This window comes from Chaetodon trifascialis, chromosome 6, assembly GCF_039877785.1.
Source record: "Chaetodon trifascialis isolate fChaTrf1 chromosome 6, fChaTrf1.hap1, whole genome shotgun sequence".
NCBI classification, from domain to species: domain Eukaryota; kingdom Metazoa; phylum Chordata; class Actinopteri; order Chaetodontiformes; family Chaetodontidae; genus Chaetodon; species Chaetodon trifascialis.
The window spans coordinates 10,194,947-10,303,036 of NC_092061.1; the positions used below are offsets into that span (position 1 = coordinate 10,194,947).

Sequence of the window (108,090 nt, forward strand, 5' to 3'; positions counted from 1 at the left end):
ACAGAACAGTAAGCAGAAGACAGAAGAGTCATGTGTACTTCCTGCGTGGGAGCTGAAAGAGGGAGCGGAGATGTCCCACCTGCTCTGTGGGATCTTAGCCTGCCTACTTTTCTGATTCATAAATCTGCAACATCTTACCAAATAACCATGGATCACGATCTGCAGCCACCCACCTTCTTTTTTTTTGTCTCCCCACAATGATTGGCCCCCGCCTGTGTCTCCATCTGTCAGGCAAAATTTCTGAAACAGCTCTGACTGGAGTTTGATGCAACTCTGGGAAATAGTGTTTATCTGGTTGTGTGTCACGCACAATATCTTGATTGAAGGCTTAACAAAATGTACATGAACGGTGCATTTCAGTTATTTTTTTAAGTGGAAACCCATCACTGTACATTACATATCTGTCGTTCTAAACTGCTCCTGCTTTCTTCTGCTTTCCACTTGTATTGCTTTCAATACATTTTAAACAAAGTTTGTTCAAATATAAACTGCCTAGGAAACATGGACTAACATTAAATCTGATTGAGCTTTGAGCAACTAGAGTATGAAAGAGCTTTGCTATTTAGAAGGTTTTGTCTGGTGTGTGGAAAAAGACGGAGCTGTGCAGAGGTGAGGTGGTTGCATGAGGAATAACACTGAGGGCAAATGCTCACTAATATTTGCATCCTAATGCATTTGAAGGTATAACAGTTCACCTTCACTTCTTAACATGACGCCATTAACAGTCTAAATGACAGCATGTTAAACTATTTCCTATTTCAATTTAAAATCATTACTAAAAGTTCAGGGTTTAAACTATGCATCAAACACTATATGGACAGCGATCAAACAATGGGAAGCGGTGAATGAGGAAGCTTCACAGCGGCATCAAAAAGTTCAACAGGAGTTCAATCAGCTGCGGAGGAGGCACATGCCTGTCATGAGGCAAAATAATTTCAAGGGTCCAGTGTTGTGTCTGTTGAACTGTCACAGGGATAGTCTGGGGCAGCAGCCTTTCAAAGACGCTCAACTAGCAGCTACACGTTAGCCATCAAATAGGAATAATTGCATCTTGACAACCAAATAAATCACTTAAGGTGTCACATCTTTTTCAACACTTCCCGTGATGCCAAAGGAAGCTGATTTACAAGCATGCGGTTCTGGTGATTCTAATTAACCAACTCTAACTCTGATTTGCCCTGAAAAGGTGGAGAGGACCACCTAAAGCGAGAGCTTACGCTAATAAAAGAGCTACATATGTTCCCATGGCCAATGACAACTGTTCCTCCAGCCAAGAATAGCTGAGCCCGGTAAAACCTTTCTGTGTCTACTGCTGGTCCTGTTCACTCTCCCTCTCTCTCTCTCTGTCTCACACACACCTGCCAAACACAATGCCTCTTTCACTTGATTTATAGTTCATATGTGCGCCTGCTGAGATTTAGTAATATCATCAGGGGTTTTTTTTAATGGCGTTGAAAACAAAAGACCTGAGTTCTGAATGAAAAATAAGTTATGTCATTAACAGATCTGAAGCAGCAGCAAACTGTCTGAAAACATACGCAGGCTGATTATCAGAGAGATACCTAATTGAATTAAATGCAATCATTAAATTATCTGAGGAGAGAGAGAAGAGAAGAGAAGAGAAGAGAAGAGAAGAGAAGAGAAGAGAAGAGAAGAGAAGAGAAGAGAAGAGAAGAGAAGAGAAGAGAAGAGAAGAGAAGAGAAGAGAAGAGAAGAGAAGAGAAGAGAAGAGGCACTGTTATGGTGGGTGTTTGGGGCCAAACAGAGCAAGGTGACACCAGGGGCAGGAGGCTGACCTACAAACTGCCGGTAACCCCCACACCTGCATGAACACATGGACACAAAGACACGTACACAACCCCAGACACACAAACACGCATGCACACACTAACTTATTCACACACCACTGCCCACAACACCAGCTCCTCTAGACCTGCCAAAAGGCCACCATTTGACCAAGCGATAATACCATCTGTTAGGCAAAACACTAGCGCTTTGTAATTGTTCTTTCTCATAGACTTTACCAAACAATCAGATACTTACTGCCAGGGATTGAAAACAGTGTTTTACTGCAGACTTCAAAGGAGAGCTATGTGAGAGAGGTTAGGGGTGAGGGCCAGAATGGAGGGAGAGAAGAAGTATGTGATTTGATTAAAACAGGCACTCTGGAGCAAAGAAGGGAAGAGAAGAAAAAAGCAAGAGAGGGGGAAAGACAAGAGAGCAGTGCACTCGAAGTAGCTGCTGATGCTAGTGTAATGAACCGAAACAAAGAGTCTGAGTTATAAAACCATAATTCAGCTATAAAACGCCAGTTTCAAAACAGCGTTCAATTGTCTTTTGTGGGTTTTTCTATCAAGTTCGATTAATTCAGCAAATTCTAGAATGAGCATGACCGATTTAAATTCATTAAATTTACTCAGCATTTCTGCTGGCTGTGGTCTCGCACCATAAATCAGGCTGTGACCACCTTACATATGGTAACCAGTGTTGGGCGTGTTACAGTAACGTGATTACATTTTATTACATTTAATTACATTCCAGTCATGACTCTCAGTAACGCTCCATATGTTGACATTTGAGGGTCAGCTTATTCACTGTCTTTTTAGAGTTAGACAGTGGGTTAAATTAGATTGCTGTCTCTGTGCTTAGTGGACAAACTGGCACAGGATGTGTTAGCATGGTGCTAAAAAAAAAACCTACTAAAAAAAGAAGAAACACAACTCTCAATACCTCCTATCATATCTTATTTACATGTTTTTTGTTCTTAGCTGGCTTGCTAAGCTTAGCGACAGCTACACCTACACCTTCCTGACGTCCACCTACAGACTGCAGCTGTGTCCTTCTCTATTTCTATTTCTTCTTACACATGCTGGATTTTGGACTTGGTTGAAAGCGTCTTTGATAGTGATGAGTTGAGTAATGACGGTCAAACAGTGCTTTTAGCAAAGTAATGAAATTACTTTTTGAGAGAGCAATGTGTAATTAAAGTTTTCTAAAGACTTAAGTTTTCTAGCAAGTAGCCCGTCACTGTTGGTAGCACAGAAACGTGGTGTCCTACAGCTAGGTGCATCTTTGCTGACCTTTTGCAGAATGTACAGCTTAAGTTTCTGATGTTAACAAAGCAGGACAGGAAGGAGGGATGATGGGACACAGGGAGGGAGGACAGAGCTGGGCAGGAGTTGAGTCGGATGGGGGAGGTGATGGGAGGAAAGCGGGGTGTTGGAAGGGTGGCGGGGGGGCATGAGGGTCTACTTGGGGTGAGTGGCGCAGTGGGATAAGAGCGTGGGGAGTTCATGCCCCCGCCAGGCCCTTTTCGCACTGCATAAACAAAGAGATTACAGTGAGAAGGGGCTCTGAGCCGCTAACAAGCAGGGGCGCCACATACACACACACACATGCACACACACACAGTCACATGCATAGAGCGATCGTACACACACACACAAGCATATAAAGACATAAATGCACACACAAACAGGGAAAAACTCATGCAAACAAACGTGCACACGCAAACACAACATGAACACAATAAACTGACACAACTAACAAGAAGCATCACAACATAGTGGCGCCACCTGTCTCCTCTTCAGCAATTAATGAGCTCCCGGCTCCCGGGATGCTACAACGAGGTGGCAATTAGCAGGGAAAAGAAAGGGGGAGTGATGAAATGAGGGGGAAAAACAGATGACAGAAGGGGGGTAAGGGGTTAGGAGAAGAGAGAGATGAATAATGGCGTGGAGAGAGAAAACAGACAGAAGGGATAAAGAAAGAGAAATAAAAAGGGAAAGAAGACTAGTGATTTAAAATTCGAAATTTGAAAAAGATTTGGAAAGAAATAGCCACACAGATCTCCATTTAGTCAAAAGACATTTGCACCACAGAGTTAAAAAATCTCCGAAAGTCCGCCATTGCAGCCATTACTTTATTTCAAATGGTTGTTCATTGATTTGTAGATATACAGTATATAAAAAAAGAGCGCAAAAAAATGAAAAGCACAAGATTTCTCCACACAAATTATTTTGGTAATTCACAGAAGGGTTGTGAGTCATACACCGACATATGAGACAAAAGCCTACGTGAATGAAAACAGCGATTAAAGGTAGAGCTGAAATTAAGGTTAGGTTTGGGAAGCTGTGCATCTTTTCAAGGCTTCTCAAGTAAAACAATTTCATTAAGGTTTTAGAAAGGCTTTAGTAAATATGAGAAAGGGATTTGGGTTACTAAGAGTTGAAAAAGAATGTGCACCCAACCACCTGCACATCCTTACTTCATGATACTCAGTTAGCTCTGCAGTACCTTTTGTGTGAGGGCCAGATGTTTGCATTTTAAACCTTTGTGCTAATTTCATAAAACTGCGATTGTGATTTGTAAGCTTGTCTAAGCGTGTGCTCTTTAGAGTTGTATCAGTGAGAAGAAGATTGTTAAAGCAATCAGTTTGTATGTAGCCTTTCTGTAGGATGTGAAGTGTGGATATGAAATGTGATGAGGGTGAGGATCACAGCAGAAAAACGTTTGAACATAATGGGAAAAAAGGCAGCAGCTGCATAGCAAAAGACAAGAGAAAGAAGTCTGAGGTTAAGAGTTAATTCCGATGCAAGGTCAGCATGTCATCAAATTATAGTGCTGCATCTTGTTTTTAATTTCGCCGGCGTGTATGTTTCAGCCTCCTGTTTGTGTTTACATTTTCATCTATCACGATCTCTCCAGCTCTGTCTCTTTCCTTCTGTCATTCAGTCAATCTTTGCTTCCTGTTTCTCTCTCTTAAATACATGCGCGCACACACACACAGTCTTTTGTTTGCCACCTGATAACAGGCAGTCATTCATACCGCCTCTCGACCCCAGTGACCCCTGAACCCTGAGACCTAAATACGGAACAAGAACTGAGAGTCGGTCACGCATTTGCTGACAGTTACTGACCACATGCGCACATACACAAGCTGCGGAGATGGAAACGCAAACGTCCCTCTTGTAAAAGTATCAGATAAAAATGAAAAAGCCTAACTGCAGACCCCTCAGGAAGCAACTTCAAAAAGCAAACGAACGAACCTTTGTTTTCCTGCATTGTACACAAATTAAGCTTTTAATTCAACAACTCTTCACAGTTGAGTTTACACAACTCAGCTAGTCTGTCATGTTTTGTTTGAATAAAGTTGCAGGTTTGGTTTTACTAGTTTAGGTACAGGAAGAAGTGTGTTTGTGTTAATTTAGTGCTCAGCAAGTCTGTGAATTAAAGAAGGAAAGCTGTCATCTACAGTGACAGCATCAATACCAGACAAGGGCGCTCAGTGCTGACCTGAAACTGGGTGTCATTTGTGTGTGTCTGATGCATTGAGTCAGGCAGAAGCAGTCACACAACGGACACACGCATTTGCATGTGCCCACTATATCCAACCCATGCCATGTCCCCACACACACACACACACACACACACACACACACACACACACACACAAACGCAGGGCAGGTGTGGGGTCAGCGTTAGGGTCAGCAGCCTCGGTCCAGCTCCCAAATATAGAGCATCCACTATTCAGGGATCTTGAAGTTCACTGCAGGTTCTCGTATGACCACCATGGACCCTTTATGTACTGAGAGAAACAGACATACCGAACACACAAAACATGCCCTCATTCATGCATACACGCACACTGCTCCAGCATGTACTTACACCCCTGCACTGTATACATCCATGTATGTAAATGAATGCATTTACCAAATACTAGAGCACGCACACACACGCACTTACACTGTTACCTATCATCCTGCCATCTGAAAACATGGCTGCTCACCAACCCCCCAACCCTTAACCTCCACCTCTAACTTTTTTCATGTTTCCCTTCTTCTGTTCCTCCTTCTTTCCTGACATCTCTCTCTCTCTCTCTCTCTCTCTCTCTCTCTCTCTGAAGACACTATTTCACAGTGTCCATTCAGTGTGTAACAGAGGAACTCTTCTATAGCTGAAACATAAGACTGACACTCTGACCCTTCAGGATGACCTTTGCACTCTAAGCTTAGAGCTCTGACACATAGCGCGCGCGTGTGTGTGTGTGTGTGTGTGTGTGTGTGTGTGTGTGTGTGTGTGTGTGTGTGTGTGTGTGTGTGTGTGTGCGTGCGTGCGTGCGTGCGTGCGTGCGTGCGTGTGTGCGTGTGTGTGTTCGCTGCAAGCTGATCATCTTTACCTCCTCTGGCCCTGCGGTCGGCTGTGTGAGTACATGTCTGCACCTCTTGTGCAAATGTGTGTCTATTTCAATACTTGACTAAAGTCTATCTAATAAGTATTTAACTTTATGCCCTCAAAACAACAAATGTGACAAGATAAGTTTCATCAAATCATTCTGGACTGCCAAATCATGCTAAATCATAAATAAGAATAAAATGAAATATGGATAGCAGTTCCCCGTTGAATCATGGCTGCAGCAACAAATGGCACTCCAAAAAGACAATAGCTTGTGGCTGTAGGTATATCAGTATAACGGATACTAAAATTAATTCGTAATGTGCTGAGGCAAACTCAGAATTGACTTGCGATGCTAAAAGGGTGAAAGACACATCAAAAGGGAGCAAGGAATCCTAACGAGAGACAAATGAGTGCAGACGCATCTGATCGGAACATCAATCGCACGTCTGTTTAACAAATGGCACAGACAGCTTTTCAAGTCATGTGCTTGAATAAAACTATCTGAGCTTTGCAGCTGTTGATTGGAGCAGCATGCTTTAAAAAGAGGCCATTGTCACATTGGAAATCACAAGGACAATTTACTGTTTAATCTAATTTAATGCTTCTGTTGGTCTTCGCTTCATCAAAAACTGCAAAAAATACTCTAAATCCAAAATATCAGGAATTGTGTTGCGATTGAGGAAAAGGAACCATCACTCTAAGCCACTCACTGTCCACTGTCCTCAGTTGTGTAAAAAGAAAAAAACAAAAAACAAATTCAATTTCCCTCTGACTGGAAGCACATGTCTGTGCAAAAATATTGCGACGCATGGCTGTGTGTGTAAATGAATGTATGCATGCATCAGTCTGAGTGTTATGCACTGTACTGTTTCCCCCCTCATTCTTATATTAAATCAAATGGCCTTATTGACTCCATATGATGCCAATTAATATGGAGTGTACAACTTTAATTAACAGATGTCCTCGCATTGCACCCACCTCTCTCCTTAGCACACTAAAGCGTAAGCAGCAGTGATGTTTTGATGGTGGTTTTGGCAGTGTCATTTCACTTTAAAAATGTGCTGACTGTTAACGTCTGGGTCTTTGTGTGCACATGTTCATCATCGCATTTCATGATCTTGGTGGTCATTTATACTTTTATACTGCAGCTGCAGCCTTACCACAGAGCCGTTAAAGAACTGCGCATTCAGTCACTACGTAGTAAAATGTAATGATAGTCAGATCTCTAAAATATTTTGTTTCAGGGAGTATTTTCAGCAGCACAGACGTTAAGGAATGGTGATATAAATACTATAGGAATATTATAGGAACACCACAGGCACCAGTGTGCCTCTAGGATTGAGGCACATGCTCTTCTGCACATGTGCATGATCTGATATCACTGTGTTGGTATTGATCCTACAGCATCACAATTATGTTGCTCCAGGACCATCAATGCTGACTGACCAATCACACTGTTGTGATGTCATAGCGAATCATGCAAAAAAGATATATATAAAATATGCACATGGCAGAAGTGAGCCTTTCTATCACGTGGTTAACATTGTGAAAGGGTCTACTTTTACCCAAACCATGATGTTTTCCTACACTTAATCAAGTAGAGAGTAGAGAGTAGAAAGAAGCAGAAGAAGAAGAAAAAGAAGAAGAAAGAAAGAAACTGAAATAAATCTCCAAAAACTCCAGTCACCCAGGTGAAACTCCTGTGCTCAACCCGTTCATCCACCATGACCTGGTCCCTATGTGGAACAACACCAACCAGGCAGTGGATAAACCATGTGCTATCATGAGGTGACACTAGTCTATATACAGTATAACACTATAGTCACCACAAAGAGTGCTATGGATGCATTACTATACAGCGCTGTTAGGCTACTGATTCATGGTCAGGGCTTAAATTTAAACTTCAGGTAGATAAAGGAGCAATGAGCCAGGCAGACTAGATTACCATCATCAACGAAACAACCGCTCTGTCCCAGCACTCTCTCTGCTACTTGGGGATGGGGAGGAGGGGAGGGCAGGTTAACAAGGAGGATTGCATCCCCCCTCATATCACCTACTGGGTAGAGCTGCAAGAACATTGGCATTACATTACTAATTTACAGCATTTTTAGGCTGACCACAGCATTATTCTAAACCTTAAGCTCCAAACCATATGAAGGTTCATGGAGCCAGTTAATTCAGACAAACCCACTTTTTACTGTTTTATTATAACCAACTCACTGTGGCTGCCTGTAAATATTTTAAAATAACATGCCATGCGCCAGAAAACGTCCATGTTTTGATTACTCATTTTTGTTAATGACTAAGGAAGAACTTTGTGTCGCTGCTGCATGATAGTGGCATTCCAGCGAGGCAACTATAGAAAGTGTTTGTTAATAGAACCAAATTGGCTGATTTTATGATGGGGATCAGTGTGTGAATGGGTAAAATTGTTGCAGCGAATTTTAGAATATTTATTCAGTTTCATTTCACAGTGTTCTGTCTTAATCATCAATGAGCACACAAGCGAGCAGGCTGTGCGTGTGTGTGTGTTTGTGTGTATGTGTGTGTGTGTGTGTGTGTAGAGGCTGAGGTAGTCTTTGGAACGTTATTGGTTATTCTAGAAGATCGGCCTGTGACATTTAATAACAAGCTCCCCTCGTCTCATCTAAAACGCCTGGAGCTCTCCAGGTAGGTTGGTCCAGCTCAGTATCAGGTGCAGAGAACAGACGAGGCCCTGAACTAGTAAAGCACAGCTTCACATACACAAACACACATGCATGCATGCACACATGCGGCTCTACCTTGGCCTTCAACAATGCCACATTTGTCTAACAGCTGATCTCCGTATGATAAGAGATAGAAGTATATTAGGCAGGACACCAACACACACAAAATCATGTCTTCAGATGGTTATCGTATTTACATAATCATTAGTTGTGGGTGAGACTCTGTCACGATCGCTGCAGTGTTCCCAGTGGTATTAGAAGCAATTAGTGTCTGACAGATAAGCCTTTGTGCACACAAACACACACACACACACACACACACACACACACACGCACACACACACACACACACACACACACACACACACACACACACACACACACACACACACTTAAAGGGAGCAGTTATTTTAGTTAATGATAAGGAAACAAAGGCTAAGACAAACAGACAGCAATGCATCAATGTTACAGAAGCCAAACTCAGGATTGTAACAGACAGAATCACACCACATGCACTCGCTCACAGCCCTCAAGCACACCCACACACAAAATCCGACCCCAGTGCCCCCTCCCCACGGCTTAGAGAAATTACTGCCACCTGAAGCGGAACCCTGTCCATCATGCGGAGGCCCCCCAAAGCCCCACAGGTGTCCTTTAACATGTCCAAAGGTCCCCTCTTCCCCCTCCTGGCCCTCCATGTGGCCATTCATCTGGCTGCAGTGGAGGACATCAAAACAAAACACATCCCTGGGGGGAAAACCTCTCAGCTACACATGCACATGAATTACTCTGCAGTGAAGACACAGTTTGGTGCGAGAAGACAATCACCCTGCTAAATGTAAGACTCACATAATGAATTTTAAGTGGATTTCTTTTCATGTTGCACCGATCAAATGTTTTTTAGTGTATGCTGTACAGACTGACTCCAGGTCTGTTACTGTAGTTCATATGCCCTGTCGGTCTGCTTCTAATCTAACCCTGTGAGTGTTTTTCTAAACAAGCTGATCCGTTGCCAGGAACCAAAGATCATATCACTTCATCAAGACCAGACTTGTATGTGCAGGTGAACACAATGAGTTATAAGACAGGTGGAAAACACTCCAAACCACAAAGACGCAGCGATGTGTTTCTCAGCCATCAGCTGGCTGCGGTTTAAAGAAGTGTCGCTAAACAAAACAGCATTTGTTTAAAATGGAGGGAAATGAAGCAATCACCAATTTCCGCTAAATGGCAATCAAGTGAAAAGCGCCCAAGCACCGGCCAAATCCAGTCACTCCACATTAACAAGCTGACAACACAATATGAACGGCAACAAATAAACGCTTTTCCATTGTAGCGCGCAGTTCATCCTCTCTGCAGTGAAAGCGCACAGAGCGAAACAAGGACTGTGAGCAACTGAGACCAAGATGGAAAGAAAGAGTTACGGTCACAACAAAAGTTGGGTAGATGTCGTACAAAGTAACAAAAGTAGAGAAGCAGGTAATCAGGAGGGCAGGCGTGACGGCAGCCACAGACAGACAGCGAGACAGTCAGACTTTTAGAATAAACACCAGAGCTCTCAGAGTCGCCCAGGAAGAAATTCTTTTCTTTGATGTCAAGCCATGTGACCTCGCAGCAGTCTGAGGAATTGAAGCGCCGTCCAAACAAACGTCAACACCGCTAACACCCTCAAGGTCATTATGTGTGTGTGTTTTGGGGGGGAGGGACGTGTGCCCCAAACTTGCGGGCTTGGTATGCCAATTATGCATTTTCACAACTATTTTTTCTCTATACTTTTCAGATTGAGGAGATTCTCTGGTTCCTCTGCGGTGAAAATGATCAAACCCGGTTTACTGGCATTTAGCGATCCTTTCCACTGCTGTAAGCAGGTAAATGTAATTAAGCTTACACATCAAAATCGTGGACCAAACTGTTGGCGCCTGCATTGCATCGTGGGCAATGCAGGTGCTGGGTTTTGACAGGGAAGAATACATGAAATAAAAAAGACGATCTCCAGTTCTGCTGCATCAATTTTCATACTTTTTTCCCCCACTGTGAGTCAGTTATTGGAGTGCAATGTTAAATGCAGTTATCTCTTAAGACATCAGATCAAGCTTTCACTTCGGCCTTTACACATAAATTTCATGGAGTAGAGTCTAGATAAAGCAGAGTGACTGAATGGAACTAATAAATACAGCAATTTGATTATATTATAACCTTAACTTCTAAGCATCTGCAAACATCCCACAATATCCGACAAACATAGAACCATGGTGTCCTTTTTCTCGCCTCATAATTAAATGAACAAAACAAACAAATTATGCAGAGCTAAATTTTGCACACTAGCCAACAGCTCCCCTCTGCATCAACTTCTTGTAGCAGCGGTTTGGAAGTAATTTCATTGTTTTCATGTCTTTCATGTCTTCATGTCATGTCTTATTTTGCAAGTTGTTGCACTGAAACGGTTTTCAGTACTAGGCATCGTTTTATAATCCTGAATGAGCAAATTCTGAACCAAGACTAAAATATTGTCCATGCTTCTGTTAAACTTTTTTGCGTTTCCCCCCTTACTTTCATGACTGCGGCACACAAGCCACTGTTCTTTCTGTTCTGGCTCATCGCAGTCGGATGACCACAAAAGCAACACTTGTGCACTTTGAATACAGTCCTCTCACTGCTGGTAAACAGTGGTGTCCCATTGCAGCAGTTTATTTAGGAGTCTGTTCTAGCCCAAACAGGGATTATGACAAAACCCACTGCTCCCTGTTTTAGACCACTAAGTACTTTCTGCTGGTGCTGCTGAAGGCTATGAGGCTGCTGAAGCATACAGGCAGCTGTTTGTGAGTATGGGAGAAAGAGAAAGCGAGGCAGCAAAAGCAACTTACATCACAAGCGTCATCACAGCAGCTCACACACAGCGACGAGTGAGCAGCACTTGAGATCTGCCTGATAAAAACTTGGCTCGAGCAACTGAGCGGAAACGTATTATGTATTTACTGCGTGCTTGAAACTCAGTAAAAGTCTGACTACAATACACTGTCACTGATTTCAACGTATAAAAGTGTAGAGGAAAAAAAAAAACACCCCAAGACACTAAAGCTGACATCCACAACTTGAATAAAACTTGAATTGTGTGTTATTTATTTGTTTGCAACAGGTGGAAGAAAACTGTAAGTATGGTGCCCCCTTGGGGACAAACAACAAGCATGCCCGGTCACTGCTGACTCTACAAACTCATGCAGATTAAGACTGGATGGTTTAGTATTGTTCACGGTGTTGCTTTTCAGGTGTCCTACGGTGGTGTGTATATGCATTCAAATACTAACATCATGCAGGAATATTAACTGCCATGTTTTCTTACATTCTTATTTTTTCAAAGATCGCTTGAAGGCCCCAGTGTTTGAGTTAAAAAGAGTTGTTCAACCTCCTAACAGTCCCTCAAATGCCAATATGCTTCATGTTCTGGAAAGCCCTACCATGATAAAGCCAAAGCCTGCAATGGAAATTCACCTATTTTAATGTCTCTGAGGGGAAATAACTGGAACAAGAGCATTTATCCATTGAAGAGAATATTTATGCACAATCTGGTTGGTATCTACAACAAATGCACAACACTGGAGTGAGGTGTAATGGAAAAGCACAAGAAATCTTCTTTTTTTTCACCATTTCTAAGTTCATGACCTCACCAATAGCTACTTCCCTCTTCATTTACACTCACGCACCCACACACTCGCACAGCTTCTCCCATCTGCGGTGTGTACCTCGACGTAGAGCTCCGTCATGTTGAAAGATGCTGTTATCAGTACACCTGTGCGTGTGTGTGCGAGGATTTGTAAGTGCATTGCCTTGCGTGCGTGTGTGCGTATGGGTGTAGTGCTCGTGAAAACAGCTTCTCATGTTTCTGCATTAATGGCCCTGCTGAAACATGTGTCTCCCACTCAAAGCGTCCAGGCTGCTGTTTAATGCAGACACCACACACAACAAATGGGCGGTCATGGTGGGTTGCCTCACCTGGAGATTAAAGGGGATATACCACCTACAATAATAACTTTATTCAACTGATTGGATAAGAGCATCATCACTCAAATTCTGTGCATATTGAGAAATTATATTATAATTATTCTTTATACGGTAGGTGTAAAGGTTTTTGACTATAGGCATTTTTAGTGGGGCCCCTGTTTGCATATGTATTATTGTTGGTATAATGAAATCATTGGTTATGTGATGTAACCATCATATGAACGATTTGGATTTGGATATTTAATCCTTATAACAGAGTTCATGTAATGTTCATGTTAATCTGACAAATACCCGTAGAGGTCATTCACCTGTAAAATAAAACAATAACACAGAAACCTTCCATCACCCCCTCAAGCTGTAGACACAAAATATCAACAGAGCTAACACTTTTTAAGCTCTTAACCAAGCTTTTAAGCTTCTTAACTATTGAGTTACACTGTCCTTTACTCTGACGTTGCACTTCCCATAAGCCTTGTACTGCTCTATTTTAATTCACCTTTTGTTTTTATATTTTTTCCTTGGTGTTTCATCTCTGGTTTTAGTCACACATTGTAAAAATTCTGTTCCACCTTCATCCTTTACGCCAGCCTGTTTATCCACACACTTGTATCTTATTGCTGTGTTTATGTGTTTGTTGCAAAGCACTTTGTGTCCCTGGTTTTGAAGCGTTAAACAAATAGATTTCAACATGATTAAACTTTATTATAAGCTGATATGGAAAGTTTGCTTATTGTCACACCATACTCTAACTCTTACCAGTTACAAACAAGCACACACCTCTCCTTCACCTCACTCTGCCAACCAAGTACCATCTGCTCAATATGTTGCAAACACCGGCTGAAGTGTGGTCCTCACTTAAAGCATCCATATTTAAATGTGCAATTAACAGCACCTGCCTCCCCTGACTGAATGTCCTCTGAGGAACAAATACGTTCTGGTGGAGAATGTACTTGTCCAGATGTCGGTTGTGTTGTGGAAAGCTTTTCCTGCTACACATTCAAAGACTTCTTTTACTTTGTTAAACACTTCTACACCCTAGAAATCCTTTATTAGCAAATCACGAGCGGCATTGGATGTTTTGTTAAATCTGGGTGGTTGAATCATTCAATCTAAGAATGTGACTGGTGCATTTCTACCCGTCTCTGTGCTTTGAGTGCCAGGCCTGGTCTCAGTGACTTACATGAGGTTTCTTGTAAAGCATTATGCATTAAATATGTATTCAAATGCTTAATATCCCGCTTCAGCTCAAGGTGCCTTCGCATGTTACGTACCTCCTCAGCTGTCTGTGCAGCTGGCTATAAAATGCTCCCAGATACTAATAAATTTCCTCTTGGCAACTGCGGCTAAATCACTTGTGTTAGTGCAGGCTAAGGTTACAGATTGCTGTCCCAAAGGAAACATTTATATTTGCCAATAAGCTGACAACTCAGTCTTTCTTTCCAGATTCTCAAAAGATATAAACAAATAAGAAGTGCATGTATATATAATACATAAGATATAAGACTATCTCTCCTTTAAGAGTTTTTCTTATGTTGAGTCACTACGTTCTCTTCACAGACAAAGTGCATGAAAGAAAGACAGAGTCACACAACACCCCTGCTCATGAAGTCCACAAGTGAGCTTTTACAGTCCAACTTAGATATTTTAGGACAAGTCAAACATACAGTAATTTATGAAGGATACAGTGTCACTGTCTTTGTGTTGCTCTTGGCAAGTCTGGATTTCAGAGAAACACACAACGTTAGACTGATTCCCTTCACTGCCGTCCTCCTCGTCCTTCTGGGATGTGCTGTAGCAGCACACTGTGGGCTTTTTTGGTTTGTTTGGTTGGCTGCAAAATCAAGTATTTGCAGAGAAAATGCTTCCAGCATTTTAATTTTCTCTTGATGATGCTCTTCAGTTTGTAGGACCACTATAATGAACCACACTGTTCATCTCCTGCTATAATCACGTGTTTCCCATACACAGATGTGTCTTGTGTTATAATATTGCAATGTTAAAGTTACTGTGACGGAAAGGCTCATTTTAACAGAGCATAGCCTGGAGGAGAGGTTGAGGCCCCCCCTCTCCCTGCGTCAGTGTTTTCTATAACGTTGTATCTTCCCATAACAATAAGATATGTGGGAAGTTTAAGGAGTAACAGCAGCTGGTGGATAGAAGATAGGAGGAGAACAATGAGTACCAAGACAACACAGTGTTTTGACCATATTTTGAAAGGTCAAATAACACCTTGAGTAAAATCATGAGCTTCCTGCTGCTACAACGAATACATGTGCATTATTTCAAAGCACTATAATAGCTGAGGAGAGACTGCCTCTCTTCAGTCATACCTGTGCAATGCCGATGATGACTCTCTCATCTGAATATTGTGTGATCTGGCTGACTGGACTGACTGATAGATTGAATGATTACTTTTTGTTCTTACCTGTAAATGAGGGTTGATGTGAGATGAGCTTTACTCTCAAAGATGGGGCTGGTCACACAACTGTGCAAGCTCTGCGTACACACAAACACAAGAAAATACAGTAAGAATATGGGGAGACCCCTTTACAAAAACAGCTTATAATGGAAGTGTGGTTAATGTAAAAGACAGATTTGAGATGGTTAAACAGAGAGGACAGGCTGTATGCTGGAGCTTAATATGTACACCTGTTCCGTTTTTAACTTACAATCAGGACTACTATTAGTATCCAGTAGCATCAAATGAACGTTTCCTCAAATTCATACAAAACCTTGTTACTCAGTCAGCTTTTCTTTATGCCAAGCAGCTGTCATGGACCTCATTTGTTTGTCTTCATTTCATTTGATGTATCAAGTAAAATAATGCATAAATTCAGTCACACAAAAGTGGCACATACAGTGACTTTTAAACACTCTGCTATACAGACACAGGTTGTATGCCAAGGATTGTGCATTTTATTAGATCTTGTGATTGGAGGGTCAGGTCGTACAGATTCCCACCTGTAGAGCTGGAAAATTAAACTCAAATAAAAATTCTTTATATAAACATGACACTCTGGGCGGGTCCATTTCTTCATCTCTAAGAAAACACAGCCTCCAAAACACTTTAAGTCACACTGGATTCATTTCACACAACGTTTCTTTTTATTGCCACCCAATAAACCACTCCAGCCATATGTACTGTATGTGTGAGTGTGTGTGCGTCTCTGTTTTGTATGTCTGTCTGTGGCTTTTTCTGCATGTGTTATCCCCCATAGTCAGAACCACCATTAGACAAAGAGGTCAATTCATATTAAGTGTTAAAAAGGCCAGATTGTCCATAAATCAAAGGTCTACACACTTTAATACATCTGTCAAACCACAACCAGTGGAAAAAGAAATTAAAATGACTAAATTCGCTCAAATAAAGGTGCCATTCAGTTCCTGACAAAGAAAATGACATGCCATTTGGTCACTGCTGTGGGTTAAAAAAGCCTCGAAAGCTCTTTTAGCTCCAGTAAAACACAGCCCGGAGGACCAAAACTCTCCACGATTTAAAAGCCATGAGTCGACAAGCCTTCTCCCAGACTGACATGAAATCAGACATACCTTTAAAAATATCAACCTGTCTTTGTTTACATTGCTGACAGATGAAAGATAATGCATAAGGATAATCATAACATCTGAGGATATGAAAATACAACCCACGCCCAAGCTTGACTGTAAGACGAATGAGAGATAGAGTGAGATTTAATTACTCAAACTCGTCTTTTTGGCAACGGCTCTCCTGATTAGACATGTTTGGATAAGAGACAGACGACACCTACTAGGCTCCAGTCTGACGGAGGAGTGTGCAGGCCTCAAAGGCATTATTTATGCCATGTTCTCAAACAAAGTTAATCTGTTTCAGTTTGACCTGACCTGAGCGATGAAAGGGCAAAATGAGTCAAATTTAGCATATTTCATACAACGTAAGCTCAACGTGCTTCAACAAATATGAACAAAATAAAATTAATACAAATAAAAATGGATATAAAAGAAAAAAAATCATTAAATTATTCATCCCCTGCCCACCCACTACTATAAATACACCCACCCACACACACTCGATTACAAAGGCAGTGTGATAGCCCACACCACGACACATATGAGCCTTCCTGCAAACAGTAGCGCTAATGGATTAAACCCCACAAATTTCAACATAAATATCAAAAACCTGACGGCTAGAGCGTGCCTTAACCCTGGGGTGCACACCTCAGCTCACCTGCCAGCCAACAACCGCTGGTTTCACCAACTGAAGCAAATGGCTTCAATCTAGTCTTCGTCTGATCTGAGGTATGTGGGCAGCAGAAAATGCCACTGCGGGTGTCAGTTTACAGTCCAGTCTTCAGGTATCAAAAGCAGGCGTGTCGTGGTGGGAGGCAGGCGGTGTGCCAGACAGTTGGTTGTTTCTAAAAAGGATCAGTGAGGCGGATTACTGCCTAAATCCCTTCTTTCACTGAGTTCCTTCAAACTGTCATTTCTCTCTCTGCTGAACAATAGCTACTGAAAACACTGGCAGGTAGGGTGACTCAAGAAAAGAAGTAGCCTACGGTGGAAACACAGGCGCAGAAACATTTTCCCGTGCGCTTGACGTTTCTGTCAATACGATGTGCACCACACTTATTCTTATCTATGTGAGGCCTTGAACAGATGAGGGAAAGCTGTTGTTTGGAGAGCGCACATGTGACGTTGATGTATTCTGATGACTGACAGATTGCTGTCAGCTAATTCACACAAAGCCACAAACAAGCAAGCAAGGGCACATAACCCCCCCCCCCCCCCCCCCCACACACACACACACACTCCTATGTACACTTTAGGTATAGCTCAGGCTGTGCTATAAACAGCAGCTCAAATATAAAATCAATCTCAATGTTGTCTAGTATTTCTTCCCTCACTGAAACTCAGCTATCATGACGACCTTCAAGGACTTTCCATGTCAAAATCTCAACATTACTGCAGATGAAAAAAGTCTACATATGGGGAAAACTGCACATTCACAGGCACTCTCATTCTAAATCACCGCATTTGCCACGCTGCGATCAATAACTGTCCAATGCTAAATCTGAACTCTATTCAGATGGCAGGCTGTTCTAAAAGCCGACATGCCACCCACCCTCCACTGTCTGCAGCGCTATCCAGTAAAACAGTGCGGCCATAGAGATTTTAGTAAATCCTAGAAAACCATTAAAAGAAAACACATGATCAAATTCATGTGAGTCAGTAAATAGCCAAAAATCTGAACAGAAGATTGATTCATACTTGTGGGTAATGTGGCAATCACTCAGCAAGCCCGGCCTTTTAGCCGACACACTCACACATTACTGCTCTGAGGCACTTCTGTTAGCTGGTCTCACCCACACACACACTCACACACAAACACACACACAGGAACACACACACGCACCCCACCCACATTGTAAAAGTGCTCAGCAGCAATCATATTAAAACTTGTATGTCTACCTGGCAGTGTGCCTGATGCCCAGTGTCCAGACCTTCCAATGTGAGGCGCACACACACAAATCTTAGAACAACAACACTGATCCAAACGTCCCAAATGATGATGATGATGTGAAACACGCTACTTTAATTAGCAAACCTGTACTACAAGTCTGTTTTCCCCCTTTAATTTTATCATTTCTCGTTTTTTTTACACATTCTTTCTCTGTATATTTTTAACACACATTCATATCTATGCTCAGCAGCAGCAGCAGCAGCAGCAGCAGCAGCAGCTCTCTAATTGTATTTACAGCAACCAGGCAGGATTGAATTACAGCGAAAACCATCCAACTCACTTACAGACCATAGTCTCCTCTGGAAAGGCATCACAAACTGAGGCTGCTGCATCCAAATACAGTTTCAGAGCTGGACATTACTAGATTAGGAAAAGGCAGAAAATGGAGAAATAATGGGGGAAAAAACTTGATATTGATGAAATTAATGCGTCCAAAATACTTTGAGAAACAATTAGCTGAACAGTCAATTAGCCAATCATCAGAGAGTGAATATTATGCGATCGATCAGTGTTTCTCAATTCCGGTCCTCGGAATTCAAATGAGCAGCTCGTTATCAAGCCACTGCAGAGCTTAATGACGAACCGCTCATTTGAATCAGGTGTGTTGGAGGAGGGAAACTGGTTTACATCATTTTCCAAGCAAATAAGCCAAATATTTTGTGGTTCAAGTTTTTTTTTTTTCTCGTCTATTCAATTATAACTTGATTGGTTTTGGACTGTTGCTACCTTGGGATCAATGAAACTGTGACAGGCACTTTGAATTCTTGTCAAGTAATTCTTGACAGTGTTGAAGAAGACCCTGGGACAGACAGATAGAGGACGGAGGGAGACAGACTGAGTGCAGTGAGGCAGAGAACGGAACTGAGACTTTAATCATTTGTAACAAGCAGCTCAATACGTGTTATCCAGCTAGAAAACAGAGCTCACGCACAGAAAGGCTGCATTTAACTTGCACGTCAAATTAAAATTGTCCACGTACACACTTACAGTTTAATTCAAAATTCAAAGAGTCATGCAAAGGGGAACACAGTTTCAAGGATGTTCATCTCTTTTTTAAAAAATCTTTCATGAAAAACATTCCCAGAGTGTATTTATGAAACAATGGTTAGATCGACACCAGCAGCACAAAACAGGGAGCTTCCAATAAAATCCAGGGAGCCATATTACGCACGTAGCCTGACCTCAGATGAACTTTTCCCCTTTGCTCAAACCTTTCAGATGGAATGGAGATACTGTTTCCAGCACAGATGGTAGATGTCATGTCTGATAAAGAAGTTTTCAAAATGTAACTTTTGTTTACCATTTCATGTCGTCATTTACATCTGGCCACAGGTCCACTCCCTCCGCTTGCCATCTGTCTGTATGTTGCTTTTAGTTCTCTCTATGATTTTGTTGCTGACAACATCCATATTTACTCCGCTACCAGATGACAGTCCGCAGAAGGACTTCCCAAAAGTGCATCCTGTCACTTGAAGTCAAAGCAGTCGCGCAGACCACCCCTGCTGGCTACACCTGCCAGAAAACGTCGACTGTGTTTGCGGAAGTTTGATTGACGCGCTGACGCTGGTGACTGGCATGATGTGTTTCCCCAAGAAAACACCCCCAGAGGTGTGAAGCGCAGTATGGAGTCATGAACAGGTTAGAGCTGTGTGTGTGTGTGTGTGTGTGTGTGTGTGTGTGTGTGTGTGTGTGTGTGTGTGTGTGTGTGTGTGTGATGGTCACTGCAGTGTAAATTTTAGGAGGTGTGTGAGATAGAGAACAGCAGTTTGAAGGATATGACTCATTACTGGCTCTATAGGCCCCTCAGTATATACCGTCTCTACCTGGAGACTTTAAACAAGGAACCAATCTATTTACCTGCCAGGTGACCGAATCTTTTCCGCCTGTTCACTCTGGAACCTTTTTTCACCTCAACACTGCAAGGTTGAAATGTGTTGTGTGCAAAATCAACTTGCGCGGTTTAACAGGTTAAATGTGATGCAGCACGGAAAAGTAGACACTTTCTGGCCAGGAGTCATTTTCTTCCTTTGTTTTTTGTTTCTTGATTTGATGTATTTGCTTGAGAAGAAACACAAGGTCATTAAATAGTCTTTTTTAATATAAAAGTGCACTTTTTGTGTTTTAAATGTGTGTCCTGTTCAGCTAAATGAGCTGTGTAGAGCCTTTACTTACAAAATAATGGGCATCAAGAATCATCCAAACAAACACACAGGGACTCAACACCACAGCGAAGTGGACCCACCATGAAATCACATGCTACTCCTGAGTAAATCTGGGGAATTATGCTCTCATGTCTCAAATCAGTAAATAAATGAAATGTTTTCCCACTGAAAATTGCATCAACTGAGCAACTTGAGTCGAGGAAGTTCATGTCGTCCTCTCTGAGTTTGGGCACATTAACAGCCGACATTACGTCAGAGGTTGGACTCAAAAGTGTGTGAAAATCTTACTCATTTGAGAGAGAGACCTTCAACGCTGACCTTTGTAATGGACAGCTGTAAACATTATAACGATTGGCTTCTTTGGTTACAAAACATACATAGCGCCATGCATACTTCCGCACAGGAGGCCCAATCACTGCTCTAGTCCAACATCCAATGCTCGATGCTCTCTCTACCTGCAGCCCAGTCTGACTAAATCCCCAAGAATGTGCAGAAGAAGAGCAAATAAAACACAACAAAACAGAGAAGTTTGGTTTTGATCATTGCTGTGATGTTTTTGGAGCACTTTCTAGAGATCAGTTAGCAGCTGAACAGCAGTTATGTTTACAGTGCATAATAATGTAATTATGGCCAATAATAAGCAAGGCATTACTCCAATTAATGTGTTTACATGGTTTAGTGAAAACATAACACAGTTCCTTTCAGTGTTTAAATTGGAACCCTAAATCAGCAGACTGCCTTTTATAGGTAATGGTGTTGTGTCTGGTGTGGTTAGACAAATTAAAAGCTGATGTGTTTGTGGCATAAATAGGAAAGAAAAATCTGCAATGATGTCTGCAAAGCTGCAGTCATGGATTAAGGATCCTTTGTACAAGCGCTATTTATCTGCCCCTAAATGTATTCCTTGAAAATAAACTGATTTGATGTGTTGGGGACACTTTTCTTTCAACTTGCATGATACATAAGGCCTCAAAAACAGACACAGGGCCACACATTTTCAGAGACGCTAGTTCACCACCAATCGTTTAATGGAGGCTAACCAGACACTATCTATTTACAATTGATCTGTCTGGTTTACTCAAATAAGTACAATATACAGTACATATTGTGCCTACATAAAAACAAGTTTTTGGGGGATGGATGGATGGATGGATGGATGGATGGATGGATGGATGGATGGATGGATGGATGGATGGATGGATGGATGGATGGATGGTTTGGCCTGTGAGACTGATGGTTAGATAGCTGAATAAAAAACAGACAGCAGACACACAAGCAGACTGAAAACAACACAGAGGGGTAACAAGCAGGGCACCATAAGGGCAGAAACACGCAAAACTAATTCATATGAGATGAAAACCAATCTTGAAGAGAGCCACTTCACCTTGAGAACGCCTTGTGGCAACAAAGAGCGCCCACAGCTTCCAGATTATCCTTAATTTCCTGCAGTAGAAGGCCTTGGCCATGCACGGCTCAAACAAGTTTTCATTGCTTAATTACATATATTTGGAAAGGGTCAGGAAGAGGTTTGGAATCTGCTCTGGAGATGTGTATGGCACAGCAGCATCTGTGCCAACCCAGACGTGAAGAAGACCCAATGTTCGCATGTGCTTGTGCAAAGCAAAGTCTCCTAATAAATCACATGCACCTTGTCCGTGTAAATAGATTACTGTAGATTGTTGGTTTCTAGGATGAAAAAAAGGGAAGAAAAAAGTAGCAGCAGAAGAACAGCATAGCGCAAATAATAGTAAGACACAGAAACCTACCCAACACATGTAACTCTTCACACTCCATGGAAGTGAAATAAAGAGTATGGAAATGTATAAAGCCTCTCCACAGTGTGGGTATTTTAGCACAGGCTATTTTAGTCTATCTTTTATAGCATTCATTGTTTTACCAGCTGCATGTTGAATATTTCTTTACATTTTATTTGACACCCTTCACCTACTTCTGTTGAGTTTTAAGTCCACCCAACAGAGCCCCTCATATTTGTCTGTGCCAGTCTGAGCTTATTAAATCTTAAAACAGAAAATAAACTTTGCTCAAATGGATTGTTTCGCCGTTTTATGAGCGTGTGCCTCATTTCTAAGGCACTGTTTTTTTTGCCAGTTTGTGAAATGACAAGATGTCAAACAACATGTGTAGCTGAGTCAAGTTCCTGGCACCACAACGTCTATAATTTTAGAGCAATAGCATCACTGTTAAAAGAAAATATTCCCACTACACGAGCCAAGTATGAACAGGAGCAAGTGATGAGGGAAACCAACAGCGTAATCCTGCTTTTAGACCAAAGGCTGTTGTTCAAACCAGGTTTCTTAACTCTCAGCTGACTTTTGTTAGACTCAATTACACCAAATCTCATGAAGAACAATATTCATGAGTCAAGCTGTTTAGACTTGGAAGCAGGAAAGTCAGTCAGTTGCATAAATCGGTGGTCGGTGTGATGAACCTCGCTCCATCCTCACTTGACTGAGACTTTCGAGGATGCCGCTTTCATACCTAATCACGATACTATCACCTGTTACCAATGAACCTGTTTTCCAGTGGAATATTCCAGACAGGTGTTTTTGGAGCGTTCCACATCTTTCCCAGTCTTTAGTTGACCTGAGGTCAGACATTGTTGTCTTAGTACTGTTGTCGACTGAGCACATGACAGAGAGGATTGTCAAATTGTCACATTCTGTTTAATTTATGTTCTACACAGCTTCGTGACTTTTTGGGATCAGGGTTCTACCTATTAGATGTGACACTTTTTTTAAAAGGAATATTTTGAATTCCAACCTCAAATTTAAAAATAATGTCAAGTTCTTTTATTCTTATGTGCAAGGACATTCATCACATAAACCACTTTATAACAGAAGATGGATTGTACACAAGTTAATACCATAAATCATATTTATATTTCTTTAATATATACATGTTTTAAAATAAATGATCTTATCCAGTTACTGAGCACACAGAGCAAACCCTTTATGCCAAAGTTTAAGTATTAGTGCAAATAGCAAATAACTATGTTTGTTCTTTCTTTCCCCTTCAGCAATCAAATGAAAATGATAATCCAACATTTCAACATGGCTAGCACCTCAACAAAACATTAGTTTGTCATATAAAATCCATTCGCTGACCTCTAATTCTGCAGCAGTCACTCCTTATATTCCATCTCACAAGTTCTCAGACAACAAAGGACAGCCTCGTTGGGTGGATACCCCCCCACCCTCTCCTTCACCCCCAGGCGGCTGCAGGCCTCGTAAATGTCTCCAGACGCAAGGACTCTGTCCACCATCTGACAATGATTAGGACATGGCCTCTCTGAATAGAAGTGGAGCCTGCACACTCAATTGCTGCAACACACCTTTCTTTATATGCAGCTGAACTAAATATGCCACCCACAAGTTTCGAGGTCCACGTTGGAAATGCCAATCAGCAGCGGAGTAGTGAACTGTATTCAACTGGACTCACCACTGTAAAGTGATCAGATGTCGTTAACTTCAATGCTGAGCAACACGGCACAACCTGGCAAAAATAATAATAATAAATGATTAAAAATGTTCCCCTGATGTGCATCAGTTTGGTGTACTTGTTTTGGTGTTGGCACTGCAAATCACATCATGTCATGCCTGAAATGCACCAGTTGTAGCAAGATTGATTTTTTTACAGTGCGGAAATGAGACAAACTAGTCTAGTGAAGTTAAAGTGGATGAGTGCATGGATTTCTTTGGCATAACATGAGCACGTATATCATAAGTGTATTAGCATTCGTTGTCATGCACATACAACAGCCATATCGTTTTTCTTTCTCTGTCTTCTTTCCATTCTTTCTTTCCTCCATCTCATTTACACACACACACACACACACACACACACACACACACACACACACACACACACACACACACACACACACACACACACACACACACACACACACACACACACACACACACACACCCATACACTGGGTCTCTTTCTCCTTCCCTCTGTTCCTCTCTCCACCCAGACATCTGATAGTGATTATAGCACAGCCTCAGAAACACAACTCACTTAACTCGCCACTATTAAGTGACTTGGTACCACTGACATAATTTGTTCATCTACACGCAGAATTAACTGACACACACACACACACACACACACACACACACACACACACACACACACACACACACACACACACACACACACACACACACACACACACACACACACACACACACACAAGGATTTGCAAATGCAAAAAAAGACAGTTGTTCAGGCTCTTGAGCACACATACTTCAATCACACAACCACACGCACCCTCTCCCTCCTTATGCCCCCATTTCAGGCAGGACCCTCATCCTGTCCACCCCCTCCCCTCCCTCCATCTCCAGTCCCCTGGAACAGAACAGTCACGGCTGTGTGCACCGTTGATTAGCTAGAACCTGAACCCAGTGGCAACAGTGGAAAGCTTAGTGTTCTTTATTGTGTTTCCTTTTTGGAGAAAGGGAGTCTCTGACAACTTGGCATTCACCATCGTATTACCTTATCTTTTACTCATGTGAGCCTAACATTAAGGCAGCTTTCATTGCTACCAAGATAACTTTTCTTTAACACAACTGTCACCAAGATTCAATAGAGGAGAGCGGAGGTAAAAGGAGAAAGAAGAGAATTGGAGATTCAAGCACCGGAGGAACATGTGTGGATGTGTACAGTGGTCTGGGGTTGTAATTGTGGGGTGTTGTGTGGTGTACTTGAGTGCATAGGCAAGGGTGTGTGTGCATGAGGTTATTTGTTACGGCTAATTCCTTAATCCCACAACATGTGCCTGAAACCTGCAACAGATGCCTGTGAGGAGAATACGCACACACAAGCACGCACACACAGAAGAAAACACATTGCACTGCTATCATTGCTATTAATCCCCGTTCACTGCGCCTGCTGCGGCCGGTCATGTTGGAACATGAGAGCTGCAGGGACCAGGTTTAGAGAACAAATAAAGAATTATTTGCCTTTGTCGGCCAGTGAGCTTTCAAAGAGGAACTGTGGTTTGTTTTACAACATTTCTGACAAATCCCATCATTTTGATTTGGCTTAATGCAATCTTTAAGGAGGCAGACTCACAGGATGCACGCAGTGGATTCACAAAACAAACGTGCTGATGTCTGCCGACCTCCTGATCTCTGTCTGCTTCTCTGTCTGCTGCTGATATAACTAAGCTGGCTGGCAGACTTACACTGATTCACAGTTGCAACAATAACAGATACCTTGTACAATCCATTTGCCTGGAAGAGTCACTACAGTCTCTCTTTTACTTATGTAAAGTACAAAAAATAGCTCTTAAGGGTTTGAATAAGGCACATTTCTTCTATTTGTGAATGACTTTTTCTCATTTTGTAATACTTAAACAAGGTGTAATGCATAAAACAGGGTAAGATTACAGAAATGTCAGTTATCTGAATGTTGTCCTGTTTTACATGTTGTTTACATGGACACAGCTGCCCCGGAGAAGGTAAGAGTTTGATTTTTCGCTCATCTGGCAGGCATCCATACCACCTGGCACTTCCATAAGATATCTTAAGCCTGAATTGGGCTCTTAACTGTTATGTCAGTCCCCTTCTACCGTCTTGTGTCATCTGCTGCTGTGTGCTGAGTAGAAAAGTGCCAGCTACATGCCTCAGAACATAATGTGTTGCAGCTAGGTAGGAGTGCAGGGTAGCTGCAGGGATTTTTTTTCCCCCCGACAGGAAGCTGAGTGGAAACGGTTCAAGGGTTTCGACTCGTAAAAACACTGCTCCCAGCATATCACATTGAATATAAAACTGGCGAGCATGTGGTGCAAGTTTGTCTGAATGCACGCACACCTGTTTGGTTGTCAATGTGAACCTTGAGAGAGCGTACATGTGAGTGTGTGCGGGAGGATACACGGCATGAACGCGTGTGTGTGAGCAGAAAGAAAGTCTAAAAAAAGATGAATAATTTTAAAAAGAGACAAAAGAGTAGTTCAAGTGTTAATCATATAAATAAATAGACCTTATTTTCAGGGAAGCAATTCATGACCTCTTGATGAGTGATGCTTCCTGCACGAAGTCATAATATGGTGGCATAGTTTCCAATCATGTGTGTGTGTGTTTGTGTGTGTGTGTGTGTGTGTGTGTGTGTGTGTGTGAGATGCTGCCCAAATATGTTGTCATCTGCTTTATGGTGCTTGGCTGGGAATCTACAGGGGACTGTAAGGGACATCTGGTCCCTCTTGGACTTCTCATTTTGGATTGCTGCCCTCTGATCTGGCAGAGCTGATTTGGTGTTCGCTTTTTTTTTTTTTTTTACCTCACCAAATTAAATCTTGCCATGGAAATTCTCCATAATAGACTGGCTGAGATACAGAAAGAGGTTCAGCTATCATATGTGTCACCATCGCCCTTACAGACTACGACTGGCTTAATATTAGCACACAGCAGCTTTTTGTTCATCCATACTGCCTATCCTTCTCAGCCTCTGTCTGATGACAATTCAACATTGATGGCAAGACTGAATCTTGACAGAAAACACGATAGAAATATGACATTTCTATTTGTATCATGAATTAAATATGAAGAAGGTGATGTTTTAATCTGTGGAAACAGCTTCTTCTTTTCTCAAAGCAGACACAGCTGATCTGTCATGTGTCAACTTGGTGTAAATGGTGTTTTCCATCTGTTTCCATTAAGTGCATTAACTCTTTTTCATAAAAAGGTAAAAACCACAACCAACCGAGCGAGCCTAAAAACAACCTCTTCTAATACGATACTCAAAAATGTGCATGAAACCATTTTTTAAAGAAACACACCTACTGTCTCTGATACATTTAACGCCTGCTGGAAAGGTTTAGTTCAGTGGTTCCACCTGAGAAACAAAGAGGACAAAGTACAAGAGCGTACATTTCTCTATACTCTGCAAACAACAGCCTCCTCCTCACTGTTAGCTCTAAATTAACTATGCATCAGAGTGGGTCATAAATATCCTGTTCATGTTCATCTCACCGGCAGATGTCAGTGATCAACAGATTTCCCCCCGGCTATCTCTCAACAAACTGATTCAATAAGCATTACAGTGTTGCACAGGACACAAAACAAAGACTCCCAGAGGCCTGCTTCACATTGTAATTGCCTTGTGAGATGGATATGTATAAATCCAGCGGATGTGTAAGTGAAGAAACAGGCCCCCTCGAGATTTGATTTCACATGCATCACATTCAGTATCTTAGGGACCAAATTTGATTTGGTATTGATCAGATTTAATTACTGCGGAACAATGACTTTGAAAAACACATTGACGAGCCCATCATGAATTCATGTCTCATGGGAAGGTGGTTTCTGCACAGGCAATGTGGACGCAATTTCAGCAGGGTATCGATGATGTGACTCAAATCAGTACATCTGCAGCAGCAGATGGAGGGCTTTTAGAAAGAGAGAGACGGACAGGGAAACAGGCAGAGGGAAAGAAAAATAACAAGTAGTGGCTTCTGAGTTTGATTATACACATTATACCCCATTCTTTGCCAAAGACACATCTGTGCAAATCAAAGAAAACCATTCATCATTCCAGACCTAAATGCACACCTGTGGAGGACAACAGGACGAGCCAGCAAAAGACTGTGCAGGTGAAAGAGAGGCAGGCAGGCAGACCGAAGAGAGGTGCAGATGATACTTTGAACTCCTTCAATAGTTACAATTTCTTTTTCCACTTGACATTCAGTCCTGGCCGGCTGCCTCCGTCAGACACACCGACTGACTGTGAGTCACTAACTTCTCTTTAAGTCTGTTTACCTCATTTCCACCTTCGCCCTTCATGCCTGAAAGCTTGGTCAAAGACAAAGCGCTCGCGTGCGTATCGACGGCCAGATCGTCTGTTTTGCTGCGAAACACAGAACTGCTCATGTGCCAGCTCATCTTTTAAAACAGGAAGTCAGGGTTTTCAATCACTCAGTTTGACCTTTAACCTCTCAGACATTGTAGGGAAATTAATAACTGGCAAAGGCAAAACTTGAAGTCATTTCTATCTCTTTGCACATGCTGAAATTGATGCTTAATGCTGCTGCCTATCAGTAATGAGTTTTTCCATATTTTACTAAAGCTACCTATAAAACTGATGCACTTCTGCGTGTAGTCACCTTCAAACCCTAAAAGTTTCGTGTCGTGAAGGGATGTCTAGACCAACACGTGAAGGCACAATGACACTTGCTCGTAGGCAAATATTTCTCCCCTCAATGACGGAATGGCACCTCAAAAGGAGGCACCGTGAAAATTGGGGGTCTCGGGTTTGGAGGGCAAGAGGGATGAAATTGCACCAAAGTGGATCCAGATGGTTATCTTTTCCTCTCTCTTTCTTTAGTCCCCCACTCATCACTCCATCATTCTCTCTTTTTTTTCTCCCTTTGAATGAACTACAGGCCCAGTGATTACTCCAGCTCGGACTGAGCCCAAACCAAACACAAAAAGACACAGTTGTGGTCGACCAAATAAAGAACAGCCTCGCGGTTCAAAGCAAAACTGGATGCCAGTTAAACACCCTCGGGGCTACACCAGTTTGTGATCGGGGCTGTTCTTATCATTACTGCTGTTTTTTATTCCACCATTATAAAATGTACATTGTAACACAGAAATGATTAGCCCTCAAATGTAGTGAGAGATTAGAGAAAATGACAGATGTGAACAATTCAAGCACTTTGCTCATACATGAAGGCCAAAAAAAACAAAGAAACCAAAGAGGAGTGGCTGAGCTGTGCGACCTGTGTGAATTAGAGAGCAGTGAGAAAAAAAAAAAACAGCCAAATCATGAGATCAGAAGCTGGCTGGTAGTTGGTTTGAACATCCGCCCTGTGGAACACAGGCCTAAACTGATTCTGTGGCCTATTAGTCGGTCTAATAAATCATAATTTAAAGATGTTTTATACCATCAACCTATGCTGCTCTCAGTGCTGTGGTACAGCCAGCAGCTTTAATTTAGCCATGATGTTCGTCATAGTAATTTGCTGATTACTATGATCTCCCTTTGGCTCCTGGAGCTGTCAGGCGGCTGGAACATTTCAAGTATTGTTTCTAATGGTGCTGATGCCAACTCTTTGTCACATCAGTCAAAGGAAAGAAAAAGGGGAACACCACGAGAGGAGTGGCTGAACTGTGCGTCCTGTGTGAATTATAGAGCACCGGGACAGAATAGCTCCATCATGAGATCAGGAGCGGTTGTGTGTTTAAACATCCACCCTGAGGGGGAGTAGGGGAGTAATGGAGCTGAAGATTAGGATAATGAGACTGTGAGACGGCTGCATGATCTGGTTCTGCAAAGATAAGGCCGATAAGCACAGACGTGAATGTAAATGCAGCCTGTGTACACTAGGTGAGCACACAAACTGACATCACACACATTCTTCCGACTCCTGCTGTTTCTAATAATGCACTATATATGCAAATTCAATGCTCATCACACACAGACAGAAACTCAACTGTTACTGGCCTGTAGATACACACAGAAAACACTGACACATGCATACAACTGCAGCTATTATAAGGCCTCTTTTGTTCATCTCTCTCTCTCTCTCTCACACACACACACACACACACACACACACACACACACACACACACACACCTCCGGATAGCCCTCTATGCCTCTATCGGTGTCTTCCTCATCAACAGCTCCATCAACCCGGTAGGCAAATTTCTTGTCAGATCCTATCTTGTCTCTGCAGCTCATGTCCTGCACTAACAAGCCTATCTTTAAAAAGAGGAGTAATAAAATAAATGTGCTATTCACTGGCCACTCCAGCTATTCCATTTTTAAGTTTGTGCTTGAAAGAAATTTCAAAATTTTAAATTCAGTCTTCCAAAATATGAAGAAAACCTCAGGAGTAGCCTCGCATATTGTGTTTCTTCAATACACTGCGTGTGATGTGCAGTGTTTGAGCTTTGTGTGCGTGCATGTCAGCGCATACTTGTTTGAACATATCAAAAGCAGCACAGGCAATAGATCACGATTTCCATCTGAAAAGAAAAGGGTCAAATTTTTTAACTCATCCCAGCTTCAGAGGACAACAAAGGAAGACCCCGATGGGATCCATGTGTGTGAGGACAAAGATCCCTCTCTCTCACACTCACACGCACGCACGCACGCACGCACGCACGCACGTTTTAAAAATTGCACCGGCTGCACGATGCATACGCTTCAAAGTAATGTCACATCAAAATGCAAGGGTTAACTTTTAGAGCAGAGCACAACATGTTTTCAGAGACGGTGAAGATGTCCATGGAAGGCATCTTATGGGAAAGTGGCCATGTTTAAAAGAGGATATACTTGCTTGAGTTTATTGAGCCTCAGACAGCTGAGTGAGCCTCTTGTCAAGATAAAGTATACAAATGCAGTGTACCACACAGCACTGAGAGATTAGGAGGAATGGAATCACCTTAGGGAAAATGTGAGTGAAGAAAATAATAATTCACCTGTCCATATCTACCCTGGATAAATCTAAACAAACCCAACAAGACTTCTGCTGTTTGACATGTGAAAGCCAGAAAGCCTGTCTGGCACACATACTGATGGTGACCTCAAGCTATGCTTAAAAGGTCACTGTTATTTTGCTCAACCTGGGCTATATTTCCCTGTGATTAACACCACGAGATGTCCAAAATGTCACCACTGACATTACAATGAAGCTAACTCACCTACCTGTTGTCCTGCTGTGCTGTTGTACAAGTCATATACAAAATAAAAAAGACCTCTGATCTTAAATTCATGCAAGCAAAAGGCATGAAAGCTGTCACAGAAGTTTCCAAGGTAAAGAAATGTAGGCCTGTTCTTCCACATGTGCAACGCTTAGCAGCACCAACTGGACTACTGAAACTGAAACATTGCCATAATTGTTCAATTGCAGTCATTTCAAGATAAGCATAATTGTGGTGTGATTGTACTGTTGCTGAGGTGCTTTCCGGGCACAACTGTCACAGTTTGTAAGCCAGATCTGTCAAACTACACTGTGAAATAAATACTGAAACACTGAACAGTCAACAGCAATCCACAACCAATCACAATCCATCAGTCGTCACAATAACTACAAATTTTTCATTCACACTATTCACGCTTAATCAAGGACAATTGTCTGAAAATGTAGCTAAATATTGAACTGCACGGCTAAATCTAAAGCAAATCATTTGGAAAAATACCCGTCCAGAAGAGCATGAACACACTGTCTAATGGACGCTCAGCATTTAGACATTTAGAAGTTTTACTGTAAAGTAGCAGCAGGAAGTCTTAAAGAAAAGTAATTGGCCATAGCTTAGCAAACTTAGTTTGGTTCTAATTGAGGTAGATGAGAGAGAAATTGGTCTAAATCTACATTTGGACTTGTTTAGCCATGTTTTTTTGTAGCTGGATAATTGTTATGAAGGGGAAAGGTTGAGAGCAGTTTGAACCTCAGACCTGCAACACGTATGGTCAAGGTAGCAATATGTTTTCCCGTTTATTTGAGATTTTAGCCATTTTATTAACGCAACTCAAAGCTATAAGGATTTTTCAAGGCCTGTGGACACACAGTGGAACCAGTGTTGTTTTTGGAGGCCTGTTTTAATTTTAGTCTTAGTCTAGTCTTTGTGTCAAGCTGTCATTTTAGTTTTTATTAGTTTTAGTCACGTTCATACTTTTTTTAGTCTAGTCAAGTTTCAGTCGACTAAAAGTCTGAGCATTTTAGTCTTATTTTAGTCAGAATTATCTGTGACTATTTTTATTTGGTTTTAGTCGATGAAAACTGATGACATTTTATTCTAGTTTTAGTCAATGAAAACTGTATTTTAGTCTCTTTTTAGTAATGCAATTCTATTTAACCCAGTCAATATCATACCTATTAGTTTAGACAAAACCAAAACTTTCTTTTAGCCAAACCCATTTCACAATTAAAACAAGGTTGTCTTATTATTAGATTATTGTTACCTTATAGACTCAAGAACACATCCATTCCAGACACGAAGACACTCTGATTTGAATTCACAACATATTTATTTTACCAACCAAAGCCGGCTGGCCGGCCATCGGTCCCGTTCTCTGTGTCAGCTGTCTGCCGTTAACGTTAACCTGCCACAGCTGCATCTTCTAAATAATGCCGTGAGTGGGAACTAATGCCGTGACGTCGCTGCGACTGCGCAGTGCGACCTGACGCAGCCCCTGAAGTGAGACACAGGAAACAGAATTACTGAAAACTGATAATAACAACGCGACTAAATGAGACGAAATAGTAGTTAGAACATTTGGTCTCATCTCGTTTTAGTCAACGAAAATGAAGACATTTTAGCAGAGTTTTTATTTTGTAAACCACATTTAGTCTCTTTTTTATTCGTCAACAACATTTCATTACATATTTAATTATAGCTATCGTCACATGACCAGCATTTACGTTGCGTCTCATTTTCGTCACACGTTTAAGGTTCGTTGACGACGATATTTAGTCATAATTTTCGTTGCCGAAAGCAACATTAAGTGGAACACACTCAGGGTTTAATAATTCAGGTAAGGATGCTGGAATGTTTCTATAAATCACATTGACAATGTAATTAAGAGTTAGATCTATGAGGAAAAGGCCTGAGGCTCAAGGCTTTTATCTCTTTATGATTGTTATCAACTCCATCTCTAACTTGAGGAAATGGGATATTAGAGAAGCACAACACTGGCAAACTGTCCTCAGGTTCACATGAAGAATTGTTTTAACTCTCTTTCTCATCTTTGCTGTGATGACTTTCTTACTTCTTTAGCTACGTTGAGCCGCGCAGAAATAATGTGGCAACTGTAATCGGATTCAAGCGCTTAAGGCATTTACGTTTTTTTAAGGAACTGTTCCCCACATAAGTGGAGAAGCATGAGAGGCAGTGGGATCTGGCACGCAGCCGTTACAGTATCAGATGGAAAAAAGGTCAAGAACATGACACGTTTGTTAAAAATCTTCTGATCATTGTTATTCTTTGTTCTCACTGAAAAAAACTGCAGTCCATTCCACGAGCTGCCAACGCTGCTCATCGCTTTATCATTTCTTTCAACTAACCATGTTGTTATATCCAATTTATCGTCTTCTGTGAACTCTCTGACAGCTACACATTTTTAAAAAAACTACACTGAATAAGACTGAGGTGCACATATATGGAAATATATCAGATTCTGTAGAAATGTGGGTTTGTTAACTACTCCTTTTCTCATTTTGACCTTGACCATGCTCCAAATACATCTGTCAGACTTTACATGACATTTGATATAGACTGACTATGGCTCTACGGGGCCATTGTGCATGTAAATGTGCCCTTTGACTATATTCTGTGTCTGTCATCGCCTCTTTGTGCTCAACTCATCTTTCCTCCAGACAGACAGAAATTGAGTTTGTTTTAGCAAATGTGCTATCCTTGGCGTGTGAGCTAAGCTCCATCAGTGAGATCTGAATTTCAAGCAGTGTCAGACACCTTGTCACACATCGCAAGATGTCTGAAACTGTTAAGTGTCTCAACCGCTCTCTCTCTTTCAGACACACACACACAGAAGAAAACGAGGGAAGTTTTTGTTTACAGCTGCTATGTGAAACTCAATTACACAGCAAATTGAGAATGTTGCTAAGATTTGCGTGTTGTGTTCCTGACCTGAATCAGATCGCTGTTCCCAGTGAAGCCTCAGCAACTGCACGCACTTACGAGATTGACAAACAAGGAAAACAGTGCACACACACAAACGCACACACAAACACATGTGGACCTCTGCTTCTCTCAGTCATATTTGCTGAGTGTTTTCCTGCACGGGTCCCTTGGGTTACTGCCCCCAGACCCCTCAGATGAGGTGAGGTAAGATTTGGAGCCACAGTATTATGCCATCTGGATATACATTTACACATGCGCGCTCGTGTGCACACGTACAGATACACTCTTGTCATAACCCACACTGACAAACACCTGGACCTGGTTACTGGACTCAGAGGGAGAGTTGAATACTGTGTGCATGCCTGTGTGTGTGTGTAGAAGAGGGGTGTATTGGGAATACTGGGCTGTAGGTTATTCAGTGCTGGAGGCTGTGTTGAGGTTCATTTTGTTTCTTTCTTTCTTGAGCCCTTGAAGTAGGAGGCTCACTTCACCGGGTCTCAGAAATTAAAGGTAGGTCATTGCTACTACAATATGTAGACCCTCCCAAATTCAAAGAATCCAGACAGACAGAGGGCTCTCAACTTCTGTCTGACGGTGGCCTAACAGTAAAATGACTGCATGACATTCCATGAATGCAGGATAATAGGAGTCAGTGGTAATATTTATAGATAATTCATTAAAAAAATCATTTGAAAAAAAAAAAAAATCAAGGAACTAGATTTCGGTTTCCTTAAAAAAAACTGCTAATGCAAAACAGCTGCATCAAACCTGAAAGTTGCAGGAAGTTGTCAAAATGACATCTGCTGTGGAGGTTTTTTTCTCATTCCTCTGTGCTCTCACATCTATAACTGAGTTATACATCCAGCTGTTATGATGATGTTGTCACTCATTACGTGTAGTTTCTACTGCTTATGTAAATACTAAGAATTAGACATCATGGCCCCCGCAAAGTAACACTAAATGAGAGCAAATCTCATTAAGAGTAACGCTCACATTTTGGACGTTATTCCAAATGCATATTATCGCATTAAGTTTTACGATGTCTGTAAATTTGAATTGTTTACACAGCCGTGGGCTAATGACAGCTTATGTCCTCCCAGGATAATGAGTGTATTTCATTGTACTCTTTGTATACTTTCTTGACTGTTTTAACAACTTGGGTTGGCTAAGAGTGTTTAAAATAGGCCAGCAAGCAGACATTTGCTGAATTGTTCTTCTTTAGAAACAACACAAGTCGAGTGACACCTACAGACAAACATGAGGCCAGTTGAGATTAATGTGGGCTAAACATAGCAGATAAAGCCATGGGTAGTGGTGGAAGAAGTACTCAGATTCTCTAAGTAATAATACCAGGTGTGCAGTATCACCAGCATGTACTGAAGGTACAAAAAGTTAAACTACTCATTATGCAAAATCACCATTTTGTAGTGTTAAATTATGGTGCCTTCAAGGTCTCCAAAGGTTTTCTTATCTTATGCACACAAGATAATGTGTACACACACTTTTCATGTTTATTGTCTTTTATTTATTATATTATTTGATTTCATAATGTGAAATCAAAGTAACTTTAGCAGTTAAGTCAATGTAGTGAAGTAAAACGTACACTATTTGCTTCTTAAGTGTAGTGGAGTAGAGGTAGGATATAAAGTAGCATGTATTGGAAAGTACAAGTACCTCAGAATGTACTAAAGTACAGTCTACTAAAGTAAACGTACTAAACTATTCCAACTCCTTCAACTTCAACTCTGATCTCCAAAATGACGCTCGAGCTTAAGTCTCGCGCAATCTCCAATTAACAAGCGAACCGCACGTGCAGACTGTCAACACCCAGCAAACAAAACGAGCAGCGACGCCTGCCAAGCTGTCCGAGACGACAATGGAGGCACACAAACGGTTTGTTAGCCTCACGCGCCTCCACCTCGCGTCCACTCACCTCTCTGAAAGTCCTGTTTTGTTGTTTCGATGAGGAGGAAAAGTCGTCGCGCTCGGTACTCCGGGAACAGATGCGAGTCGGTCTGTTCCAGGCCAGAGTTGTGGCTTTTTTTGCCTCCCTCTCTCTCTCTCTTCCTCCCTCTCTCTCCGTACTCACTCTCTCACACACGCACGCGCGCGCGCACGCAGGGTCACACTCTGGACTCTCACACATGAACCTCTGCTTCTCTAAAATGCACTCAGCTGTATGAGGGGTGATAAATGCCATGGTGGGAAAGGAGTGCATTAGCTGGAGATAAGTGAATGAGTGAAGCTATGCTCTGAATGCATTCCACAAGCCGCTCTTCTTCTGGTGTCTAATAAATAATAAACAGCTCAAAACTCCTGTTTACTAATAATAATAAATTCACGGTCAAAGAAGAAGCTGGACATGAAGTCAGTTGGCCCAGTCTGCTGGTTGGAATTCTACCAGTTATTTTAAAAAACAGACTACCACTCAAAGTGTAGAAGTATGTGGCTACATTGACAGAAAAAATGGAAATACAAGCACATTTCCTGACTTTACGCTCCATTTTGACAGGAAAGAAGCCTTTACGGTTAGAGTTACATGAAAGAAGCGCTGAAGTCGTGATACTTCAGTAAGAAATTAGCACCATCAGTTCTGAATCAGATGTGTAAACTATCGTGTACTATAGAGCGCTGCAGGAATGAGTCCTAAAACCCGGATATGAGATTGCATTGTTGAACTTCTGGTTCCCTTGTTTCAAAGTCTGTGGGGCTGTTTTAGTAGATTTTGGTTAGATGCCTGAAATAAGGTCAGTGGCTGACATCAGCTTAAGGTAAGAGAAGAAGATAAGAGAAAAACAACTAATAGACAATAAAGAAAGATATAAAATGAAATCAGCTGTAGGGGCTCTGTGCATTACTTACAAAAGAGTATAAAAGGTTTGCCTTGTGAAGTTTCACAGTGGATTTTGAATTGCACGAGTAAAATATGATCACTAGAATACAGCGTGTTCAGACTATTGCACAGTAAAAATATATAGCACGGTAACAATAAAGAATATAGCACAAGAAATGTTGCACAGATGAGATTTTTACGCTTCGCTGTGGTTCATTTTTAAAAGCCTAATGTTAGCTTCTTTTGGTTCTGGTGATTACATTTACGTCTAAAATCTTTACGTAAAATCCTAAAAGTGGAGATTCTCTTGCTAAATAAAATATGTAAACCTGCAATAATTGGTGTTGGTCTCAACGGAACCAGGCGACCTTAGCGTCCAGGTTAACTGCACCACCGTCTCATGAACGCCAGCTGGAGGTTGTGATGGCATGCCTCAAACTCAAACAGCTACTTCTACTTTTGGATCAGCAAGATTTCATAAGATCTGGCAACCTTTTCTGCTCTATTTTCAAAATTGAACAAATCCCTGTAGGAGTTGATGTTGGTGTGCATTTTTTTTAAATTTTGCTAATTTGTCTATGATAAAAATACGTGGATAATACTCAGTGTCTTTATCTACTGCACAGTGCTTTGCTTCATCTACAGTATGCTAGTTTGTTTCTAGTTTATGTCAATGCAGGAAAACAGAGGTTTGTGGAAGATGTGGAAACGATGAATGTTCTCGCCTCACTGATGAAAAGAGAAAATGTTTGACTTTATGGTTTTCACAGATTCGTACCACCATGGCATCACTCACGTCACCTCATTCAACCATGTCCTGCTTTCTCACAGTATCCACTTCCACCTCTGTTTCTGTCTATCTGTGGCGCCTTTGACCTTTCTCAGCATGGTGGAGACGTGTTGAAATCTGCATTTCACACTGCTTATGTCAGGCTCGTCCGTATGGCCATGTGGCTTCTGAAGCAATAATACAGGAAGTTTAGCATGGTAAGATAGTGTCACAGTGACAGAAAAGAAAGCAAACATGAAGAAACACAAGCTATTTCTCTTGGAGATTGAAAAGCACAGAATTTATTGGACAAATCAGATTAGTTTTAATGAGTCCGATTGTAATTTTGTCTGTGAGAATTCAACTTTTTTTTACAATGTTTGTTTGCCACTGTATGCTGTACCTCCTCCATTTTGACCCAAATAATAACAACCAAGCTGTATTTTATGATAATTATGTGAAATGGTGAGTTTTGTCTCCATTTGTTCTAGTAAATGTAAATATTGTCAAATCAACATGTTGGGATGGCTGGTGGACAGTCAAGTGAGATAATGAAACCATAGAAGAAACTACTCCCCATTCATTGTTTGTGCTGCTCCTTGAAAAGCAAAAACCCAGTTACCCAATTAAATACATATTGTCACATTTCTCCCCTCTATAAACAAAATAAAATATACAGATAACTACACAAAGATTATAGTATCCACGTTTGACCTTATTTTCCTGCAGGCCATGCCAGAAAGAGCTACTCGCTTTTACGAAGCATAAGGACTGAATCAACCATAAATTCAGAAAAACAGGGAAAATAAAGAGTCTTAAAAATTTTCATGTTTATTGCATTGTCAGCCCTAACCAGTCAAGTAAAAAATAGCCTAAAACACCCATCCAAGGCTCTTTTGAAAGGTAACACTCAAAGTCTGAACACACTGAAGTAGAAGATTGTTTTTTTTTTCTCGTCTGAATATTATTATTATTTTTTAAATATTTTTGCAAATAGATAAACACAATGGCCTTGTCCAAGTACAAGCGGAAGATGACCACATTACTTGCTAATTTTAAAGGGGAAAACATCTTTCTGTGGGTTATTATCATGTTTTGGACCAAATATTTCTACTGCAGTAGATCATTTGGACATTTGTCGATGCCACCTGACTGTTTTTGTTGGAGTGTTATCGATCTGTGGATCACTGAGAGATGTAAGATGTTGAGTTCCCTCAACGTTGCTTCAATTTTAAAAATTGTGTTGCTGTTGGCCTTCTGTTATGATTGTATTTTGAAATGGTTTGCATCAATCCATTTTTAGCTTTCTAACGATGTATAATATAAGTATAAACATGAACGTAGCATTTGTGTCAACAGACGGGAAGAAAAATAATGAACAATTTGTTCGAGCGGCCCGTGGGCGGGTTTTGTTTTTAGACTAACTGGTGATGTAGTAGCTTGCTGCTGCCTAATGTTCCACAAACCTGAATACTGTGACAGCAGCAAGTAAACATGCTTTCAATGCAAACTAATGTGGGGAAACATAACTTACCCTGAAGCTTCTGTGGAGGAAGACACGCCGTGCGCCGCTGTTTCCTTCAGCTGTCAGTGCAGTCTCATGTCGCGCTCAAGTCACATTGGAAATACAATTACGCGCCCATAAATACAATTTTCATTAACATCCAACTTGCATCCAAGTTGTAAACATGGGAATGTTTTCCATAATTATGTGACATAAATGTAGCATCACTATAGCCACAAGAAGTTCAATGACGAGTGACAGGACAGGGGCACTTCAGGGGCCAATCAGATTTCAGCTGGGGCCAGTGCCCCTGTGGCCCCATCACTGGATCCTCCCATGACATAAATATACATTTATTTTTGTTTTTTTTTATTTAAGTTATGTTTAGGGTGAATTCTGTCCTCCATAAATTCACGATCACTAGTGCCTCACTGTTCCAAATTCATAATACTAAATGTGACCTTTTATTTGGAAACTGATAACAATGTTTTCAATGGTACCAGTTTCACAAGACGAATGTAATATAAAATACACAGAATTCATGTAAAACATACAGAAAAAGTTCAAATAGTTCAAAGGCAACAGCTTTCACCACCACTGCAGACATCCAGCTCATATGTATTAAAACAACTAGTGCTACAAATGTTTTGATGCAGATTCTCATCCTTCAAATATGGTTGTGCCATATTTGTACAGCAAGGAACAACCAAATACAACAAAGTTTGACACAGGAAATTGAATGGCTAATATTCTCTTGAACTTGTCTTAATAGCTGCTGATCAGGTTGTTAAATTTGATTACAGCTACACAAACATGAACACTAACAAAAACACCTGCTTATAAAATAACTGGCTAATATGCTCCTGCCTGTAATCATATAGTATGTGTATGAATATATATTTCTGGTATGGTCTAATTACAACTGTTGTGTGATTTTACAGGTTCAGGTACACTGACTTACAATAGGAAATGTGACGATCTCACTGTCACACTTCTGAGAAACTCAAGATTAAACTCTGTATTAAGGAATAAAGACTAGGATCACAAAATCTATTATTAAAAAGCTGATGAAGGTGTTTTGTAGTCGTTGTAGGCATAGGCTGCACCATTTGGCACTGTTCTACTTTTGGATGCCTTAGCAAGTCAACTTCAGATGAAAATCAGCTGAAATAGATCTGCTTCTGAGTATTTTTTGGAAAAAAACAGGTAAAAACTGACAATAGTGATCCTTTACTGCAAGCTATTTTGCTGCTTATGGTAGAAATATTATGACAAAAGTTGAATATGTTTTACAGCAGGTCTGGAACAAGAGTGTATTTCCCTTATCCTGACCTGCACGAGCCACTGCTACGCTTGTATTGCTTGAGTCTTATTGTTGTATGACCTAACTGCTATGAAGAGGCTTTCCCACACCACCAACCAAGACACAATATATGGCTAGAAAACTGTGAGGAGAGTCCAAAATTCATATCTTCAGTGTGTGAGCATGTTTCTTGCAAAGAGGTTTGTCTTTCTTGGAGAAGAAGGTCTGGCCTTCCAGAGAGGTGCAGCATACCTGAAGGAAAAATGCCAAAGATACACAGGATGACAAAAAGGTTGCATAAGTAACGTTTTCAGAAATACTTTCAAACTCCTCACTGATCAATTATAAAGCTGCCTGAAGGTAAAACTCAATAAAATGAAGATGAAAAAGAAGAAACAAAACCAGTCGCCTCAGCCATCAATGAGAAAAAATGGAGAGGTCTTTTTTTCTATTGGGCGAGTTGGAATTATTCTTCTGTGTCAGCTGGTATTCTTCTCCCGGAGCAGAAACAGTTGATTAGTCATGTAAGTTAAAAGTTCACTACAGAACAGAAAAGTATTCGGTAAAAACATGAACAAGTTTTCTGCAAAATTCAGGATATTTATTTTATCTATATTATTTTTTCCCCCAAATCTTGCAGTTTCCATCAGCTATTTCTATCACCATTCTTCAAAATGTGCATAAAATACGTTGCTGGAAACAGACTATCGTGACGGCACATCAGCACTGACCCAGTTTAACTCCTTCCTCTGGTTTGCATGCTAGTTTCTCTTTCATATAGAACCCCAGTTTCGCCTTCACAGTTCAAAGGCATGCAGGTCAGATGGAAAGGAGTCAAGTGATTGTACTGTGAATACTGGAAAGTCCTCACTTACCGCACAGACAAAGCAGGTGTCATGCCAGGTGTAACCAAGGGCGTCCAGGAACTTATCTCCAGCCTCAATGGGGAACTCACAGCCATGGCAGCCAGTCCCAAACAAACTGTAGAAGTCTTTTGGCAGACAAAGCAACATTAGATACATTACTGTTGTAGCACATAAGTAAAAGTCAGCTAGTCAGTAACAGAGAGCTGAGACATCATTCATCAGCAGCTTGTCCAGTCAGTGCATTGTTCGGAGCCACCATCACTCACCTTGTTCGCAGTACGGTTCTCCATCCTCCAGGTGGAAGGTGTTGTTTCTGATTGGCTGCTGGCAGCGAGCGCACTGAAAGCAGTAGACATGCCACGTCTGTTTGAGGGCATTAATCACCTCCTAGGGGAAAGTGCAAACAGTGTGGTTAGCTGGAGGCATTGTATAGTTTATTAGGAACACTGGTCTCTGTGTGTGTCGGTCACAATGGCTGGAACGTGGATACAGTGACTTTTAGAGGGATGCTACTATGTTACCTTGCTTATTGGGTAATTATTTGTAACACTGCTGTAATTTATCAACAGAAATCATCAATTTCTACTATAAGTCCCCATTTGAATGGATAAATGTGTCTGTTTCACTTGCATTAGAAATGCACAGCCTTTCCTACAGTCCTTCTTTTTCTCATGTCACATTTAAATATTACCTTTTTTTTCTTGTGGTGCCACATGACTCAGCTTAAAATAGACAAAATGCTTTCGTTCCCACCCTTTAACTGTGAGAACGAGACAGGACAGGGAATCAATGGAAGGTTGGTGGGCCGGAGTAAAAACGAAGGATTAGAGGAGAAGTAGTGAGAAAACAGGTTAATAAGAAGCAGTAAGCTGGTTGAAGATGTGTGAGAAATGGAGGGTTGAAAGGGATTGAGGCTAAAGAGGTTAGAACACGTGAGGGATGAATGTCAAAGCTGTTCTGAGAGCAAACATCTCAGCTTTTTGACACTCCGGGTTCATGCTACACCTGCAGCCTCGAGGCCTCTAAGCCTAATTCTCCTAACATCCGAATACATACTGCATTCCTAAGTTTCAGTTGAGGTCACTGCAGAAACTCTCTCAGCCTTTAGCTTTCCTGTATTGGCCCTCTTTGCATTTATCCTGCATGTTTAGGGCTGGAAGCGCTGTGTGGCTGAAATGCAGCAATTGTTTTAAAAGTGACCCTTTATTCTTTTGTTTGAGAATTCAGATAATCTGAGTTTACTCCGATATTTATCCAGGCTTGGCAGCTGTTAGATTCTAAAAGCAAAAAAACATAGTACTACACTGTAAAAGCGGTGCATGTTGAGAGATAATTTCCAGGTTAGGGGAGTCTGAGGCAAGAAGGGAGGTACAGAAGCAGGTATGAAGAGAAACAGACCCCATTGTAATGAAACCTTGTGTACACACATACATCAGTTGAAGGATAAACTTAAATGTTGGGTTGACCTCTACGTTAACTCTCATTGAGAAGCAGGATGTTTTAATTGAAATCATCTACAGCAGCTTTTCTGTAGCTTTGACGTTTAAAGTAGAATATCTCACATTTGGGAGCTGCTGCATGTATTCATGCAGTGTTGGCTATCAAACCCCTTCATGGATCCAAATGCCCACTTCAAACCCCTCAACCCAAAGTGGAAAAGTACAGAGCAGTGAAGACTAACAATTACACTGACACAGGGTCAGTCTAGTTCCTGGAAGCCACTCTTTCATAGAGACTTACATGTAGGCAATGTGGCAACTGTTTCCCAAGCACAAAACTGAGTGACATATTATAGAAAAAGGGGGAAAAACAGAAGAACATAAAAACTGTAAAACAAAAGTCAGATGTTGGTGTGTCTGACAGGTTTATAGTGAATGGAAGACAGAGGAGGGCGATTGCTTTTGGTCCCGAAACAGCAGGTGGTGGAGTTTGCAAGCAACAGCTACACACAATGTCAAGGCCAGCTGTAGAGCAAAGGAATGGTACTAACTCAAACTCCTCAGACAAACAGGCTGATATCAAGGCTTTTTTCTATTCATGAATTCATTTACCTGAACATGTTATGGTTTTATTGCTTTTCTTGTTGTGATTTGCCCAAGGCTAGTGCTGCACTGTAATGCGAGTTTAGCTGTCACCTTCATGATGTTTTGCATTGCAGTTAATGAATGTTGGCTGTTAATTACAGCACATTCTGTTGCAGACTCACACTCACACACACACACACACACACACACACACACACACACACACACACACACACACACACACACACACACACACACACACACACACACTCGACTCACCCCCAGTATCTTGGCCTGGCAGCGGCTGCAAGTTGGAGCGAAGAACTCTTCGTAGCAGTGTTCACAGTAGACGGATCCTTGTTCTTCCACAAAGCCGGTATCTGCCAGGGATGTGCGGCAGTGGGCACAGTTAAATTCCTCCTTATGCCACGACTTCCCCATGGCTACCAGAAATGGCCCTCTGAAAAAGAAAAAGACAAGCAGAGACAAAAGAATGAGTGGAAATTAGCTTTACCTGAAGCTACAAAATATCTCTGTGTTTGTAAGTCAGAAATTAGTTTTTCGTGCTTCTCCTTTCTTCCTCACTTCAGTCACTTAATTTGATCATTCTGATATGATATATTTAGAAACAGTAAATTGATAATGGTGAGAATGTTTTGATAATTATGTCTAATAATAAATCAAGTATATGTACAATGCGCGTGTGTGGTGGTTTCATACAACTTACATTTCAGCTAATCGATTCATCTTTGCAGCATTTCATCACTAAAGAAACAAGATAGCACCTTTCAGTGTGCCACTAAAGGTCTACTGTGACCATCATCCTCTGCTTCCACTCAGACAGCAGCTTGGCACTGTCCACTCTGATGATTAGTTAAAGTGGGAAAACAACAGAGACTAATTTACTCCACACAATAGCTGTGCTTATCTGAGCCTATTCTGATAGTGGCCCATGCTTGGCAGCCATTAGCATGTGAGCTACCTTATCCTTAGTGACATGCAATGTAAGGTGACACAAGTTGGGAGATAACGCTTGGGTTAGGTCAGTCAGCTGCTGGACAAGAAGAGAGGAAGGCAGGAGAGAGGAAGAGGAAGAGAGTGCATAGTGGTGTGCTCATGTATGCAGTTATGGATGGATTTACACAAAAGGGGTAAACAAAAGACAAACCCTGAATTTAAACTAGAGCACAAACATGTTGTCACTTATCTCAACTTTTACAAGCATTATACAGTTCAGTGTGTATCTGTGCACAGACACACGGGTCAGTGAAGGCTCCATCAAAATGCTCGGTGTGAGGCAAATCATATTCTCCATTCTCAATAACTGAGCAACAGGATAATCCAGAGCTGATATCAGCCCATCACGTGTGTGTGTGGGTGTGTGTAAGTGTGTCTCTGTGCTAGTGCAACGTCACGCCACAGTTTGATCAACTGCAGGTGCAACTTAATTCCCCCTACCCTTATCCGCACTCCAGTCAGATCTCTGCAGTTCTACAGTTTCATACACAGATTATTTACTCGAGATGATTTCAAGTCAATTATTTTAAGTGCTTTACTGGGACACTGAATAATTGAGAAGTAGACATATTTTCCTCTCCCATGTTAATGTGCTGGAGCGTAAATGGATGTCTGTGCAGCTAGGTTGAAGAGATTGCCTTTTTCTATCCATGTACACGCAGGATATAAACAACACATGATAGAAGTAAACACCTGCATGTCCCCTGTTTTCTTTCACAATTCTAACTAAAAATAGTCACAAGCACCTCTCTCCTTCTGATTGACAGAGGAAGGAGATTTTTCACTCATAATTTCCCCATACTGCAGAAAGCTACCCAGAATGATGCCACTATTAATTTGATAAATGACCTTATTAGCTACAGTATTTGTCCCCCACCTGATGACCATGTTGCAGTGGCCACACATGGGCGTACGGGTCCCAGCAGGGATGTGTTCTGCCATCTGGACCAGGGTGTCCTCATCTTTAGGGTGGGGCTGAGGTAAAGGTCGGGCTGGGACAGGACCCCTTGGGACACTGGCACTTCCATTCCCCTTCATACCAAAAGATGGGGTGATCAAACCAGTCAGTGGGCCGTGGCCTGCAGGAGATGGAAGAGAAATGAAAAGGCTGTATTGATTAAGAAACATAGAGAAAAACAGAAACAGACGGAAAAACAAAAGAGCACTTTTGGCATCACATAGAATGTGTGTGTGTGTGTGTGTGTGTGTGTGTGTGTGTGTGTGTGTGTGTGTGTGTGCGTGTGTGTGTGTGCTTCTGTATTTTCTTTCCAGGTGTGTAAGTTATTTGACCTTTGCCCTCTTCTTATGTACACCCAGCAGGTGTCATGGCGGCGCATGCAGCTGGCTGACTGCTGCTGTCACAACCATGGATTCACCACATCAATCTGGACAGAATCTTTTACTTCACTTCACCTTCGACACATTCCTATGGCATATGTGCATGCATACACATGACCAAACACACATACATTTACGCAGACACACACACACTCATACACCCTAAGAAATTCCCACAACTAAAACTCAGACACCTGGCTAAACATGTAGCTTGGCCTTTGTTCTCCACACGGTGGACGGAGATGTGTGTGCATGTTGGTGTGTGTGATAACTAAATTCTCCGCTGTGTTCAAGAGGTAGTTGCTAACTTTGTCTAAGCACCTGAGCAGGCAGTGTACAGTGGGTTTTTAGATGTTTTTCACTAACAGTAACTGTCTCCTGCAGCCCAAAATAGCGATATGAGTGCAGTGAGAGTGAACCGAAACACTAGAGTTTGGGGGCCAAAGACCTAAACAATGAGCTCTAAGAGTCGACTACAGGAGATTCAGGTATTAATCATCTGTAGGTTCTCTATGAGAGGCCCTTTTCACATTGTCACATTGTTTTCACATTGTCATTTGATACATTGATCCTATAAAAGTACTGATTACATACAATTCAAGCTGAAGTTTGGTTTCAGTCCTTAATGGAAGCTAAAACCCAGTTTTAAGATGCCAAAGATATGAATGTTTCCTCACTGCATGACTGCTTAAAACTAAATGTCCTGCACAAAAAGTGGAAGTCATTTGTTAAATATAAAGAAAAGACAGTTTTGGGTCAAATGATTTTACACACTTTGACATTTCAACCTGTTAGTGAAGCTGCCATTTATCACGCCAGCATGCACTTCATAAACTATATTGAAGGTGAAGTTGCTTCAGGAATGAGGGGGAGCAGGAAAGTGAAAGACGCAGGTAACAGCATTAGTGTGTGTGTGTGTGTGTGTGTGTGTGTGTGTGTGTGTGTGTGTGTGTGTGTGTGTGTGTGTGTGTGTGTGTGTGTGTGTGTGTGTGTGTGTGCGTGTGTGTGTGTGTATTTTCTATAAGGCAGTGGCTGAAGGTCTGTGTTCCTTAACTGCAGCTCAGGATACAAACTGGGTCAGTGGCTTACTGCTGCTGCAGTGCTATATACGGTTGGTAGTATATTTTCATGAGCCTGGGTCCCCAGGTAAGTGACTACATTTATGATTTTTGCTGAGTGGCAGTTATATCGGGGAGAGAAGTGGGGGAGAGGAGAGGATTTGTGCTCATAGAGCGGATGGGGTAAGAGTTGAAGCATAGTTTAAGCACAGGCTAGTTATTTTCTACATAAATATTCACAAATGAACAGACAAATAGGCAGAAATGCATTTACATATATGTACTGTTTTCAAGATGTATGATAAAATGCACAGAATCTGTATGTTGAGTGCAGATGGAGTGCAGGCATTACACTGCAGCTCTGCGGCTTACCTTAAAAGTTTATTCACAACTCCTGACAGGTCCCATCAGTAAATATTATCTTTCTAAAAAGAGTAGAACTGCCTCACGTGTGACTGAGCAAGACACCACAGGCAGAGCAGGGCCCTCTCGCCTGCTTAATGGGACTTCCACAGAGGAAAAAGACGAGAAAAGAAAAAGAAAGTCTGCAATGACCTATTTCACAACGTATGTCACGCTTCAACTATGGAAAATAAGCCTCTTTCCCCTCGCTAACCGGCAGCAACAATATCCAGCCCAACAGCAGTAGATCATTTTTACAATATGGCAGGATTTGGAACCAAATGGGTTTTTTTTTATGAGAAAAATAACACTTTAACCGAAGGAACTGTAGGAATGCAGTAATCAATCAATACATTCTTTATTTAGTTCACTTCCTAAGTGAGAGTTTATTTTTAGGAATCTTTTCAGGGCACATTTTGGGTATGCATGTGCTTGCCGTGACTTATGCTAAGAAAACAGTTGAGGCACCTTAGTCTGATTACTCCGCTTGTTAATTCAATGAAAAAAATCCCACAACCTGCCTACAGTAAAATCAGCTCACACACGGGCAAACAGATATCCTTTTGTTGGATTTGGCAGCAGTTTGAGGCAGTAATGTAGTATTCCACAGATTTTATGCAGCGATTGGCTCGATGAACAAAAATGCATTTTGAGGAGCGCCTTGGTAGCCGAATGATTACAGTCCATGCCACATGGTCACAACAGTTGCTGGTTTGATTCCAGTTGGCGACCTTTGTTGCATATTGAACCCTCTCTCTCTCCCCATTTCCTGCCTGCCTCTACCTGTTATTATTATAAAGGTATACAATGCCAAACAATAACCTTTAAAAATGTATTTCAGTCACTGAAACCCATTTATTATGTATATATACTGTATTCTTCAATATGTGTGCACAGAGTTGGAAATGTTATTTCAGTCAGTTAATAGGAGACATGCCAATTGTGGCTTGGTCCCAGGTCCATAAATCAAATTTTATACAGGGTGGAAAAGTAACAGCAACCAGTGTTCATTGTTATTGTGTGAAAAAGTAAATGAAAAACAATTTAAGATATGTTGCTATCACAAGTGGGCAGGACTCCCACAGTGTTTACCCTGGGTTGCAGCGGGTCCTTTGATCATAGTCTTGACAACTGCAGACTCATGGCTGTTGAGTTCTGGCTCCTCTCCCTCTTCACTGTGCAGAGAGACAAAATGTAAATCAATTAACATTTTTTAATGAAATGCATTCAACTAAAACACACCACAAGCCATTGTTCCTGCTTATTAAATGTTAAAGAAACTGAATTTGTACTGCTTAAATTGCAAAGTATAGTGTTTACATCCCACTCATTCAGAGTGATGGATCACACAGCAGCAGAATGTACCTGCTTCTGATTATGCATGCACTGTATAGTATGTGTGTTGCTTTCCTTGTTATTTAGAAAGATGTCATCCCCAGCAAAATATATTTGAGAAAACACTGTACTCAAAGCCACTAGAAAAAAGAGAAGTAGAACGACAGGAAAAAAATGCGAGCACAGTCTAATTTTTCCTTTTTTTTTTTTTTTTCACAACAAGTTCCTGTCAAAATACAGTGAGACAGATTCCAGACCACCTACCTGCTGACAGAGCAGAGACAAATATGGTACCAACCAAAACACAGCATGCAGCTACAGCCAAATCAGTGCCGTACTTAACTCCACGGTGCACTTTCTAGTTGTGACTACAGTACACGCACAAAAATGTTGCCCGTGTGCCACTTCCTCAGCCGAACAGAGACCAGGCCAGAGGCCTGATGATGGATAGGAGGCGAGTAGGTTTGCACAGGACTAATAATACGGCACACCCATTCAAAACCAATGCCAGAATATCAGTTCAAATGACTTAACAGAGAGTAATTGACTCCAGTGGAGTGAAATATAGCATGGCGTAATGAGTAGAAGTGCCCATTCCAGATGTACTGCAGACAGATGCCAGATTAGCAGGACTAATAATGGAGGGGAGACAGACAGTTCTCATGGTAGAGTATAGGGTTTGACCACATCATGGGCCACAACAACTATATGTACAACTGTATAATAGTAAATGTTGTTGCCTCCTCTCCTGATATTTCAGACGTCTCCTCTAAGTGCACAACGTATGTATTTGTATGCTTCATTGAGGTCGTGAAGAGACAAACTGAATGTGTCCCTACGGCAACATTGGCAGTCCATTTTCATGGGCCCCGAGAAGTAAAACTAAATATCACATTTGGGTCAAAGGCTGAGCAATTTTAAGAGACTCTGCAGTGAAATTTAGTGGTGATCACATCAAAGATGCCAGAACACTAATTCAAATGACGAAATAGAGAAAATGACCTCACTGGACTGGGGGTATTTCTCAGCTCCCTGGACAAAATGGATAAATTGAGCCTAGTATTGTGCTATCAAAGGTGTTCATTTCATAGTCGGTGAACGGTGCTGTGGCACATTTTGTCTCTAAGGAAATGCAAACATGAAATATCCGCGGCATTGTTTTGAGTACAAAGAGAACTCTTTTTTTCTGAGGACAATATATTCTCACACATTATCTCTCCGGTCAAAATGTTCTCTTGCAGGACAAAACATGAGCAAAATACTCCCTTGTGATGCAAAATTCTGACTATTTGTTGTGTTCTTGTGTTTAAAGAACACCGAGACGGGCTATGAAACTCAATTTTTGTTATTCCGTCTTGCTGAGAGATGACTGTGGTGCCAGGGAGCAAAATGTCTCAGCTCTTCAATCATATGTGGCCCCAGGGCCTCAAACCCTCCACTGCTCTCCACGGGCCTTTCTATGAGTAAAGTTGTGTGTGTGCGTGCGTGCGTGCGTGCGTGCGTGCGTGCGTGCGTGCGTGCGTGCGTGTGTGCGTGTGGACATGTATCACTCATGTTGTTGGGACATAAATGTTTATACAGTCACATTATGGGGACTTGCCTTCCTCATGAGGGCTCGGTTTAAGGTTCAGGTAAGGGTTGGGGTAAGGCAAGCAGAAAGAAATGAATGTAAGTCTAATGTCCCCAAAAATGATGGAAACATGACTGTGTGTGTGTGTGTGTGTGTGTGTGTGTGTGTGTGTGTGTGTGTGTGTGTGTGTGTGTGTGTGTGTGTGTGTGTGTGTGTGTGTGTGTGTGTTCATCAGCGCCAGCTGAGGAGCTTGGGTGGGCCAACAATCTCTCCCCAGACGTATTACACCCATAATGCATAGTTGCAGCCAATGCCAACAGTTGGATCACTGCTGTCTTCCCCTTGTGCCTGGCCGTTAGGGGACTCATGGGAGACAAGTGTTATGGCAACTGCAGTCATAGTTACAAAGAGTTGTGCCTTCATGTTTTATGTGAGTGAGAAAGAAAGAGTGCATGAGAAGAAGTGACAGAGATAGAGTCAGAGTCTATGAGAGGTGAGCTGACAGGCAGATAGACACTGAGAGGAGGAATGCTGGATTTGTGGGTGTGCTGGTTCACCTCAGGAGATGCACAGTGAGCCCCTGCTGTGATGTTTGTCCTGGTGCACACACTTCATTTGAACACTTGGGACATCCATAACATCAAATGGTCTCTACATCCACTTGGTTTACCAGCAGGACTATCCTCTAAAATCACTGATCCAAACGTTCTGAATGGACAAATGTAAAACTCAAATGTACAAGTCATAAAGAAAGGAAAGGAGAGATGTCAGATTTACCTAAAGACATAGACAGCATTGACGGGAGAGGAGAAGAGAGGGTCTCCTTCCTCTGTGGCAGACTGATGCCAAGACACCCTTTGGTGTGAGAAGAAAATATCACAGAAATAAGGCTTCGAAAGGAATACACAAACACAAAGTGACAGATAGTCGATTAGACGGCTGATGGCATTTACAAGTAACATTTAGTACGTGTTACTGTCAAACAAACAAACAAACAAAAAAACACTCTGAAATTAAATGGTTAGAGAGGGCATCTGATTAATATACACACCCTTAAACAATAACCACACAAGCTACAGCGCCAGGACAAGGATTGTGATAAAAGCCCCCGGTGGACTGTTGTGTTAGCACTGACTCCAGCTTCAGTCCTGATATAAGTACTCTCTATAGGAAAGAGACTGACTGCAGAACATTTCTCTTCATTCTCATTATCTGCTTTTCATTTTGGACCTCATGTGTCTGTCAGAGGAGCCGGTGGATACGGTGCACTCTAACTTCTTACATCTACACATAAAACTGTACCGAATGAAATTTTATTTTGACCCGATTTTAACTTTGCAAGCAATTTTGCATAAACCAACAAGTCCACTCCTGCTTGTAGGTCTGTAACGTATTATTTGTACTTTAATTTGCTCCAATTCTGCTATAATTAGAACTGTTTATAAATGTAAGCATACCCAAAAATCTGATTCTTATAATTAATCAGGTGGGATTAACTTCAAAGTCACTGCTGACTCTCCAGCTCTCTTTGTGAATCCTTTGTTTTTATCCTCCTCTGTATTCTGAACAGTTAAATGCAACAGCTGAGTGGTTCTCAGAGTTTTTAGCTCGTGGCCCCACAAGCAAATCAGTGCTTTCAATTCCTCATGGCTCTACTGTGGACATTAGTTGTGAACCAATGAACAATTTTTGGAGGCTATATTAAAAGTGGACATTAGGCAGGAAATACAAGGAAAGGAGGGATCACATGCACCGAAGGTCCCTCTTCAGACTAACTGTGGACATTGTGATTACATGGTCAGGATGTCCCCAGGATGCCCCACACATTGTTTGTTTTCAGATTTTAGAGTCCTGGCCTGAAGATGTCAAGGTGTCCAATATTTGGAAGCAATAAGAAAAAATTAAAGAAAAGTCAGAAAAATAAACAGAACTGAAACTCTCGATTTCTAGTATCTTTAATCAGGTTATGACCCCATAAAGATAGGAAAGCAGCCCTCAAATAAGTAACCATCCATCCATCCATTTTCTATGCCGCTTATCCCTTTCGGGGTCGCGGGGGGGCCGGAGCCTATCTCGGCTGTCAACGGGCGGGAGGCGGGGTACACCCTGGACCGGTCGCCAGTTGATCACAGGGCACATACACACACCATTCACACTCACACTCACACCTAGGGGCAATTTTACAGTCACCAATTAACCTGATGAGCATGTTTTTGGTCTGTGGGAGGAAGCCGGAGTACCCGGAGAGAACCCACGCATGCACGGGAACAACATGCAAACTTCACACAGAAAGGCCTGACCCGGGAATCAAACCGGCGACCTTCTTGCTGTGAGGCACGCACACTACCTGCTGCGCCACCGTGCAGCCAAATAAGTAACCATTTGGCTTAATTACCATTTCTCTACACTCTAAGGGAAACAAGAGCATCACCTGGTGTTGACTTATCAAACAGGCTGCTCTTGTAAAGAACAGGAAAGACCTCATCCTCATCATGCTATTAAGATATTATGCTGTGTCGGATTAAAGGCTATAGGGCCATCTATTCACATTAGCTGGGCGAACAAGCTAACAACATTCATTCACATTAGCTATGGTAATTGGCTAACAACAGGTGACAAGTAGAGCAGGAAATAAGATGCTCTCCAGTCCGTCATTCATTAGAGACAATTACAGCACAGTTCATTAATATTCTCCACCAATCAGGTCAATTACATGGTAACTTAATTGTATTCTGCAAGACTGCGATTGGTTGATTAATGGAGGCCCCACTGTTTTGATTCGATACTAGCCGGGTAGAGTGCTGACCATCTGGATGTACTGGGCCATATTTGAACCTCGTTAACCAAAGGGATAATTAAAGAGGGACAGAAGGAAGGAAGGAGAGAGAGAGGAATACGTTTATTTCCTTTTTATCTGTCTTTCTCTTCTTTGTTCTCTCTATATTGCTACAGTGCGACCTTGACATTCACACATATGTTTCGCTCCCCTGTGAGTGGCCTTGCTGTGCATCTCTGTTGTTGTCCCTGTGTTTATCTTATCTATTTTCAGCACTGTATGCCACCTCATTATGAGACTTCTTGTTCTCTGGTATTAAGCGATTATAAGAAAAAAAAGGGCAAATTTCAGTCCCCCAACTGTTAGCATATGTAAAGTAACCCCTTGTGTACTGTAGCTCCAATGAGAACTTGTATTATGCATCTCATAAATGCGTTGGTTTCATTTGAACATTTAACAAATGGTCCATTAACATAGCTGACTGCTGTCCAGCAGCTCTCTGCACCACACAACAGATGGTCTATAATTCAGCACTGTGATTCAATCCAACCACACTATACCATCCATGCGTGTGCATTCACACACACACGCAAGCACACACAATGACAAAGATATCCATCCAAACAGACACCCACTCAAACTCTCTCTGTCACACACACACTTTTCATACTTCAAGGTTTAGGAGTGTACAGTTGTGTCCACTAGGCAATGACTGATCTCTGTGAGGTGCTGCCAAGTTCTTTCACAGTGGCCACAGAATGTCATAGTTGGTGTGAGTTGTCTCCTCGGAGACATATGGACCGTGCCTTTTGGTGCTGGTATGGTCTGACCAAACACGGGCTTTTAACTGGCATGACTGGCATGTTCAGTGGACTTGAGGGTGGCTGTGTTAAAAATAGGTATGCTTGAGTTTTCTTCAAAAAATTAGTGTTAGTTAAAACTTGCCTTCCTTGTAGGCTTGCTAGTTTGCTTGTGCTGTCAAGCCATTAGTTGATGAGCTGCATGCATCACATGATATATACACAGTGAATGAGTCTCCACATGTTATACCAAATTATTTGTGGATCAGATGATTCCTGGACTCAGACCTGGACAAAACTGTTTTGTACAGTAAGTTAAATCTATGATTCTTCCTTTTCAACCTATAATAGAACAGCAATTCTAAGGCAGTCAAGACCATTGTCACTTTTACAGTCAGACATAGCTTTGTCCAGGTCTGCCCTGTCTACCTCTTGTTCTTGGGCAGGTGCAGCTCACTGACGCTACGGCGCTTCTTCTTCTTCCTTAAGCGCAGTGGTGGAGCTTGAGCGATTGGAGTGATGAGCAGGGCATCCAATAAGGACTGAGACACTGCCTTCTCAGGAGGACTGGTCTGATAAGTTGTTCTGACAAGGTGATGGTGCAGTGAGGAGAGGAGGCGTAGATGGAAGGGATATCATTATAAGACATTACAAAAAGAAGAGAGAGCTAAAGGATGCTCTCAGAATGATGCACACACACACACGCATGCACGCACACACACACACACACACACACACACACACACACACACACACACACACACACACACACACACTGGCACATTCTGTTTACCTGGCCTGCCCTGGACTACGGTGCTCAGTGTGTGTGTGTCGTGTGGGCTGTTTGGGGGCACTGGGGGTGAGAGGAGGGGGGCAGGGAGCTGCTCTGGGCAGGAAGTCCAGAGGACTTGACAGGAACTCTCTCCTGTTTACAAATACACATAACACACAACACCAATATATCATGCAGGAAGACACCAGCAGGAGACAGGAAGACCAAACTGACCGAAGTGATATTAAACGTCTCCACAGAAAATACTGAAAAATTGAAAACAGCAGTGTTTCAGGTAGTATGGCAGCTCGGTGTTGCTCCTGTTAATAGAGGTGAATTTGTAGTTGCTGAGTAAAACTTCTTATAACACTGCACCTGACGGGTTTGGTAGACAGTACATGATGACGTGCTGATATATGAGATAGATGAGTATTGACTTGGACTGGGAAACTGAGAGGACAGAGAGAGGACACGGAGACAGGACAGATTGGACAGATAGTTGAAGCAATTTAATGAGCTGTCACTGAATAGTTTACTTCATGTCCATCAAGTATTAGAATTGCTGTGCAGCACCTGTGTTGAGGAGAAAGGTCGAGCCGAGTTTGCGCTGCCTTCAATGACTCTGTAGCTTTGCTGTATAATTTGTGGTCATCAGCATCATGATCAGTCAAAGGACCGCTGGACTCTAGTGGTGTGCTGTCCTCTAGTGGTGTTTTAAGGGAATTGCTAGGCCAAGGCAAAAAAGTAAAGGAAATGATCATTTTGACTGTAGTTAAAAACCTTTTTTGGACTTATCATACAGTAAACTTCAAAAAACATCCAAAGGTCAGTGTACCTTTCAGTTGTGGGCAGTTGAAAGCTTGGTGGCTCTGCCACTGTAATATCTGAAGCAGCTGGTCTATGGACAAAGGCAGTATCAGAGGAAGCCTCTGGTGCTTTGTTTTGAACAAATGAAGAGTCACTACCATGTGATAAGTAGAGTCCTTGAGTAGGTAATACACTAAAAACAGGTAAACACGAAGCTGGAGTGTGGCTACAAGCAGTACTTGGTCCAAGAAAAGGTGGGATGCTGGACGGCCAAAACGCTGCATCAGGAGGAGCGTCATTTGGCCTTTGGGTGTGAGATGACGGTATTTGACTTGGGTTTGAACCAGTGCAAGTTAATGGGACCAGCATTGGTGTTAATGGATAGTTCATGTTAGACAAATAGTTTGGCAGCATTTGACAGAACATGTCCACAGAACTTGAATATGGCATTGGGAAGGCAACTAAGTGGAGGGGTGCTGTGGATGATGCATTGTTCTCTTGATGTCGAGCTTTAAAGAGGTTGTCGGGTTTGGAAATAAGGACATTTCTGGGCATGGCAGCGTCCTCCTCTGTCCGTTGCTGATTGGCTGATGAGCCTGCCATCTGTGGCTGTGGTTGATGTGTGATCTTTTGACCAGATTCTGCATCACTGAAGGCTGACAGTGAAACCCCTACTTGGTCAGAAGATCGATACGTTGGAGATCTGTCTCTGGCAGATAGTAGAGCATAAAAGCATTTAGTTCATAGTATCGAGGTTTGGTGCATTTTAGATAACAATTGAGATTGAATATGAAGTTTGTTAGAGTGAAAAAATCATTAGATGTGTTACAGCTTGCAAAATCCCAGTGTATTAAACTTTAAATTACTGAACACTTGCTTTCATTTCTGTACACAGCAGACTAGCAGTGGATCTGTTAGTTCCTGTGATTAAACTGAAGGCCTTTCTGTGACTATGTTTAAAAGTGACTACTGTGTCATGGGATTATTTAACATGACACGTGAACAGGTGAAAAAAAAAGGTGGCAAAAGTTTAGATGGTGATTTATACCTGACCTCCCCACTGTTTGTCTCAGATTCAGTGAAACAACTTGAGGAGGAAAGAGTGAAGGAACTGAGGAAGAAGGGAAGGAAGGAAGGACACAAAGTGGACACCAGAGACAGAGAGAAAGAAGGAAATAAGAAAAAAAAATGTAATCACTTTATTAGCTACAATATAAGTAATAGTTTTTCAAACTCAAAACTCAGAAATTTCAGCCTGAGATGTGCTGCTATTTTCAGAATTTTCAGAATGCAACTCTATTACAGTCTACAAAGAAGAAACTAGTATCAGAGTTAACGTAATCTGCAGTAAGTAAACATGGGGATGAAATAAACATTAAGGCACGGGAGAAATATTTTACATAGGGCTTCCAAAAACACCTTTGCATTGCAAGCCATTTGTAGCTTTTATACAGTCACTTCACACACCATCAAAGCTAAACAACCTGCTCGCTGAAAAACCTTCTTTACTTGCATAGACTTTATACCATACAAAATCCTGACAGCACCAACCTGGACGTTTACGTCCCAGCTGCATAATGTAGCATATTAGCTATTGGTTAATATAAACTGTACATAGATGCATGACAAGTTGGAATCTCTTCACATTCTTCAGATGCCACCATATCTCAAGACAGTGTGTTTACAAAATAGCTCCAATGCTAGCAGACACAACACATGTAAACAAGCCTTTAAAGCTTTTTTTAAATAGGTTTGTCTTCCATAACATATAGTTATACAACAGTCCAAATAATATGAAGGGACATACATAACTGTCTAATGCATTGGGTGACACGCAAAGCAAGGCCAGATTTGGTATTTTCAGTGATCTAACAACACACCATTTTGCCAGCATCTACATTACAGCAGACAGCGAAGGTGAAACAACAGTGTAGTAATGTAGTGCATTTGTTAAGAGTGTTTTTTTAATGTGTTTTGTATTGCCGAATAGGATGCAGGGTTCTAAATTTACATTTCTGTGTATCATCATGTTGTTGAAGAACGAACACAGACTGAATGATTCATGAAATGCTGTCTGCACAGCTCTCAGCGGGCCACCACAGCTGCTTGCCTTTTCTCATTACCGTGGGACATTCTGCACATACGATATAGAGAATGTAAAGTCAGTACATGTACTGTATGTGCTTTGAAAATTTTCAGACTACCTGATTAGATCCCTAAGGATTTTAGACTTTTAATAAAAACTCTGCATTACCTGCCCTCCATCTTTTTTCAAAAATGATGCCACACAAAACCACACAAAGCCTCAGCTGGTAACATATTGAACACTTTTCTGTAGTTTTTTTGGCTTTATTTTAACCATCCAGCTTAATGCTTTAGTGTTTAGAAATGAGGATATCTCCTTGTTCATGAAATCATTACTGTGTGTACATGAAGGAGCATAAAATGCTTTAACTAAACCCAAATTCACGTATAATGAGGTGAAAATGGACACACGCTGTTAAAAACGAGTGTTTATCTACAGTATACCTTTAGAATTGGGATCTGTTGAGTAGCCGAGCACATAAGTAACACTTAATTAAAGGTCTGAATGAGGCCAGCATAATGCAGGCACATAGAGAAACAGGCGCACACACACATGCATTGCTCACATGTGCGCACACACACACACACACACACACACACACACACACACACCTACAGACACAGAGAGACTCCAACTCTTCCTTTGCAGCTCTCACTCCAGCATTCTCTGCTTTTTTCCTTTATTCCCATCAGTCCATAAACCCTCTGAACAAACCTTCAGAAGTCAAACTGATGCACACATGCACAGGTAGAGAATTACACACACAAGACGCACGCACGCACACACACACACACACACACACACACACACACACACACACACACACACGCACGCACACGCGCACGCACGCACACGCACGCACACACACACAAATGTTGTGTTTATATCACTTGTGGGGACATAGACTTACATTCATTTCCTGGAGCCTTACTCTAACCCTAACCCTAACCATAACCACTATTTGCCTATTCCTAACCCTGTACCTAACCTAACCTTACCTAACCCGTAACCCTATCCTCAGTCTGCACCCTAAAATTTAATGATTTACATTAAGGGGACCTGCATTTTGTCCCCATAAGGGAGGTCAGTCCCCACAATGTGACTGTGTAAACAGATTTTTGTCCCCACAACGTGATAAATACCTGGTCACACATATACACACAAGACGCACGCACACACAAGATGCACGCACACACACGCACACACACACACACACACACACACACACACACACACACACACACACACACACACACACAGTCTACTGGACATTGAGGGTGCGAGCGGACACTCCGTGGTGCCAGTCTCTCAGCTCGTTGTACTTAGGGCCAATCACCAACCGAGTGGTGGTCTTGTTCACTCTGCCGTCACAGGAAGAGGGGAGAAGAAGAGAAAAAAACACACCAAAAGACAGAGAGAAAAGAAGGATTAAGGAAAAGTCACCCAGCCATCTGCAATGAGACGCACTGTGAGCCATGCCACAAGGGAAGCTTGATGATACACTAACAACTGTTCAGACAAGAAGCCGATGAAACACACTTTGATGGGGTGGAGATGAGCTGTTTTGCTGTCATTGTCAGAACAGAAAATGACAGAAATCAATACAGAGAGACAGAGAATATAAACCAGAAGGATTATCTGTAGAGCTACTCCATCTCGATGAAGTCAAAATGCAGCCCCTGAATCATGGTCAGTATGAACTGAAATGATGAATTAATTCAACCACAAAGCCACACACCAACGACCACAGACAGCGGGGATGTCTGCATGTTAACGCAAGTGACCACAGACACACGGGGATCACATGTATTGCCACAAACCACCAAGAGCAACAGACAGCCAGTGGGTGACATCACAGTGACAGTAACGGCACAGTTCGGCCATGATTTTCAGCGAAACAATCACAGGTTCATCGCACATCATGCAGTACTGCAAGGCTGTCACATCCACAACCATTAGGAGCACACAACCCATCACATAAAGCTACACTTTGACTGGCAAGCACAGGGGAAAACACTTTCAGCTACCGACATGACAGCATTTAAAATCAACTTCACTGAGGAACTTCACTGAAGCTGCTTTCTGAATGTTTGGAGCTACTGACAATGGATGTTCTGTATGGTGCACAGAGGTCTGGCTTTTGATTTAATGGCTCAAACATGGTTCTGTCTCTACTGTCTAGACAGGAAGAGCCCACACAGCATCAATGCAATTGCCAGAACTGTGCCACAGATATCTGAAGTCAGATTTTCTGTTGCTCCATAAATGCAGCCATAATGTATTATGGCAACCAATTGAGTGGGTTAAAGATTATATATTATGTATGACATTGTACTGTTACTCCACACAATGCTCTTATTCATTCAAACAAAACTGATGATAGGCAGTCTATGGCGATTAAAACCACATCAGCATTTTCATTGCCATGCACTTACTTAGTCTTCTTGGCTGTGTCAGCTTCCGCTTCTTGAACTGCAAAGGAAGAAATAAAAATGGCAATGAGTCCATTAAAGAAATATAATGTGATCTTTACCTTTTATATTGTTTAAATATTAAACAGTGCTTTACTGAACTTTTGATTTAGAAATGAATGATACAGTACAGAGTAAGCATTATGGTTTTGCTGTTTGGTCTTTGTGTGGAAGCTGCCCTGTGCTCACAGTCTGAGTGATGACTGTGCAAACATCGCCACTGTGTGCACTTCAGTCAGTAATGTACCGTTCTCGGTGCCGGTGATCTGAGCCAGAATCCTGAAAGATCTGGACTGGGTGGTGCCGGTGCGCGGGCGCCAGTCCTCTGTGTCCTCCGTAATGCGCTTTCTGCTGGCATCAGCATGAGTGGGCACATGGTAAAAGTGGATGTCTGTGTCCACAACGTGTTTCCTGGGAACTCTGGAAGGACAGGATGGATGACATCAGCAAGTATACTTTTAATTTTACATGCTTCATGTTGTAATTGATCAAAGTAACAGAGATGAAGACTGATGTCATTTCCTTGGAGCTATTAGAACATATTAAACTGAAATGCAGAACTTTTAATTTTGCAGGATCCTATAAAACATTTTATACTCATTGACCTCTTACTGCTGAAAATTGCTCTGTTAATCAGAGTGTTTTGTCAGACAAAGCCATGTTTAGTCTGTTTAGAAGGTTAATTTCAAACAAGTATTTTAGATTAATATAAATTACATGTATTGACACCCAATAAGTGAGTTAGAGGAATGGTATTAAACTGTTTGATGTTTAGGCTGCAGGTCACATTAGATGGAAAAGTGGCACACTTGTCACACCATTTGTTAAACGCATCTAGTGTCTGAACCAGTCTGATACCTCGGTGGTGGGGGTTTTCTTGAAAACCAATGACAGAGGATAAAAAGGACAGAAGAAAACAGAAATACACTAAATATAAGCAGGAAAAACTAAAACAGCAACATTCATAACAGTCATAAAGAGCCATTGAAAAGACTTACTTCATAATATTTTGAGGTCCACTAAGAGAAAGGTAAAGCAGAAGAAGAGGAAGAGACACAAGTTTGAAGAGTTAACTGAATTATAACAAGTAATAATTGGAAATGTTAATGTGCAGAAACCAAATTTAGATGGATGAAAGAAAAAAACGTATGCATCACAACTCCCAATGCATGCAAGACACATATGTCATAAGTCAGTTCTATTTTCAACCACATGGTGGTGCTGTTGATTTGTCTAGATTGCTTTAAAATATATTCATTCATAATTTGGACAGTTTGGAAAGTGAAAATATAGGGACAATTATGAAAGAATTTTTTTTCAAATGGTCTGAAAAACATGCACTTTTACATGATGAGCGTGCAGCATCATCCTGATTTAGCATGTGGTCTGTGTGAATGCATGAACAATACGTGTGTGCATCGGCTGCCTTCCTGTGCAGCAGAGTGCTGACAGGCTGTTACTAATTGGCTGTCAATAAATCAACTCCTAGGACAAATACACACACAGAGGTTCATTGAAGACTTTTCAGGCACTGCTGTCAATAAATCATCTATAAATAAATGCACCCACCAGAGCACTCACCTAGCGCACTGAATAGACTGATTTATGAGTGTCTCTCAACACATTCTTGCCACAGCAACAGCTATGTGGGTGTGGGAGTGCTGACAGCTCTACGTGAGCCTCGTCACACACACTCAGTTATACTGGAAGGGTCTGACAATATAGTGTGTTTGTATATGTGTGTGTGCGTGCGCGTCAATATCAATATTTGTGATTTACAGTTGAGGTAGAAATATACTGCAGCGTCAGCATATTATACATAGAAAAGTTCATTCAAATGGGCTGCATGCTGCACTGCATGACATCAACATGAAATAAAGCTAATTGAACTATAAAACATTACTGTCAGGAATCATGTCCTGCAGTAAAATTCTAAACAAATGCATGCAGATGCCATGATAAAGTAGACACACACAGGTACAGAAAGAGGAGGATGAGTTAAAGGGCAGGCAGGCAGGCAGGCAGGCAGACACTCATAACCTGACATGCTTCAAAGAACTAACTTTGTGACTGGACGATTTGCTGCAGTCTGCAAAGCAGAAAAAAAGGATTGAAAGGAGGAGAAAAAGACAGAGAACAGTGACATGTCTGTGTCCAAATTCTTGCCATTTTACAGTAAAAACATCAGAAGCGGTCATTCAAAAATCCCCTCTGAAACGAGCCACACAGCTCACAAACAGCATGCAGACATGCAAGCAAGATGCAAGCAACAGAAGCCAGACTGGCCACAAAAGTGTTTTTGCAAAACATTATGGTGTCACAGTGAAGTTGACCTTTGACCTTTTGGATCATCAGTTCTTCGTTTTATCCTATGAGACATTTGTATGCATTTTTTTTAATCTCTGACCACCAAAATCTAATCAGTTCCTCTTCGAGTCCATGTGATCGTCTGTGCCAAATTTTAAGAAAATCCCTCAAGGCCACAGCTGTCACCAGCGCAAAGGCATAAAAATAAATGGATTAACTGATACTGATACTGATTGATCATCAGTTAGGGAACCTCTATGTTGACCTCTCTGCACTGTCTATCACTGGGAATATCAGCAAAGAGGATGAAAAAAGTCAAAAGAAGCACTGAGACTGAGGTGTTTCTATGAAGTCAAAGCCATATAAACCCTAAAGACAGATCCAGACCCTCATAAAGTATTCTACGCGATTAAATGTCACCTGTGATATTTGGGGATGGCTATGTACCCAGCCGAAAAGCAACTTGTGCGTCTGTGCACGGCTGCATGGTGTAAGGTTATATTGTGCAGATCACTGGTGTCTGCTGAGTGTCACAGAAAGAGAAACCACTTTTGTCAGCACGTTGCCTGAAGAGAAGAGCACAGACTCGAAACATGAAGGCATGAATTATGAGCCACTGACGGATTATGCTCAGTTCATTTGCTATCTTGAATGCAATAAATTGAACACATCCATGTATGCCCCCTTGTTTTGAGATAAAATCACCACATGGATTCAAACCTGAAACCTTTATTGACTCACTGATTTGCTACAAGAGCAAAGAGAATGCCACACCGCTCGAGTTACCAACCTCAGCTATATATACACAGCTTAGTCATACTGTAGCATCATAGCATAGCTCTACTCACTGTGCCTCTGCAGAGAGAAAAAGGGGAATTGTGTGTTGAGAGGTGCTGAGTGAGGAGAAAGATGGGAACAGGCAGCATGGGACAAATTAAATGCGATAAATGAAGAGAGAAATTAAAAGATAATGAAGAGGAGAATGAGAAAGACTGAGGCAGTGAAGGTAGAGAACTGCTATTATCATCAAGTGATAATAACCGAGCCCAGAATAAAACGCTGGGATTGTTTCATATCATATGAACATTTCTACAGCAGGAATCAAAGTGATGTTTTTCAGATTAGCAGTACATGCATATGAGCTGAATGAGGAGGGGATGCCAGGCGAGTCAACCCCTAAGAACCAGCCCGCTGTTCATGTTTGTGGCCACGGTACTCGGTATTTTAAGCCAAAATGTGCTCTTTTCCATTCCCTAACCGCTTGTTTTTTGGGCTTAAATGTAACCAGACCTTAACCACAGCATTGTCATGACATAAAATTGAAAATTAAAACATAAAATGTAAAGTTCGAACAGAAAGAAAGTTTCAGCGTTAGGTTTGCACTAACATGGCGATTAGCTTGAACCACGAGTGTTTTGAAGGCAGTGTGGCCCTCAGACACCTGACCTCAATACAAAATAAAGAAGAAGCGATCTACTTTCACTTAGAGATGCAAAGGCATTTTTATATATAGAGCATCATAAATGATTCATGATAAAATGAAAGTAAAAAGGTAACAAAATGCACACACAGACACAAGTAAGTGGGCGAGAAAGTGCTTCTTGATTTGTTTCATGGCAATAAGTTGATATACTGAGTTCATATGAGGGGAGAGATCCATAGAGCCATCACACCAGAGAATTAACCTTGAATGGCAAAATGTTATTCCATTATTGTCATTTAAAGTCCATAAATTCTCCAGTTTCCGTCACAGGAACGCAGCTATTTAATGTCTTTCAGGACAGAACCGTCCCTCTTAAGTTCCTGCAGTAAATAAACGGCACATTAAACCACTTTAACTTGCTTACACATCAGTGTTTCCATATCGATAGTTTAAGTTCTCTAAAGTGACACGGCATAAAAATAACTGACGAACTGTCAACATTATGATAGAACAATCGCAAACAGAGGCATCATAATTAAGCTTATCTTGCTAACTCAAACCATGAATCTGAACACTAAGCGCAGTAGAGTACAGTATTATGCTGTTTTCTTTTGTTTTTTTCATGTTTTTCTTCTCTGTACCAAACACCAACAGACATGTGAGTCTGATTTAATGATGTGGAAGAACTTTGAAAACCACTTCCAAGATTTCAAACTTCCAAGTCAGAGTCTGGCGAGCCTGATCAGCGGTCTGCATTGAATAAACAAACTTTCAAATATGCTTGGAAAAACAACCATCTTTATAAATTATGGTAGAAAGTGTGTTTCTTCATAAACTATTTACTCGTCTAGTTTAAACAGAAACTAAGGACGCGCTTTAGAAGTTAACAGTGATGCAGTTCACTTCAACTTTTTCGCCTCTTTTTCTTTAAAGCTAACGAGCTCCTTCTGACAAATGCTGTTGGCTTCTGCACATATTGCTATTTCAGATTTAATTTTAATATTTCTAAAATTGTATGAATCTGTGAGGGGAAAATCACAGAGAAAAGATCTTATATTTGACATTTGACAGCTGGAATGGAGCCAGGAGGAGGAGGAGAAAGTCAGAGGTAGATCAAATGCAGAGAGCTGATTAATGTGTTTGATTGGCTGGAGAGAACGCCACTCACCCATTCAACTGCAAAGGCAAGGCTCCACCCTGACTCTCCAATAGGCCCCGCCTCTGCCCCATGGCCACCTCACATGCGTTCTCAGTGGAGTAGAGGTTGATTGGTGTGTTATACACTGACGGCTGGGGGGGAACGAGGACGGGGGGTGAGGAGGAGGAGGAGGAAGAGGATGGGTAAGAGACAGGAGGTGGAGGAGGAGGAAGAGGACTGGCGTAGGAGGAGGCAGGAGTGAAGGCAGAGGATGGTGATGGGATGAAGGGAGCAGAAGGAGGAGGAGGAGGGGGGTATTCACGCCCTGTTCCGCAGCCCCCGAAAGGCCTGGGGGCCTTGTTGTAGGGGACGGTGGAGGGGCTGGGGGAGTGGGGGTGTGGTGGTGGGGGTGGATGGGTGAGGGCCACTGGTTTTATGATGTCTGATCTGTCGTCCTAGTGGCACGAGAGAAGAGCATGCGAATGCAAACGAAAAACAAATCACAGCACAGCACACGTCATACTGATACCTCTCAGGTTATAACTGTGGACCGCAGGCTTTAGACTGTAAAGATTATCATTTGTCCATACAATAAAGTTTGATTCAACTTAAAAATAGCATGAAAAAATCAATTAGTTTGGTCTCAGTGAATAAGGAAGCATCAGTATACTCAACTGTCATTTACACTGAAAAATAAAAGGAGCGACATTAGAAAAACATGATTACATAAAACAAGACAAACGAGGTTTTCATGCAGCAAAACTGTGTTTGGCATCGTTTCAGAGGGTGGAGCGACAAAAGAAAAGCACTCAAAGCACTTAAAACATGGTACCCCAGGTGAACTCCTTTTTTCTTTCACAATTAAGTCATTCATTCAATAACTTTTCATATTACAAGTTTCTTTATCGTGTAACTCCACACTTGGTCAATTGGAAAGCGATTTGATACCTAAATGAACAAAACCATAGATTTGCATTCAAGACCCAATAAAAATAAATTTGAAAATTTGTCTCAACATTTTATTGAACTATAAAAAGCATAGATTCAAAAAATATAATTTCTTAAAATCCCCAAAAATATCTAGTGAAATTTAAATTTTTCACCTGTTGTGCTTTGTCTTAATTAAACAGTGCTATTTTAGGATTTTCTGGTATCTATAGAGGCATTCTGCACACCCAGTGTAAATAATATCCTGCTGTTTTAGTGACATGCTGTGTTACAGTACCTTTGGTGCCACAGGAGGAGGTTTAGGAACAGCGGAGGCCCTGGAGAGAGGGAGGAAGAAGAGGAAGAGAAAGAGCATGAGCTATGACTCCTTAACCAAGCAGTATTTTTCATTTGAAAGCATTTTTGATATCTTGAAAATGCATTCATATTAGCCGACACCATGTGGGTAAAAGGGCACCAGCATTTTAAAAGCATACTTGCTGATATTAATAGATTGATATTCACCTACAGAACCTGAGCTCTCAGCGTAGAAACCAACATGGAGAAGTTTCTGTTATCAGCTGAGGGGGTGTCACCGTGTCCGTGTGTCAGACTGTGAAACTTTACCTGCTATTTCTTTTTTCATTCTTTGAATGTACGTGTGTGTTTGAGCTGTTTTTAGTCCATAAAGGCTTGTATCAATCTGATACTGTCGGTGTTTGATACTCTGAATGCCACATTGAGCCACAAGCTCCCCCAGAGGTCATCTGAGGAACATGCCTGCAACTGCCCACACTGTTAAATTACACCATAAAATGTATTTTACTGGGGATTTTATTTCATCTGTTTACAGCGTTTTTAGTTGACTGGCCTGGTTTAAGATGATTTTGATGAAACAGGATGGTACTGTATTGATGCAAAATTAACTGAAACAATATCAATATTCACTCTCTTAAACACTTAATATGATCCATTAGTGTTTTGAATTCTTCCAAAAACATCAGCAAACAGCAAAACACATGGATCAAATGAATGCGACCGCAATGGTTCTTCAGTGCATCAAAACACTGAGCCTGATATGAGGGGGACAACATTGAGTTAGCATGAAATAAAGGTTAAGTAAACCGTGCAGTAACTGAAGACGTGTGAATGTCAGCAGCCCACATTCCTTTCAGGGCGACCCTTCGAGAAACTTCCTGAGGGAGGCTCATGTCCTTTACCTCTGTAAATCTGAACCAACAGCCTTGTAGTAGCAAGAAGCACATCAGTCTACACATACAGCTACTCATACACTTGGCCTTTTCCTCTTCGCCTCTTATCCCTCTGCAGTTCTGGTTTGCCAGCAGTGTCCTGATACAGCGTCGTGTTCCCTCAACATGAGCCGTGAGGATCTTTGAATGATATTAACACCAGAAGAAGTGCGTCATGCCATAAAATTACTCGACAACTCTCTTGAACTGTTTGTAGTAGTCACACAACAACTCTCATCGTGCCTGTTTTTGTGTATAATTCTATGAAAGAAGGTGCTTGGTGCACTTTCCATGTCCAATCAAAGAAGGCAAGCAAAGTTTAAAGAACATAGGGGAGGGGAGAAGGTCTGATGTGAATAAAAATCAGGGCTTTTTGACCTCCAAGGCTGTGAGCTGCCCCTAACAAGCTTCGCTGATGAAATACTCAGAGGTATAAATAATGGTTAGGTTTGACCGTCATGGTAAAGAAGGGATTTGTGAGTCTGGTCTCATTCCCAGAGTGTCAAATACTGACGTATCTGTCATCATGCCCCTCAGCAAGGTACAAGACGCACCGGGCATTCAGCTAACTCCAACGCAAACCCATCTGTAGCAATATCAGATGCACATAGCAACTGCCTCTCTAGACATAGTACAAATCGTGACAGAATCCTTAGAGGGATGGAGGTTGGGGTGGAATGGTGGATAAGATAAAGTGTGTGTGTGTGTGTCAGGTGAAACCTGAAGTCAATGATCCTAAAAGTGAAACCAAAAGTCAATCATATTTTACAAAACCTAACCCAATGGTAATGGTGCTGAAACCAAAGCAAACTGCGTGTCACTGTGTGACCGTCGGGCAATTTTAATCACATGCGCATCACACACGGCGGCAACAGTGTTTGACGACCTGAGATGAGAACGTGTTGGATTTGCATGCTGCCTTAGTTCTAACCCTTAACCTCAGAGGCTCAGCCAAAAGCGAAAGAACCTCACTGAACAACTGTTTAAGTGTTGAAGACATTCCAGATGTCACCTGAGACAATCCACTGCACATGTTTTTTGTCTCAGTAAGACAGTAGGTGGGTGTCCCTGGACGCAGTATAGTCCAACAAGTCTCCAATCAGCACAACCCCAAAGTATTGACTGACATCAAAGCTGATCTGAAACAGCAACGATCTGACTTGCGCAATCGATGGCTTGGACATGTGTGAGGCACATAGAGTAGCAGGGAGAGCACCAGGGTATCAAGTAGGTATTTCAAACACGTCACCGTCATCCCTGTGCTCTCTAGCCTCGATTACACCGCAGCTATAACTGGAAGCACCAGCATGGAAATGTGTTGGGGTCATATGGTGAGAGAGGGAAAAAAGACGGCTGCTAGAAAGTGAATGAGAACCAGAGTTTAATTTAACTCAGAGGCTTTCAGACATTTTCTCTGGGGATTTGCATAGTCGAAGGTAATTTTAGGCTCCCAAACAAGCAACCTGCTGTTTTATTAAAATGCCTTTTATGTTGTTGGCACGACCTCAGGAGAACTCGTGAGAGTTGTAGTGATCCAGGTTGATCGTCCTGAAACACACGCAGCTGTCAGGTTGTATACTGTATGCATTCAAACAGCAAGAAAATGGACAGTAATAGAAATATGTCATTGAATGTGGGTCTTCTGCTGGGCTCTGATATCCTCAAAGCAGAACAACAGGACCTCACACCACCGTATCAAGCACTTTGCCACAGGAATGTTTCTCCATAGCTCAAATGTGTGAGGGTCAGAGAGTAAGTGGATGCAATAAAGACACTGACAGTGTGACAGTGACATTTCATATGTGTAGCTCCTGCACACCAAATGGAGACTTTTGCTGTGCATGTGCATGTGTGTGTTCTTCCTCCACCAGCAGCAGCTGCTCTGAAACATGTTTCTGCTCTCTGTGTTTGTAACTCTGCACGTTGCATGCTAACTGTCAGGCTCTGTGTGTCTGTGTTTCCCGTACTCTGTTTCATGTTAATGGAAGTTTTATATTGTAAAGCCATTGGTCTGTTCATGTAACTGTGAGTCTGTGAGTTTCCCCAGCTTCTTTTTGTGGTGACAGCTATTTCGGTTTTGCTTTGATACACCACCACATCCGAGTGCATGCTGTGGTTACAGTGGTGGTGCTAAAACATATTTCCATATTTTGTTAAGTACAAGTCATTTAGGGTAATATTTATTCTACTTCTCTTGCTCTTTGGTCATCAGGGTTTGCATGCATGTAAAATATTTTCTATGTTTTCTGAGTTTCCTTGGTTGAATTTTTAGCGTTTTCCTAATTAATTATTTTTTGGAGATACACAAGCTTTTACATAACGCTGACAGCATGCTTTCATGGGCTGTTACATTTTCTCTGTTCTGTTTCCACTCTCTTCAACAATTTTCCTCTTTTGGAATTTACAGGGAATTAACAAAACAGCAGGACATCTTACAATAAAATCAAAATAATGCAATCCAGCTTTGCAATAAATACGGTAGAGTGCAAGATGTAAAACTGTTGACTTTTCAGTACAACTGTATGCTAATATTTGAACCCATTTTGTGTGGTGTTGAATTGTGTTTTGTTGTGGCGACTCCCCATTTTTATCTCCATCTCCTCACCTGATGTTGCTGTATAATGAGCTGTATATGAGCAGCATTTAAGAGAACAAAGGCTGAACTGTTCTGTAAAATTTATGATTTTCTTGTATTTCTAACTGCATACTCAGTCGTAACATGTGCCCATATTTTACCTTAATGCTGCTTTGAGTCTCTTCACAGTTTTTCCAACGTGTATACATTACAGTAAATTGATCTGTCACCAAGAGGAGGATGCCATCTCTTCTTCATCTCCTCTCAAATCATTCGTGGCCTCGCGGCTGTTCTGTGCTCTCAGTTGTGCACTTGTGTTTAATCTCTCTGGTCTATTCTTACTCGAGTGAGATCATTGACCGATGTTTCCAGGGCCGTGCCCTGACACGCCGTCAGCTTCACCAGCAAGCAACCAGCCATACTGAATCAATAATGCATTGTTCCCTTTGTGTGCGTGTGAGAGTGTGTGTGATTTTATGTCTGAAAAGGTGGGGGGTGGTAAAGAGGCGAGGGTGGTTTAGGTGGAGGTGACTGACTAAACACCAGGAGAAGCCGAACACACACTCTATACAAACAAATACAGGTGCACAAGGGGAAGTGATTCTGTCACACAATGTCTTCATGTGTGTCGCCTCACATCACACACACACACACACACACACACACACACACACACACACACACACACGCACACACACACGCACACACACACGCACACACACACACACACACACACACACACACACACACACACACACACACACTACATGCATGCATGTATACAGAGAGCTCTATTCAATCAGTTGTGTGAGTCTGGTTTAAACAGATACACACACATTGTACTTCAGCATAACGCAGGTCTTTGATGAAGTGTGCAGCCAGTTGGATGACAGAATCATTAAAAGCAGAGAGCAAACAAAGGCCAGTTGACATACACCCACATAAATATATGCACATAAACACACAGTGCTGTCTTACACAGGGTGTGGTGACAGTGATTTCAGGCATGACGGGTTGGTCCAGGAAATGTAGTGAAAGGGGTGCAAAAACACAGACTTCAAGGACCAGTTTATACACTCTGCCACACCTGAACACGCAAATAAGCTACACACACACATATACATACACACACACACACACACACACACACACACAGACAGTATGTGTGTATTTTTAGATTAACAGCCACCTCTGACATTTCTGATAATTATATGCGTGAAAAACTGTGGTCCTGTTAGCCTCAGATCCAGTCTGCTATTAACAAGCCGAGATCTTATCTTAGATTTGCACCTAATTTGTCTTGGTGAGACATTTTTTGGCAACTCTTGCATGTTTTTGTGGTCCCTGTTGCATTCCTGCCAAGCACAGAAGGGAATGAGCTTATCCAACTCAAGTCAAAACACTTTAAGTCAATATTAAACCAATTAATCCATCGTTTGGAAAATCGGGTGTTCCCTAAATTTGTCATTTTTGAAATAGTTCATTCATTCTCTCTTCTTTTTCCTCCTTTCTCTTTAACTTTAAGTAGGTAGCACAAAGTAATGAAAAACAGAGCATAGAAGAGACAAAGTGACACCATGACTGTGCATCCGTGTGCGCGTTAATGATGCAACTTTGATAAAATCCAACATGTGTATGAAACACATGATTCACAGAGAGGGAGACCCTTCCTCCCTCAGTGTGTAAATCAGAGACATTCACAGCTTTAACTTTTTAATCTTAACCTAAAAAAGCCTTACTTTCCTATATCTTTTTCTCTTCTTGCCTCTTTTTCTTTTAAATTCCATCTCTACACCGTTCCACCCATCTCTGTTGTGTTTAAACTATCTGTCTCTCCTCTTTTAATTGCTCCTTCCTGCCTTTCATACCCTTTCTTTTCTCTTTCCTGCGAGTGAGGTCACTGTTTTTTAAACAAAAGTGATAATGGTTATTGAAACAAAGCCCTCTGAAATGTATGCAGTCGTCATTCCTGAAGGTGGGACACACACTCTTGTCTATTTATTTCTTTTTCTGTGCCTTATTAGGAAAAAGGGGATCAAGCGGGCTGGTTTGGTTTCAGGGTTTTTGTAATTTTACCTTAAACTGAAGCAGACAGACCAACGTGACCAGGAGAGAATGCCAGGGCACCGAGTAAGAACAGAGTGACTGGCAGAATTATTACCACATGTGGTTCAGCATTTGGGTGTCAACGGTAAGTGTGTGTACTGTATGTGTGCAGTGGCGTTATGGAGGCAGAGGGAGTCGTGTAGGTAGGATGGAGTTATGGGTCCAAAGAGAGACAGATCATGAGTGAACAAAGACTATAACTCCTGATTTCACAAGCGGGTGTAACATTCCTTTGCTGGTGTGATTAAATCCAAAAACAACTGCGTTATTCCTCTGCTATTTGAGGGCCACTGTGTGAGTTTATCTAGAAATGGCCTTTAAATAGATCTGGAAGCTGAGTCTGCCTGTCTTTATCAGCCCTCGCACTGGGCAAGACCATAGGAGACAGGGGTCACCCACAGATCACAAGTGCTGTAGGTCTGCGTGTTCAGTGTGTATGTACGTGTGTGTGTGTGTGTGTGTGTGTGTGTGTGTGTGTGTGTGTGTGTGTGTGTGTGTGTGTGTGTGTGAGAGAGAGAGAGATCTTCCATGTTCCTTATCCACCACGTCCCTCCTCTGAGGCCTCGCCAGGCCTTTCTGCTGAGTATGACCTCACACGAGATCCTAAAAGAAGCTTTGACACTGACCAGACCAAAGGAACAAGATATGTTCAGTTTAGAGCAGCCTCACTACAACCACATTACTCGATTAAATCAACGCTGAGAAAATTTTTAAGTATGTCTGAACCCTCCCAGTCACGGGCAGAAGAAAACCTTCGCCTTCGGCTTATGTTTCAATGACTGTGTGCAAGCTACACGTCATGTAGGCCATGTTAGGAATAAGGGGTTATGTTACATATTTGTTGTAATGTTTGTGCTTCTTTATCTTCTGCCACAGATCGATATGGCGAGACAAAAAGCCTAAGGGTACGAATCTACTGTGGTTTTCATGAAAGAGGCTCTCACACTTCTAAGTGTCTGTTATTCTGATGGTTTGTCTTCAGACGTGACCTGACCTAGAACCCAGCACCTTCATGTTCAGGTCAGCATACTGTATGGAGATAGCTTCACTAATGTGTACACAAAGACACAATTTGTATCCTTTTCCTCTCCTTTAGCTGTGAAACTCAATGAAAGTAACCATGATATTTGATTTGATTGCAGGTTATCACAGAAGAAGGCTAAAACACCAAAACATACAGCCACTGTTTCCTGCAGTAACATAGCAACAAACAAGCACTTTTTATAGTAGCTCACTTTCTAACAAAAACACACAGCAGTGGACCGGTACCCTGAGGAGTCTTAAAAGCAGACCATGAGAGGAAACAGGCACATTAAGTTAAACCCCACCAGGGCAGGAGAAAGGAGGCAATGTCTCCAAAAGCCTGCAGGTCAACAGTACTGCATCAAAACTCCCCACAGAGCACAGGAGCAGGGGGGAGCACGTCTATAACTAATACTCACCACTGCACAGTGGTGGAAGAAATACTCTTTGGCTTCAGTGTAAAAATACTCTATGAGCATCAAAATATACTCAAATAAGTTAAAGTACTTATAATGCAGAATGGCCCACTTCAGAATAATACTGGATTATGATTATTGATGCAATAATGTGTTCATCACAATGATGCTGCAGCCGGTAAAGGTGCGACCAACTACACCTCAGTTTACTTGCCTTGACTAAATAAAGGTTATAAAACAAAATGAACTGGGTGAAAATAGATCACGTGTGAGGATAATAGAGTAAAAATAAAAATGTGAGGCACAGGAGCTGGAACATACTGCAGCAGTGCATATTTTACTGGCTTTGGACATTTAAAGTCCTTTAAACAGTAAATAGAAGGAGTGAAGAAGACATAAATGAGACAAAAAGCTCTAAAATCTTATATCTTGTATACTCATATAGAATGTATGAACTTTTTATGACACCAAAGAAGAAGAGTTACTGCTGTGACACATAGTGTCAGTGGTGCAGCAAATGTCGCATAATTTAAGGTCATAAAACAGATGAACAGTGTAGGTACTTTTACAGCGTGTAATTCTTCTTAGATGTTTTTCAAACACCCTAAAAGTAATTTTACATAACATTATAATTCATGCACATATATCTTTTAAAGGCAAAGGACAGATGTTTTCTTTTTATGTGCAACAATAATGCAACTGTTGGGTTTGACCATAGTGTCTATAGGAGTTTGTGAGTCTGGGAGTCTGCACCGTCTCAGGCCAGTAAAACAGTAGATGGGAGGACTGGAGTCCCGTGTTGTCTGTTGAGATCTAATTTGATCTTTTACAGCTTTGTTTCACAGCAGACTGACCAAGAAGTAAAAACTGTACATATAAAGAAAAGAGCGCACATGGAGGCGGTGAGAAAGACACACAGTCTCAGGGACAGGAACAACATGCAGTCACACACCCAAACAGCGAAACACAAATACCCACATATTCCCACAATATTTTTCTTGCAACACAACCTGGCATGTTTAAAGCATTTTTTTATCGTTGTTAATGGCCTAAAAATGCTCTGCCATACCTCTGTGAGCACCTCATGGCGACTCCCACACTGAACATTGCCATCCTCGTTTAAAAGATTTAAAGTGTAATTGAACAAACTAATGACTCCATGGACCGTAACTGGAGCGTGGCCAGTCAGTTTGTGAAAGACGCACAAGACATTCCACACTGCAAACACACATATAGAGAAATCACAAAAAGGAGCTTTCTTTCTCACGGCAGCTGATTGACAAACACACTGTGACAAGCTTGGCCAGGAGCATAAAACCTGAGGAGCATAGAAACATCAGCCTGATCCCCAGAGCAAATCTGGGTTTATCAAAGTCATGACAGTACTGTCAAACTGATTTAAAGTCCGTCCTAAACTGTGTTTAGGAAATTACACTTCACAGGTTAAACCCAGCACAACCAAAGCCCTGGTGTGATTTCATGAGAGTCAGATGAAGATTGCATTGTTTCAAGTGTGGGTCCTCTGCAGAGGGAGCTTAGGAATCTCTGCCTCAGAGGCAAACTCAGTACATGTTGGGGCTCTGTGAGGGAAACTGATGGTACAGGGGGGCCCAAACTGGAGGAGGACAGCCACATAATTCTAGGGGGCCTCAAATGGGATGAATTACAGCAGAGATTCAAGATTAACAGGCCTGTGCTGCTGCGTTTTGTAAGATCTACCCAATGATCTCTATGGTCTCCAATTATGTACTTATGTACTTTCTACATCAGCACTGTGTGAATTCAGCTGAAGAATAAAGAGTGGAAAAATGAAGGGGACAAAACTATCTAAAATTTAATGCGAGTGAGAGGTGGAGAAAGTGAGTTTTATTGTCTTATAATTTTAGTGCCGTCGACTTTACAGTTTCTTTTCTTTCTGTCTGGAAGCTCACAGTTGCTTTGTTAAGGCAGCGAAAACAGAAACAACACAGTACATCAAACTGAAGAAAGAAAGACAGACTGAAGAGACAGCGCTCCAGCTGGGTCCAGCACTCAGCGCTGAGACAGACTGCCCGTCAAAATGATCCACAGCTGGACCAGGAAGTGTTTTCCATATTCACCATCTGGCCTTAGGTCTGCTGAGAGGGTTATGGATATTATTGTGCGTCAGTATCACTCAGAGAGATTCACTCACAGCGATGCCAAATCCGCTGGCTTCTTTTTATTTTCCTTCATATTTGTTTTCATCTAATTTTTGATTCTCCGTTCAGCTTTCTGTTTCTGTTTACCACGCCCATTTCTTTCTTTTGCTCGGTCTCTCTCTTTCTGGCTCATTCATTAACACACACATAAACACACACACACACACACACACAGACACACACCCCCTCCAGTTGACTACTCATTGAGAGTCGCATGTCTCACAAACTTAGGCGACAGTGATACGACAGTGGTCATAAAGTGATCCTGGCTCTTACATTGAACAAATACCTGAATCACTTCAGCTTCTTTTATTTCCACTATAAAATTGCAGCAATTTCAACAGATGAGTCTGAAGAGGATAATAGTGGAAAAAAGTCAGGGAGGGATGAGAGCGCTCGAGGTACACGCTTGACAAAAAGTGACACAGAGATGTGTTCGTGTCCCGAAAAGACACACAGATGTGTTCAAACCGAGTCAAGCTCCTTAGGATAACACTGTCCGCCTGAGTTGAACATGGTGTCATCTGAATATGCAATTAAATCAAAGCAAAAATAAATAGACAGCGAGTCATCTGGCTGAATTTACACACATCCCAGCCAATCTGCACTGATAACACAGCTGAAGCTTAATGTGAGAACTATGAAGGAAGACAGTAAACTGTGTCTGCGACGTATGTGTATTGTGTTTCAAAACATGTTGATTACAATTTATTATAGAGCCATTTGTTACTACAATTTGAAGTTTATTTTATTTGGAGCAAAACTGCTGAGTGTACAGTTTCTGCTCCAACTGCCCCTTACTCCCTGAAATTCATTTATAGCAATTACCCAGAGCTCATGAAATGTGGCTTCTTGTGTTTCTCTTCTAATCAGTCCGGGTGATTCTTCACACCGTTACAGCTGCCTGTTTGGGTATCGTTCAGCAACACTGGCTGGCCTGAAGATGAGTGCTCTTGGCTTACAGCAAAATATGTTTGGCAAATAGCAGAGAAGAATTAAGAAAACAGAGACAGATGAGCTTGACACAGTGTTCTTGGCCTCGGAGTGTCTGCGGGTTACCTTCACAGACCCCTAATGTTCATGGGATTTGTATTTTCTTTGGCAAGAACAACAGACCAGCAGAGGACAGGCAGAGACAGGTGTCTCTCTCTAGCTGTAGCTGCATTCTCTTGGTATTATGATCTTATGTGTGAATACTACAAGCCTGGCCAAAGACGATGGCCATCAGTTTTGGAAGATCTTTGGCAAATACTACAGAGCAGTGAAAGACAGAGACAGGTGAGCTCAGTTTAGCGCTCTTGGCTTTGCAACTTCTTTGGCAAATATCAGAGCCGAGTAAGTGACAATGGCAGCTGCAGAGCTGCTGTGAGTACAGAGGATTTGCAAAGGGCTGTGAATTTTTGCAGCTACAGTTCAAGTCTCACAAGCTCTAACTGATAAAGCCTGTGTTATACTTCATGTATGAGTATAAGCTCGTCCTCACCAGAAAAATGGCCACATAGGTCAGACTTATAGGACCCATATTTATTGTTAGTTGGTGACTTTGAGTGGCCGGATTAATTATGATGAGAGCAAAGGAGGAAATCAGGTGATGAGATAAGGTACAAGAAAGTCCGTACTTGGTGGAAGGTGTGGCGGATGGACGGGTCAAACACAGGACTTTCACATGTTCTTCTGTGTGAAACCCAAAGTCAATGTTGACTTATTTTAACTTATGTAACATACTTAAGTTACATAACGTACATAACAGTAGTTTACTCATTTTAACCCATGATCTTTTCCTGAACCTAACCAAGTAATTTTGGTGCCAAAACCTAAGCAGACTGTGTAGACCTGTTTACCTATTCAATCCTTTAGGTATGAGGTGTGTGTGTCACAACACCCTGGTGGCCAACAGGTTAAGGTGCAGACCATGAATATTTGTTGTCTGCTTTCTGATAATGGCATAGACAAAACAGTAAAACATTTTAAAACCTTACACACAACACAGCAACAGCAACACAGCTCCTCTTACACCTCTTGGATTGGACTCAAACTGGGGGCCGTCATGTTAGAGCAGGAGTTTTCGATGTGTTTTCTGTTCACACCTCTATGTGCTCCTTCATGGAAAGTTGCCTTTGCACTGAAACAAATGTTTGCCAGTGTTATTGCATTAACCGAGGCATTTTTCTAAAAGCATGGTTTCTCCAGTCTTTTTTAAATAGGGAATCCAATTATCTTTCCCCTTCAAAGCCAAGCTCATTCAGACACGATGTTCTTGTTACACACGGGTCAGTTCCAAGTAAGCATGCCGTCCATTCTGGGTTTCATTTGAAAGCATGAGCTAAAAACAGGCGATAGATCATTTGGTTCAAGTATCGGCCTTGCCTACAAGCAGGTAACTGACACATAGCCCCATACATCAAGTGACCAATTATGTAACTGATACTTTCTCGTATTTCTGATTCGATGAGAGGTCATCAGTCATGTGTGTGCACACAGACAACTTCAGATTTCATTGTAAGGGTGGTCACATTACACACCACAAATCTACAACAGGACAGACGCGCGTCAGTTTGTGAATTTACATGGAAACATTTTAAAGAGAAAATGACATGAACCTCTGTGCTGGTAGTAGCCAATGGCCACACCAACACATGTGCATGTGTGTGCCTGTGTTTGTTGGGCACGTGGCTGTGCACAAGCATCATCATTTGCACATACAACCCAGGGATCTCACTGTCTCTATTCAGAGAACACAATGTAAACAGTATGAAAAAGTATACCCCAACCATGCATAAACTTCCCTCACCGAATCCCTTGCCTGAGCACCCAGGGCCAACTTCCCCACTCTAAATAACTCAAACAGCTGCGTGTGTGTGTCTGCATGTCTTTGTTAGGACCCTTAAGGCATACCATAGCTCTAGTGAAAAATATCCAGTTTCTCAAATACTGTTCTCCATCTCACTTTGCATGTATGTAGCACATGAATGTGGAGTGAAAATGAATGTGTGTGTGTGTGTGTGTGTGTGTGTGTGTGTGTGTGTGTGTGTGTGTGTGTGTGTGTGTGTGTGTGTGTGTGTGTGTGTGTGTGTGTGTGTGTGTGTGCGCGCGAGTGCTGAGGTGGGCTAAGCTTCTTTTCTGACTGATTTGTGTGTTTGTGCATGTGGAGGGGGGGGTCCGTAAATCAATGCCATCGCAGCAAAACAACAAGACCACAGCGTTTCAATTTAGCATTATGCACAAGAGATCTAAAATCTGATTGTGTTTATCCATGACTTATTATAGCCTGTCCTTGCGGCTTTCTGCATGAATACATAAGACCCCACTATTATAAATGTGACAACTCCACCATCGAGACACTCAGTCATGAAGAATGGGCTTGTCAAACACTGTAATTATCCCGTTTGAGGTCCTTTCAACAGGGTGATCTCCACTCTGATAAAAAGAGAAGTGGAACCAATTAACTCAGCACAACACAAAAGCTGCTTCAAAACCTTTCTTCTTAGCGTGATAGCTTGTTTATTCAAATCGTGCATTCACTAGCAGTGTACTATGATGTGCTTAGGTACATGCTGGTGAGTGCATCAGATCAGCTGTGCTTCAGTTTGTACCTTTCAACCGCCTCAAACACATCAAGACATTGAGACTGTGCCATTACCAGTGAAAAACACCCACATGCACACAGACCCATTAGATAGTCAAATGGGCTTCACTGTGGGGAATTAAGCATTTAGCCAGACACTGGCAGTTGAGGAGCATAGCAGCAAAAGACAAAGGTGGTTTTGTTGAGGCACAACACGATCGGTTGAAATGAACAGTTTAATACTTTGGTGAACCTCTAAAGAGAATAATTTCATTGCTGAAGAGTCTAAATTAAGTGCTGAGGCGTTGTGATTGTTCTATTCTAATGGGACAAAGCCATCAGCACGGAAACATCTTTAACCCCTCAAGCTTCAGCTCCAATCATATTTCATGTTCAATGTCAGTTTCTCATTCTCCTGTCTTTGTCCTTTCCTCATTCCTGCCTTCTCCGCTGCTCTTTCATCACCTTTTCGACTACACCCCTGCCACCTCAGTCTATAGAAAACACACCTCTGCTCTGCCTTATCAGTTCCTCTACCAGCAACCTCTAACCTCATCCTGTTCTGCTGACCTCCCGACCCCTCGACAAACTGCAACCCTTTCTCCGTGTAATCACATTAATATGCTACTGATTTGTTATTCCAATTTTTTGAAGGGAAAAGTTATGTAATTGGTGCCTGGACTGTTTTTTTTGTGTATAATGCTGCATGTTGGAGTAGGCTCTGGAGACTGGTTAAGGTTAGGGAAAAGTTAGGTTAATTAAATATCATTATCGTACATATTGTTGAAAATCATCATTTTGCAACTTTGCAGATGTGTTAGTTAATAATGATTCTCTATTTTGTTATTAAAAAAAGTAACATGGGTGGAGTCATGTTTCTTAAAAATGGTTTTGCTGCTGCAGTTAGTCGTATATAAATGTCATTTCTTGGCGACAGGAATCTGTTCTTGCTTGCTAGAAAGACTGAAGAGGTTTACTGGAATGTACTAAAACCATACCAACCAGCCTGCTGATAGAGGATCTGTGTGTGTCCGCCGTGTGCGTTATGAACAGATGTGCTCCACATGTGTCTGATATCTCATTCATAGTAAAACAGTTTGTTTAGCTAACAAGGTATTAGCTGTTGTTCTCAGTCTCATCAAATTGAATTCAATTTGACACTGAAGGTAAAAACGGAAAAATCGTTCATTGAAAAAGGAATTTCCCAGAAACCAGACTGCATTTTTTCCACAGCTGTGCCTAAGTGATCACAGTAAAACTTTATGGATATCTATGAATCTAAACATGGTGCAGTGATGTTTTAACTTTCTAGCATGGTGCCATCAGGCAGGGTGATCCATGGTTTACAGAAACTGCAGATGGCAACCCAGTTGATCAAAAAGCATCGGCTGTGGAGAATCCGACTCCATCGTTGTTTATGTGCCTCTCTTTCATCTCTTTGCCATGCTGTTACTTCCATTCGACTTCTTTTAAGCTCTTTCCAGCCTTCCTTTTTTCCTGCTCTCCCTCCTTTCAGCCTTTAAACCGTACTCTGTTAGCTGGAGCGCTGCAAACACACACACTAACAGTGTTTGACAGAAAGTTTGTGTTTTGAGAGCTATTATTAACATAACAATACAGAGTGCATTCCTAGACAGAAGAAAAACTCAGGCAAAGATTGAAATGTTGCTTAAAACAACAAACACTTCAGATCAGTAACCACCATGTTGTCAGTACTATTTATGCCCTCGCTGCCCTCAATACAACTTATCTGACAGATATTGTAAACAAGAAGAGGCTAGTAGGCCGAGTCAAACGATGATTCGGATCTTTGAAAGCCTACAGAATCTCTCACTCGTTCAACCAGTCACTCATCCACACTGTGATAAAGTGACAGACTTAAAGCCATGTAATTCAATTTACACACTGCATTGCCAGACACTTGCTGCTGTAGCCAAATATAGATCGGTCCTATATGCTGAGATGAAGGTGTGAAACTCACATGAATCACACATGTGCAACGCTCATCCTGAAACTGAGTGATGGGAACTGTGAAGTGATGTTTGTGAGTAAGTAAAAAAACAATGTAGAGAAGAATAAAAGCTGATTTTTCCTGGATGAAGGATTTGATGAAAACAGCCTTTGGTGTAACTGAAATCTGCTTTTCGAGAGCAAAACCTGTGTGATGGAAAGTTTTGAGGGAAACCAGTTGAGAAAGTGACAGAAAATCAAAGACATATTTATATCTGCGGCTCATCAAAGAGATTTTTTTTTTCTTATAATAATGCGCAGATCTCTCTCAACGTTGTTTGGATCAGTTCAAACTGGCTGATCTGAGCTGGAAAGAAAGGAACAACAACAAACTTACACAGTTGTTTTGGCACCTGTTCCAGGCTGCTTCCTTCACTGTAATATGTTTTCCACTCTAGAAATACAGAAAGTCTCACGGACAGCGAAATGAATGTTGGTGTGTGATGATTTCTCTGGTAACCATGGCGTTTGCATTCATGCATTTAGTATCTGGTTTTACTTTTCAGTTAATAAATCCTGGTTCTGGTCCAGTTTTTTTTACTGGATGGAGCAGTGGGTAAGTGCCAGGATAGTTTGGCCCTCTTTACATCTGCCATATCATCCTTAAAAAGAATTGTAACCAGCACAATTCAGCTTCATGTCAGCTTAAATTTGTCTTGCAGAAACAACTTTGTTTTACAGCTTTTCCTTTTCTTGTCCTTCACACATCTGCTGCCCATCTCTCCTCCCACCCCCTCTTTATTTGGAAAAGGAATAACAACCTGTCTCCTTTTAAAATACACACATACAGACACCACATGCATTGTTCACATCTCTCTGTATCTCCTCACTGTTATCATTCCTTTTGCTATCTGACCCAGTGACAAACCCAATCCAAACGTGCAGGCGGAAAGGAAAAATGAAAAGAGGAGCGAGTGACGCTTATAAAAACTAACAGAAACGAGGGACTAGATTGGTTCTTTCCATTACGCATGTAAACCTATTAAATCCCAGATGTTGACCTAGGCATGACACTCTTTGGATATACAGTATGTCTAACTCACAGTGCCAGTGAGTGCCAAGCAACAAACAGAAAGAAAGCTTGAGACTTGAGCTTGTTTCTTATTATAATGGAGTCTGGAGAAGACACAGGGATTACTGTCAATCTTCTGGATGTGAAAGTGTCCCAGTAAAGCAGGAGCTGGAGCCAGCTGTCCCCGACGTGGCTGCCTGGTCACACAGCCTTAATAATATAATACTGCCACTTAATGAAACAAGCTGTTCCATGTGTTTCCAATAGGGCATGAATCAACTCTTCAAGGGCTGATGTCTGCCGCAGACGCAGAGCGATGCAGAACAAATAATCCTTTAACGGCTCTGCCAAACAAGGGCACCCTTACATGAGATTTGCTCAGTGACACTGGCACTTGGCAGCTCATTTGGCGCCTTAATGAAGTAATTGGAAACAAAAGTCCGTGACAGTTACGAAAACTTGCTCCGGTCATCACTGCAGTCAAAAAACATTAACAATAGAAAGATTAATGAGTGTTTAAAGAATGGTTTGACAACTTGGGAAGCTTTTTTGCTTTGTTATCGAGAGTTAGATGAGAAGATTGATGCGACCACAAGCTAAAATTCACTATGAATGAAGCATAAAAGCAACATGTTGCGGTTTAACCGGGCTTTTGTGCGCTTGGCTTGGTGCAGTGACTTCCTGGAGTGAGGTAGTTTGTTTTTTTAACCTTTGGACAAAGCCAGGCTAGCTGATTTGCTCCTGTTTCCAGTTTTTATGCTAAGCTAATCTAAAAATCTCCTGGCTGTTGCTTCACATTTCCACATAAAGCATAATCAAATTCATCTTTATTTTCAACAAGCATACAAGCGATGAAGTCCAGCCGAATAAGAGCAACTAACTCCCAAAAGGTAACGACTCTCACACACTGTTTTACCACACCGGCGAAGGCGTAACCAACCCCTACTCTTCCTCTGATTGGCTTATTCTGATATTCTTACCCTCGGCCTAATCAATCTCATTCCTCGTGCATACGTAAACTTTTTGGACTCTTTACACTATATCATTTACCAGATTGAGAGTTAAAACAGGCTGTCTATGGAAATCGGACAACCTTGCATATTCAAAAATCTCCCTAAAATATGTACAAATGTCACTCTGTCAAGTATGCCAGAGCTTACAAATATGAGTTTGTAGCTTCATATTTAACAGACAAGAAAGCGAATAAACATATTTTGATTCCTTTTCAAGAGTAGATATGGAGTGACAGTCACAGTAATGACTTATATGTTTGGCAGGTTTGTGTCCTGCAGCTCATATCAACCTCTTTCACTCTACGCCAAACTTCAGATGAAGCACTGAAATGTTGAATCTATTAGTCGTCTCATCCACATGTTTTATTGCCGCTTCAGGGAGACAAACTGTATAAGCAGATGCAGAATGTGGAAGTATTGCTCCACTATATATCAATCATGAGCCAGGGCTTGGATTGTGTTGTTTCAGTGAATCTGAACCAACCCTTTAAAACACTGAAGTCACACAATGACACAATCAAACTTAGTAATCAAGCCAGTGGTAGACCAGCAGCTCCCGTGTTCTGTGAGATTAAATTACTGATTTTTTAATGGAGTCTGGTGGCTTCGATGAGAGCGTAGATGGATATAACGGCTTCAGTTTCCCACCCTAAAAGGCTGTCTGACAGCAAGGCAACATGGTAAAAATATTCTAAATATGTGTATACCTAAAGTAGAATATGATTTGTTGCTGTCCCCAGTCTACAGCAGCTAATTAGTGTAAAAATAAAGCGGTAAGAAAGCTTTTGTGATGTTTTATCAATATGCCGAGACAGACTATGCTGTAATAGAAAAGGCTTAAAGGTATGAATCACGACTGCTGCTGCTCCCTGCAAAAACAATTTCAGTTTCAGTGCTGGGCCGAAGGTTGTGTATCTTCCACATTGTTGTCAGCAAAACTTGTTGACCTTCAGTGTAAAAGCCATCCATCAGGATACAAACTCCCGCTTTGACAGGTAAATAATCCATGAAGACTTTTAGCCAAAAGTGATGCTAAGACCTGCTTCACTCATCATAAAAAACAGTTTGATCGTGGGCCTCTGCTTCACAGCAACCCGCAGGCTGACCTTGAGTTACTATTAGCGCTGCGGGATTACAGTGTGTGTTCTCGACCAAAAGCAAACATCTTCAGTCATCATTTGACCACAAATTAGTACATGCTCAGCTAGCCTCACATGAGAGGAGGGCTGAAAGAAAGATGACAAGTCATCATCGAGGGAGGACAGAATGTCAAGCCCAGGCGCATCAAACCTCACAGAAAGAAAAGCAAACTGAGCGATTTATTGCTTCAAATCCAATTTCATGTATAGCGAAACCAATTCATGTTACCTGCGCTTGTACTGTGTACTGTAAATCTGCTCCTTCATTCATGATCTCCAATCCAAAAGGACAAGTGTGGGAGCCCTGAACGTCTCACAGTGTTTAAATAAAAACACACGTATGCCTAAAAGTGCTGCCAAAGAACCAGACAATCCAAACCACATGAGAACCAATGTCACACACACACACACACACACACACACACACACGCACAGACAGTCACACAACTGCGTGTGATAAATCAGCTCTACTGTACAACAGGATTCCACCAAATAGTGAGGAGTAGGCCTTGGGGAAGAGGGGGTGGTCCACATGTGTGATGCTCTCGCTGTGATTTCGGTTATTCGTCTTTCCATCGGGGAATGGGAGATCAGGCAGAACTAATGGCGTTGCTGTGTGTTAGAGCTAAGATTAACTCCTACAACAACAGTGAACATCTGCCCGTATGCGGGATATCTGGGGTTGAAAGGGGAAGCCTGGACTTTAAATTTGATGCAGGGGATGGGTTGTTTGGGAGTGTTTGAAATGAAGCGTATAGGGGTCCTGTGCTGTCATGGGGAGAAATGGCTTCCCATTCACGTTCACACGTTAAATCATCGCAAAGTGGTTTTGGTTTTACAGCTACACGCACACACATACATGCACTGAGTGTGAGCTTGTGGCTTACTTCTGCAGGGTGAGGCTGAGGTTTCCAGTGCAGCTCTTGATCTTGTTCTGGGCCTCCAGGTGGTTCATGCCCTCCGTGGTGACGCCGTCAATAGACAGAACCATGTCTCCAACAGCAATGCCACCTTTAGCCGCCTTCCCACCATCTGTCAGCTGCAGAAACATAAGAACCACAGTCAGCTTAAATTATCTCCATAACCAGCAACATCACGGTCAGGATGAAAATCCTGCAGGAGGGTGGGTCAAGGTGATGTGGGAAGAGCGCATTCAGTCTGTATTTATCACAGGATTTATGGAACCACTCCAGTATACAGAAGCATTTGGACAAAGCTAATGAAAGGCCTGGTCCTTGACCACATGATGGAGGGTCTAGTTTACATTCGCTGATGCTTGGTAATAGCAGGAGGCTTCATCTTTTAGTTAGCTTTGTTTTTTCTTTATGAGCTGCTGTCAAACTGAGCTTACAGCTTGTTAGAGAAAGGAGAAAAGTTCAAAAGGTCTCTCAACCGCAGCATGAGTGAGAAAAAAGACCTGAGCTATAACACAATCCCGGTGTCCAAATTCTCCATTAGTGTATGTCCCCATTCTTTTTTGGGTTGTTTAATGAACATAAAGACATCAACATATGTACATGTGCTGAACAGTAAATGGATAAAAATGATATTTCTAAGGCGTGTTTGGTTGAATAAACACTGAAAATGAAACTAGATCAAAAAGTATGCAGCAGTCAGAACTGGAAGCTAGATTAGCATATAGCAGCATATAGTCGAAAACTGGTAATGCAGCACCTTATTTAGAGTTTAGAGCCTATTTTCCACAGCTATAATAACAGTAGTGTAACTAAGAGCTGTGTGTTTCTTAATGTCCGCTTCTGTAAGCAAAAAAATAAAAAATCTGGACACACATTTTACTGTTACAATAAAGATCAAGTAAAGTGAATCTAGTCCCAGTAAACAGCAATTATGTCATTATACTCCGTCCAAAATGCAGTTAAAAAGGTGACAAATAGCTAATGGGACACTACATGATGTAGACACATTCCAGCTTTATTGGCTGGAGGAAACAACAATCACAAGCCAGACATCTCTTAGTTTGTACACATCATGAAATGTCCATACACTCCATTTCTCTTGTCTCTGGTTCTCAGTGTCTTCCATGATTTTCGAGGTATGCTTTAAATATCTGCATCTAAACAAAGTTTAATTGCTGCACTTCCACTCTGGGGGAAGCTGGTTAATTTGAAACAGATTCAAGCCACACAAAAGAAGTCATGTCGAGCAGCAGGCTTGGTATTTAATGCCAGCCCTGCTGTTCGACATGGCTTCAACATGCACGAACGCTTTACTGCATTTATTCTGTCCTTGACAGCGATGTTAAATATATAATTACAATTATGCTAGAGGAACAACTGTAACATTTTCCACACCCGTAACTGCTGCTGTTGTCCATCTATTTGAACATATTTTGTAAACAAGTGTTGGAGAACCGTTGCGAGGCAACTAAGCACTTAACAGGCACACAAGCAGGCCAGAGTCCACACCAAAATCCAATTAGATTAAATGTGTAATTACGGGCTCTATATTTTTGTGTTGAAAATAGGCCTTCTTGGTAAAGTTAAAGCATGTGTTATCTGAGGACATTTCTGCAGGTGAGACGGATTATTTCAATGAGTTCAGTGGTGACACAAATCTAATGTTCTCACTGATACAAGGACACTGAAAAGTGACCTGAAATACTGTATTAGTATCTGGTTAAGGGGAGTTTTAATGACTGTCTCTAACTCATTGTCAGGGCAATGCATTGTGGCAGCATGTGTCATATAAACCAGAGCCATTCTTATCAGCAGGCTGAGGACAGTGACAAATTTGGAAATGTGTGTAGGATGTGTCACCCTGGATCTCTTGTGTTTTTCCCATGACGCCAAAGCACAGTATCCCAAGTGAAAGTATCATTACAGATTTATATATCATATTATTATTTGTCCAATAAAATGTCCAAAGTGTAAGCAATCAAGTGTAAGTGTTTGTTATACTGTTAATAAAATGGGACTTATCTACTGTTAAAGTCCTCAAAGAACAATTTGCAGCTGTGACTCTGACCATTCTTGGTCACACAGAAGGTCCAGCTGTGTCCAACGGGGAGTGAGGTCATTTGTTTCTTTTGACACCATGAAAAAGGACCACACACACACCACTTCACTGAACACACACACATGCCCACAGACCACTTTTGTGCCCGTCCTAGCTATGAAGTGCCTCTTATTCTTACCCATCTATGACTTCAAGTGAATCTGGTGCCTCTACAAGAAAATGTCTTTTTGTTGAATTAGAAAGGACAGTCAGGGATGAGAGAGCGTGATGTGGGTTTAGACGTCTCCGGTGCGTTACATCTCCCGTGTGTCTGTTTCCTTTGCCGCTATCTTTGTCTCACACACACACACACACACACACACACACACACACACACACACACACACACACACACACACGACAGACAGACACAGGCAGGGCTAATAAAAGAGGCTCTGCACCCGGATTAGTGCTAAGGCTCTGCGGCCCCAACCTTTTATAGTCATATTAGCCCAACACACGCAACATCACTCACCACCACTCACAACCACAGAGGGCAGGAGGAAGAGAGTAATGAGCGATCGACTTGACACTGATTAAAATTGCATGGATGGAAAGGAGGAAGAAGAAGAAACTGCTAGTGGGGGCTTTGAATCTGTGGGCTCTTTATTGTGTCCATTTTGACCCATTTCATGGGGTGTGTTCACGTTAACCACTCTGGCACCGTTATGGAGCAAATGCTCACTGCAAAATGTTCAGTTGTGTGTTTTCCCCCGAATAATGCCCAGTTCCTGCATCCTACACAGCGCACAACTGCTGCTTCTCCCTCTCCGCAGACAGAAACACTCACCCCAACTCACAAAACTCTCAAAGAGCAAACAGAGAATAAAGTGATTTTTAATTTGTCTTCTAAGTATTTAATCTGTACGTCTTAACCGTAAGTCGAAAGAAAATGTTCGTGCTGGTGGGGAATCTGTTTCCTAAAGCAAACATTTGTTTTCAATCACCATGATTAAAAAGATTTCAGAGCTCTAAAGTAGTTTCAATTTTCATATCAAAGAGTTAAAAATCATTGAGAAAATCAGAAACAGAAATCGAAATGATCTGTCGATGCAACCAGCCAAGCACTTCAAGTTTCCCAGGGTATTTGATTTATGGCTCTGTAGCTTTGGTCACGACAGAAAACAGCAGCTTTAACACTTTCCACTGGAGACGGAAACTCACACACACGCAGAGATAATGTATGTGCGTATGTTCATGCTGTTTTAGAAAGCACACTGTCTGAGCTCAGCTCCAAATGTGCAGAGATGTCCGTTAACACTTGACCATGACTTATATTAATAACCAGGGATGTCGGACGGGGAGTAAAAGGCGACTGAGTATACCGGATCCTCGACAAAGACACTAGAATGAATAACCGTAGATTTGGGGAGGGGCCCATGGAGAATTCCTATGAACACAGTCCTGAATCTCCACATTTAGGTCCTTGTCAGAAAATTATGAGTAGACCCCAAAAGTCGACTGTTAAGAGAGTTTACATTGCACTTACGTTTATCAGGTGGCCAGAAACCAACAAGTCCTCTAATCTAAATGATAGCATACATCATTTGCAACTTCCCTTTAGAATAACACTTAGAAGAGTTTTCCCGATGGGCAGGATGATACTGCTTGTCTTTGACTTCCAAAACCAAAAAAACTCTGTTTAATGATGAGACACCACAGTGGCCACGGTTCAGCTTGATTACGTTCAGGGAAAGATCCTGGTTTGGATTAAAATACATATTTATTTAAGGTTGGAAGAACATCTTGGTTTGGGTTAAAATGAATCCTTTTAGGAGGATCTTCATCATTATGGTCACAATAATAACCACACTGTTAAAGCTTGTGTTCACGGTTAAAGAACACAGCGCTGACCATCAGTCAGACACAGGAAATGAACTGCGGTCTTCTGTGATTGTCAAAGTTTTGTTGCAGACCCTGTGCTTGAATAGCAAGTCACACTGCTTCCTCCTTTGCTCACAATGAACAGGAGTTCTGTCAATTCAACGAAAACAAAGTTTTTGAGCACTTGCTGAGACGACGATGCTGTCGTTCTTCTTGCGAGGACAATCCCTAACAACTCTAAATGAATGCAGACATCGCTCTGTGTCGGCTAGATGTGTTTTAACAGGCTGTTTTTCAGGTTATAGGTGGCAAAAAAAAATAATGCTTTATGTAGCTTTAATTAAATGTCACAATTTATAAACACTGGTCAACTCTGATATTCTGTTTTCACCATACACTACCTTTGTGCCAAAATCCCCAGCCTCATTATATATTCAAAAGTGAAAGGGTCAATGCTCGTGTCAACACTTATTCAAAAGAATGAGAGGAACACATGCAGCGTGTTAAAGCCTTCGCAGATGAACTTGCCAGTACGCTTCCAGCAACGTCAGCTTTCAACACATTCGCTGTCTGACTTAAGTGCTTCGAAAAAAAAAAAAATCTGGTTCAAACACGTAGCAATAAAGGCTGCTGGAGTGCTGAAACATTGTCTGGTTTGAGCATACACTGACCAGTTTGAGTGCTTTGAACAATGCCTGCATTCAGCACGAGGAGTGACAGAGATGACAGGCAGATGGTTCACATCACGCTATGATTGAAATACTGAGTGCGGAGGACACAAATACCTAGATTGTTTCTTGTACCTCAAACATCCACGAAAGCTGCTTCCATATGTCGGCCTTCAGAAATATTTATATCACTTTAATGCTGCAGCTTAAAGATCAGCCACCCAGGTTATCTTTTTGTAGGATCCTATGTGACAAGAAATGTTCCGATATGGTTGAATCTTGTGAGGGAACATAAAATTTGAATTGGGAAAAATGGCCCAAGAACCCTTGCATAATAGATTTCTGTCAATATAATTTTAATTAATCAAAAGCATAACTGATTACTGGCCAGCTCTTGTAACCACAGCGTGCATATTAAAATAAAACGTGTGCAGGAAAACAGCAACGGTGCTCTGATCTCTTAGCAACAAAGCAAACAGCAAAATAACAACAAAGAGAGACAAAGAAGCACAGACACAGTTTGAAGGGTCTGAGACAGAGTGGAAGAAATATAAGAGTGAGTGAGATTTACAGAGGAGGTACAGAGACGGAAAAAGGGAGACAGAAGCAGAGGCAGACCTCAGGCAGATCACCTAGCCGTGTGATCCATCAGTAACACGTAGTAAACTGCGTTAGGCAGCGTTTCTTTTGCAATTTATGCTCCTGTATGAAGTAAAGTTATGTCAGCAGCATCATGGAAATACCTGGAACAGGATCTGATGTTCATCTGACAAAATGCACTGCTCTTTTCCAGCTGTTACAAAGACTGCATTTCACTTCCATCCTCTGGCTGCAGTCTGATGTCGGCAGACTGATTGCTTGAGGGTTAAAAGTCAAGTTCTTCAAAATGATGATTAGATGAAAGAATCTAGAGCCCACTGCATGACTGATGTATAGAAACACACTGTGCATCTTACTGCAGGGAAGAGAAGCCTAAAAAGGATTTACAGAGAGAGTATGCCTTGGATGGTACAACAATGAAGTGGAGAGGGAAGAAAGCCTACGACGCAGAGCTCCAGCTGGGAGTTGGAATCAATATAATGTTCTACGGCGAGTTTTTAAAGGGCTTCAGCCCACGAGTGGATTTCTGTAAGTGATTGAACATTCCTGTAACAGTATATGCATGGCGTGTGTTTGCACATGTGCATGCGTACCCACGCACGCACACCCCTATGCTGGCACACTGACACACACATACTTTAAATGCAATGAAAGCATCTGACGTTTCTTCCCCCTGAAGCTGTGTGTGCACCGCTGTCTAATAATCACCGCCTGACTTGTATGTTAATGCTAGAGACGCTAATAAGAAAAGGCTATATTGGACTGGGCTCCCATAGATCGCTCCCTGCAGTCACAAACACACACTGGAGACATTAAAAATGAAGCTTTGCACACACATGCAGCCTCCCCATTCCAGGATAATCCAAGTCTGATACAAGATGATAAACATTATTCAGCTTATTTCTCCTGATATTATTATATCCACAGAAGAGTAGAAGGCAGATGATTCCTCTCATATGGGTTTTCATTGTAATTGTTTCACTAACAGTGATAAAGATAATGTCCAACAGAGTGCTGCAGCCTTGTGTGTCTGTTCCTAATCCCATGGATGAGATGTCATATAAAGACAACACAATGTATGCAATAAACCCGATGCAGAGAGCAAATGCTTAAAGGTGCCCTGTGGAGTTTTCATCTTAATAAAGTTTCTGTCTACATTCAGTGTTACTCACCAAAACACATTGTGTTTTTGCTCGAGGCCTAACAAACGTGTTGAATGCATTACCATCCTCATAAAAAACATTTTCAGAGCCAATTTTTTGGAGAAATCTGCCTTATTTACATCCACGTTTACTTCCTACAAGTTTTTTTCTTCCCTGATTTTGCTGAGATGTTGCTGCACTTCTGGGCTCTTTGCTGCCACCTGTAGAGTGAAAGTCTAGTGAAAGTGTAGATCGGTGAAATCATGTGACCATTTGCAGGAATTTATAGTGTCAAAGAGTCAAAAGACAGGGTAAGTCATTTTTGGAAAAACAATATTTCACCAACTGTGTAAGTAGCAGCAGTGAAGGCAGATCAAGGAAAAGCATACACGGCAACAAAATAAACTGACACTGTCACAATAAATCTGCTGGTAAGCATTAAACACATCATATTTATGATTTTTACGCTATTCAAGTGCTGAAGGTTGGATTTTTCCTTTGCATGGAAATGGAGCGAGGGGTTACAGATATGACAGAGGGCTATACTGTAAAAATAATCACAAAAAATACGCACGCACAGGATCAGCATCAACAAATCCACGTGACGTTACTTTGTGTTGTAAAAGCTAACTGCACTTCGCTAAACTAGAAGCGAACAAGCCAGCATTCACAGCCAGACTCAATGATGTGATTGTCGTGGTGCTGGGGGACTTCGCATTGGCAGGCTGGTGAACACACATTTAGGAGCACAGCCATACGAACACAAGACTGGATTGTTCTTAGTCCGTATGAAGGCACAGTGAGATGGTGCGTCACCAGTGGCACACACTTACAGAGGCTGTAATTAATCCAGAATGGTGGTTTTCAGTTACACGTTATGTCATGTTCAACTTGTTTATGGTATGTGCTAATTGGGACGCTACAGTCAACATCCGAATAGAGAAACCTGGCCAAAAAGCATAAAAATGAGTGAAAGTAACCATTATTTTCTTAATAATGTGGGTGTTGCTACTCAGTATAAAACTTTTAAATGTTTAATAAGAGCATCAAGGGGTTTCTAGTCATAATAATACTTTGAAATTGCATACTTAGAAAGAAAGCCTCATTGCAAACACAGCAGCACATACAGTTATCTCTGACTTAGAAGACATCTTCTCTAAACAGCAATAAACTGAAATTCTCAGGAGTAAATGACCAAAAAAACACTTGTGAATGTCAGTTAAAGCTTGAAATTCCCTCTGGTTTCAATAATACCATCACTAGTTTTGTCTTCTATTCCTCCAGTAGGCATTAAGAGGGTCTAGAGTCCACTGCACAATATGAAAACAAAGCATCAACAGCAAATAAAAACCAAAGAGGGAAGATTTAGTTCCTTCTATTGAACTCCTGACCCGCAGCCTTTAAAGTTTTATTTCAGTCTTTGTAGTCAACCGATACTATTATGAATAAACATACCAGCCATGAGGCCAGTACACCGGGAGGAAGAGGAGACGGCTACTGTGGAAAATACATTATAGCTGCATTAAACAATAGGGTATTCAAGTCTGTTCATTGTGGATTCAGCGCAGCACATGTTGTGACCTGGCTGCGCTGTCTGCCACGGTAATAAAAGTTTTCTGGCCTCAAAATATTCTGTTCATTCCACTTACACTGAAATCTTCAAGATCATGTGCTGCTCAAGTTAAGAAGGAGATAAACTGCGCAGGTATGTTGTGTGTCATGTCTTTTTCAGAGGCTCTTAAATCTTATTGTTATGTCCTTCAAATCTTTCATGCGGTTTACTCTCTGTCTGACGTGACTCATTGGAGCTGGCTCACAGCTACTATAAGATCATTGATAACTCAACACTACTGAAACAAATATGACCCTGTATGAAAAACTGTAAATGTTTTTAACTGCTGAGGTATTTAAGGTTTGATTTTCATTTCAGCATGGTTCCTGTATTAGCACGTGTGGCACTGAAAGCTTTTTGCGATGGATTAGTCAGTCCATTACCGGTGAAGACAGAAATGCTTTAGTGAGGTCACCAGTAGGAACGCATAACTGTCAACATGCAGTATGGAGGGATGAGAATATTGCCAAAAAATAATCCCCTTCTTTTCTCTTGATTCATCACCAGCATAATGGCGCAAACCAAGCTGACAAATGCTCATAAATAAAAGCATAGTGACACCACAGAAAGCCCCAACATCTGAACGCCAAATCTTACAACGCAACATCAAATCTCCCAAATTTTAAGGACTCTAAGATAAATGAGTGTTGTGGATGCAGAAAAGTCTAGTCGGTTACATTATCCAAATACAACAAGTCTGCCCCGACAAGCATGCACACATAAGCACTGACAGATTGATTTGTGGGAGAGGAAATGATAAGTTGTTGATTCTGGCTCTGGGACTATTTCACCAAGATAGGCTGAGTAGGAATCATGAGAGCTGTTTGATTAAGATCGATTTAAGTATTATTAAGTCGTATGGAGGAGCCGTCGACTGGCTCTGGTAGTCTGGTATGGAAGGTCAAGGCATAAAGTTTGCAACATCTCAGGTTTGAGACCTGGTCTGTGATGCAATGTGAGTGTAAGAGCAAGAAATAGAGACTTTAAAGACCGCCTATGTATAAAACTGAGCGGCCTTTTTAAATAGACCCATCACTGTGGTCAGGTGTTATCATCGCCTGTTGAAAAGCATCTCTGGGGAGGCAGGAGGCCGCCGCTGCTGATGCAATTCCAGGAACTGCATTCTTCCATGAAAAGGTTTTAATATAGATCAGCTGTCCGTCATCTTGATGTAGTCACAGAGCGAACATCAACATGTGTGATGATCAATTCTTCCAAACCCGTTTTTATCTCTTCAGGCATTTCTACATAGAGCTGTAGAGGAAGGATTTATTCAATGATGACATTTAGACGCTTTATAATAGAACAACCATAGAACATAAAGCAAAGAAATTCAAATTTTCATGAAATGTTAAGTGAGATGGACATTTTGCATCGAAACATTCATATATTTATTTATATTGAATAAGAGAAATAAATGGATTTTCATCCTTTGAAAACATAAAATCTAAATGCCCTAAGTTGTTTGTACCTGAAGTCTCTGAACCACCCAAGATGCACTCTGATCAGCATTAGTTCTACACCCATTAGCTCTTAAAACAGGGATACAGACCTGAGACCAGTTTTTCATGTTCGGGCGTGGCCATGAAAGCTGACCTGTGACACAATGCATCTATTCTCGGAAGCGTAATGCACATGCTCCCCCGGGCTGCCTCCCCTTAAATTATTTTAGCAGCGGATCCTGTAAATGGGCTGCCCTCGCAAAGGCTTAAATATTGATTCACTGTGTTGTAAATTTAACCGGGAATGGCAGGCGGGTATTTTCTGTCTCTGCACGTGAGGGACCTTGTTCTTGAAAATCCTTTGATTCGTAAAACAAAGCGATGGATTTCACAATAATTTAATGAGGATTAACGGTAAAGTAGGGTGCTTCTGCAGGCTATTTCAGAAGCATATCCACTGAAAGGTAAGGTATTAAGGTAATCTAGTGCTTGTAAAGACAATCATGTAACTAAACAAGTACGGCTTACTCGTGCATTATTTTCTTAAAGCCTTTCAGCAGCCACTTGTTCCTGAGCAAGACCCTTACCTGCATTCTTACTGAAATCCTCTATAAATAAGAGCATCTGCATGCATAATAGCCTGGATCTAAATTACACTAAATTACGCTGTCCAGCTGTTTTTGCTGCTGTGGATTATAGAATTGTTTGGAAAAACCTTGCTTAACTAACGCAGGATCGGTTCCAGCAGGTAATCAATGGAGAGAGAACTTAGCAACCCCCGCATATCACACTGTCGGCTCTTGCTAAAATCTTTCCTTTCTTCTCCAAATATCTCCTTTTATGGACTATGTCAAACTGGAATGCTGTGGTAAAAGGTTTCACTGGCACTTTGAGAAGCAGCACTGTCAATCTTGCTGTTATAAAACTGCACCGTTAAAAAAAAGAAAGAGAAAGAAGTGGTGAGAACAATTTGCAAAAGCAGCGGTCGCTGGGCAGATAGCTCAGGACGTACAGTTGCGGCTGGAGCTCCTCGATCCCATGATGCAGTGCAGGCACAACGTGATAATACCGTCACTACGGCTTGTGCATTAACGAAACGCACATTATATTCACGTATGAATAGAGCTTAGCAACAGCTGCTGTTAGGGTGAGTGTGGTTTGGCAGTAGTGCTGCGTTTCCTAATAACCCATACTCTGTGGTTCCTTCTTAGAACCAACTCTATGGTTAGACTGGCAGAGAGGAATTTGTCTGTGTGTGTGTGTCTATTGTGTGTGAGAGTACGTGTAGGTTATGTGTGTGATTAGTGGTCAGAAGCACTGCCCTTCATCACCATAAACTGGATTTAATAGGTCGGATAAGATTAGGGTTTGGTTTGATTTTTTTGTATCCAGACTGAACTATATTGTTTCTGAGGAGTGAGTCACGTCTTACGTAAGATCTAACAGCCACAGATAAATGGAACAGAGCTGGAGAGACAGAGCGAGAGGGAGAAAAACAAATAAGAAGAATGATAAGATCGAGAGGGCAGAGGGGCAGATCCAGATTGACCACCTGTTGAGTGACATGGTGCGTTTGTGTCATATGGACTGGCTGTCATCAGCCCTCAAGTCAGCCTTCAGCCTCTGTAAACAGTGTGCAGAGTGATTCCCATGCACATCAGTATCACCTTACATTCAGTCACATGCTCCTACTCACCTCCTCTCCTGTCGTCTGCTAATCAACATGTCTCTCAAAGTCAAATAATTCCCACCCCCTCACTCAGTTTAAGCCACCCAAAACCAGGTTTTTTTTTTTTACACCTTTTGATGCACAATGGAGAAACTACTCACTGGCCACTACACGGTTACACAGAAATAGAAATCTAAGATTGCGGGCAATGTTGACCAAAAGTTTATGTCCTTCCATACAATATAATATCTCATCCATAGGAGATAACCCAAGTTAATAATAATAAACTTGTGTTTTGGTTGACATTGGCCACAAAAAAAAAAAAATAAAAAAAAAAAAAAATCACCTTGCCTTTCAGGGGGTCCGTACATTTTATTTTGACTGATTTACTGAGAAAAAATTCCCAGGGCCTAAAAATATTAAATGTGACCTGACCCTAATCTGGAATTAGCCAAAAGCATACAAAGTCATATTATCCACAAACTGTACACGTCATGGTCTAAAGGAGACCTAACAAACATTTACGATATCAGCAGCACTCAAAACTGCACCAGCACTTAGTCGCACTCCTGCCAACGTCTTGAAACCTCAAACCATATAACTGTCATTGTGATACTGCAGTAAAGGTCAGAGTGAGCTGTTGAGACAATTATAGTTTCGTTCCTGCCAACTTCTCTGGGAATAAGAAAACCATCACTGACCAACATCAACATCACCGTTTATTTCCAAATATCATATCGGCATGATTTCTTTTGACATTTTTTGCAAAGTAATATATTTTTCTCATAATTTGTTATTTCAGTTGTGGCAGCTTCCGTGTCAAAATTCATTGTATATGTAGAATTGCTTTTGTATAATATTAGCTTGTCATGCTTTCTGTTTCTATTTCTGCCTTCTGTCATTTTTTTTGCTCCGTTACTCAGATAGCAGCTTCCATCGTTATGAGTCCATGCACACACTCCCAGACACAAACACACACACACAAACACACAACTGTGGTGAAAATTCACATGGCTTCAGTTAGTGGGAAAAGTATCACATCCAAAGTAATAACACAAACATGGCAACCCAAAGCGGCCCCAAGGGGGATTGGCACAGGACCTGGCAAGCCATTCATCATCAGTCTCATGTTGCCTTCAGTTTGCGTGCTGCCAGTGTTAGTGATTTGTGTATGTGTGCACATGAATGTGCTGCATGTGTGCATGTGTCAATGTGCCAGTGAAGCTGCACTGCTCAGGCAGAACAGAACAGAAGCTCGAACACATTTAGAAAATAATTTATCATGTTTCAGGATCATACTACAGTGAGAGTGAAGAGGGAAACATACTGTGTTTGTGTGAACTTTAACGTGTGAATGAACAGTAGAGTGAGGGCAACAAGAGGTAATGTTAGGAGTAGACACCGAAAAGCATTGAAACCAAGGGACCATCAAGTTACTTGTTCAAGCAGACGGGAAAGAAGCCAAGATCCTCGTGCCAGACCTTTGATTGCTGCACTTTCACTGCAGACAGTGAAGTGGAATGCATAGAGAGTGAGAAAAGGTTTCCTGTGTGGTCAATACATGACAGATGGCATATAATTCAGCCGAGCTATCGCAAGTGTGGCAGCGGGGGTTGAGCCAAGGAGACACTAGGTGGAGAGGTGGATGAGGGGAAGGAAGGGTGCGCGGAAATCAGTTTTCATCTTTTTAATCACTTATTGGCCATATGGCATTGCTGGGATGCCATTCTACAGCTGCACTGAGATGAATGAATGTATGTGTGTGTATGGAGATAAAACAGGGACATGTGCTTGTATTGCATAATAGATGATGCTAAAAAGTATGCAGGATTTTTTTTTTTAAATATATATATGTAGCCCTATATTACAAATCAAAATCGCCTCGAAGGGCTTTACAAGGTGCGCAGCGCACAGCACCCTCAGATAAGGGAAAAACTTCCCCAAGCAGCCGTTTAATTTGCAAGAAATGTAAGAAACCTCGAAAGATTGTATTGTTTAAGAGTGTGTCCACATATGTGTGTTTGTGTGTGTGTTTTCATCTTACCCTGGAGATAGTTAGGGGCATGTTGAAGTCCTTCCCACCCTGCAGCCTGAAGCCCCAGGGGGCAGGGCCTAAGAGAGTGGCGTTATAGGTGCTGCTCATGGTCTCCTCGATGATGTCAAATGTGTTAATGAGACAAGTGACGACGCAGACGGCTGGAAAATACTACGTCAGAGATCAGGTGATAACAGTGATGTCGCTGGGTGTTGACGACGGGTTGGGACTTTGGTCTCAAGATGTTGCTCCAAGATCTGAGGGAAGATAACGAAAGAAAAGCAGACATTCAATTTGTTATTGTGTGGTTATGTAAGACAAAAGGAAGAGAGGAAAAAAAATTGGTCACGGACATTCGAACGGGGGACGAGAGGGGTCAGGGGGACAACGCGAGGGAAGGAGGTGAGGAGCACAAGAGAAAAGGAAATGTGAAAATAATATCTATAGTATCAAAATAAACATACAAAAATAGTGTATATTCAACATGATTTTTTATGGTTGAAAATGTAGAAAATTCCCAAAAATTTCATTCACCTGCCTGCACGCTCATAAGCAGGTGAAACTCTGAATACACACACATGCAAAATAAAATTTCTATGTCACAATACTAGAGTGTGCTGCAGCAGTTCAGTAGCATTAAAGACTTAGAATACCCCCCAGGAAAGCCTCACCAGAAGACAATTACACAGCTAATATTCATATAATTGCAGCACATTTCCTGTCCAGCGCCATCATGATGTGAATGGAAAGGCTGTACCTCTTTAATGGGAATTCCAGAGAGGGAAATATTTCCTTCACAGACAGGTAGACAGTGTAATCCGTAGTTTCCCCTGGACTATCCCCTTCCCAGCAAACACACTGTATGTGTGTGAGAGAGGTAGAGAGGGATGCAATGCTCTTATATACCAGCTAATGACAGAGGGGAGGGGAAAGGTGGAGGAGGGGAGAGAGCAGAAGAGGGAGGCGAGAGGGAGAACGGGAGGAGAAGAGAGGGAGGGGACAGAGGAGGGGAATCAACCATGGGTGGAGTGAGCGGAACACAGGAGAGGAGGAGAAGTGAAGCAGATGACATGAAGGGGGAGATTAGGGGATGGGAGGAGACAACACTCAAAAAAAAAGAGGGGGGAGAGGGAAATGGGGGTGCGGGGGAGGGGGGGGGGTTAAGGAAAGAGTGTAGGAGCACTGCACACAGAGAAAATGACAAGGGGAAGGAGGGGAGGCATGGGAGAGGGGACGGTTTATCTTTCATCTGGATATTTTGGGAACATGGACTCAGTGCTGCAGGCTGCTTCATTTAAGGTGGAACCAGCCACAACCAGATCATGAGCACATCCCAAAAGCTTCAATCAAAAGGTCTCTCAAAGGTTACCTTTAAGTGATACACTGGGCTGATGGTGACCGGATACCAGCTGTGGATCACCTCTCTCAGCTCCCGGAACATGACTGTTTGACTCCTGCTGCACGGACGCCAAAACTAAGAGAGGCTTTTTGGAAAATCGGTGCAAAGATGTGACTGACATTTAGCTGAAGTCACACAAAGGACCTGTTAGACACTTCTTTGAAAATGTCACAAATCTTAACATTTTAAAACGAGCCCAATCAATCCCAATCATTTTGTTCTCCTGAACTAATTGCCTTTAATTACTGGATGAGGTGTGTGAATAATATCATCTCCTGCTTCAAAAATTAAAGGGCCAAGCACAAGCAGTCAAGCAATTAATTCATCTCTTCTGTACATTTTGGCACAGTTTCGTTTGGTTCACGTAAGCGGTATGGTTCCTAAGGGCAGCACCATCCTTTTTGTTTCGTTTATTTATGAGTTTCCTCATTATTTACATCCAGACAGCTGGCGGTTCTTCTCCCTCTGCACTTCTTTGCTGGCTTTTGTCCATTCCCCTTTTCTAGCCCAGACAGATCAATATTGACTTTGTATTTGGACTGATATAGTAGTGGCTCAATTAAACACTCATCCCATTTCTTTCTTGGCCCTGACCCCTCTCTCTCTCTCTCTCTCTCTCTCTCTCTCTCTCTCTCCTCTCTCTCCATCTCTCTCTCTCTCTCTCTCTCTCTCTCTCTCTCTCTCTCTCTCTCTCTCTCTCTCTCTCTCTCTCTCTCTCTCTCTCTCACACACACACACACACACACACACACACACACACACACACGCACACACACACACACACACACTTAAACACTTAAACACTTACACACACAGATAGGCAGTACTTCTTGCCAAGTCATAGCTCTGCACGGAGGTCCCTGCAGTGCTAGTTACAGCAGCCTGATGAGTTCACAGTCAAAATAGTGATTTTCCATGAAAAAGCAAGCAATATCAGAGAGGGGATGGGGAGCAGACGCTTGAGAGAAGAGTTGGACATGAACTTAGGGGAGGGAAAGGTAGCTGGACTATCTTCAAGATAGATAAAAACAAAAAGAGAGAAAGTGCACATAGGATGACATTAGAGAGGCAAGAGGGGGGAGAAGGCAGATTTGACCTTTTCACCATGAAGAAAGCTGAATATTACACATAACCTGCCTCTTTTAATAAGATAACATCATGATGGCTGCACAGTCTGAGCAGATTAAATACAAAGTCAGCCACATAAACACAGGATGCTCTTCATCAGCCCGCTAATGAACGTTCCCACAGTGTGCTCTAACGCACACTTCTCCAGCACAGCCAGGTTTAACAATAGCAGAGCAAATCCTGGGAGGAGCAGAGACGGTGGAGTCATTAACCGTTTCCCCTGCAGAGCCGAGGGGGTCTTCATGGGGTTAGAGCCGACTTAAATTTTACAGTAAATGTAATTACAAAACGCACAGTGTTTATTCGCAGCTGTAGCACTGATGGTTCTTGCTGTAAAAAGGACTAAAAGCATCTTTATACAGGGGAATGAGATGGATCATGACTGAGCCCGGCTTAGCCTTGTTTGATGCTATGGTGACCACCATGGGACCCTTCCTTCCTCAGACCTGCCTGCCCCTGCAGAAACCAGGTGAATGCCAGCAGTCTCTGTTGTTACATTTGTTAAAGCACTGCACACTGCTGATCAGCTAATCCTTGTTCATTTGTCGTATCCTGCTACATCCGGCCACAACAACCATAACATCCTTTTCTTTCTATTCGAAATAGGATCGGACATTTAATGTTGCATGCTTAAGGTCTGGGTATCCAAGGTAAACAGAGAGCAACAGGAAGTCAGACGTGAAGGGGCCAAGAAAAACACAGAAAGAGAGAAAAAGAGGAAAAGGGTAAAAGTTTAAAGGTATATGTAGAAACTGTTGGCTACCACAAAGAGTTTCGAGTGCAGGGGCGGCCATTTTTGTCTGTTCCTCTTGGATCCGTGCTGCTGGCTAAGGGTTGCTACTTCGTAGTATCCTAACCTCACCTGTGTACAATTAACTGAGGGCTACACATCCACTCCCCAAAGGCTGTAGCCCAGAAATGTTCCAACTACACTGAAATAAAAATAACAAAATACAGGCAGAGGGTCTCTGCAGATAAATCTACCACCACACATAACTTCTGGTGGGTCATAAGTGATGGTTGAAAGGAATAATGATTATTGTATGAGTCTATGCATTTTTTATTAGAAAAATCCTACATAGCACACATTTATGTCAGTGATATTGAACCTGGGTCCTGCAAGTGTCACTGAATTAAAAGCAAAAAGGTTGATTTGATCATCATCACCTCTGTGGCTCCTATTTGCACGACTGACATTCACCAGTGAAGCGCTGATTAGGCATCACTTACCATGTGTTCTATTATTCTGGTCTATATTATATTGTTTCTCTTGCCCATGTACATAACGTAATACACTACTGACACTCTATACCTGTCTATCATCACCGCTGTACCCCCCTGTTAGTACTCTGTACGATCACCACAGAGGTTATTGGCAAAATCTTCACTTATTTGTTCACAATGTTTATAGAGGTTTAGATGCGGGCGTGTAAACACTGCATTTATATTCTATTTATTACAGTATTACAGCTTAGAGTATTTCTTTTTTAGATTTATATCCTATTTTATTGCACTTTTTTATAGTTCATATTTGCACAGCAGCACCTTGGGCCCATGAGGAATGATATATTGTTCAGCTGTGTTTTATGTATATGGATGAATGACAATAAATGAACTTGACTATAAACTGCACTTAGGTCATGCCTCAGTATATCATTCTCATGTGACAAGAGTGTCAAGACTACCGGTCCCATGAAGATATAATTTCTAAAATATGGACTCTCTCATGGGTCCATGAATCTGTTTCACTATCATTAGACATTTGATCAATTGCTTGTATTGTCAAAAATGGCCAATGGCCAAAAACTGTAACAGAGAGAACGGAGGGGATTTGTGAGCCACAGGATAATGATATCAAACACTAACAATAGAGAGTGTGCTGTAGCACGAAACCTCAGACACCCTGCCAGTCCTTTGTTCTGTCTAATGGTCTATTCCAGTCCCCATATGCTCACTTCTCCACATGCTTAATGATCACAGCTTAGCAGCCCCCAGCCAGCCACACACACACATGCTCGCAAACACACAAGCTCCACCCATTAATGGTATGGTAATCTGTCCCTCTAAATGACATTTAATGTATCATCCATGTGAATAAAAAGGGGGACACGCACGCCCCTATTCTGACAGCTAGTACTCACACACACATTGTGTTTTTATCACTTGTGGGGACATGACATAGACTTGCATTCATTTCCTGGAGCCTTACCCTAACTCTGACCCTAACCATAACCACTATTTGCCTATGCCTAACCCTATACCTAACCTAACCTTACCCGTAACCCTATCCTCAGTCTGCACCCTAAAATTTAATGATTTACATTAAGGGGACCTGCATTTTGTCCCCATAAGGGAGGTGAGTCCCCACAATGTGATAAATACCAGGTTTCTCTCTCTCTCTCTCTCTCTCTCTCTCTCTCTCTCTCTCACTCATTCATTCTGTAAACCTTCCTTGTGTAAAATGTTCATTTCATGTTACAAACAGGATAATTCTGCCAATGACAAAGCAAAGCTACACTAAATCAGTGATTTGAAAAGACCTTTGGAAGGCAGTTTGTTTTGTGGAAAAACAAAGGAGTGGAAATTGTAGGTATTTTCCTGTCTGCTTCAGTTAGACTGATGCACTCGGAGGAAATGGGCAACATGCCAGTCTAAATAGCTTACAGTGGGAGGGCAGTGTGTCACAGAAGAACACAAATCACACAAATTATCCTGTATAGAAACATTACTTTCACTCACAGGTGTACCAACACTTACATACAGGCAGACAGATGAACATGGGTAAGGTTGTTTATGTTGGGAGGAGTATCTGTCTGCCAGTCATCTAATCAGTCTGACCCCTCCAGACTGATCTAAGCCTAACTAATCCCCCAACCCTTCTCTGTAAATACTGCCCAGTTAGGGGAGGGTTAGTGCGGCAGCCTTTTCTTCACCAGTTGGTAAAAATGGTTCCTGTCCAGGGACTTAATTTAGGGGATGAAAATTACCTCACCAACCCAGTAATAGTAGGATTCTGTAAGTAGAAGTTGATGCTAATCTGTTATCAGTTAAATCTACAATGGGAGACACCAGACAGACCAAAAACTGTTTACAGACTATTTATCTGTTATTGCATGAAATGGGTTGGATAGACATTAAAAACACAGCATTAAATAAGGGCAAAGATCACTTGTCCACTGTTCCAGTCAAGGAAACTGAGCCCTTTGTGCTGTAGGTTCCCATGGAAACAATCACATCAGTATGTACCCAAAAAACTCAAACTTATTTGTCATAAGATACAGAATTACTGAAAGCATGCCTGGAATCCAGAGATGAGCTTATTGTCAGAACCCTGTATCTCCTGTCTGAGCTCAGTCACTGTTTATAACCGCTCGCTTTCACAGTGGAAAATATTCCTCCCTGTTTACCAGCCAAGCAGACAGACAGAGATAGACGGACAGGCACACTGGGAGACAGATAGCTCAGCCTGAACGATTGTCCATCCTCAGAGAGATAAACTGAAAGAAATCTGGCTTTAGCCGCTCAGAGACATGAACACACAGGTGTGCGCGCACACGCACACACTCACTCACTCACTCACTGACCACAAACATCCGTACGAGTGCTTAATGTTCGAGTCATGTCTGGGTCAATCAAAGAGAGGCATTTTAAAAGCCAAGTGCAATGTTGCCGCTGATACTTACAGTGCACTCACTTCATTACAGAGACCATCTACCACTTGAGACGTTTGGGATCAGCTGCTCTTAATTGTTCCTTCCATCCCGTATTTGGAAGCAGAGCGATAAACACTCACCCATCCTTTTTTGTAGCACCACCCTCAGGCATGAAGAGGATGAATACACAATGAATCCAGATCTAATGAGCAGATTGTTGTGAACTTTACTGAGCACGTTCATGCTCCACAGAGGATGGACTTTGAGCTTTCCTGTAGCACCAGACTGAGGTCAAACTTGACACCGAGGTTGTAGCAAACACTGACAGGTTCTGTGTCCCGTGCTCACAGTACACTGTGTCTATCTGTGTTTTGAGCTTGCAGCGTTTTGACACTTTCACACTGCTGCCTAGAAGCCAATGACTGGGGTCAGCAGCCAAACTTACCCAGTCGGCTCACATTTTGTCAGTCAAATCACTTTTAGTCCAACTGTGTGGAAATCTGATATTTCAAAATCACAGATGGCGGACAAAGGCTTTAAAACATTAGTCTTACAGGTAAAGTGTGAGACTCATGGCTGTGGGGCGGCTCTGCAGGTGCACTGATCTGACGTTAACTGGACAGTCCTCATTCGGCAACAGCTCTAGTTGTTGCTGAGGTTTTGAGTGCAGTGTTGATGGACACTTCTTTCCCCACAATGCAGTGCAAAACAGAAATGGAGCAGCTACTTGCAGCAGGAAAAATTCAAACAAATTACAGGCAGCAGTGAGACAGCTCCAGGATCATCTTGGAAACCAAAAATAAATAGTTAAATCTTTGGGAAAAGTTTCCAAATTTGAAAGGGGCAGTTGCTTTCCACGATCGTTGCATGATTGAAGTCTATTGGCTCACTTCTAGGATCATTTCCTGTGTGCAAAATGGTAATGTACACAGTTACTGCCAAAACACCGTAGCAATTAATAAGTATCTTGTCATCTTGTTTGGAGTTTAGAAATATCGTTTAGACCATGGCAATGTGACCAGCATAAATTTCCCCTCTGATACAGCTCACGGTACCGTGTAATACTCTCTGTAATGAGTGCTGATTATATGAAAAATACACTTTGGTATAATATAGCCTGCAGTCTTCTGATGTGACAGCTTGTCATAACTCTTCATGATAGATATGCCTCATTCAGACAGCGCTCATTGTATCAGCCTCAGAGTCATGAGACAGGCTTTGGTGCACAGTAAATTATGCATGGATGGTGTGCTTCATATCTCTCTTTGGCAAATGTGCACCCATATACCCACAAGCAACAAGCAACAAGACACACACACACACACACACACACACACACACACAGAAGACATTTTTGGTACTAGGAGTAGACTTCAGGGTTTTGTCATTGCTTCTTTCCTCTCGTAGACAGCAGCCATCCTGTGGTGACTGCAGGAAGTGAGAGAAGCACAGAATATAAAGAGATAGAGGTGAAGTGGATCAGATACGAAGAAGAAAGTGATGCTAAAGAACTGATTAGACCAATCAAATCAGCTGGTTTCAACTCAACTGAACCGCAGCTTATGTTTAATCAAGTGCTGTCAGGTGTGTGTGTGTGTGTGTGTGTGTGTGTGTGTGTGTGTGTGTGTGTGTGTGTGTGTGTGTGTGTGTGTGTGTGTGTGTGTGTGTGTGTGTGTGTGTACTTGCCATTCCAGCCCATATATCAGTGACCAGAGGCAGAGCTTTAGTATCAGCGTGGTCTCAGGGGGAGATCAAAGCATCTGCTCCTTTCAGCACAGACTAAAGCATGACCAAACATCAATACTGCCCCGCCCCCACACACTCTTCCTACACCTCACCCCTGTGTGTGTGTGTGTGTGTGTGTGTGTGTGTGTGTGTGTGTGTGTGTGTGATCCATCCTAATGTCATATAACCATTACTTCAACACTTCTTCCGTTTTTATAGTATTTCAATAGCACAAATCGAATATGTGTCACACCAGTTTTAACGTATAAGAAACCACTGACGCCATCAGGGACCTCATGGGATCTCATTGGATTCATAGGATTTGCCACAATAAACAGGGTTTAAGGCTTTCTGTAGAAATCATAGTGTTTGTTTTTTTCTTTTTTTATGGGGATTTACTTGCAGATTAGAAACAAACAACAAAGAATTGACGAAGCTGCACACCTGCAGTAACTCAGCGTCAAAATGTAATGGTGAATTTTGGGATTTTGGGATAAAAGTCAAAAAACTCAGAATAAACCACATACCTGTAAATTTACCAAAATAAACTACCAGTGTTCACCACGGGGTTAAGCAGATGTTACTCAGTGCTCCTGCCTCTGGTCTGTATCCTCTCCGGTGCCCTGGGACAATTTATTAGACATCCATCGGCTCTTACTGAGCTCTTTGTGGGAAAATGGAGCAGCGTCATTACACACGCCACCGCAGAGTGAATGAAATTCATTTCTCCTGATCTTTTTGTGTGTAAACGCACTTATTGTTACTTATTATGATGAGGGAAGAAACCCAGTAACAGGTAATCATTATGAAATATGAAATGATGCAAAATCTCCTTTTATCCATTTCTAAACATCCACCACTTCCAGACAGTGTATGGTACATCACCCTGCACCGGCACGATGAGCTAGTCATAATAAAAGTGGCCACATCCGTCCACATAAAGGCAGAGGAGTCTCCTGCCAGGTATGACTGACATCACAGGCCTGTTATGCTTGTTAAGTGGTTATTATGCATCTCCAGTTTCAGTTGGGAGCAGTCTTGGTTTCACTGCACGTGGTTATGCTTCCCTGCATGGTGATGTAATCTCTCGCTCCCACACACACACACACACACACGCACGCACGCACGCACGCACGCACGCACGCACGCACGCACGCACGCACGCACGCACGCGTGCACACGCACCCATATGTCTGTCATGAAGTTGTTGGTCTGCATGGACAGAAAAGCACTGAGCTGATTAAAGTGTTTGATGGCAGCCTTTTTCCTTCTATCCTCTTATCGTTTACTCTCACTCTCAAAAACACAGCTGCAGTTTAGCATGAGCTCAATTTTTTGGAGACTTATAAAACATTTTCAAACTCAGACTCAAATAAGAAGCAGTCTCCTGCCCTGCAAGATGATACTGTATGATAACAAGATGATAATGTATGTGTCACATTCAGTTGTCTGCATGTTTAGGGTGACAGGTGCAGCTTAAATGAGGAACATTCAGTATTTTTGTGGGTGAATGTGACACTTTACTCTTATCTTATAATTTCCTTTCCTAAAATTATTCTACTTTTTGAAAGAAAGAAAGAAAGAAAGAAAGAAAGAAAGAAAGAAAGAAAGAAAGAAAGAAAGAAAGAAAGAAAGAAAGAAAGAGCACGATCTTGTGAATTCATAGCAGAGAAATATGATTCACTACATCCCTCTAGTGGCTATGTACTGTCATTATACAGATATTTCTCTATAATAGGAATTTTTCATGGTACATATTTTGAGCAGCACAGTTGTCATTGCTAACATTAATAAGCTCCAACTGATGGCAAGCATGCACAATATCAGAGACCTGGAACTGCTACACCTTCCTGCATTATATTCTGAATTATATGCTCTATATTGAAAGTGTCCTGAGACAACTTCTGTTGTGATTTGGCACTATACAAATAAAATTGAATTGAATTGAATTATTACTGTCATTTATTGCACCTGCTGTGAAATGTCATTCCTGGCTTTGTGGGAACTGAGACTGTGTATCTTTATAAACTTATATTACCAGTAAGGTGTGGCAAACTGCACTGTGACCACCATGACCTGAAAAGACTCCTGCCATGTTTTATGTCACATTCACAAAACCAATTATACCACAATGCCCATCCATCCATCCATCCATCCATCCATCCATCCATCCTACTTATCTTAGCCACAGGGGTGCCAGAGCTGAC

The 108,090-nt window shown here is 41.7% G+C and overlaps 1 protein-coding gene across 1 annotated transcript; it reads right to left on the bottom strand.

The window, feature by feature from the left end:
* Nucleotides 1–40,489: 40,489 nt before the first annotated feature.
* Nucleotides 40,490–98,838, bottom strand: pdlim5a (PDZ and LIM domain 5a). Its single transcript, XM_070965403.1, has 13 exons — nt 98,736–98,838; nt 97,988–98,235; nt 84,859–85,010; nt 65,981–66,020; nt 64,786–65,210; nt 60,135–60,307; nt 59,852–59,888; nt 48,363–48,445; nt 45,350–45,551; nt 43,735–43,915; nt 41,698–41,818; nt 41,441–41,556; nt 40,490–40,817 (listed from the first exon to the last, which is right to left on the bottom strand). The coding sequence occupies exons 2-13, from the start codon at nt 98,084–98,086 to the stop codon at nt 40,728–40,730; spliced, it is 1,719 nt and encodes a 572-aa protein (XP_070821504.1). The 5' UTR covers nt 98,087–98,235; nt 98,736–98,838; the 3' UTR covers nt 40,490–40,727.
* Nucleotides 98,839–108,090: the final 9,252 nt, after the last annotated feature.

What these genes read in the sequence shown, in the direction of transcription:
- pdlim5a (XM_070965403.1), bottom strand. Translation starts at nt 98,086, where the DNA reads ATGAGCAGCACCTATAACGCCACTCTCTTAGGCCCTGCCCCCTGGGGC. An exon ending in TGCCCCTAACTATCTCCAGG is followed by an intron (nt 85,011 to 97,987) that starts GTAAGATGAAAA and finishes ATGTTTCTGCAG; the next exon opens with CTGACAGATGGTGGGAAGGC. An exon ending in TTGCCTTTGCAGTTGAATGG is followed by an intron (nt 60,308 to 64,785) that starts GTGAGTGGCGTT and finishes CTGTCCTTCCAG; the next exon opens with AGTTCCCAGGAAACACGTTG.